Below are 144,179 nucleotides of genomic sequence, written 5' to 3'. Positions count from 1 at the left end.
GGATAGTTGTGCACATATTCAAAACATAAGGTTAAATCACAAAAACCATCGGCACTTACATGAAGACAGGTTATGTCAATATCAACAGCAGTGGGGGTATCCTCACTGTGAGGAAAACCCAAACCATCCAGTGTCTTGATCCTTACCTTGATCTCTATTTCTCTCCTTGCATCCACACTGTCAGTGAGGCCTAAACACCGCAATTCATTCTCAACATCATGAAGCTTTTTTCTCATAGCAAGTACTACAGGATTGACCATAACATGGCTTGTTTTCAGAACCCTCGCAGCTTCAAGCTCCTGAGATACTTTTTAGCATCCTACAGCCGATTTCTGAGATGGTCACTTGCACTCATGATGTGCTGCAAATCAAAGAGCCCAAAATATGACAGGCTTGCTGTCACTTTGTGAGAGCTGTTAATAGAGAGGGGTGTTGCCCTGGCAGTAGAAACAACGTTTGGAGCTACTTGGCCAGTGCAATCGTCCTTGGTTTTGCAGAAATCGAATTAATTTCCATGTTGGTGGGGGCCTTCTGGTACACCCTATAGTGCAGTTGAAGTACTCGGGTGGTACGTGTCGCTACGAATGCTACTGCATTTGAAGCGATATTTGTTACGATCCTTTGCCTCTCTCAATACACTGAACCACTCCAAATCTGTAATCTGCTCCTAGTTCACCAATCTGGGGTCGACACCGTCCATGGAGAGGCCATGGACAACATTAAACTCTTTTGTTGTTACACAAAAATTTTCCTACAGTGGGATGTTCAGCTTGGGAGCTTTCCATTAGCCTACACACCACACATGATTATAAGATTAAAACCTTACAAAACCCTACTAGAATATGGCTGTCAAGTAATTTCTACATAGGCAATTGCGAGGGCTCTCCTTAGATGCAATCATCTAAGCATGCACCTTGAATGCCTAAGGCAATGCACAAGCACCTGATCAGTGCGAGAGAATCCACAACTAGATTGCAGCCATGGGCTACTGCAAAAACAAGCATATAAGTTGAATGCATAGTCCTTTGTGTTGATTGCAGCATATGCTTAGCTACACAATTTTCTCATGGGTGAGAGGATTCACTAACACATTAGTAGTCGCGGCATGTTGGAGAAATGTGTCTTGGTTTGCTTGATTTACAACTTCCAAATGTGGCCCCCTCATTGAAGAGAGAGAGAGAGAGAGAGAGAGAGAGAGAGAGAGTACGTGAGTCCTACTTCCCCTTCCCTGCATGCATGTACTTTGACATTGGGGATCCTTGGGAATTAGAAGCCTTCAATATTTTGCAGGTGGAGGAAAGCAACAAAACCTTTGCCCCTCGACTTCCTTCTTGGTGGAGTACTGTCAAGATTGCTGTCGGAGGTCACTGGCTCCAGTGGTGAGCTATCCTCTAATTGGGCTGACTGCTAGCCTCTGACTACAAACCTGCTTGTAGCTCGTAATCGCCTTCCTCCCTCTCTCTGACCTGTGGTCCCTGCGCCGTGCTTCTTTCCATGCTTCATGACTACACCACTACCTCAACGTAACGACTGAGCTTAACTGTTAGAGATTTTAAAAATATGACAATTCATTTTTTTGAAGCCCAAGTATTACACTTTGTATAGTTCATGATGGTGGCCCACACACTTGAAAAAACATGACTGTCCTATCAATGTGTTATGCTTACAAGATGTGCTTGTTGGCATATGTTAACTAGCACAAAAAGCGCAACACATTAACATGCTTTCACCCATAAGTGCACTTACATCAAAAATGTATCGCACGCGTTCAATTTTGTGTTCCTCCTTACCGCCAACGCTCCTTTGTCACTCTCTTGCCGCCAACATATGCTTGTCACCAATGTTTGACTATCAAAATGGCCTCCTCCGTGTGTGTTTGTGTGTGTGTGTGTGTGTGTGTGTGTGTGAGAGAGAGAGAGAGAGAGAGAGAGAGAGAAAGTACTAATGTGTTTGTGTGTGTGTTTGTGTGTTTGTGTGTTTGTGTGTGTGTGTGTGTGTGTGTGTGTGTGTGTGTGTGTGTGTGTGTGTGAGAGAGAGAGAGAGAGAGAGAGAGAGAAAGTACTAATGTTTTATGGAGATGGAGAAGAAGAGAAAAGCATAGACGAAGCGAAGAAGATGTGAAAAGGGTTAGGGTAAAAATATCCAACCCAGCCCGATCATATATTTATCATTTTTAATCAATAATTTCCACATTGTTTGCCACGATGGTTGCCACGTGTATACCCTAGGGTGTGTTTTTGTCAAAAAATTCATCACTTCCCCCTTCTTCTGCCGACCTGCTTCCTCCACTTCTTTTAGGAAGAATCTCATAGTTGATGCAAAATCATTCTCATTTTAAGCTCTTGTTCCCCTTCCCTCCCTCCCCTCTCGTATTTTGAAGATGCAAGTGCCAACGTGGGACGAACACAACCCAGACAATGCGGTGGAGCGTGATCGATGGTTGAACGACAGGTTGTTGTATCCATGCGAGCATTGCAAAAGGGCCATTCCTAGGCTTTGACGAGTCTGTTTGAAGCATGTCAAGGTCTATGGAATGTGGGACAATCCACGAACGCGAATAACCGATCTTCGTGAGATTTCTCACATGGATACTGCTCCTATTTAGAGTGTGTGGGAGGAGGCTCTTGAGCGAGAAAATCGGAGAGACAATTGCAAGAGAACAGTTTTGCCCCTCCACAAACAATGGGCAAAAGTTTGAGATCTAGTGCAGGTGATTATGGGGAGGAGGAGATGACAAATCTACCGCACCAAATGGAGGAGGATACATTTATGGAGAATTTGGTTGCTGAGCTTCTCGCTCGCGAGGAGGGTCCATGTGAGGACAACGATTGTGGATGCAAAGAGACTGCACAAAAGGAGGAGGATACTCTTTTGGCTGCAAGCAAGACACCTATATATCCCGGAGCTTTGTTCTCTATTCTTCGTGCTTCTTAGAGATTTTGAATCCATAGGTCATGTGTGCAATGATAAATACAAGCATTGATCGTCTTTTAAGGTTAACTAAACATAGATTTTTACATCCTATTTTCAAAGCTAATGGGTAAATAAACTTTGCAACTAATGGTTAAATAAACTTTGATTTTTGTAGCATGTTATCAAAGCTACTTCCAAAGGGTCATAGGATGCCACAAGAAAGATGCAGTGCTTGTAAATGTGTTAATGTGCCAGGCATGGACTACAAAAAGATACATGTGTGTGTTAATGATTGCATTCTCTTCCACAACGAGTATGATCGGTTGGAGAAATGTCCAAAGTGTGGTGAAGAGAGATACAAAGACCTTCCCATCAAACCAGAGGAAACAAACAAGACTCACCTGGTACCAAGAAAAGGTTTACGACATTTTCTCCTCACCCTCGTATCCAATACATGTTCAAGACTACGACCTTCAACAAACTCCTTACATGGCATGCCGGTAGTCGCTCTATGGATGGTATAATGCGTGTCCCAGCAGATTCACGATCATGGAAACACATTGAGGATAAATGGCTTGTGTTCAAAGGAGACCCACAATATATTCGTTTGGGCTTTGCAAGTGACGGTGTCAAATTTCGGCACCAACAGTACATCATTGAGCACATGGCGAGTTGTCCTGATCAATTACAACATCCCCCATTCAAAGAGCAACAAGAAAGGCTACATCATGCTATCTTTATTGATACCCAAAAAGTACAAAGTCAAAAACTCGGATGTGTATCTATCCCCTCTTATTGGTGAGATAAAAGAGCTATGGACCAATATCCCTGTCCACGATGTGTCTCTACCACCAACGGAGCATCAAACCCATACTTCAAGGCATACTCATGTGGACTATGCATGACTTTTTGGGTCTTGGAGAGGTCTTAGGTAACCATACATGTAGCTCTCAATTATGGGTTATTGTTAACTAAGAGTTATTACTAATTATGAATATAATGTACTATCAACAGGTTTGTCTACACCCGGACAAGAATTGTGCTCTATTTGTGGTCCCTCTCTTGTCACAGAGCATCCATCACACCTCCCTGACAGCCACCCAAGCGTATGAGACGATGTTCTGTGGTTTTTGAGTTGCCTTACTGGACCAATTTGAAGGTCCAGCATTTGCTAGATCCAATGCACATATTCAAAAATTTAAGCCAAATGATCTGGGACATCATAGGCAAGAGCGACAGTGTTGGCATTAGGGAGGACATGAAACATCAACGTAGATTGCCAGCATTAGCAATGTTAGTGATCGAAGACAACGGGAAGTATCGTCTTCCAAAGGCACCATGAATCCTATCAAACACTGACCAGATCAAAGTGGAAGAAGTTATTGCTTCCATCCGAACACCTACAGGTTACATGTGGTCTTTAAAGGGAGATTCTCGAAGACAAAGAAAGGGGATGGACCCCTATTACACGGGTTGAAATCCCACGATTGGCACAAAATGCTCCAGATGATTCTCCAGCCTTTACACTTTATCTTACTTGTTGCTACTCTAATGTTATTACTTTTGAAAACACTATGCAATTCATCTTACCATCGAGCATTAGTGGATGCAAAATCAAGAAATTACCTGATGCTATATATAAGATGGGAGATCTTGACAGGTGGGTGAGATCTAAGGAGATTGAAGCCACATCCATACCAACTCCAAGATTGTTAGCTAAAGAAGCAGTTGTTCTCATTGAAGAGAGCTTTCCTAGGTCCATACTAGTGATCCAACTCCATCTTATATTGCATCTTGTGGATGAGGTAGATATTTGTGGAGTGGTCCATCCCTGTTGGATGTTCTTCCTTGAGCATTTTCTTAATACACTCAAGGACTTTGTGAGGCTATGCTCATAGCCATAGGCCAGCATGGCCGAAGGATGGATTGTCCAAGAGTTGTTTGTGTACATCTCTGAGTACCTGGATACAGTGGATGAAACGATACCACGTTCATGGACTCATAAAGAAGATCCAATGATGCACTCTCATTTGCCAAATGGGAAGGGAAAGAAAAAGCACACCATGGAAAGGCACAAAAATGATTCAATAAACAACTACCTTTTTCTTAATGCACCAGTGATGCAAAAGTGGGTAGATCTATATACATAAATTGAAATGAAAGTGTGAAGAAGATTGAGAAGTGTATAGGGAAATACACTCTCGCAGAAGAAATTGCAATGTGGTTTACCCATCGTACCTTGCCATGTTTCCAAAACTTATAAGGCCCGATTGGTTACATGAACAAATGACTAAAGCTAAAGCTGATGGTGAGCATGTTAGCAATGAGGAGTGGGAGTATGTGTGAGGTTGTCTACCAAAGGTAATGGCTAATCAAACTCATTATGCACAATATAAAGTATTAGTATATAGCTACCTATACTCAAGCTTGTTCTACTTTCAACAGGCAACAATGTTCAACTCAATGTGGCATGAAGGAAGGCACTTTTGAATTGATAATGTAGACAAAAAATGAACAACAAATGATAGTAGAGTGATGGGCAATTTTAATGCACAAACTCCAAACGATATGGAAAATAGATATTGTGAAGTTATCCAAAGAATCTACCAAGTAAATTTTTGGACTTTTCAAAAGTATGTGCTCGATGTGAAGTGGTTTGCTTGCATCTCATCTAGACATGCAAGCGGTATCTACATGGGGGACTCTACGAGATTCGATATGGGCAGCACAAGTGATATCTACATCTCTCCAGAAAGTTATGAGCAAGTGATCTATCTTCCAAGTATTTACGAACGAAGGTATTGGTTTGTCATACAAGTCACACTAAGAGCAAGATGTATACTAGATGACGTAGCAAACATAGGAACCATTGTGGATGAACACAACGATGATGAAGCAAAAATAGAAGGTGAAGAACTTTCGGCACGACCACTTGACGAAGCGAATGCGAATGATGTCGATGAAGAAGAGCAAACTTACATGGAAGATGAAGAAGAGGATGAAGAGCTAGAAGAAGAGAATGATGATGAGGATGATTGTACATCTCTCCAAAAAGTTGTGAGCAAGTGATCTATCTTCCAAGTATTTACAAACAAAGGTATTGGTTTGTCATACAAGTCACACCCAGAGCAACATGTATACAAGATGATGCAGCGAACATAGGAACCACTGTGAATGAACACAACAATGATGATGAAGTAGAAATAGAAGGTGAAGAACTTCTAGCACAATCGCTTGACGAAGCAAGTGAGAATGATGTCAATGAAGAAGAGCAAACCTACATAGAAGATGAAGAAGAGGTTGAAGAGCTAGAAGAAGAGAATGATGATGAGGATGATCGTTTTGATCCCTATGCTGATTTTGATAAATTGGGACTCCACATAGACCGCGTCATGGCTATGGAACTAGCAGATGCTGATGTAGTGGATGATCAATTAAGGCCATGTTTTAATGAATCGTAATGAGGATGTTGTAGCTAATGTCGATCACTTACTTTTGTGAATGCTTTTTTAATGATCTTCTGCTAGCATATACATTGTAGCACATTTGTTTGATCTCTCTCTCTCTCTCTCTCTCTCTCTCTCTCTCTCTCTCTCTCTCTCTCTCTCTCTCTCTCTCTCTCTCTCTCTCTCTCTCTCTCTCTCTGGCTCGTTCGTTTGTAGACGTGAGGAGCAACAACAAGGCGAGGTGAGGTGAGGTGAGGTGGTCTTTGCAGAGGGATGAATTCCCTAGAACGTAAGTGTCATAATAATCAATATCTAATTCTCCTAAATGATTTTCTCATATTAAACTGATCATTTAATGTGGGGAAGTGCCAAGGGAGAAAAAGCTAGAATATTGGTTAAGTTAGCAGACCGGCCACAGTAGGGATCCAAAGGAGGGAAAATAGGGATCCAAAGGGGGGGCCATCTGCAAAAGATCCATGTGAAACAACGGGCTAAAAAGACCCTAGGGTTCAGCCCATTAAGACTTCCAAAATGCTAAGGTTCCAAAATTCAAAGGTTGTGTCCAAAGGTCAACCTTAGGGAAAATTGGATGCTTAGTGTGTGTCCAAAAAGTCTTTCTACATCCCTACATGGGAGGGGGCGAGCCCCAAAGCTAGGGGATGAGAGAGAAAGCCACACACACACACACAGGCTCCCTTTACACAAAGGGAATGAGGGACACATGGCAGCTCCCTAGGCCAGATGCCCACAAGGTGTGCCCAATTCCTATTGGAAGACCCTTGAAGTGGACCAATGAGAATTAAGCTAGAGTAAATCTAGTTTAATTAATTTAAAAACATTTAATAAAAGAAACCAATAAGAATTAAGTGTCCTAGAAGACTATTGGGCAGTCTCCCAAGGGGTCCAATGAGCATTCAGGAGCCCCATGGCTTGCCTGATTCCTATTGGCCAGGAGGCAAAGGGGTCCAATGAGAGTTTAGTTTAATTATTTAATTATCTAAAGCTCTCACAAAAGGGGAAAGGGGGACACATGTCAGAAGGCTATCACTTATGCTGCTTAATCCCTATTGGCTTGACCTGGGGAGGTCCAATGAGGCAAAAGCCAGACTAACATAGCAGCTAGGGCTCGCCCAAGAGAGGGAGGGGGCTGATTTTTGCTTGGCATTGACACACACACTCTCACACTTGACCATGTGTGAAGGGAAAATACTCTATCTCCTCCCAAGCTTTAATGGAGAGCTCATCACCTACTCCAAGCTTGTGAGATAGAAGCCTACATCAACACTCTCTTGGCATGTGGATGCAAATCCAACCAAGAGCCAAGCTCAAATGCATGCTCATCTTCTCTACCAAGCTAATTATCAAGCTAAGCTATGCTAATATGAGTGATTATGTGAGGAGATGTACTTCTTTCTCGTAAGATACTTCTTTTTCCTCTCAATCTACTCTCATACCCTGCTAGCTCTCACCATCTTCGAAGGTGTGTGAGGTCTTGGGTCTGAGAACGGGGATAATTCAAGTTGTGTTTGATTAAGTGTTTTGCTTGGTGTATGAAGCTTCCATCTTCATTGCACTAGCTAGTCTTGAAGGAACACAAAGAATTGTATTGTACAATGTCTCTCTTGATGGGAGAAACCATAATACAAAGCCTTTTGGAGGGGGGACCGGCTCCATGCCAATCCGGTCCTCAACTGTTGTCAATAGCTTAATTGCTCTCTCTTTTGAAAGTATTGTCGATGCTATCTAACTAGGTGTTGTGCTTTTTGTTGCTCTCTCTCCACCCAAGCACTCTTGTAATTCTCATTAGGAATCAACTCTAATGAAATGCTCACTATGTTCATGCTAATTTCCGCTACACATAAGATTTTAGGCCATTAAATGTTACATTGGTATCAGAGCTCAAGGTTTCTCTTTTCTTGCTCAAGAAGGGAGGTCCTCAAGCTAGCTACAAATGGTTGGTATTATTAATTGCCTGTGAGTAAGTAGAATAGGGATTTTTCAGCCTTGCAGTGCGCCTGCCTTTGTGCAGTTAACGGGGCATCACCGTCGAGAGCTATGGTCTTAATAGTGGAGTCCTACGGGGCTTGCCTACGGCTTAACCACTATTGAGCTATTAGAAGCTTGACAGGAGCCGGTGCTGTTTTGGTGTCAAAAGACCCTCTCTTCTATTCCTTGCAATTAATGGTATTCGAGCCGCGGGTACAGTAGCTTGAGTGCTTTTTCTAAAGGGGTAAAGAGGAGTAGCAACTAGGGCTTGAAGTGCCAAAGTACACCTAAAAAGTTTACACCTAAAAGTTGTTAGAATGGCTGACAATAGTAAAGAGAGTGAAATTAATGTTGATAACTTTGATTTTGCTCATGAGCAAGCTACTAATGATGCTTCAATGCTTGCTAATTATCTTGTTTCTAGGCTTCAACAAGCCATGGGCAATCCATCTCTCCAAAGTGAAGTGCAACGGCAGCTCCGTGCTCACGGGATTCTCCAAGCTCATCACCATGACGAGAGAACACCTAGGAAGCCTCCTTGTGAGACTACCAAAAGAGGTCTCTCTCCGATTCGGGAAGAAGAAGAGAATCCATATGAAGGGCTCAAGAACTTACTTCTTGATGATGCATCTCCTTCCCAAAGGAGAACTCAAGAGCCCCCACCGAAGGAACGAGAAAGAAGCGAGTCTCCCGCCACCTCGGCGGAGATGGCTCCACGAAGACGGCGGGCTAAACGCTCTCCATCACCACCAAAGCGGAGAAGACCATCACACTTTTCTCCACGCCATAATTCAAAGAGGGATGATAAAAAGCAAGAGAAGAAAAAGGCGAGAAAGAGGACACCCTCTTCTCCATCTTCTTTATCCTCTTCCTCTTATGAAAGCTATGGTGAAGACGACAAAGATCAAGACAAGAAAAAGGCGAGAAAGAGGTCACCCTCTTCTCCACCTTCTTCAAATTCTTCATCTTCTGAAGAAAGTGATGGTGCAACTTTTGAACCATCAAAAAGAAGAGGCCATAGGAAATCCTATGCCGCATGGAAGAGGTCGTCCAAGCTGAAGAAATTCAAAGAGGGAGGGAAGAGCATCTCTTTCCTTACCTATGATGGCACCTTCGGTGCTACAGATAAAGTTTTGGCCTTTATCCAGCAATTCGATGCGGCGTTTGGAGATGAGGACTTCACGGAGTCCTCTAAGCTACGCCATGTAGCTATGCACTTTCAAAAGTCCGCCAGACAATGGTGGTCTAGCCTACGAGCCAACGGTGAAGCTCCACGAACATGGAAGGCTTTAAGAGCTTCCATTATGAAGCAGTTTTTGGCCACCGATGCCAAAGACAAAGTACTCACCGAATGGCGAAGTTTAAAGCTCTCTCCCAATGAATCCATCCACAAATATGTAGACAAGTTTTGGGACCTACAACTCAAAGCCACTGTCTTCAAAAAGTTGGATTTTGGAGAGCAAAAGCAACAATTTTGTGCGGGCTTAACCGAAGAAATGGCGGAGTATGTCAACTCCCAAAGGCCACGTACCATATCGGCGGTAATACACCATACTATGGTGGCCTCGCGAATCAATTTCCAAACGGGGGGTAAAAGAAATAATAAGCCCCCGGAAAACAAAGGTTCCAATGAGCCTAAGGGGAAGGACAATGTCCAAAAGTCTCCTAAGGGCAATTCCAACAAAGCTAAAGAGAAGGGAGTTTACAAAGGAAAGAATAAACTCTCTCCTGAAGAGCTTGAGCGTTATCGTAAAGATAACCGGTGTTTCAAGTGCGGCGAACAAGGGCATGCGTACCGCGCTTGTCCCCAAAAGAACAACCGCCAAGATCCTCCTAGAGCTTCTTTGGTTGAAATCCAAGAGGAGGAGATTCACCAAACTCACCACAAAGGATCTCCTCTATGCCATGCTTGGGGAAAGGTAAGAGAACATGATGCTTTTATTCTCTTTGACCCTGGTTCTACTCACAATTTTATATCTATGGAGTTAGCCACCAAGCTAGGCATACAATCCTACGAGATGGGAGATATCCTACCCGCAGACAGTGCCTTCAAGGGGCAAGAAGCTTCAGTCACTCCCTTAATCGGGAAATTGAGGCTTCATGTCCAAGGCTATGTGGACAAAGAGGACTTCTTTATCTCTCCTCTCAAGCATGAGGATGTAATCCTAGGGGCACCATGGTTTGACCGTTTGGCTGCCCATGTTAAATTTCCTGAAAGGAGAATCTCCTTTAAGTTCAGGGAAAAGGACATGTATATAGATGCTAGGGAGATGGGTAACACCATCCCCATTGTACATACACCAGCTTTCAACAAGTCAATAAAGAGCTCTATTTCCGTGTACATGATTTTTGTTAAAGATTCTCAAAATGAACCTAATGCTTTAGCAAAAGAAAATAAAAGCAACCAAAAGAAATTAGAGTTATCCAATTTTCTCAAGGGGTTTCAAGATGTCTTTATTGACGACATCCCTTGTGAGCTACCTCCTAAACGAGGTAATGACGACCATGCAATTGAACTTCTTCCAGGAAGTTCACCGCCTAACAAACCTCCTTATAGAGTTTCTCAAGCTCAACAAGAGGAGATTATGCGGCAAGTGCATGAGTTAATTGAGAAGGGCATGGTTAGGCCTAGCTCATCTCCATTTTGCTCACCTGTGCTATTAGTGCAAAAGAAAGACGGCACATATCGTATGTGTGTCGACTATAGAGCACTAAATAGGATCACTATCAAGAATAGGTTTCCCGTTCCACGGGTAGAAGACCTATTTGATAAGCTACAAGGATCGACCTACTTCAGTAGGATTGACCTAAAAAGTGGCTATCATCAAATAAGGATAGTTGATCAAGACATTGTAAAGACCGCATTTCGTACTACATTTGGTCTTTACGAATACATTGTCATGCCTTTTGGCTTGACTAATGCACCAGCCACATTTAACCGCTTGATGGAGAAGCTGTTCAGACCTCATCGAACCTTCACTGGAGTGTTCTTTGATGATATTATCATCTACTCTAATTCATTAGAGGAACATAAGCAACACCTCCAGGTAATATTTCAAGTTTTAAGAGAGAATAAACTTTATGTTAATCGAAAGAAAAGTGAATTTTTCTTGCAAGAGATTCAATATTTAGGTCACATTATCTCTCAAGATGGAATCCAAATGGATCCATCCAAGTTAGAGGTAATAAAAGGATGGCCTAAACCAAGGAATCTTCATGAACTAAGAAGCTTTATAGGTATGTGTGCATACTATAGACGCTTCATAGAAAAGTTCTCACAAATTGCGGGACCATTACATGACCTAACAAAGAAAAATGTTAGGTATACGTGGTCTGCTAAAGAGAACAATGCTTTCGAAAAGCTTAAAGAAAAGCTTATCTCTCAACCTGTGCTTACACTACCGGATCTCTCAAAACCATTTGAGGTCCAATGTGATGCTTGTGGTGATTGCCTTGGGGCTGTTTTGCTCCAAGAAGGGCACGCCATAGGCTATGAGAGTCGAAGGCTCGACCCTGTTGAGCAAGCTCTAGGCATATACGAAAAAGAACTCCTTGCAGTTCTACATGCCTTAGACTCATGGAAGCACTATTTATTGGGGACTCCTTTCATTCTGCGAACGGATCACCAAAGTCTTAAGTACTTCATGACGCAGACCAAGCTCTCCGACAAACAAATGAGGTGGGCAAATTTCCTTTCGCAATTTCATTTTCATATTGCTCACATTGCTGGCAAGCATAATCAAGTAGCCGATGCACTCTCAAGACGACCGAGAGTGAATGCGGTTTCCATAGCAACCCACAATGATCTATCTTTAATGATAGATGAGTATGCTATTGATCCCGATTTTAGAGATGTGATTTCAGCCCTTGCATTAGGGAAGAAAGAAGAACCATTTACTTTACAAGATGGTTATCTTCTCTATGGCAATAGACTATGCGTTACTAACTCACTACGTGAGAAAGTAATGTATGAATCTCATGCTCCCCCATATGCGGGGCATAGAGGGATTCAGTCTACCCTAAAGGGAATTGAAACATATTTCTATTGGCCTACCATGAAAGTGAACATACATGAGTATGTTTCCAAATGCGTGGTATGTCAAAAGACAAACTTTGATAGAGGGAAGCAACTTGGATTGCTTCAACCCTTGCCAATCCCTAATTCACCGTGGGAGAGCATATCCATGGATTTTATCTTTGGATTGCCTAAGTCTATCCATGGGAATACGGGAATATGGACGATAGTAGACAGGTTCAGTAAACAAGCTCATTTTATACCTGTCAAAAAGACTATCAAAGCCCATCAAATGGCAACCCTCTTCATTTCACAAATTTTCAAGTACCATGGCTTGCCAATGTCCATAGTGTCGGATAGAGATCCTAGAATGACCAGTAATTTCTGGAAGGGTCTCTTTGAGAATTTAGGAACAAGGCTAAACTTCTCTTCGGCCTATCATCCACAAACTGATGGCCAAAGTGAAATAGCTAACCTAACTATTCTCAATCTACTAAAAGCCTATGTAACGGAAGTAGATCAAAGATCCCAATGGGAGAAGTACTTACCCCTAGTAGAGTATGCTTACAATAACACTGTACATACTTCTACAGGAAAAGCACCTTTCGAGGTAATTGAGGGAAGATCAAAAAGTCCCTTGCTACTTAAGGTACATGGGAAGATCTTCGTTGCAGATGAGTATAGCCGAGACCTACAAGAATCTTTCCAAAAGATTAAGGATGCTATCTCTATCTCAGAGCAAAGGCAAAAGGCTGCTGCTGACAAGCACAGAAGAGCCCAAGCCTTTAAAGAAAACGATTGGGTCTTGTTAAAGTTTCCCAAGGCTCGATTAAGGCACACTACGGGCAAGAATCCTACGGGCCACCAAAAGTACTATGCTAAACTAGCAAAAAGGTACTATGGTCCTTTCCAGATTCTTAGGCCAATCAATGAGATGGCCTAAAATCTTATGTGTAGCGGAAATTAGCATGAACATAGTGAGCATTTCATTAGAGTTGATTCCTAATGAGAATTACAAGAGTGCTTGGGTGGAGAGAGAGCAACAAAAAGCACAACACCTAGTTAGATAGCATCGACAATACTTTCAAAAGAGAGAGCAATTAAGCTATTGACAACAGTTGAGGACCGGATTGGCATGGAGCCGGTCCCCCCTCCAAAAGGCTTTGTATTATGGTTTCTCCCATCAAGAGAGACATTGTACAATACAATTCTTTGTGTTCCTTCAAGACTAGCTAGTGCAATGAAGATGGAAGCTTCATACACCAAGCAAAACACTTAATCAAACACAACTTGAATTATCCCCGTTCTCAGACCCAAGACCTCACACACCTTCGAAGATGGTGAGAGCTAGCAGGGTATGAGAGTAGATTGAGAGGAAAATTTTAGGATTCCTTTGGAATATTCTATCCCCCCTCACCCCTCCCCTCCCAAAATTTCACATCAGCAGAGACAGCTCGCCTCGCCACCCTCACCAGCTGTCTACCCTGCATTCCCTTCCAACCTAAGAGCATGACCATAGGGGGTTGGAAGGGAATGCAGGGTAGACAGCTGGTGAGGGTGGCGAGGCGAGCTGTCTCTGCTGATGTGAAATTTTGGGAGGGGAGGGGTGAGGGGGGATAGAATATTCCAAAGGAATCCTAAAATTTATTGGATTTCTTTTTAGGAGAGCTAGTGAGTAAGTATAGTATATAGAGAGGATACAAAAGAAAGTACTTTTTATTATATATTTTGTATTGTATAAAGGAGAGATGTGGACAGGTATCATAAGGCGTATGTTATATTCACGTTAGGGTATCTAAGAGGCTATCTGTGGGACAAATGCTAAAGCTATCTGCATGGCAAATGATGAAGCTATCTATGCAAAGATCAGTTAGGCAAAACACGCAATTAAATGGCATTTTTAGTCTCTCTCTTTTCCCACACCTCTTCTCTCTACTCTTTCTCATCTTGACGCGACTGTCATGCGCAGCAAAGACCTCAGTCTCTTATACTCTCTCTCTCTCTCTCTCTCTCTCTCTCTCTCTCTCTCTCTCTCTCTCTCTCTCTCTCTCTCTCTCTCTCATGCACATGCGGTAGGCCCCCTCTCTTTGTCTATATCTTGGTGATGGAGGTGTGCAATTGCCAAGACATGGGTTCCAAGATATCATATGGCAAGGGCTTTGGGTGAGGGAAAAGGAAGGGGAAGGTGAAGGGTGGGTGATGCAGGAGGAGAGCTGCGACATGAGCGCATAGGGGTCAGGGAAGGGGAAGGTGAGGGGATGATGATGTGAGGACTTGGAGCGGTGTAGAGGAGGGTTAAGGGAAACATGAGCGAGGTGATTCTGTGTTGGTTTCGCCCCTATTTAGCTTAAGAAAGGCCTTGGAATCTCGAAATCTTTAGCAAAATCAATGTACTTTTACAAAGTCAACCCAGTAGGGGGAAATAGAGCCATTAGGTCTCTCCAATCTCGAAAAATCAAAAAGCCTTTCAAAACATCAAAAGGAATAAGTGAAGGGTGACTTTACGAAACCAAAAGACCCATGGAAGTGGAAAGTCAAAAGACTTTTTGTGTTTATATAAAGAGATGATCTAGCCCACATTATTACATTTGTGTTTTTCTTTGCTTAATTTCTCTTTCGTGTTTTGTTCTCTTTAGAGTGTCCTTTCATTGTGTAAGTAGTGAATATATTTATTTTGAAGCCATTAGGTTCCACCTTTTCTATTAAGCCAATAGGAAAAAATTAGTAGGAACTTAATTGGAGCAATTAAGTTCCACCTAATACAAAGATTAACAAGGTTGCAAAATTGCAAACACATGCATTAAGTAGTGGTTTTAACATGTACACAAAGTAATAAAATGGACTCAAAATTGACAACAAACTGAAGGGTTGCGAAGCTCTCACACGCAAATCTCTTCTTGTGACCAAAAAATAAGTAGAAGAAATTTAGAGCACAAACTTGCACAAAACTGGGCACTCATACATGCAATCAAATAATCAAAATGGGGCTCATATTTTGTATGACTTTTAGCTCAATCTCCTTAGCAATTTTTTTTTTGGTGAAGCGGATATGAAAGATTGCATTGAGTAATGGATTTAAAGAGAAAGTTCTTAAATGGCTTCGGTGTTGATAGCACACATATAGATTTGTGAGAGTGATAAGTATGGATCTAGGATTTCTCTCACCTTTAGCTACTTGCGCACATACACATCGTGTTTAATGATGAGAAAACGCAGCTTGATCATGTTTGAGGATCACTAAAATGGGACAATTTTTTATAAAGTACTTGTCAAAATGCTACAAATTTGTTTCAAAATATAAACATACACACATGATTGGTAGCTATTCATAAATTTATTGCTACATTGGCATCGAGTGGTGTTGGACATTTTGCTTCTCATTTCCATCAGTAGTGGAATATGAACTTTGAATGGATGTTGGTTGATGCTAGCATAATAGTTCTGGCTAACTATTTTCAAGATTGGTCCAATACACTTAAAAATTTGGTTGAGGTCTTCAACCTCAATGAAAACTATGAATTTAAGCATTGTATTGAGTATTGTTTATGTGCATATCGTGATCTTGAGCAGCTGGTCAACAATACAATATCTAATGAAACACCTATGGTCCGAGTGTTTTTTCCAAGAATTATACTACCTTGATTCTTGGCTAACACATGGTGTGAACACACTCAGATTGTGAAGGATTCCTCTTGCTTTATGTGCTCTCACACAAGACTTTTACAACCTCACAATCATAAGAACACGCACAAAGATATAAGATCAGGTGATATAGTTCATCTCGCTCTTATTTTTTGATTGCGTAGAGAAGAAGAAGAAGCAACTTGACAACTCCACCTATGTGCGTCCTCCCTTCTCTTTGTGTCTGAATGCTTGCAAGTGCTCGAGCTTTCTTCTCTCGTGTTTCTCGTGCATTTTCGTATATGTGTGCACGCTAAATCCAAGTTGGCCTCCATCTATGTGCCATTTAGGAGGGAGTTTGAAAATACACCTTTATGTTACCCATATTTTGTTGGGCATAGGGTGTATGGCCTATGCCCCAACGTAATATGTACACCACCCCTAGTCTAGTTAGTGCATGTGTGACAAAGCCCATGTGTACCCGTGTGATAGCATGTATAGATTTTTCGCCTGGACAAGTGATGCTTGACCTAAGTTATCCCTGTGTGCAAGAACTCTTAGTTACAAAAGCCTATGTGGAAGATAAGTTCTTGTGTCGCACAATATCCTAAATATAATGCTATATGATTTATATGGCCATGATTTATAAGGCTTGGAATATATATTCCAAGCCTTGTATATAAAGGCCATGTGGTACATACTATATGCTAAAGTATTATTTGTTTTTTGTACATTAACTCTACTTTATTGATGGTGTGTTCTCTCTCTCTCTCTCTCTCTCTCTCTCTCTCTCTCTCTCTTCTACCCTAACATATTTGGTGACGGGTTTTCAATCGCCAACCAATTAAAAACTCATTTAAGCTTTTTAGCATGCACCATATTTTGGACACCCAAATTCAGCATATGGCAGTGTGTAACCTCCCTAACTCACTCTCAACGAGAGAGAGAGAGAGAGAGAGAGAGAGAGAGAGAGAGAGAGAGACTAGATGCCCACAATTTTTGGGCATACATTTTTTGAGGAGAATCTTGCTGAGATTCCAAAGAAGATGAAATGTTGCAATTCAAGAAAGGAAAGGGGAGGTGGGAGATGGTGTACAAAGAAAGCACCATGTGGCATTCTGCATGGGGAACCATACAAGGTAGGTGGGACACACACACATTGCAGGAACAAGGGAGGGCACTTGGCAGTCCAAGGCCAAGGAGCAACACGCTTGATATTTTTTAATATATGGGGTATCGCATAGAAAGTAGCAAAATGGCCATGGTGGAGTGGCTTAGGTCAAATGGTTCTTTGTGAATCCAAGGTTGTGAGTTCGACTCGCCTAGCTCGGGGAAACAAACCTTTTACTGGCTTTTTGCTTCAAGGCATGTGGATAATGAAATCTTTTTTTAATTTTTATTTTTATAGCAAAACTCACAATTGTGAGTGAATTACATTGATCATCCCAAAAAATTACAAGACCTTGTCATGCTCGTGCCGAGCCATGACATCATCTAGAGACCATAATTACATCGGCTATCTAGGGAGCCACCCCCAACTACCTGCCCCCATGCCCTTGATGTTAATTATCATGTTCTTCACAAATCTTCTGTTTTCTAGTGGCCAAGATTTTCTCCTTTCCTAAGCATTCCGCTAACAACAAGGCACAGGTAATCCTAGACTAATCATCCGAGTTTTGCTTGCACCCGAGCGTCCATATTAGCACTCTTCTTTTTTGTTTATTTTCTGCGAAGCTCGCCACCTCACGAACTCCTTCAAACACACGGCAGTTCCTTGTCTGCCATACATTATGTAAGAAGAAGTAGCTGATAATTTGAGTGCAGATGAGGAGGGCAGGACTGACCAAATTCTTACCTCTAAGGAGTAAATCCGTCTTGAAAAAAACAGTTCTCCATGTTCTTTGGACCCACTTAAATATTTTTCCTGTGAGGCCTCTGATAGCTGGGCATTCCATAAATAGGTGGGCCAGATCTTCACTAGCCAACCTGCACCCCATGCATCGATCTGTCCCAATCCCTCTCTCCTCAATCTTCACCCCCGTCGAAAGAGCACCCCTAATTACTTTCCATAGAAATACCTTCATGTGATGCGGGACCTTTGGTGCCCACATGTTCTCTATTACTTGCTCCCACCTTCCTCCGACCATTGTTTTTTCCATATCTTGTTAAGGGAGAATGAAATCTTAAAAAGGTTCCAACAAATCTAAAACATCCAAAAGTCCAAGTCAAAAACATGAGAGATTTGCCAATTGAAAGACCAAGCCAGAGATATTTATTACAAAAGGAGTAAAGAGCTTAGAAATTGAGTGATTAAAAGGGTATCTCTTGGGGTTCAAGGAGCCACTACGGTAATCTTTATTTTTTAAAAGTGGTTAATTGAGCTTGAATTGCATTAATCACAAAAAGTTACAAGCAACCTCAACATACCTTTGCACATGGAACTCCATAAAAAATACATTGCAGGGGATGCACCTCCACAACTATTCTTACTTGTTGAGCTTGCAATTTTTATTCCTTCTACAAAGGAGATGCCACCAAGATGTCTCCATAAGAAAAATTGTGTCCAAAGGCTCACAATTCCTTTGAAGAGTAACGCATTTTTGGATTGCCATACTACCCTTAATACTATAACTCTTACTATGCATATGTTAGTCAATAGATCCTCATTGTCAATGCATCTAGAAACCATAGCAAAGTCGTGTTTAAAGAAGGGAGTTTCCAGATGTGTGAACACCCACCTCCAGACAATGCCCGTGAAGTTTTTGATCTCAAGACATCTCCAGAACAAGTGCATGAGGGTTTCATTTGGGTGCTTGCATCTGAGATACAAGTACCTTCGGCTAGCCGTCTTGCTTTTGCTTTATCTTTGGTTGACATGAATCCAAAAAGAACATTCAAAAGGAAGACTTTGTCTCTCTCTTCACATTTGGCTTTCCATATGTTTTCAACTACTTGAGACCATTTGCTTTCAACCCACTTTCTAGACCAGATCTTGTTGAGGTGTTCGATCCAAGCTTGGAAGTGACTCTTCAAGTAAGGTAGTTTTTGAAATGGTATTCTTGGAAACGAACAAGAAAATAACTCGATAGTCAACCAAAATGTCTTGGGAATACTTGCCTAAGTTGACTTCACCTCTAGGCTTCCAACCTTGCCGGTTTGCAAAAGGCCATAAGGGGATGTGCAATCTTGGTGCATATATGTGAGCAATTGAATCAAACTAAGTTAGTGAGACTAAGTTAGTGAGGACACGTGTGCACAAGGTAGTTTTAGTTTTTAACGTTGGTTATCTCTCAGCTTTACTTTTCCTAGTTGTAAGTTTTTTTATTAAAAAATTATAATCTTTATTAGTTTGTAAATGGTCCCTTTATCTAAGGACTTTATGACTTTCTTTTTTATTTTTTGGTTGAGAATGTACTTACTACTTTTTTTCTTTCATTTAAGGACCTAGGAATTTCTTTCAACTTTTGGTTTTAATGTTCAAATGAAGCATTTACCTTGCTACTTTTATTTAGTTTTGGAAATAAAGAAATGATATTTGTAAATCGATACTCCAAATTATTGCTTTTTTTTTAATGCTAAATCTTAAGTTTTAAAAAACTAAGACAATTCTCTTTTATTTACGCTCATTTCTTAAACCTCCTTTCCTCTCTCTATCTCTTTCTCTCTCACAAACACCCACATTCACACACGCATTTTTTTCTTTTTTACAACACACAATGGCGAGTGGATTATATTAAGAGATCCAAAAAATTACAAATTCCAGCCATGTTTGTCACGAGCCATGACCAATTTAGCAGATCGTAGATACATGGCTACTGGGGGAGTCATCGAATGACTACAGATGAGCCCATACGTTCACCTTTGCACGTCCATTAGCACAGCGCCTAGGGTCATGTTCCACTCCTCTGAGTTTCTTTGATTTCCAATGCCGATGATCAACGTTACTCTGCTTTCTTGGATTATCTCTGGCTACTTCCAAGGAGTTCTTGAAGATCCGAAAATTCCTTCTCTTCCAAATGTGTTTCAAGTAGCAAAACCTCACGGTTTGTGTAGCAATGAGTAGTGTAACTCTTAAACGTCTTCCCACCCAAAAAGAGATCGTTTTTTAAGAATCCTATTTTTCAAGTTTTTCGGATCCATTTGCAAATCTTGCCTACAAGACCACATATCAATGACCACTCCTTGAATAGGTGAGAGAGGTCTTCACCATCCATTCTACATTGCGAGCATCTATCAGGACCAATTCCCTAAACAAGGACGTTCACACCAGTTGGCATAGCTCCCCAACATCTTCCATAAGAAGACCTTCATCCCAAGCAACCATTGAGGGCACCATATGTTTCTCTTGACCGTCTCCCATGTTGACCCTTGCCAAAGTTTCCCCCACTGCTTATTAAGTAGGGAAAACCAATCCTGTGATTCCATGAGGGCCATATACATGCTCTTAGTTTAGGGGTTTTAAAATTGTATGTTTGTAGGCCAATGCCAAGCTTTTCACTCAAGCTTAGACTCACAGGTAGGTAAGTACCACCTATTGAGGCATTCAAATGCTCATAGTTGTGGAAGTATCTCGATAGTTCACCCCATTCTAGAGTAATCGCTGCTCTATTGCATTTTTGGATAAAACTCGCCTGCCATACCCCCAAAGTTTCAGAACGGCCCATTGCAGGGCCATCAACTTATCATGCACCTCAAGCCCTTCCCACTGACCACCTTGCGAGTGTATTCTAGAGTTGTTCATCATATCCTTGGCCATAATATCCCAAGCCTCATCTTGCTTAGCGAGGCCTGCCACAAACTTGGCACATTGAGCCTCCGTGTGAGTGCTAGGGTTAAGGATCCCAAGCCCGCTCTACTCCACAGGTCTCTCAACCGTCTCCCACTTCACCCACTTCCAGGGCACTGCGTCTTTAGTGTTGTTCTGGTAAACTCTTTCCAGTTGAATTTAGCTAGCTTAAGCAACGAACCATTGAAAGTTATATATGGCAGCATAAATGAATTGATAGCATTCACTCTGCTAGGAAGGGGAAAACCACATATTCCCATCTTCACATCTTAATCTTGACTCGCTCCATAACCCACAGGAACCTCTGGTTATGAGAAATGTCCATGCCCAAAGGGATCCTAGATGTAAATGCCTTCCCTTTGTACACTATCTCCCCAATCCACAAAGACGGATCAAACACATACACATATCTTTAACACTACTATTCTTTGTTCTTGGAGGCAACCTTAAGTCTTTTGGGAGGCCATCTAATGTCCTGTAACATTGTTTATGCTTGTTCGACCGTTCAACAAGGCTTTGTAGGACAAGGGATTAAAGAGTGCATTCATAAAAATTTGATCCCATGATGTGAAATACTGACTCAATATTTTTTTGAATATTCTAATTTCTCAAAGTGTCCTTTCAATTAAGGACCTCATAAAGATTCATTTGATTAATGAACCTTTTGTATCAAGGATAAGGGGGCGAGTTGGTTGGGATCGCTGTCGATGTAATTATGGTCCTTGGATGATGTCATGGCTCAACACGAGCATGACAAGACATTGTAATTTTTTGGGTTGATTAATATAATTCACTCACAATTGTGACTTTTGGAAAAAAAAGTTGTTTTACTATTTGTTATGCTTATTAGACCTACTTTTTCTTATGAAATCATTAAAATATGCATCTGTTTTAGTTTGTCAATGGACCCCTTTATTTTATTGTTTTTATTCTACTTTCTTTTCATTCTATTTTGTTTGAAAGTGCCAATGTGCACCTTTCATTTTATTATTTAAGTGCAGCCTTTTGTAACATATAAGGCATTTGTGATTATGTGTGTAATGGACAATACAATTTCATTTTAAAACACAAAAAAATGACCTGTGATTGTAAGCACTCATTTAAACCTACTCTCCATAACCCTCATTCTCTCTTAACCTCAACAAGCCTTCATGACTCTTCGCCTTGAGTTATGGAAATTTCACATGTAAAACATAAGCTATTTGCCCTAAATCTAAGAATTTGTCTTCCCCCCCCCCCCCCCCCCCCCCCCCCCCCCCCCCAAAAAAAAAGAAAAAGAAAACCCATGAACCAACTGCACGATATCAAAGATTACACTGAACATACCCAAAGATTGCTCACAACCTAATGGTACATCGATTGATTGGATGTGTATAGGTGTAGGCCCTTGTCTATTTTTTTTGGCCAAACTCACAATAGTGAGTGTATATAAATATTACGAAAGCAAAAAAGGTTACAATGTAAGCCATGCTCCAATCAAGCCATGTCATCTACCACCACCATCCCATCCAAACCATATGACCATACATCAGCTGACAAAGGGAGCCACTATGAGACCACCAACAACCAATGGGAGCTAAGTTTGATTTGGGGTTGCCACCAAGGAGGAAGCCCTACCACAACTGACCCCTTGACGACCAAACTAGGGCACCTACACTAGACCGCAAACAATGGAAACAAATAGAATCATCTTGTAATTTCTTCTTCCTCCGCCTAAGCAAGTGACAATACTAGTTGTGTTACCCTTAATCTTAGCAATATGGATAACGAGGTCTATTTTAATGACCTAAGCACTAGCTTCAATCGACTCATGCTGACAAACTCATTGGACGTTCGTGGCTCAACTAAAGAGTTATCCATCGGCTGAGGTATGTCTTTCATCTCCTCAGAGCTCTCAAACTTTTTGCTAATTTCACCAAAAGGTCTGAGGGCAGCTTGTTCCTCTTGTACCTCTACTATAGTGCAATCCACCTCTTTAGCCACTTCTTCCCATGTCCTCTCCTGATTACTGGTGCTTACTTCCATCCTTATGTCATCCATTGACGGCTTGACCTCTCTAGTGACCCGCCTCCAAGTTGTTCTGATCCTTTGAGTGGGTTCGCCTCAGGGCAGCCTCAAGGCAATCCCTAGCATAATGCCCAATACGGCAGCACTTGTAGCAAGCATTTGGGAACAATGCAAACGTCAATTATTGCCGGTATGTGCCAATACTACCCATGTTCAGATCCAAATACTTGGAGATGGGTTTGCTCATATTCCAAAGTACTCACACCTTAATGTCCAGGCCTGATCTTAGCCACTGTAACTTCCGTATGAACAACATAGGTGTAGAACAAACAACATTATAGCACAATTTTTTTGGATAAAGCGCTTCTAGATGACACACTGACTTAATACAATGTTTAACAATTGTGTAAGTGCAAGCATGGGGGCTTAGAGCCCTATCCCTCTTAACACCAAGTGAGACTTGTAAGGTTTCTTGAGTGAAAAGTTTTGTTGTGTTGCACGAGATCAAAGATTTTCAACCCCTGTTTTAGGTAGACTACTCGTAGTAGCGGCTTGAACATTGTGCAATTGGCTAGACGAGTAGCTTGCAATGGTGTGTTTGAAAGGCAAGTGAAAATTTTCCGAAGCTTGCCATACAATCTACCCACTTTTCAAGTCACCATTTGGAGTGCATTTATCTCATTAAACTCATCTTTAGGCTTCATGAGTTTGATTTAGATATTCAATGTGATGAAATTCTCATCAATGCATTTACACATTCACTTAGTAATGAGTGATTCCTACCTTATCCAAGAATCAGTTGTTTTTGTGACAAAATTGGTTAATTGCAAGTCTTTGCGCTATTTTAATTATTACTTGCCCCACAAACCTCCCTTTGCTATTCCTCTCTCTTCTTTCTTTTGCAAAAGGGTTGATTTGATCTTGCACTAGCTGAACCTTTTGTTGCTCAACCATTTGCAGTGCTTCCCTCTTTGCCAACCTGACGGGCCCCACACCATACATGATGCAACCTTGAGCAACATGGGGCTCTTTTTTATGGGTTAAAATGATTATGTTTTTATTTTATGATATCATCAAGTACATCAAAGCAAATGATATATTTGACAAACTTTTTGAAAGTCATTAGAGCTTCGTCCGGTTGTGGGGCTGAGAAAGAGTTGCGAGAGCTATGTGCATGACTTTCCACACAGGCTTTGAATGCTTGAGCGCTATATACATTGTCATTTTGATCCAAGGAAACTTTAGTAGTCGGTCAATAGAGAACACGGCTTGCTGGACAAGATTTTTACACGAAATATATTTAAAAAATAGCTACTTTTTGCGGTGGCTTTGGAGCATTGCACACGGGGGTTTGAAGCTTTGTTAACGCCTGTGCGGTGGAGCGTGCGCGCCCGTCCTTAAGAAAAAGATAAATAAAGAAAATGTGTTTTTCAAAGAGGGTGGCCAAAGAAAGTTGCGTACTTTCTCAATTTTTCTTAAGTTGAGGGAGATCGACGATGCAGGCGACGTGAGAATGATTCTTAGGTTGAGGGAGATCGACGATGCAAGCGACGTGAGAATGAGAAGTAGGTTGATGTTTTTCTCTGTTCTTTTATTTAAATTTGGTGATGCTGATCTAGCAAGGTCGCCATGAAAGCTCTGCGTCCTCTCTCGTTAATTGCTCTGCTAGCTTGACTTGCAAGTTGCACCACATATTGCGCTTTCCTCTGCTTAGCGTGAGCCCCTGCCGTTAACGCACATATTCTCTGATCGAGACTCTTACTGCACTTTACGTACCTTCTTTGCCGTACACTGAATTCCTGCCGTACGCATTTTGTTGGGCGATCACGAATGCTGATCACAGGAAGGAGTGCACCTATGCTTGTTGAGGTAAAACCCTTTCTTGGCTCTCTTCGAAAGCGTCCATTTCTAGGCTCTCCCAGTATGGAAGCCATGTATTCCGCCCTGCATGAGCATTCTTCCCTGAGCATTTTCCCTAGAAGCAGGGAATCATGTGTTGCAAATTAGTCTTGACTAAAGGGTTTTCGCAGCTGTGCTCATAGTTCACGTTAGTCTTCATTATAAATGGGCTGCAAATTCTGCCCTTAGGTGAAAGCTCTTAGGTAATGGCTATGGCTCTCTCTCTCTCTCTCTCTCTCTCTCTCACACACACACACACACACACACACACACACAATCGTGCTTAAAGGTATTCTTCAAGATAGTTTCCACTGTAGGTTTTTCTTTTTGGATCAATGCTTTCTCTGTTTCCTTGATCTGTTGTAGGTGAGCAACTGCTTCTAAGAAAGCCCCATCAACATCAGAGAGCAGAGATGAAGATCCTCTGTTGGCACCAGGAGATGGCTTGTCAACAAATGGAATGGGGTATTCACAGGTGGGATAATGTGTGGGGAAGTTGAACTTGCTGGAATGCTAAGACTGAGGGTTGCCCCTTGGACCCTAGTGAGGACACCTGTGGGCTCCTCTACCGACTGCAGCTTGTCGTGGCAACATTTATCTTGCTACTTTTATTTAGTTTTGGAAATAAAGCAATGATGTTTGTAAAACGATACCTTCATTTTCTTGCTTTTTACTTAATGCTAAAATGTTAAGTTTTAAAAAGGCAAGACAATTCTTTTTCATTTTATGCTCATTTCTTAAAACTCCTCTCCTCTCTGTATCTATTTCTCTCTCACAAACACCCACGTTCACACACACATCTTTATCATTACTATTCTTTGTTCTTGGGACCATCTTTTGTCCTTTAACATTTTCTATGCTTGGTGGGCCGCTCAAAAAGGCCTCATAGAACAAAAGATTAAGAAGTGCATTCATAAGAGTTTGATTCCATGATATGAAATATCAACTCAATCTTTTTGACTTGCTAAAGGTCTTAGTCCCCAATGGGTTAAGGCCGTTCAATTTTCTTTGTAAAAGACAAGTGTCTCGAAGGGGTTCAAAAGTCTTGTGGATATAAAGTTATTCTTCAAAGCTGCATTTACTCTTTTTGACATGCTTGAAAAAGACTCTAGAGAACAAAAGATTAAATAATATAGTCATAAGATTTTGATCCCATGATGTGAGGTCAGTGTTCAACAAAGGTGTGTCTGAGCTTAGCCTTGAGAACAAAAGATTAAACAATATAGTCATAAGATTTTGATCCCATGATGTGAGGTCAGTGTTCAACAAAGGTGTGTCTGAGCTTAGCCTTGAGCTGATTGTTGCAAAGAATGGTAAAGGAAAAAAAACCCGATAACATACTAGAAAGTGGTTCATCTTGCAAATTTGAAAATTCCTACTAGTATTTTGAGTTTCCATTTGTATGAGGAGGAAACTCGCGGATTAGGCAAAAAGACTTTCCCGAACACTGTTTGAGATGTTAATAAAGGGTCCTTTCATTTAAGGATTAAAAAAAAATTCATTTCACTAAATTGTTTTATTATTTTTGAAGCCTATTTTTTCTTATAATACGAAAGCATTAAAATACTCTTTTGTTTTTATTTTTAATATGTTTTTTTATTTTACTTCCTTTTTATTTTATTTTGTTTCAAAATGTTGATAAGCAATGTGCACCTTTTACCTTACTATTTAAGTGGGGCCCTTCGTAATATATAAACCATTTGTGAGTAAGGGTACCGACTGAAAGAAATAAAAAAATGGCCCACTAGTGGAGATAACGAGAAGATGCAAGAGGAGTCGATTTAGAGGTAGAGGAGTGAGAAGGGAGGGACATGCCATGTGAAGGCCATGCCTCTCAATTAGGGATCTCTCTCTCTCTCTCTCTCTCTCTCTCTCTCTCTCTCTCTCTCTCTATATATATATATATATATATATATATATATATATATATATATATATATATAGCTCTTGTGTCCTTCCTCGATATTTGCATAATAGAGATGACGTGGGGGGATCATTCTGTAGGTGCAAGTCCATGAACGGTAGGAAAATCTTAGGTGCAAGCTCACAAGGAAGGCGGATTTATCTCGCAAAGACACATTGAGAGGTAAGAAAGGGAAACACACAAGGGGGAGAAGTTTTTGGTGACACAAGTAGGAGGTGAGGGCTAGGTGATGAAGATAGAGGGAATCTTGATGGCATCTTTCAATTAATGTATTTTATTTTAGGAGAGCCAATAGGTCTCCCCCATCTCAGAAAAAGGAAAAACCGTTCTATTACTTTAGGATGAACCGTGAAAGGTTGAAAGGCTTTAACGAAAACCAAGAATCCTTTCAAAACATTACAAATGCATAAGTGAAAGGTAAGTATAGGAAACAAAAAGCCCCATGAAATGAAAAGTCGTAGGAAATAAAAAGCTCATTGAAATGGAAAGTCAAAAGACTTTTCGGGTCCATATAAAAGAAGCGGTCGAGTGTATTTCTTCTCCTTTATCTTTCTTTTAGCATTTTATTCTCTTTATAATTTCTTTGCACTACTCTATGCTCTATGTAGGTAGAGTTTCTTAAGGCTATGTAAGATAATTAATTTTTTTATTTGTAATCCTATCAATAGGACTTTTCTATGCAGGTTTAGTGTAATCCCACCAATATTACACTAAACCTAAGGTTTTTTGAACTTTTTGGAATCTTTGAGTTTTTGACCTTTTAATTTTTTTGAAGCCATTAGGAATACCTTTTGATTATTAGGAGAGCCAATAGGAGCCACTTTTAAAAATAGATAATACAATTTAATATTAAAACACAAAAAAATTCTACATGATTGTAGGTACTTATCTAAACTTACTCTTCCTCGCCCCCTCCCCGCCCCCTTAAACTTAGCAGGCCTTCATGCCTCTTCACCTTGTTTTGAATATTGTAATTTGTGAAAGTATAAAGATCCATTTGATTAAGTTGTTTTACTATTTATTATAATGCTTATAATTAGACCTATTTTTTCATTAAATATGCATTTGTTTTAGTATGTCAATGGACCCCTTTATTTTATTGTTTTCTTTATTTTATTGTTTTTTTTAAACTTCTTTTTTATTTTATTTTGTTTGAAAGTGTCAATGTGCAGCTTTCATCTTTTTATTTAAGTGAATCCTTTTGTAACATATAAGGCATTTGTGATTATGTGTGTGATGAACAATACAATTTCATTTTAAAACACAACAAAAATGACATGTGATTGTAAGCATTTATTTAAACCCACTCTCCATAACCCTCATTCTCCCTTAACTTGAGCATGCCTTCATGACTCCTCACCTTGTTTTTTGATCGAGTTAAGTACATTTCACATATCATACATAAGCTATTTGCCCTAAATTGAGAACCCCCTCCCCCCTTCCCCGAAAAAAAAGAAAAAAGAAAAAAGAAAAAGTAAATATGTGAACCAACTGTGTGATATCAAAGATTATCACTGGACATACCCAGAGATTGCTCACAACCTAATGGCACATCGATTGATTGGATGTGTATAGGTGTAGGTCCTTGTCTTTTTTTTTTGCCAAACTGACAATAGTGAGTCTATACAAATATTACGAAAGCAAAAGGTTACAATGTAAGCTATGCTCCAATCGGGCCATGGCGTCTACCACCACCCGACACACCATCCCATCCAAACTATATGACCATACATCAGTTGACAAAGGGAGCCACCCTGAGACCACCAACAACCAAGGGGAGCTAAGTTTGACTTGGGGTTGCCACCAAGGAGGAAGCCGCCCCCTGCCACACCTGCCTCCCTTGACCACCAAACCAGGACACCTATACCAGACCGCTAACAATGGAAACAAATAGAATCATCTTTTCTTCTTCTTCTGCCTAAAGCAAGCTGACAGTTTTAGTTGTGCTACCCTTAATCTTAGCAATATGGCTGACGAGGTCTATTTTAATGACTTGAACACCAGCTTCAATCGGCTCAGGCTGACAAGATTCACTGGATGTTCGTGGTTCAACTATAGAGTTATCCATCGGTTGATGTATGCCTTTCATCTCCTCAGTCAGGCTCTCAAACTCTTTGCTAATTTCACCAGAAGGTTCGACTGAGATAGCTTGTTCCTCTTGTACCTCTACTGTAGTGCAATATACCTCTTTAACCACTTCTTCCCCTATCCCCTCCTGCAAATATTCAAAAAATATCTACTTTTTGCGGTGGCTTTGGAGCATTGCACACAGGGGTTTGAAGCTTTGTGAACGCTGAGCACCTCGTGCGGTGGGAGCGGGACGGTGCTCTTAACACAACACGCATGGTAAATGTAGTGGACTTTGGGATGGCACGTGCGCACCCGTTCTTACGAAAAAGATAAATAAAGAAAATGTGATTTTGAAAAGCAACGAAACTCTAAACAGGGTGGCCAAAGAAAGTTGCGTACTTTCTCAATTTTTCTTAGGTTGAGGGAGATCGACGATGCAGGCGACGTGAGAATGAGAAGCAGGTTGGTGCTTTTCTCTGTTCTTTTATTTGAATTTGGTGATGCTGATCTAGCAAGGTCGCCATGAAAGCTCTGCGTTCTTCCTTTCATGCTGTCTTCCTCTGTCGTTAATTGCTTTGTTAGCTTGACTTGCACCACATATTGCGCATTCCTCTGCTTAGCGTGACGCACATATTTTCTGACCGAGACTCGTACTGCACTTTTACGTACCTTCTTTGCCGTACACTGCATTCCTGCCGTACGCATTTTCTTGGGCGATCACGAATGCTGATCACAGGAAGGAGTGCACCTACGCTTGCTGAGGTAAAACCCTTTCTTGGCTCTCTTCAAAAGCGTCCATTTCTGGGCTCTCCCAGTATGAAGCCATGCATTCCGCCTGCATGAACATTCTTCCCTGAGCATTTTCCCTGGAAGCAGGGAACCATGTGCTGCAAATTAGTCTTGACTAAAGGGTTTTCGCAGCTGTGCTCATAATTCACGTCAGTCTTCATCATACATGGGGCTGCAAATTCTGCGTACGGTCGAAGTTTGCAGACACATCCTTTTATACTATCATTTCATGCTTTCAGCCCTTCGACATATGCAATCTTTGGATGTTGTGAGCACCGGGACATTATTGAAAGAGCCATTTGGTGCCTGATCTAGCAATGATTTATCACCATCCTGAAAAGGAAGAGTTGAGGGTAGCAACTTGTGGGTGTGTGGCACATAGACATGACTATGCGCCTGCAAGACACATGCACTCACACCGAGTCATAAACATGTGCATCCGTGTGTGGTAGAGTGTATGCGTAAGTGAGACTAGAGGATGGACAAGGGTGAGAGGACTTGAGTGCATGTGGTGTCCAATTGATTGTGTGTGGGTAGGTATGGGCTAACGATAGGCATCAGTAATATCATTACGATTAGTGACTTCATATGGCTGGATGGTGTGTTAGGAGAGTCTTCTGTCTTATGTAAAAGCTCTTAGGTAATGGCTATGTCTCTCTCTCTCTCTCTCTCTCTCTCTCTCTCTCTCTCTCTCTCTCACACACACACACACACACACACACACACACACACACACACACACACGCACACACACACACACACATATTTTTTTTGTAGTGCTATATCACCAGTGGGAAACCTCAAAGAGTGGGAAACCTCAAAGAGAGGGAAAACCAACCAAAAGCGGAAAAGCATACAAATGTAGCAAGGAAAGTGTGTCGTGCTCTCTACAATGGGTGCTCCTTAGTGCAATATGGATGAAATCTCACTCCAACAGAAGGGAAACACAGCACTACAATGAACCAGTAACTCACAAGACATAGCAAATAGACTCATAACACCATGGAACTCGACTAGCTCCAATGTGCACAGAGGGTGCAGATGTGCGGTGCTGGACTCAAGACCTAGGTACGCTAGACCATAGAACAAGTGGATGATGATATTCGACAAACAACTGGAACCAACCACATATATATACAATCATAAAGAGCCACCAACTGCTAGCAAAATATCTCAATCCAGCTAAGTCTATCCAAACTGTGGTGGTGGTGATCTGGCCACGATGTCCACTAGACCACCACCTGTATCTTTGCCACATGTCATTGCCCAGGCGAGAGTCCGTCTAGTGTGAACTCCAGACCAATTGTAACTAGCTGCCCGTCCTGTGCCAGTGATAGGTTCCCCGCCACAAGACCACTCACCGTCTCGGTGAGAGAAAACTCTCAAAATTGTAAAGGAAAATTGAGTGTACTAAGCAAGCTAAAAAAGGCAAAGGTGATCCAATACATGGAAATAATCACAGATGCTAAATGCAAGTGTTTAACTGGGAGACTAGGAAACTATCCACGAGGAACTGGCAAGGGAGGCACAATTGGAACATCTCCATGAACCTGGTGAGAATGGGGGGTGGGTATGGGCTAGCTAGGGTGAGAGGGGTGGGCTAGGGGGTGATAGGGGCGAGGGTAGAGTGGGTACGGGCGAGAGGGGGTGGGTAGAGAGAGAGAGAGAGAGAGAGAGAGAGAGAGAGAGAGAGAGAGAGAGAGAGAGAGAGAGAGAGAGAGAGAGAGAGAGAGAGAAAGAAGAAGAAGAAGAAGAAGAAGAAGAAGAAGGAGGAGGATTTTAACGTTGTAGGAAACTATCCCAAGAGGGTGAGAAGGTGGGGTAGGGGCAAGGGAGTAGGGGATGGGGGTGGGTAGGGGTGAGAGTGGCTCGGGAGTGGATAGGGACGAGGATGGGTGAGGGGGTGGGTAGGGGGAGAAAGAGAGAGGGGAAGGGGGGGGGGGGTAGGTAGGGGTGACAAAGAAAAAGATATATTTTGTATGGGAGGCTAAGCAGACGGAATATTTTGAAAAACTTAAGTACCTTCTCACCCATGGACCCATCCTTATTGTACCAGGGAGTTAGGGGTGGCGGTGGGTAGGGGTATGGGGGAGAGGGCTCAGGGGGTGGGTAGGGCGAGGGGGAGAGGGGCTTAGGGGGTGGGTAGGGGCGAGGGAGGGTGGGGGGGCATGGGGGTGGGTAGGGGCGAGAGAAAGGGAGGGGGGTTGGTGGGTAGGGACGAAAGATTCAAAGATATCTGGTGGATGAAGATTAAGGTGACCTTGGACAAACATGACCTCTGTGGCGCTTGTAAAAAACCTTCCATGTAGATTCCAGGAAGAAGGATTTGCAAGCTGTATGTAACTGACTTGGACACTCCAAGTCAAGAATCAACCGCGACAGCACCAAATAACCACTTCAAAAACAATTCACAGATCACAATAGATTTGCACTGGCCCGGCGGAGTTCCGTGCCTAGAGATATTGGCCCCAAAGACTGGCGCCCCTTTCGGTATTTCTTTTTGTATTAATCAATCATCAAAGTACAAGAGAGCGGTTAGGGTTTCACTCTCAGACTCTGCGTCCAGATGCTGTGAGAAGTGAGGCCCTCACCTCTAATTTAAAGGTTACAAGGGATGCCCAAAAGCAGAGCCCCAAAAGCTTGAAAGCAAAAGCAGATTCTCTCTCTCTCTCTCAATGAGAGTGAGTAAAAAGCAAGTTCTCTTTTTCTCTTTCTTTCTCCCAATATTATTATTTTTTTAATAATATTCTGTCTCCGTGATTTTCAAAAATTAGGGTTTCTGCTATCTGCCACGTCATCACTTTGTGACATACCCCCCTCTTGAAAGCATTGTAATCGACCGCGATTACACCTGCAAAACCGACAAAAGCCATAAACCGTCTTAGCAGACACTGACTGTTAGTACCTATGTACTAGGAACACACATCTAGCACATGTACAAAATCGACAGTCACATCACATGACATCACAGGACATCACCAGACATCACAGGACATCACATGACATTCAACATTCATTCGGATCTTAGACCATGATTTATCGGCAATGTAGCTAGCAATCACATCTAGGTCCAATCGGGACCTCATCGATGTCCGATTGACTAACCCCTATTGCAACCATGTCTATTCGAGATCAAGTAGACCAAAATGCTGCAGTCATTTCGTCTATCAGTTCCTGCACTCACAAGAAGTCATCAACAAATCAGTATCATAATCAGGAATTCCATTTCATAAAGTCATCCAGCAGAATACTGTCAGCTATCAGTATCCCTGAAGCTCAAAGAGACATCAGTGACTTTCGTATCAAAATCGAGGCATCTGTTGACAAAGGAGTGGAGTAACTCCCCTCTTGTGCATCCCACTGCACCAGATCTCCGGCCAAGCTGAATTTTGGGTTCCGTTTGGAGTAGACTATGCTAAACCAAAGCATCGAGGTAAAGTTTCACAATCCGAGGAGTATCTGCTAGGTCCTTCTCCATCCACTTCGCATCAAATGCAGGAAAGTTCTTGAACTAAACCAAGAACCGCCTTCAGACTTTACCTTTCTTCGTATCATTATGTGCCAAAATCTGTTCAGGAACAAGGATCTCCTCGTTTTCTTCCACTGCGGGTTGCTCATCAAGCTCCCCATCATCAGGCACATCACCCTTAACAGGGTTCAAGAGACTCACATGCAATGCATTGTGAATCCTCCAAGTATCTGGCAGTTTCAATCAGAAGGAGACATCATTTATCTTTTCAGTAATCTGGAAAGGTTCGTAGTATCACATACTAAGCTTTGGAAAAAGCCTCTCCTTTCCCTTTTTCTTTCTTAGGCGTGCCTTCTCAAAAGTAAGAGCACCCAATCATCCTCCTTCAGTTTCAAGTCGCGACGATGGCGATCCGTTGCCTTTTTCTATCGTTCTTGAGACTCCTGCAAAGTCTCGCGAACCTTGGCAAAAGCCGTATCCAAATCTCGCGAATATTCATCCGCTTCAAATATCTAATCTTTCGTGCTCAGGAAGGATGGAACCTTCGCAGCACTTTCAACAATCTTACATGGCGTCTTCCCCGTCGAAGAGTGTATCGTGTTATTGTAGGCAAATTCCACCAAAGGTAAGTTCTTTTCCCATTGAGTCTTTTGATCCGAGATACAAGACTTCAATAAATCTAAAATCACTGAATTGGCAATCTCAAATTGCTCGTCAGTCTGCAAGTGGAACGATGACGAGAACTGCAACTGCGTGCCAATGTTCTCCCAAATTGCCTTCCAAAACAAACTCATAAATCTGGGGTCTCTGTCGGAGACAATCGTCTCAGACGTGCCATGTAATCGGAAAATCATCGTGATGTTTCTGTGTTCTCGGGAGATAAAAAATGAAATCCATTGCAATACTTTCCCAGGAGTGGGTGGGTACGGGTAAAGGCTGTAACAATCCCTGTGCCTTATGCCTGTCAAACTTGACCTTCTGGCATACCAAGCAACTGCGCACAAACTCTTCCACATCCTTTTTGAGTCTCGGCCCAAAAGAAGTATCTCTCTACCCCCTTCATGGTGGTAGCAATGCCGCGGTGACCCGTAAAAGGTGGACAGTGGAAATCAGTCATAACCTTGTCCCTCAACGGCTGTGTAACGCACAACATAGTCTTTTTCATCAAGTAGCCTTCCCGAAGGGAGTATCCAGCTACTGTCTCCCCATCCCGTATCCGTGTGAAAATATTTGCAAAATTTGTATCTGTGGCACACTGATCGACCATATCCTCGAAGCTCCTATGATGTATCGCGGAAATAGCCAGAACCAACGGTTTCCGAGACAAAGCATCTGCCACCACCTTCTTCTATCCCTGCACATGGACAATCTGGAAGTGGAACTCTGACAAGATGTTCGTCCACCGCATCTGCTTTTCCGAAAGCTGCTTCTATGACAAGAAGTAGCGCCAACTCTGATTGTCTGTAAAGACAGTGAAATCCACTCCGAGTAGGTAATGCCGCCACTGAGCAAGAGCATGGATAACCGCCAAAAGCTCTTTCTCATAAATCTGTGCTGTCATCTCCGGCCTAGAGAACAAACGGCTCTCGTAAGCTATGACATGGCCTTCTTGCATCAAGACCGCACCCAGACTATGACCACAAGCATCACAATATACTTCAAATGACTTCTGCAAGTCCGACAAAGTCAAAATAGGTCCCGTAGTCAATTTCTCTTTCAATGTCCGAAAGGCAGTCACCTCTGTGGGTCCCCACGAAAAAAGGTACTCCTTTCTGTGTCAAGGAATGCAAAGGGGAAGCAACCTCTGCAAACTTTCGTATGAACTGCCTGTAGTACGAACACAGTCCCAAGAAGCTTTTAACTTCATGGACATTCCTCAAATCGGGCCAATCACGGATAGTCTCTATCTTGGCCGGGTTCATTTGCACTCCTGCTGTTGACACAATGTGTCCCAAAAAATGTATCTCTGGTAGGAAAAATTCACTTTTCTTTGCATTAATCACTAGCGTGTGATCTCGTAATGCCTGAAAGACTTGAAGCAGATGATCTCTGTGTTCTGCCTCATTCTTGGAGAAAACAATGATGTCGTCAAAGAAAGTGCCAACAAATAGCCTGTACTCTCGAAAAATCCTGTCCATCATCCGGTTAAATGTCGCAGGAGCATTGGTTAAGCCAAAAGGCATTACCAAAAACTCAAATAACCCAAAAGTCGTCCGAAAAGCTCTCTTGTAGACATCTCCTGGTGCTATCCTGATCTGATGATATCCACTCTTCAAGTCAATCCTGCTAAAGCACGAGGATCCCTGTAACCTGTCAAGTATATCATCGATCCTAGGAATCGGAAATCTGTTCTTGATGGTGATTTTGTTGAGAGCGCTATAATCGATGCACATTCTCCAAGATCCGTCTTTCTTCAAAACCAACAACACTGGAGAGCAATACGGTGAAGTACTAGGCTGGACAAGGCCCTTTTCCAAGAGGTCTTTCACTGGGTTCATAATCTTTTCATTCTGTACTCGGCTCACACGATAAGGTGGCCGATTCGGTGGTGTGCTTCCAGGTATCAGATCAATGGTTTGATCTTCAGGCCCTCTGAAAAGCAATCGGCATGAGTGTGGAGAAAAAAAAATAAAATCTTGGCGTTCTTTTGATCAGGTCAAAAGATATTCAACCTTTATCCAGCGTTCAGTTCTCCCAAAAGAATGAGTAAGAAAACTGAAGTTCATCAAGTACAATCTCTAAGCCCTTCATTTATCAAAGTCGCTTTCTCGGCCGGGTAGTCAACCACGGCGTAGTTCTTGTGGTACCAAGGGATCCTGAGTAGAATGTCACTCGCGTGCCTTGAACACCCCTGTCATTGCAAACGAAGTTTGCCAATGCTCGGTGTAATGGCAACATCCCATCCGGGTGCCAGTCTCCGCCTGTGGCGTCAGTCTGTCGAGCGTAGTTCCAAATCGAGCCGCCAATTCCAAGTGAAAAGAAGTTGGCCTTGGCTCCTTCAAAAGAGCTTCCTGATCCTTCACTTTGCCCCGAAAGCGGCAAAGTTTGTACTTTCATTCATTAGATTCGGTGCAGGTCCCACGCCATGTGGTACCAGTTCTGCTTTTCTATCTGCCTTTTCTGCCACATTCCTCAGCTGCTCTCGAACTCTCAGACCTTTCGTCGTCTTTATCATTCTGTTCTTTCTGTGCCTTATTAGGGCACTTCGCGGAGATATGTCCATGTTCCCCGCATCCAAAGCACTTCCCCTCTCTGATGAAGCGAGCTCTCTCCTCAAGAGTAAGCTTGGGTCGTGCATCCTTTTTTTTTCTCTGGGTTGCTCTTTCTCATTCTACTTTCATTCCCAGAAGTTTGTTCGGCTCGTTGTGTCATGGCCTCATCTGTGGGGTAGGTCAGACTGCCAGAGTGAATGGCAAAGCCCCGCTTCGCATGACTCATCAACTCCTGAATAGAAGCTGACTTTTGTTCCAAGCAGTGATCTAGGATCTCTGTAGGTAGACCCAAGGTAAACCGCTCAATCTGTTCTTTGAAGGAGATCTTCTTGAATGAAGAGGCGGGTAGAAAAGAGTTCCAAAATCTTTCACAATAAGCATTGATTGTATCTTTCTTGGTCATCCGAAGATGGTTCCAAGCAGCTCGTACATCTCATTCATATTCTTGCGTCAACCAAGAAGAAATAAAAAGCTTCTTAAATTTCAGCCATTTAATTGGCGCACTCTTGTTTAAAAGAAGCGTGGACCACCAAGTACGAGCATTCCCCTTAAAGTAAGAGGCAGCTCTCCGAATCTTGGAGTGCTCTGAATAGCGTCCTCCCGCGAAAGTGATGTCAAACTGCTGTATAAAAGACAAAGCCTTCGAAGCATCTGAGTATCCTGAAAAAGTATCAAACTTGATCGAGTGGCCACCTTCCTTAAACTCTCGGACTTTCTTGCTTTCATCTTCGAGAAAGTCATACTGGTTGGCTTTGTAAAAATTCTTCTTGTTCGCATAAAACTTTCCGTCATCGGAATCTGAGCTGTCTGTAGACGAGTCCTCAGTAGAACTGTCAGTCTCTAGGCGAGATGTAGCCTTCTTTGCCATTTTCTTGCCCTTTCCGAAGCTTTGTTTCTTGCTTCGCCTTTTGCTTTTCCTGTCTTCTTCGCTCGAGTCTGAAGAGCTAGAAGAACTGTCGGAAGAAGAAGAAGAAGAAGAATTGGGTAGGCCTTCAAACTTGACGCGCTTCTTCAGTTTCTTTGCCTTGTCGAATGTCGACCGACGACCCAAATATCCCGGGAAGTCAGTGCCTTTCTTCTGCTTTTTGCCGTGCTTTTTGTCCTTCTTTTGCACGTCGAAAAGCTGAGCAATCCGTGCATCAACCACGTTCTCCAGTTCCTTCTCCGTATATTTCTTGGAGGCAGAAGATTTCTTGAGAGCGGGTTTCGGGAGTGATGTTGTGGTTCTCTACCACTCCATCTGTACCTCTTCCAAAGAGGTCTGGTTCATATATTTTGCCATCTTCGGATCCTTGGCAAAATTGAGCATCATCTTCGTTGCATCGCCGATCAACTGGCGACGCTCTATCTCTCGCCGCTCCGCCTAAGTAGGCCAAGGCGGGCCATACTCTCTGCCTGAATCTTCGTTGTGATCCCAGCCCGCATCTCCAGATGCAGAGGGAGTCGACTGATCATTGCCTGAAGCCATAGGTGCCGCGGAAAAAAATTTCGGAGATCAGATTTCCCGTAGAAGAGAAATCGGCCGTGCTTTGATACCACCGTAACCGACTTGGACACTCCAAGTCAAGAATCAACCGCGACAGCACCAAATAACCACTTCAAAACAATTCACAGATCACAATAGATTTGCACTGGCCCGGCGGAGTTCCGTGCCTAGAGATATTGGCCCCAAAGAGTGGCGCCCCTTTCGGTATTTCTTTTTGTATTAATCAATCATCAAAGTACAAGAGAGCGGTTAGGGTTTCACTCTCAGACTCTGCGTCCAGATGCTGTGAGAAGTGAGGCCCTCACCACTAATTTAAAGGTTACAAGGGATGCCCAAAAGCAGAGCCCCAAAAGCTTGAAAGCAAAAGCAGATTCTCTCTCTCTCAATGAGAGTGAGTAAAAAGCAAGTTCTCTTTTTCTCTTTCTTTCTTCCAATATTATTATTTTTTTAATAATATTCTGCCTCCGCGATTTTCAAAAATTAGGGTTTCTGGCAGAAATTAGGGTTTGCAGGAATTTTAGGGTTTCTGCTATCTGCCACGTCATCACTTTGTGACACTGTACCACTGGGTTGACTAGAACTTTTACAAAGCAAGCACTTTCAAACTCATTAGTGCACGACTCCGCTGTCAATGTAGCAAAGGCCAATCTTATCTTTTGAGACATAGAACACAACAAATACGACTGTCCGCTCAACATCTTCTTTGTTGCTGCAGAAACTTGGTGTGACAGAAGGGTGTGATCCCATAAGCATGCAATTGAAAGTACGGGCTGGAGGGTGATTTCTTGAGCTGGGTCTGGAGAGGGTATTATTGAAGATGTTTCTACGACCGAGATGGTTGCCGTTTTCTGGAGCATAGAGACATCATGAGTTGGAGCTGGTGTTCGATCAATTTAGAAATCTGCATTTTCTTCTAGTAGCCATCCTCGGGAAAGCTCGTCGAAGTGTAGTTTACCAGGCATTGAGGTGAGCTTTGACTTGGTCAGATAGTGAGACATAGAGAAGGTTTAGGGTTGGACGAAATCGTGCAAAGGAGATTTCTTTCCTCCTCTGTGGTTGATAGGCTCATCAAGCCCATAGGCTCGTACTGTAGCAGCATCTGAGTCATCAACCTCGATGACCTCTACACGTGTTTCCTGGCTAGGCAACACACTAGGGCCAGCTAATGTAAGGATATCGGAAGATGGGTTATTCTGAGGCAAAGATTAAATAGAGACCCCGTAACAAGGCATAGACTTGGTAGCTTCCAACCACTCGAGTAGGTTGTCTTCTGGCCCGTCAGGTGTAGTCGTCTGTTACAGTTCTGGGTTAAATTCCATTGACAAAGAACTATGTTGCACTACTGGATCCATGTCTCCTTCAAGTCGAATGGGTTTCATTGGGGAGCAAGGAGTATTTATCCACAATGTGTCATTTTCCCAATCATGCAGTGCTTTAGTGTGCCGTAGCCATGGTCTACCATTGAGCAAAGGAAATCCTCCCTTAACCTGGGAAAGATGAACCACAATAAAATTGAAGCTAAAGTGAATTCTTGTACTTGTAGAGGCACCTTGTCCACTATGCCCAATGAGTAGACTGTCCTCTGGTAGGCCACGTAACTGTGAAGGGAGCAGGTCGGGTAGGCTGCAAACTTAAAGCCAACATAGTGAACTTAGGCATCAGATTGATGTTAGATCCACCATCCACTATCACTCTTGAGAATTGCTGTCACAAACTGATGACATGGCATGTCTAACCGACAAAAGACCACTTATAAGTTGTCCCAACTTATGCACTTGTCGACAGGGCCTTGGGGACACTAGCAAAAATTAAAGGCAGCTGACGGGCTGGCTGTACTAAAAATCTGCAAATCACGCTGGCTGTGCTGACGTGGCAGACCATATGGAAATCCGTAAATCGCACTGGCTGTGCTAACGTGGCACTTGTACGGAATTCCGCAGAACGCGCTGACAGCTTTTGCGCTAGTGCTTTTGGAGCCTGTTACTTTTGAGTTGAAGGCTTTTCATGTAACTGGTTTTCCATGGCCAAGGGCCTTTACATAAGACCCCTCGGTGTCACGTGCATATCTAACCCTATGTGCATGTGGACAAGCTACTTCATGACAAGGGTTCAGTTAGCTTAGGAAGTGTTCTGGCACCTTTGTGAGTCTGTTTGTAGGCTGTGCATGTCTAGGCGCTTAGAGTAGTTGCATATCCTCTGGTTGCACAAAGCATGATCATCAGCATTACCATCAGAATCCATCATGAGAATTTTATAGTGCACATAACCTATTTTCCCTATTTTAGCCACTTTTCACTTATTATTAATAAGTGACTTTGTTGGGAAACTGGGTAGGGCAAATCTTGCAAGTGACTATATAAGAAAAGCTAGCGCTAGTACTTTCTGGCAAAAGAGGCAGCAGGGAACCAAGTTCTGGCAGTGCACCTTTTCAGCAAGACCGGAAGGAGGACTTAGCGCTTTTCAGCCATCAAGATCAGCCTAGCGTTTTCAACAACTGTAGATCAGCCCTAGCGTTTCGCAGGTTGTAGATCAGCCTAGCGTTTTTGCAGCAACAGCCCTAGCGTTCTTGGAACAGCAGATCAGCCCTGGCTTTTGCAGTTTCTTGGCGACAGAACCCATTTTTGCATCAGTGTTTTCAGTTTTCAGCAGTCACACTCCGCACCGCAGCCCCCAAACCTTGCAGACCTCACCGTCCCGCAGCAGATCCTCGCCACACGGTCAGATTAGCCAGCGTTTGCAGATTCAGCCCGCTATTCACAGATTTCCGCATCTGCGTTTTCAGTGCATCGTCGTTGCGTCGTCGTCACCGCGGTCGTCACTGACATAGAGTCAGAATTCAGTAGATACAAGATTTGCAGATTTCAGCCCCTAGCGTTTTCAGTTTTCAGCCCGTCTCGTCGTTGTCATCATCGTCGTGACATCATCGGCAAGTCCATTTAGACCATTGTACGAGGATTGTACAATCAATAGCATAAACCTCTTTCGCCATAGAGAGTGGGGCCCTTGGAGAAGGGTTTGACAACATTCTGGTGTCGTATTCTTCTCTCTCTATCTCTTAGTCTCAGCACCTTCATTCACAGTGTTTTCCACTTTGTTTGTGATCATTTGCACTCTCTCATGAAAGGAACGGAAGGCTCTCTCTTCCGTAAGTAAAATGAACCCTTGAGCAGAGTTCGGAGCACTCATCTTGAGCAAAGTTTAACATTCACTTCTACTGTACCTTACATTGGTATCAGAGCTTTGAAAGTGTTCTGTATCGCTCAAGGAAAGAACCACAAGAATTTTTTTTTTTGCTTGTTGCGGTCGCATGTAACCCAAGTCCACTTACGCTTGTCGATTTCTAGTCGTGTTTTTGAAGAGTGATAGGAAACCCAAGAAAGAAGGGCTTGTCCAACCTCCCCTTGTTTCTCTTTTCACTCATTGAGAGCGGACCGCACTTAGCGGCCGGCCAATCAACGTGAGGTGGGAAAAAGCAACCTTGGTGTGAGCGCAAGGCCGCCAAGGGGTGCGCCCGCGGGAAAGAGTAGAGCTCGGGTAAGAGAAGATCCTTTTCTAACACAGATTGCAAGCTAAAGAAAGAACCTCCAGAACTCAAGAACCCAATAACCACAAGAACCCAAGTTCCTTGTGAACTTAAGAACCCAAGACTTCAGTGTATGGTCATCACCCGAAGTGGAATGGATACTTCGCATGGAGGTGATTGAGCATGGAAGTGGCGAAGAAGAATTTTCGCTACCAGTAGGTTTTTCTGACCCTCCCCCCTCTCCATCTACTCCAAGAATAGCCACACGGCTTGTAGCGAAAGCACTACCAAGAGATTGCCTCGCGACAGGCGCGCGACCAATCCCCTGCGTCTGAGGAGGAGTGATGAGGGGTCGGCAGATGAGGCTGTGGGCCCCACCGGGGAGAGAGGAGGGACAGGAGGCGAAAATGGAGGAGGCGGAGCGGTAGCGTTTGAGGGAGGAGGGGGTAGAGGTGGAGGAACTGAAGTGGACGGGGCGTCCTCAGGCGGGTCCTGCTGAAGGGGGTCAAAAAGGTTCCCAGTCGGAACCTCGTGCTGTTGAGCTACAAAAGGTCGGCCATTAGGGGGGGGGGGGGAGCAGTGGGGCGAGCCCGCCCCTGTCAGCGGCGGCCAGGCACGTGTTGCCAACCGTCAGCTGTCTGATCGTTGGTCTCAGTCAAGGTACCAGCCTGTGCGTCCTGTGTGTCTCGCTGCTGGGCTTGCTCAGCCTTGGGAGGCTGCGCATGCACTGTGGGTCGAGGTCTCCTGCGAGGACATGCCTTTGCCAAATGGCCCATCTGTTTGCAAATTAAACACTGATTCGAGAGGCCCAAATACTCCACGCTTTGACGGAACCAACCTCCACTCACCCGAGGTAGTAGGATGACCTTCGGGAGAGTGTGGGTGTCCCGAACGAGAACACGTACTGAGGGGATGCTGGCCGCCTTGGCAGCTACAAAGACTGCCGTGCGAGGTGTCTCCAGGACAGTCCCAATCTCTGAGCCTATCCTGGACAAGAGTGGCAGGTACTCCCTCCTCAAACCGGGGAAGCAGAAGGAGATAGGAAGGTCTGCCTTCTCTACCAAAACATCTGTAGCTGGATCAAAACCATGCCTGCACTGTCGAAAGTGGGCTCGAACTGCTCAGATGGCCAAGTGGCTCATCACGATGACCTTGGATGCCATCTCGGAAGTCTCGAACTCTATCTGATAGTAGCTGTGTCCGAGGAACTGGACATCCAAGAACTTGCCCACCTCTGCGAGAAGGCGGGCATGGAGAAGATCACGCACCTCTCCTCTGCTGGGTCTGGTGCCGAGAATCTTGCAAATGACGGAAGTCGCCTGAAGGCGTCCCACCTCTGTTGCGAGGCTCGCTTGCTCTGTTGGCGAAAGAGCAAGTCGGATGGTGGGCTCTACAGGGTCGGGCGAGGGGCCTTCTTGAGAGTCTCTCTGAGGTGGAGCATGAGCCTCCATCAGTGTCTGTTGTTGTGAAGAAAGGGCAAAGTGGCGTCGGCGAACCAAGGCCTTCTGCTGGACCGAGTACGTTGAAGGTGCTGGTGAGACCAGCCAAGCAGGATCGGCAATGGGCGAGGAGGAGGGCGGGGGGCAGGGCAGATGGGCAGGTAGTGGGTAGGGCAGTGGGTAGGCAGGCAGGGCAGCGGGCGCAGGCAGCGGGCAGGTGGGGGGGAGGTCGGGAGAAGGAGGGAGCGCGATGGTGAGCAGGGAGGCGGGGGGAAGAGCAGCAGCAGTGAGCGCAGAAGTTCCACTTGTCCGGTTTTAACTAATCCTTATTACGATCATGTCTATAGAGATTTATGAGACTGAAATACTGCAGTCATTTTGTCTTTCAATTTTTGCACTCAAATAAGTCAAGTGAGAGAGTACAATTCAATCATATTCAATGTCGGGAATTCCGTTTCATAAAGTCATACAACACAATACTGGTTATCCCATTAGTATCCTTGAAACCCAAAGGGGACATCAGTGACCTTATTTAAAATCGAGGTAATCTGTTGACCAAGGAGCGAAGTGACTCCTCTCTTGTGCAAACCTGCTGCACCAGATTCACCCTTCCTGAGTTCGGGGTTCTATCGGAGTAGGCTATGCTTTTTTTTTTTTTTCAACAAAAGATCCTTTCATTAGTTATGAGAAAAAACTGCCCAAAGGGCTACAATGGACATTCTCCTATGTGTAGGAGTCTACAAATAGAGATAGCAGCAAGGGAGACTCCCTTGGTGCAAATGTGAAGCTGAGCGGATACAAGAAGGGCTACATCATACAATAGGGGGGGGGGAAAGCCATACAGGTGGCCTATAGTGCCAATGGGGGTGTCCAGCATGCAGAGTGTAGAAAGGGCCCCTGCTCCAGGTAGAATGAAAGGCCTGCCGGCGCGGAATCGCGCGCTCAGAATCGCCCTGTATGCGATCATATTGACCGCGCAGGGTGTGGATAATCTCCTGCCAAATAGCTCGAACTGTCTCTGCTTGGGGCTCCTGACGTCCCTCGAAAGCTCTGAAGCACCTAGCTCTCCAGATGAACCATAGGTAAGACTGCTCAGCAGCTCCTAGCATAAATCTCTCTCCTGTGTCCATGCGGCTGTCGTGAAGTCAGGTGGAGGGAACCTGCGAGGCTGTCCCCACGTGAAATGGATGGCCTGGCTAGTGGGCTCCGTCTCGTAGCTACACCGAATGCTTCAAGGTAAAGGTCCAATATCTGAGGAGTATTGCTAGGTCCTCCTCCTCCATCCACTTTGCATCCAATGTCGGATAGTTCTTGAATTTAACCAAGAACTGCCGAATCACCTTTACCTTTCTTCCTTTCCTTGTGTGCCAAAATCTGTTCAGGAACGAGTATCTCCTCGCTTTCTTCCACTTTGGGTTTGCTCATCAGGCTCCCCATCAACTGACACATCATCTTTAAAAGGTTTCAAGAGACTCACATGGAATGCATTGTGAATCTTCCAAGTATCGGGTAGCTTGAGTCTAAAGAAAACATCATTTATCTTCCTTTAATCTGGAAAGGGCCATAATACCTCATCCTAAGCTTTATAAAAATTTGCTCCTTTCCCTTTTGTTTCCTTAGGCGTGCCTTCTCAAAACGTAAGAGCACCCAATCGTCTTCCTTTAATTTCAAATTTCGTCAATGTCGATCTGCTGCCTTCTTATGTCGTTCTTGAGATTTCTCTAAAGCCTCCCGGACCTTGGCAAAAGCAGTGTCCAAGTCCCTCGTGTACCGGTCGGCTTCAAAAATCTTGTCTTTAGTTCTGAGAAAGGGTGGAACCTTCGGAGCACCTTCAATTATCTCAAATGGCACCTTCCTTGTTGAAGAGTGAACCATGTTGTTGTGGGTGAATTCCACCAAAGGCAATTCTTTTTCCCATTGTGTCTTTTGATCAGAGATGTAAGACTCCAATAAATCCAAAACAATTGAATTTGCAATCTCTGATTGCCCATCTGTGTGCAGGTGGAATGATGATGAGAACTGCAACCGTGTGCCAATGTTATCCCAAATAGCCCTTTAAAACAAACTCATAAATTGGGGATCTCTGTTGGTGACTATTGTCTCAGGCATGCCATGTAGTTTGAAAGTCTGTGCAATGAACAATCTCCCTAAATGATCCGGCTTGACTGTTTTCTTCACTTGAATGAAGTGAGCTTGCTTGCTAAATCTATCAATGACAGTCCAAATGCCATCGTGCCCACTCTGTGTCTTCGGGAGATCAAAGATGAAATCCATTGCAATACTTTCCCAGGGGCGGGTGGGAATGGGTAAAGGCTGTAGTAATCCCTGTGCCTTATGCTTGTCAAAAACTTGACCTTCTGGCATACTAAACAATTGTGAACAAAGTCGTCCACATCCTTCTTCAGTCCCGGCCGAAAGAAATAACGGTCCACACCTTTCAAGGTGGTGTCGATGCCACGGTGACCCTTAAAAGGGGGACAATGGCACTCAATCAAAACCTTTTCCCTCAACGGCTGTGTAACACACAACATCGTTTTCTTCATCATGTAACAAACTTGGACACTCCAAGTCAAGAATCAACCTCGACTGCACCAAATAACCACTTCAAAACAATTCACAGATCACAATAGATTTACACTGGCCCGACGGAGTTCCGTGCCTAGAGATATTGGCCCCAAAGACTGGCGCCCCTTTCGGTATTTCTTTTTATATTAATTAGTTCAAAGTACAAGAGAGTGGGTCGGGATTCACTCTCAGACTCTGCGTCCAGATACCCCGAGAAGTAAGGCACTCACCACTAATTTAAAGGTTACAAGGGATGCCCAAAAGCAGAGCCCCAAAAGCTTCAAATCAAAAGCAACTGCTCTCTCTCTCTCTCTCTCTCTCTCTCTCTCTCTCTCTCTCACACACACACACACACACAGAGTCAAAACTTGAAAGCAAAAGCATTCTCTCTCTCTTTCTCATTGCATAGAGAAAAAGCAAGATTCGCGTCGCTCATCATCATTATTATTATTACTTTTTTTAGCCTCCGCGATTTTCAAAAATTAGGGTTTTTGGCAAAAATTAGGGTTTGCAAGAATTTTAGGGTTTCTGCTGTCCGCCACGTCGTCACTTTGTGCCATACCCCCTCTTGAAAGCATTGTAATCGACCGCGATTACGCGTGCAAAACCGACAAAAGCGATAAACCGTCTTAGCAGACACTGACTGTTAGTACCTACGTACTAGGAATACACATCTAGCACATGTACAAAATCGACAGTCACATCACATGACATCACAGGACATCACCAGACATCACATGACATCACATGACATTCAACATTCATTCGGATCTTAGACCATGATTTATCGGCAATGTAGCTAGCAATCACATCTAGGTCCAATCGGGACCTCATCGATGTCCGATTGACTAACCCCTATTGCAACCATGTCTATTCGAGATCAATTAGACCAAAATGCTGCAGTCATTTCGGCTATCAGCTCCTGCACTCAAAAGAAGTGAAGAAACAAATCAGTATCATTATCAGGAATTCCATTTCATAAAGTCATCCAGCAGAATACTGTCAGCTATCAGTATCCCTGAAGCTCAAAGAGACATCAGTGACTTTAGTATCAAAATCGAGGCATCTATTGACAAGGGAGCAGAGTGACTCCCCTCTTGTGCATCCCACCGCACTAGATCTCCGGCCAAGGTGAATTTTGGGTTCCGTTTGGAGTAGACTATGCTAAACCGAAACATCGAGGTAAAGTTTCACAATCCGAGGAGTATCTGCTAGGTCCTCCTCCTCCATCCACTTCGCATCAAATGTAGGAAAGTTCTTGAACTTAACTAAGAATCGCCTTCGGACTTTACCTTTCTTCGTATCGTTATGTGCCAAAATCTGTTCAGGAACAAGGATCTCCTCGTTTTCTTCCACTTCGGGTTGCTCATCAGGCTCCCCATCATCAGGCACATCACCCTTAACAGGTTTCAAGAGACTCACATGCAATGCATTGTGAATCCTCCAAGTATCTGGCAGTTTCAATCGGAAGGAGACATCATTTATCTTGTTAGTGATTTGGAAAGGTCCGTAGTATCGCATACTAAGCTTTGGAAAAAGCCTCTCCTTTCCCTTTTTCTTTCGTAGGCGTGCCTTCTCAAAATGTAAGAGCACCCAATCATCCTCCTTCAATTTCAAGTCGCGACGATGGCAATCCGTTGCCTTTTTCTGTCGTTCTTGAGACTCGTGCAAAGTCTCGCGAACCTTGGCAAAAGCCGTATCCAAATCTCGGGAATATTCATCCGCTTCAAATATCTAATCTTTCGTGCTCAGGAAGGATGGAACCTTCACAGCACTTTCACATGGCGTCTTCCCCGTCGAAGAGTGTATTGTGTTATTGTAGGCAAATTCCACCAAAGGTAAGTTCTTTTCCCATTGAGTCTTCTGATCCGAGATACAAGACTTCAATAAATCTAAAATCATTGAATTGGCAATCTCAAATTGCCCGTCAGTCTGCAAGTGGAACGATGACGAGCACTGCAATGCGTGCCAATGTTCTCCCAAATTGCCTTCCAAAACAAACTCATAAATCTGGGGTCTCTGTCGGAGACAATCGTCTCAGACGTGCCATGTAATCGGAAAATCATCGTGATCATTCTGTGTTCTCGGGAGATCAAAAATGAAATCCATTTCAATACTTTTCCAGGGGCGGGTGGGTATGGGTAAAGGCTTTAACAATTCCTGTGCCTTATGCCTGTCAAAATTGACCTTCTGGCATACTAAGCAACTGCACACAAACTCTTCCACATCCTTTTTGAGTCTCGGCCCAAAGAAGTCTCTCTCTACCCCCTTCATGGTGGTAGCAATGCCGTGGTGACTCGTAAAAGGTAGACAGTGGCATTCAGCCATAACCTTTTCCCGCAACGGCTGTGTAACGCACAACATAGTCTTTCTCATCAAGTAGCCTTCCCGAAGGGAGTATCCAGCTACTGTCTCCCCATCCCGTATCCGTGTGAAAATATCTGCAAAATCTGTATCTGTGGCATACTGATCGACCATATCCTCGAAGCTCCTATGATGTATCGCGGAAAATAGCCAGAACCAACGGCTTCCGAGACAAAGCATCTGTCACCACATTCTTTTGTCCCTGCACATGGACAGTCTGGAAGTGAAACTCTGACAAGATGTTCGCCCACCGCATCTGCTTTTCCGAAAGCTTCTTCTGTGGCAAGAAGTAGCGCAAACTCTGATGGTCTGTAAAGACAGTAAAATCCGCTCCGAGTAGGTAATGCCGCCACTAAGTAAGAGCATGGATAACCACCAAAAGCTCTTTCTCATAAATCTGTGCTGTCATCTCCGGCCTAGAGAACAGTCGGCTCTCGTAAGCAATGACATGGCCTTCTTGCATCAAGACCGCACCCAGACTACGACCATAAGCATCACAAAATACTTCAAATGACTTCTGCAAGTCCGGCAAAGTCAAATCTGGTCCTGTAGTCAATTTCTCTTTTAATGTCTGGAAGGCAGTTACCTCTGTGGATCCCCACGAGAAAGGGACTCCTTTCTGTATCAAGATATGCAAAGGGAAAGCAACCTCTGCAAACTTTCGAATGAACCGTCTGGAGTACGAACACAGTCCCAAGAAGCTTTCAACTTCATGGACATTCTTCAAATCGGGCCAATTACGGATAGTGTCTATCTTGGCCGGATCCATTTGCACTCCTATTGTTGAGACAGAGTGTCCCAAAAAAAAATGTATCTCTAAAGCATATGATCTCTGTGTTTTGCTTCATTCTTGGAGAAAACAATGATAGCATCAAAGAAAGTGCCAACAAATAGCCTGTACTCTCGAAAAATCCGGTCCATCATCCGGTTAAATGTCGTAGAGCATTGGTTAAGCCAAAAGGCATCACCAAAAACTCAAATAACCCAAAAGCCGTCCGAAAGGCTGTCTTGTAGACGTCTCTCGGCGCGATTCGAATCTGATGATATCCACTCTTCAAGTCAATCCTGCTAAAGCACGAGGATCCCTGTAACCTGTCGAGTATATCATCGATCCTAGGAATCGGAAATCTGTTCTTGATGGTGATTTCGTTGAGAGCGTTATAATCGATACACATTCTCCAAGATCCGTCTTTCTTCAAATCCAACAATAGTGGAGAGCAATACGGTGAAGTACTATGCTGGACAAGACCCTTTTCCAAGAGGTCTTTCACTGGGTTCATAATCTTTTCATTCTGTACTCGGCTCACACAGTAAGGTGGCCTGTTTGGTGGCGTGCTTCCAGGTATCAGATCAATGGTTTGATCTTCAGACCCTCTGAAAAGCAATCGGCACGAGTGTGGAGAAAAATCTTGGCGTTCTTTTGATCAGGTCAAAACATATTCAACCTTTATCCATCATTCAGTTCTCTCCCAAAAGAATGAGTAAGACACTGAAGCTCATCAAGTACAATCTCTAAGCCCTTCATTTATCAAAGTCGCTTTCTCGGCCCGGTAGTCAACCACGGCGTAGTTCTTGTGGTACCAAGGGATCCTGAGTAGAACGTCACTCGCGTGCCCTGAACACCCCTGTCATTGCAAACGAAGTTTGCCAATGCTTGGTGTAATGGCAACATCCCATCTGGGTGCAAGTCGAACTACCTCCGCCTGTGGCGGCAGTCTGTCGGGCGTAATTCCAAATTGAGCCGCCAATTCCAAGTGAAAAGAAGTTGGCCTTGGCTCCTTCAAAAGAGCTTCCTGATCCTTCACTTTACCCCAAAAGCGGCAAAGTTTGTACTTTCATTCATTAGATTTGGTGCAGGTCCCACGCCATGTGGTACCAGTTCTGCTTTTCTATTTGCCTTTTCTGCCACGTTCCTCAGCTGCTCTCGAACTCTCAGGCCTGTCGTCGCCTTTATCATTCTGTTCTTTCTGTGCCTTTTTAGGGCACTTCGCGGAGATATGTCCATGTTTCCCGCATCCAAAGCACTTCTGTTGCTAATTGGACTATTTTCTTATGATTAATCTTTTCTTTTTATGATATTTTATTATGTGCACTAAAAACTATTAAAAGATTGTAGTTACAGGAACTGCCATCAGGAACGGACAACTCTGATGTGTCATTTGATGGGTGACGGTAAACATCGCGAAGGAGTTTCCGTAAGTTCGGTGGAAAGGGCCGGGTTATGAGTGCCCCTGATGCGTCACATGATGGGTGACGGGTGCATCTGTAAGGGGGCATCCCGTAGGCTAAGGAGGAAATCCGAACTGAGTAAGAAAGTACGTGTAAGAACGCAAGCACAATAATAAAGATGGGTTCAATGACGCTTTTTACGAAAAGCAGGAACAGTCGCGGGAGGACAGATGTTTTCCCGCAAGGATTCTGTGTCTGCATTGCGTCTGTGTCGTGTCCTGCACCCGGGGACGCCTGGAATGTGTCCGTGTAGCATTGTTTTCACTAACTGAGTGAGTTTTTAAAAGTTTGAACAGGTTCACAGTTTATTTTATAAAGTGACCGGCCCCTTTATTAATAAAATAAAGCAAGCAAGGCTCTTAATAAAAAAAGCCAGTGCTAAAACTAAGGCAGGGGGCTGAATTGCGATCTCTCTCTCCTCTCTCTAGAAAACGCGATTTTCTCTCTCCTCTCTCTAGGAGCGCCAAGCTTTGCTTTTGGACCCCTATTCCTGCCGGGTGTCAGACCCTATAAAAGGGTAGCCAGCGTTTCAGTTTGGAGAAGCCGGAAGCAGCAGAAAAGCACTAGCGCTAGGATTCTGGAGCAAAGACTGGCGACAGAATTTGCAAGTGTTCGTGTGACGACTGAGTACGGAGGTCGATTCTCCGAGCAAGGAGCGACAGGTATAAGGTGTTGATACGCATTGAGAATTGTTGCTCTGTGTGGTTTGTTTTGCAGGAATCTCCCGTCTCACGGGAAGGCCCTTCACGGGAAGTACGGCTTCACGCCTAAGTCCCTTATGGGAAAGTATGGCTTCACGCCTAAGTCCCTTACGGGAAAGTACGGCTTTGCGCCTAAGTCACTTCCGGGAAGGAACGGCCTTGTGCCCAAGCCCTTTACGGGAAAGTACGACCTTCGGGTCTAAGACTACAGAACGGAGGGGTTTCCTCGGGTTCTCGTGCTTGTATAAGAATTCTCCCTGAATAAAAGAATACTCTTAACGGGGGGGGACCAGCGCATCTTCTGGTCCCCAATACTGTGTCGATCTTCTCCCTTCTCTCATGTTTTCAAAGAATTATAATTTTCAGATTTTCTAAGTGTCCGTGTACGCTCCCGTTTTGTGACAGAGGTATCAGAGTCGGACTCCTCTCTCTCTCTGCAAAGAAGGACGATTCCGGGAAGAACCATGTCGAGCCAAGGGAGAAGCGTTGAAGAGGAGCTTCAACAAGTGCAAGCTCAGCTTGCGGAGTTGCAACAAATCTTACTGCTGCCAGACGTCCAAAAGCTTTTGGGCGGAATGAAGAAAACGAATGGACCTGATGCAGCCAAGCATCCAGACAACACTGTTGGCGTGAGACCACAGGAGGCAAGAGAAGAAGAACGTGCCGAGGTGCACAAAGGATCTTGGGATCGGAATGAACGGCCTACTTCAAGGAAAGGCTAGGAAAAAGCGCTCTCTTTGCTAGACGAGAGCAAGGACATCTCTATCTCATCTCCATCTTACTCTCCTGATTATACTTCTACTTCTCGATCTTCTCGTCAGAAGAAGGAAGCAGCTACTACTGCTACTACCCTACATCAACCTAAAGATAAGCCTCGATTCAAGAAGCAAGGTCGCAAGTCTCAACATCGCATGAGAGTCTTCAAATCAAGCGACAAGGACATCAAGTTCGAAACCTACAACGTGTTACCATATACATGTGGTAGTGATGTGTGTGAACACATTATGACCGTCAGGGCATTTTTTCCCTCTTTAGGAGGTTTTTTCTCCCGTGCATTGTATATACGCCCATCACTCTAGGGCTATCTATCTTTCCATTGCACACTAAGTAACAAACTCTCTATTGTGTGCCTTGAGCTTCCTTCGTCTTCTCCAAGCTGTGTGTGTTTCTCTGCAACCCTAATTCCAACAATTGGTATCAGAGCAGGTCACGTCCTCCCGGGCTTAGTCGCCAGCTGCTCCAGCACACGCCTGCTCACTTTCTCCGTTTTCAGTGAGCTTGGCGAGCGTTCGCAGGTCGACAAATATTTCGGGATAGCTCGAAGAGCTAGGTCTGCTCAGAATTTTGATTTGGGCTCATTTCGGCCTCCGTTTCCACTACAGGCAGTACTGCACAGGCTATTTCGTCATTTTATGCAGAATTCCTGTTAGTGCCAATTTCTGCATAAGAGGTGCCTTATAGTCTTCTACGATTTGTGCTATATAGCACAGGTTGTTCCCGCTCCGTTTCTCCTATTTTCGGGCAGTTTTCACATCAGGTGCAACATTTACCATGGCTGACAACAACAACAGAGATGTGTTCAAGATGTTTGCTGCTGAGGACAGGTTGGATGGGGACAACTACCCTATGTGGGCTTATATGATGCAACATGTTCTTGTGTCAAAAGGTGTCTGGAACATTGTGCAAGGCATTGATGTACGTCCTGGTTCTGAGGATGTAGGCGATGTTGAGGATGTTGCAGGTCTTGCTGCAAGGATTGCAGCTGTTAGAGTTGTTTTGCCTACGGCAGAACAAGCTCGTTGGGATGTTAAGGATGCGCAGGCTCATGCATTGATTGCGTTGTCTGTGAAGCGCACCATTGTTACTCACATCCGTTCAGCAAAATCAGCAAAACAGGCTTGGGATATTCTAGCAGGTCTTTATGCAAGCCGCAATGAGGCTGAAATTTCTTTGCTGCGTAAAGAGCTGGAGTCGAAGATTATGCACGAGGAAGATGATATGGACACTTTCCTTGCTAGTGTCAAGGATATCAATGAGCAGCTTATTTGTGCAGGTGAAGTCATTTCAGACAGTTCCCTTGTGCAGACTGTTCTTGATGCCTTACCAGATTCCTACCAGACTTTTGCTAGTACTTGGAGACTGATGACCCAAGGAAATCCTGAAGTTGTCAAGTTTGATGCATTATGCACATTGCTGTTGCAAGAGTCACTTTCTAGAAAAAACAGGACTAGGCAGCGTGCAGTTGAACAGGCTTTTATTGCTTCTCAAAGAAAGGGTGGTAACAGTAATGCAGCCACTTCTTATGGTTCTGCTGCGAGTGGCAAAAATTATGTTCCTAATGCTTCTGCTGGCAGTACTTCGTTTGGCAATTTTGGTGATAAGGGAAAAAAGAAGATGCGTTGCCATTATTGTAAAGCCAATGATCACTTGATCAAGTCGTGTCCTAAGTTGAAGGCCAAAGAGGCTAAGAAGAAAGAGGGTGGTTCCACTGCAAATGTTGGTTCATCTACAAATGCAGCCATTGTTGAGTCTTCTGTGAAAGGAGACTATGTTGCTGATGTTGATGCAGAATGGGCTTTTAGCGCAGAGTGCATTTACAATCCTGCTGTCCATGATGCATGCTTGTCAGTTGTTGCAGATTCACATGTGTGGTATTTTGACAGTGGTGCTACAAAGCACCTTACCTCACATCGTGAATTGTTTACCTCTCTCGAGTCTGTCCCTCATGGGAATTCAGTCACTTGTGCCAACAACGTCTCTTATCCAGTTCAAGGAGTTCGAAAGATTGTGCTCACTGCTGCTAATGGCAGTTCCTTCACACTTGTTGATGCACTTTATGTACCTGGGATCAAGAAGAATCTCTTGTCTGTATCCGCACTTGCTAGACTTGGACTTGTAGTCAAATTTGTGATGACAGATGTACAGTTCATGATCTCAGTTTTGGTGATGAAATTGTTGCATCTGGCCTTTTGTGCCGTGGGCTGTATAAGCTCACTTTGTATGACAAGTGTGGAAAAAACTTTGCAAATGCTGTTGCAGATTCAAGGGCTATTTCAGATGCAAAACTTTGGCATGCACGTTTTGGTCATCTGAATTTTGCCAGTTTGCTGCGTTTGCAGAAATCTGATATGGTTGCTTCTTTGCCGCCTCTTGAAGCACCTGTCAAACATGTTTGTGAAGGCTGTATTTTGGGTAAGATGCAGCGTTCTAAGTTTCCAAAGGATGGTTCAGTCCGGGCCACATGCAGGTTGCAGCTTGTGCATAGTGATGTTTGTGGGCCCATGTAAACTCCGTCCTTGGGCAATTACCTGTACTTTGTGACTTTCATTGATGACTACTCCAGGCATGCATGGGTATTTCCGCTTAAAGCGAAGTCCGAAGTTTTTATGTGCTTCAAACAATTTCTGGCTATGGCTGAAAATGTCTCGAAATGTACTATGGGCACCCTCCATTCCGATCGAGGGGGGGAGTATATGTCTCATGAATTTAATGCATTTCTGGCTAGTCGTGGGATAAAACACCAATGTACAGTGCCTTATACGCCTCAGCAAAATGGTGTTGCTGAGAGGAAAAACAGGTCACTGATGGAAATGGCACGATGTATGGTCAAAAGTCAAGCTTTACCGCATTCTTTTTGGCTTAAGGCCATCATGTGTGCCACTTATGTACTTAACAGGTGTCCTACGAAAGCTTTGCAGTCTATTACTCCATATGAAGCATGGCATGATAGAAAGCCTTCTATTGAGCACATGCGTGTTTTTGTCTGTTTGGCATATGCTTTGGTGCCACAAGTGCAGCGCAGAAAATTGGATGATAAGGCAGTCAAATGTATTTTTGTTGGTTATAGTGCTGAAAGCAAAGGTTACAGGTTGTATCATCCGCAAACAAAACGTATTCTAGTTTCTCGGGATGTAGTGTTTGTGGAAGATTCTGTTCAGCCCTTGCTGTCATGTACTAGAGACAGTAATGTAAGCTCACAGGACATTTATGACACTTTGTTGCCTCTTTTCAGTGGTGGAAATACGAATGTAAGTTCCAATGAGGCAAATGTACAGCCTATGGGGGTTTCTGAAAATGTTTTAGATGAGCCTATTACTGATGCAGATGTACATGATGTACTTGATGAGGAAAGGGCTGAAAATGAGCAGGCTAGAGGTATGCCAAAATGGCTGGTGCACACTTTGCGTGACAGTAAATTGGATGCACCTTTATCTAGTCGTACTCGTTCAGGCTCTTGCCATGCATCTTATGCATCAGATTGTTATGCTTTGGCTGTGTCTAGCTTACATGATGTTGAGGAGCCTCTGACTTTTGATGAAGCACAGAATTCAGAAAATTGGATGGCTGCCATGCAATCAGAATATGATGCACTTATAGAAAATGACACATGCACTTTATGTGATTTGTCTCCTGGCAAAAAGGCCATTGGTACGAAGTGGGTTTACAAGTTGAAACGCAAGCCGGATGGTGAGATTGATCGCCATAAGGCTCGAGTTGTTGCAAAGGGTTATGCACAGCAAAAAGGCATAAATTATGAAGAAACTTTTTGCTCCCACTTGTCGTATGACTACTGTGCGTTTTCTATGTGCATTGGCAGCTCATTTTGGTTGGGATGTACATCAATCTGACATTGTTACTGCTTTCTTGAATGGTGACATATTTGAGGAAGTTTATGTAACGCAGCCTCGCGGTTTTGTCATAAAAGGACAAGAGGACAAAGTGTGCAAATGTAACAAGGCTTTGTATGGGTTGAAGCAATCTCCTCGTGCTTGGTATGAGAAAGCTGACACTCATTTGGTCAAACAAGGCTTTCGTAACAGTCCAACAGAAAGCACATTGTATGTAAAGCGTGAGGGTGATGTATTTCTCATCGTGGTTCTTTATGTTGATGATTTGCTGATCACTGGACGAAATGAGAGACATATTGCTGAATTTAAGGCTGATTCGAATGCTACTTTCAAGATGAAAGATTTGGGGCTGTTGCATCATTATTTGGGCATACAGTTTAAGCAGTGTGATGGTGGTATTGCCTTGTGTCAGAAAAGTTACATAGAGACATTGCTATGTAAGTTTGGACTTGAGGATTGCAAACCTATTGCGACTCCCATGGAAACAGGTTTGAAGTTGAGTCTACATGATGCTGGTGATCCTGCTGATGTCACTCTTTACCAAACTGCTGTTGGCTGCCTCATTTATGTATGCAACACGAGGCCGGATATTTAGTTTGCAGTCTCACAGGTCAGCAGATTTATGCATAGCCCAGGGTCTAAGCATTGGCAGTCTGTCAAGAGGATTTTCCGCTACCTTAGTGGCACTTTACATCTTGGCTTGTTTTATCCCAAGGGGGGATCATTGCCGCCAGACTTACATGCTTTTTCGGACTCAGATTGGGCTGGTTGTTTTGACATGAGAGTGTCCACAAGTGGTTTTTGTTTCATGCTTGGCAGTTCATGTATATCATGGTTGAGCAAGAAGCAACCTACTGTGGCCACTTCGAGTTGTGAGGCTGAGTACAGGGTAGTCTTCAGAGCTACGGTTGAGTGTGTATGGCTCAGACGCCTTATGGCTGATTTGGGTGTTGGACAGGACACTGCCAACACTATCTACACTGGCAGTCAGAGCGCATTGGCAGTTGCGAGGAACCCAGTTTCTCATGCTCGCACAAAGCACATTGAGGTGCATTACCACTATGTCAGGGAGAGTCTCTCAGCAGGAGAGATCAGCTTGGCTTATGTGCCAACACAGGACAACCTTGCAGATCTTTTCACAAAGGCATTGTCTCGTGAGAAGCTTGAAGCTTTCCACAAAGCTTTGGGCTTACTCCCCTTTGTGGACTGATCCTGTCCTCAGGGCATTGCACTTCCCTTTACTCATGTGCCAGCTCTCGTTCACCGCATCACTCTAGGGGGGATTTGTTACCATATACATGTGGTAGTGATGTGTGTGAACACATTAGGACCGCCGGGGCATTTTTTCCCTCTTTAGGAGGTTTTTTCCCCCGTGCATTGTATATACGCCCATCACTCTAGGGCTATCTATCTTTCCATTGCACACTAAGTAACACACTCTCTATTGTGTGCCTTGAGCTTCCTTCGTCTTCTCCAAGCTGTGTGTGTTTCTCTGCAACCCTAATTCCAACACAACGGACGGAGAGACATCTCCAAAGCATTGTCCTTCATCAGACAGTTTGAAGTCGCCTTTACCAATGGGCACTTCACAGAAAAATCCAAATTATGCCATGTGGGGATGCACCTCAAGGAAACGGCAAGTAATTGGTGGTTAGCCAAGATTCTGGAAGGTTCTCAGGCCAAAACTTGGGAGAGCTTCAAATCTGAATTTTATGAACAATTTCTTCCACCTGACTTCGAGCAGGACATACGGAAGGAATGGGACTGGCTTGCCCAGAAGGAACATGAAAGAGTAACCACTTATGTGGACAAGTATTGGTCGGTTCTTCTGAAGGTCACTCCCTTCATGAAGATTGCCGACGAGGAAAAGAAAAGAAAATTCGAAGCGGGTCTCCAACCGCAACTTCGAAAGAGTATGAAGGCGTATCCGCATGATACTCTTCAAAGGATGATGGAGTCAGCAATCATTGCTGAGGATTTGCACTCAACTGGGACGCCCAGAAAGATGGAGCATAGCACTTACCGTGCAAGACAAAGAGGGGTCTACGATGACCAAGGGGGCCAAGGAAGAAAACGTCCTCCATCTAGAGACAATAATCATTCTAAGAAGCCAGAGGGCACTGTCAAGCGAACTAAGTATCTTTCTCCTACTCAACTTCAAACTTTCAGAGAGGAAGGAAGATGCTTCTATTGTGGCGAGAAAGGACATATGAAACCGGACTGCCCACTAAAGCAGCAACGGCAAGAGCAAGCCTCTATGAGGCAAGAGAAAGCAAGGAAGGAACCCGCACCACCAAGCTCGAACTCAATTCAAGATGTTCAAGGAAACACAGAAACGGAGAAAGGGAAGCGTCAACTTCTGAAGGGCTGGGGGTCTTTGAACAACCAGCGAGTATTGATTCTTTATGATCCAAGATCCACGGATAACTTCATCTCCCTGGATACTGCAGAACGTTTGTGCCTTACACCGGCTCAGCTTGGCACACCGACTACATCCGGATCGGCATTCGAGGGGTTGACAACCAATGCAACTCCCGTGCAAGGACAACTCAATCTTCGGATTGGCGAGTACAAGGACCGCGAATCATTTTTGATGGCACCCATCGAGGGATGTGATATCATCTTGGGTATGCCATGGCACTTTCGCATGACACCTATTCCCGATTATGTGGAAAAGACCCTCACTTTCGATCATGGGGGTAAGAAAATAAAGATTCAAGCTGATGCAGGAGATTGGCAGTTCCCAATTGTAAGCCATATCTCCATTAAGAAAGAAATGAAGAAGTGTGTTTCTGCTTACTTGATTTTTGCAAAGGATAAAACTAGTAGGGACTCTCTCTCTAGTCTAGAAATTAAGCGTCTTCAATTTATTGAAAAGTACAAGGATTGTTTCACGGAAACACTTCCTGATGAACTCCCTCCGGTACGCCCGAAAGATCACCGCATAGATCTCATACCGAGTAGCTCGCCTCCCAATCAACCCCCTTATCGGGTAAGTCTTGCTCAGCAAGAGGAAATTTTGAAACAAGTCAACGAGCTTCTAGAGAAAGGGTTAGTACGGCCCAGTGCTTCACCCTACTGCTCTCCAGTTCTACTGGTGCAGAAGAAAGATGGCACGTTTTGAATGTGCATAGACTATCTGTCTTTAAACAAGATCACAATCAAGAATCGCTTTCCGATCCCTCGGATTGATGATATACTTGATAAGTTGCAGGGTGCGGTTCTTCTTCGTCCGCTTCTTCGACTCAGCAGTAGACACAGATGGAGGCTCCAGCTCCGCCACAGAGGGACTCGCCTGAAGCCCCCTCGCCCGACCCCGCTGAGCCCACCATTTGACTTGCTCTTTCGCCGACAGAGCAAGCGAGCCTTGCCGCAGAGGTAGAGCGCTTGCAGGCGACTTCTGTCATCTGCAAGGTTCTCGGCACCCGTCCTAGCAGAGGAGAGCTGCGAGACCTTCTCCAGGCCCGCCTTCTCGCAGAGGTGGGCAAGATTTTGGATGTTCAGATCCTCGGACAGGGGTACTACCAGATCGAGTTCGAGACTTCTGAGATGGCCTCCAAGGTCATAGCTATGAGTCCACTGGCTATCCGAGCATCACGCGCCCACTTTCGACAGTGGCGACATGGTTTTGACCCGACTTTGGATGTGCTAGTAGAGGAGGCAGACATCCCCATCTCAGTCTGCTTTCCGGGTTTACGGAGGGAGTACCTTCCACTTCTCTCCAGGATTGGCTCCGCCATCGGGATTGTTCTGGAGACACCTCGTACGGCAGCATCAGTAGCTGCCAAGGCGGCTGGCATCCCTTCAGTTCGAGTTTTGGTCAGAGATACCCACACGCTCCCGAAGGTCATCCTCTTGCCTCGGGTGAGTGGGGGTTGGTTTCGACAGAGTGTGGAGTACTCGGGTCTCCCGAACCAGTGCTTCATTTGCAGACAGATGGGCCACCTAGCGAAGGCCTGTCCATGGAGGAGGCCACGACCTGCACCTCAGCCTCAGCCCCAGCCTGCCAAGGCTGGGCCGCAGCCTTAGCCTGCCAAGGCTGGGCCGCAGCCTCAGCCAGCGACACAGTGCACAGATTCTGAGCCACCCTCCAAGCTTGGGGCTCCAGCGGAGGAGGGGTGGCAGCAGGCCCGTGGCCGTCGGCGCCAGGGGCCATAGCGATAGCCTGGCACGCAGAGTGGCCCTCAGGTGCCTACTCAGCAGCAGTGGGTTCCCACGGGGAACTGCTTTGGTCCTCTTGAGCAGGATGAGTCCCCTACGCCAGCCTCCACTTCCGCTTCACCCTAGCCAGCCTTCCCACCTCCAGATCTCCCCTCTTCCTCCTCATCCCCTCCCCCGCCCTCTCCTCCCGCCCACTCTCCACCTTGCCCCCCTATCTCTGTTGCCCCACCCCGCTTCTCTTCTCCTCTGCCCCCCCCTGCTCCTGCTCCCCCTCCTCCTGCTCCAGTACCTCAGTCGACTCAGGAGACTGGTCCCTCGCCGGCGGCTAGGAGATCTCTTGGCAGCGCTTTTGCCATCAGTCGCCTAGCGAGAGAGGGTCAGCCCTTCTTGCGGCCCCCTCTGCAGATTCATACATCTTCCCTTGCAGCTATCCCTCGTGGTCTGACGAGCATTGACCTCCGACGCCGTTGGGACTTCTTCGATTACGGATTCACTCGCTTTCTGGGCGATTCTGCAGCAGACCACGAGGCAACCTGCTTCAGGGTCCACGCTCTGTTCCTCGCCGCTAGGGGGACAGAGGCCTTGGACTCGACAGTTGGTTTCTCCTTTCCCCTCTGTGGTAGGACCGAGACAGAGTGGTCCCTCGACTCAGTGGAGGGATGGTTGCATACACAGGTTCTCGAGTTCTCTCACCACATGGGAGAAATTGGAGTTACAGATTTACTGCAGACTTTGTGGCCACTGTCCAAGTTTGCGGTGACACCCCCGTACTCAGCAGGATGTAGGCACATTGTGGTGTACTTTTTTGCTGATACGCAGTGTTTGCCTTGCTATGTATACATACATGAGGACTCCTGGACAGAGGAGGTTGCTTTACGCATGGCTCGCACTGCTTGGGCTTGGGCCAGACACTCACTACAGGCTCGCCTATCTAGAGGACGCTCGGATGCGGATTACTCCCCATCCAAGCCTGCCTCGAAGATAGCCCGTCTTGCTGCTGCGGCAGCATCTGTTCTCTCTCGCTCCCCATGAGGATCATTTCGTGGAATGTGCAAGGATTAGGTGGGCCCCAGTTTCAGCGATAGCGGGCCTGATTGCGTCAGGAGCTGCAGCGTTGCCTTGTGGGAGGAGAGATTGATCTCCTTATGCTTCAGGAGCACCATTTGTCTGAGAGCCGCATTCGGCGATGTGGTCAGATTTTGCGTGGACGTTATGATACCTTTTGGTCAGCTGCTTTTGGACCTGGAGGCATCCAGGGTGGGGTATGTATGACTATTGCGGACTCATTGCATCAGGCCATTGTGGGTAGAGGGATTATTGTGCCAGGCAGGGCTCAGTGGATCACTCTGCAGGTGCAGGGTGACCTTGTGGGCTTCTTGAACATTTATGCGCCCAATGTGGCGAGTGCTCGTGCAGAGTTTTGGTCACAGATTGTTGAGTCTTTGCCACAGGTTGACCATTGGTGTGTAGGAGGGGACTTCAACATGTTGGAGGACCCCTCTGACAGGATCGGAGGCAGCCATGCTACTGTGCATGGAGTCGAGTTAGCAGCTTGGGAGAGGTTGTGTATGACTTTGAGGGTCTCGGATACATGGCAGTATTCTGGCTTTGTGAGATCTCTAGAGAGTCTTGCCTTCTCTAGATCGGACCGTAGAGTGGGAGGAGTGAATCTATCGCGGATAGATCGCTTCTACACTAGTGACCACTTCAGTGACATGGGGGGATCAGTGGGCATCCTGGCAGGGACATCCTTCTCGGACCATGCACCAGTGATCCTCACAGTGGCAGACAGGCAGAGGAGTGGGAGCACGATGCTTCGCATCCCAGAGCGGGTCTTGTTGGACTCAGCACTCAGAGAGAGGGTCGAGGCTCTTTGGACAGAGGGCATGGACAGCCAGGTTCTACCTGCAGACAGAGTGGCCTCAGGCCTAGCTCAGCTTAGCCACTTCTTTCTCGAGGAGTCTTTGGCTCGACGGGCTGCAGCGAGAGAGGAGGAGCAGCGTCTCAGACGAGGCATTGCTTCACTACAGAGGATGCAGGAGCAGCATCCAGACAGTCCATGGTTGGAGGAGCAGTTATAGCAGGCTAGACAGGAGCTTGCTTGCACAGAGGAGAGGCGCCATGAGTTTGCCTTTCACCGACAGGCATCTCAGTGGACTCAGGTAGGTGACAGAGTGACAGGTGCTTTTTTTGAGACAGTGGGACCTCGGCACTCGCATGCCAAGGTCAATCAGCTGAGGAGACCCGATGGGTCAGTTGTTTGTGAGCTTGAGGATATGCGTGCAGTTGCTACTGACTTTTACCGTGAGCTACTGTCGGCTGAGCCTCAGTCAGAGAGACAGGATGCATGCAGGGAGCAGGTTTGGGCGCAGATGCCTTGTCTTGTGACTGAGGAGATGCGCCAGAGGCTAGAGATACCTCTTCAGCTTGAGGAGCTGCACACGGCTCTTAGGGACCTTCCTCGTGGTAGCTGTCCAGGTGAGGATGGGCTGACTCCCAGCTTCTTCTTGGAGTACTGGGACTTGCTTGGCCCAGATCTTTGTAGTGTCTTTCAGTACATTCTGCACACAGGAGTGATGCCGGATAGCATGAGTGAGGGCCTGATTTACCTCATTCCAGAGGAGGGTGGCTCCTTGGATGAAATTCGACAGTGGCGCCCTATCACCATCCTCAACTCAGCCTACAAAATTCTTGCCGAGGCTCTAAGTTTGAGGATTCAGCCACTTTTGGAGAGCCTTATTCATGGGACTCAGACAGGTTTTGTCAAGGAACGTAGTACCCTTGACAACATCTTCACTTTCTGGGAGGCTTCTGCCCTGGCACGTCTTCGTGGGGAGGACCTTGTGATTCTTCTTCTCGATTTTGAGAAGGCATACGACAGAGTTGACTGGGACTTTCTAGAGGGCACGCTTCGCAGGATGGGCTTTTCAGTTGCTTGGATCAGAGGGGTGTCAGCTTTGTACAGACAATCTCACAGTCAGGTGCTTTTGGCAAGAGGTAGAGGTGAGCGCTTCATGCTCACACGATCGGTCATACAAGGTTGTCCTCTTGCCCCCTTTCTCTTTCTGTTCTATGCGGAGGCGATGAGCAGATTTTTGGTGTCACAGCAGGTTGGTTTGAGGGGCTTAGCACTCCCTATACGGGGAGATGAGCTTCTGGATGCCGAGTTTGCCGACGACTCAGCCTTGTACTTAGAGGGCCAGGAGGCCAATCTACACAGGTGTGGGCAGGCTCTGGAGACCTTCTGCTGTGCATCGGGCGCACTGATCAACTGGAGAAAGACAGTGGCTTTCTCGGTTGGCAGTGCTCCTGTAACAGAGTGGATGCCAGGAGAGGGTTTCAGGTGGATTCCTCCAGGGACTGCAGTTCGATACCTGGGTTGTCAGGTTGGTTTGGATTTGTCCCCCGAGCAGCAGATTGCTCCTCTTCTCCTGTCCATCAGGAGAAAGCTGTTACATTGGAGCTCAGCACGACTTTCGCTGGCTGGTAGAGCAGTAGTTGCCAACCAGGTGTTGTTGGCAACTATGTGGTACACTTCTTGCTGGATCTTTTCGAGTTCTTGTATCAGCCACGTAGAGAGGCTGATCAGGAACTTCCTTTGGTCAGGACGCAACACTCAGATTGCCCGAGCCAAGGTGGCTTGGTCGGTCATCACACTTCCTTTCGACCAGATGGATCTTCACAGAGTTGCGCCGAGTTGGTTTGAGCAGGAGACTGGAGGACCGATTCGCTGTGAGTTTGCTTCGTTCTTGGGAGCTCTTACGGCGTGGCCTAGAGCAGAGACAGCCGACATGCACGGAGGAGCCCCTACGACAGCCCCTCGTCTGGAACCCCATGGTTAGCACTCAGAGAGGCCACTTGGTTGGGAGTAGGCCTCATGTTTCTTGGGGTCCCATGGCAGCAGGTCCAGCGCGCTCTCTAGGTGACTGGCTAGAGTTCACAGGTCTGTCAGAGGAGGTGCAGGCTATCCAGCTACAAGGCATGAGAGGGGTTCAGAGCATGTGTCAGGACATCTCAGAGTCAGTTCCAGCTGAGTGGCTCACGCCTCTCGAGCCAGTAGCACCCCGATGGATGGGAGCCTTCACACAACTGGAGGTTCTCATCTCAGTCAGGGCATGTTCAGAGACTGTCCCAGCCCTGTTCTTCGAGCTTCAGGGTGGGGGACGATTACAGCGAGTTGCAGTAGAGGCCCCGCAGGTAGCAGAGTGCTGTTTCCAGAGGATCCGTGTTGTGGGCATCTGTGGGAGGACTTGCGTCATAGACCCTGACCCAGCAGCTCTTGAGACAGGACACTGGAGGCTATGGGCTTGGGAGTGCTGTCCATTGGCACGAGTACAGTGGGATCCTGGTGAGTGGCTATGGAGGGACCCCTTCTCTTCTGCAGACCGCCCAGGAGTCCCTTTGTTTCAGTACACTGTTCGGCTAGGACGTCATATACTTGCAATGCAGAGAGAGGCCCGCCCCGCTGGAGCACGTCATTGGCAGGAGGAGGGCCTCACAGTTGAGTTCTTGGCAGCTTTTTGGCTGAGGCTGTGGGACTCCAGACAGCCGAGGCGCGTCACTTTGTTCCAGTGGTTGGTTGCACACAGAGCCACAGCAGTTGGGAGCTGGCTTGTGCATAGTGGTCTCTCGGCCGCATGTACAGCCTGTGACCAGTTGGTGGAGAGTCAGCGTCACTGTCTTTGGGACTGTCCCTCGGCCCAACAGGTGTGGCTACGAGTTCTTCGGCTGATGCCTGCCCTCTCCTCGGCTCGACAGTACACTTGGGGGGCAGCGGCTTGGTCCACCCTCACGGGCCTGGCACTTCAGTTTGAGCTATCTTCCACCAGCAAGATGATAGTGATACAGGGGGGGCGACCTACACTCCAGTCTGCTACAGATCTTACTCCACAGGAGTGGAGCAGTGAGAGGGAGGAGTGTTGGGAGCTCATCAGCGGCTTAGTTCTCTGGTTCATCTGGCGGGCCCGCTGTTTCCGCATCTTTGAGGCTCACCCTGTGCCACCAGCAGAGACTGTTCGTGACTTTTGGCTAGAGCTGATCCATACTCTCAGAGGACAGCCTGAGGGACTACAGGGCAGCTCCGACCGCATGCGGGAGCGCCGAGAGGCTTTCCTTCGACTCTGGCGCCCTGGGCCTTTTTACACCATGGTCCAGGGGGTGCTCAGATGGCACTACTGTCCACCTGTGTGGCTTTTCCCTCCTCCCATCTCTTGATTTAGCCCCATTGTATATATGCTGTTTTTTCATTGGGAGAGTCTCCCCATCATGCTTGTTGTAGCCCTCTCCTGCAGAGGTGGATGTAGCCCTATGGGCAGTTTTCATTAACTAATAGAAGGATCTTTTTCTCGGGAAAAAAAAAAAAGTTGCAGGGTGCAAGTGTCTTTAGTCGCATAGACTTAAAGAGTGGGTATCATCAGATACGGATCGCCCCTGAGGATGTCCATAAGACTGCTTTCCGCACCACCTTTGGACTATATGAATTCTTGGTAATGCCTTTCGGCTTGACCAATGCTCCTGCGACGTTCAATCGCACGAGCATGGATCCTGCCAAGATCCGAGTGGTCGAAGATTGGCCTATTCCCACTACGGAACATGATGTACGTAGCTTCCTGGGATTATGTTCGTATTATCAAAGGTTTGTCCGAGGATTTGCTCATGTAGCAGGACCCCTTCATGATTTGACAAAGAAGAAGATTCCTTTCAGATGGGGATCGAGACAACAAGGAGCTTTTGATCGGCTCAAGTACTTGCTAAGCCATGGACCTATTCTAATAGTGCCTGACTTAAGGAAACCATTTGAGGTTCACTGCGATGCTTCAGGCGATTGCATCGGAGCAGTGTTAAACCAAGAAGTCCATGCAGTGGCATACGAAAGCAGACGGCTTAAGGATGCAGAGTTGCATGCATCAATCTACGAAAAGGAACTCTCGGCTGTGATTTACGCCTTATCCAATTGGAAGCACTATCTTCTAGGAGCGGATTTTGTGATCAAGACTGATCACCAGAGTTTGCGGTATTTTCTTACGCAAAGGAAACTATCTGAGAAGCAGATGAGGTGGGCAAACTTTTTGTCTATGTTTCACTTCCGGATCCTTCACACAGTTGGGAGTAAGAATGTAGTTGCAGACGCACTGCACTATCTAGGCGGCCAAGGGTGAACGCTATCACTTCGGTGTATCACCAAGAATGAGAAGCACTACCGGATTTATATCCGAATGATCCAGACTTCTCCACCATCTGGGGAAATCTACATCGTGGAGAGAATGAGTTTCCCTATTCCATTCGGGACGGTTATCTCTACCACCATCAGGCCATATGTGTGGCGGAACCATTAAGAAAGAAGATCATGGATGAAGCACACACTTCGTCTTATGCGGGTCATCGGGGTATTCTCCCTACAACCTTAGCAATGGAAAGATATTTCTTTTGGCCTAGCCTTAAAGCAGACATTGATAAGTATGTCAGGGAATGTTTGGTTTGCCAAAAAGTGAAGTATGATCGGCATAAGACGCCTCGGTTGCTACAACCTTTGCCTGTGCCCAATGAACCTTGGGAAAGTATTGCCATGGACTTCATCATTGACCTCCCTAGAACTCAGACTGGAAATGACGCGATCTGGACCATTGTGGACAGGTTTAGCAAGCAAGCACACTTCATACCAGTCAAGAAAACGATCAAAGCAGATCATATGGCTAGGGTCTTTCTAGCACAGATCTTTAAGCATCATGGAATGCCTAAGTCTATTGTGAGTGATCGAGATCCTCGCATGACAGGAAATTTTTGGCGTGCCTTGATGGATAATCTTAGTACAAAGCTGAATTTTTCATCTGCCTACCATCCTCAAACGGACGGGCAAAGTGATATAGCCAATTCCACAGTATTGGATATGTTAAAAGCTTATGTGTCAGACCGGCAATCTGATTGGGAGAAATATTTGCCTCTTGTCGAGTATGCATATAACAATACCATACACTCATCGACGGGGAAAGCACCTTTTGAGATCCTCTATGGTAAGCCTTTGCTTCCACCCATCCTTTTAACTAAGGATAAGATCTTTGCAGCAGATGAATTTGTCCGGGATTTGGACACAGCCTACGGGCAAGTTAGGAGAGCTATTCTAAGCTCTCAGGAAAAGCATAAGAAAGCTGCAGACAAGCATAGGAGGAATCTCGACTTAACAGTCGGGCAGTTAGTCTTACTCAAGTTTGAGAAGGCAAGACTTAAGAAACAAGCGTCTCATAAGGGGAAAGTGGTAAAACTTTCTACCCGATATTATGGGCTGTTTAAGATCATTGAGCGAGTGAATGATGTTGCTTTCCGATTAGAGCTACCGCTTAATTGGAAGATCCATAATGCTTTCCATGTCAGTTTACTCCGGCCGTATGTGGGACCGCCTCCAAGCCAGCCTAGTGCTGAGGAACCTCTTGAGGTTGAGGAAACAAAAGAAATACTCCAACCGGAGCAGATAGTAAGTCATCAGGAGCGGTCTCTCAAATCCGGAAAGATAACACGGAAGTATTTGGTTAAGTTTAAGAACTATTCGAATCTAGATGCTCAGTGGATGACGCAGGAGGAATTAGCAGCTTATCCCGAGATACTGGAGGTATATGTCCAAGCACTATAGTTGAGGTCAACTGTTTAGAAGCCAGAGGGATGTTGCTAATTGGACTATTTTCTTATGATTAATCTTTTCTTTTTATGATATTTTATTATGTGCACTAAGAACTGTTAAAAGATTGTAGCTACAGGAACTGCCATCAGGAACGGACAACTCTGATGTGTCATTTGATGGGTGATGGTAAACATCGCGAAGGAGTTTTCGTAAGTTCGGTGGAAAGGGGCGGGTTACGAGTGCCCCTGATGCGTCACATGATGGGTGACGGGTGCATCAGTAAGGGGGCATCCCGTAGGCTAAGGAGGAAATCCGAACTGAGTAAGAAAGTACGCGTAAGAACGCAAGCACAAGAATAAAGATGGGTTCAATGACGCTTTTTACGAAAAGTAGGAACAGTTGCGGGAGGACAGATGTTTTCCCGCAAGGAGTTTGTGTCTGCATTGCGTCTGTGTCGTGTCCTGCACCCGGGGACGCTTGGAATGTGTCCGTGTAGCATTGTTTTCACTAACTGAGTGAGTTTTTAAAAGGTTGAACAGGTTCACACTTTATTTTATAAAGTGACCGGTCTCTTTATTAATAAAATAAAGCAAGCAAGGCTCTTAATAAAAAAAGCCAGCGCTAAAACTAAGGCAGGGGGTTGAATTGCGATCTCTCTCTCCTCTCTCTAGAAAACGCGATTTTCTCTCTCCTCTCTCTAGGAGCGCCAAGCTCTGCTTTTGGACCCCTATTCCTGCCGGGTGTCAGACCCTATAAAAGGGTACCCAGCGTTTCAGTTTGGAGAAGCCGGAAGCAGCAGAAAAGCACTAGCGCTAGGATTCTGGGGCAGAGACTGGCGACAGAATTTGCAAGTGTTCGCGTGACGACTGAGTACGGAGGTCGATTCTGCGAGCAAGGAGCAACAGGTATAAGGTGTTGATACGCATTGAGAATTGTTGCTCTGTGTGGTTTGTTTTGCAGGAATCTCCCGTCTCACGGGAAGGCCCTTCACGGGAAGTACGGCTTCACGCCTAAGTCCCTTACGAGAAAGTACGGCTTCACGCCTAAGTCCCTTCCGGGAAGGAACGGCCTTGTGTCCAAGCCCTTTACGGGAAAGTACGACCTTCGGGTCTAAGACTACAGAACGGAGGGGTTTCCTCGGGTTCTCGTGCTTGTATAAGAATTCTCCCCGAATAAAAGAATACTCTTAACGGGGGGGGGGACCAGCCCATCTTCTGGTCCCCAATACTGTGTCGATCTTCTCCCTTCTCTCATGTTTTCAAAGAATTATAATTTTCAGATTTTCTAAGTGCTCGTGTACGCTCCCGTTTTGTGACAACTTCCCCCTCTGTGATGAAGCGAGCTCTCTCCTCAGGATTAAGCTTGGGTCGTGCATTCTTTTTCTTTGGATTGCTCTTTTTCTTTCTACTTTCATTCCCAGAAGTCTGTTCGGGTCGTTGTGTCATGGCCTCATCTGTGGGGTAGGTCATATTGCGAGAGTGAATGGCAAAGCCCCGCTTCGCATGACTCATCAACTCCTGAATAGAAGCTGACTTCTGTTCCAAGCAGTGATCTCGGATCTCTGTAGGTAGACCCAAGGTGAACCGCTCAATCTGTTCTCTGAACGAGATCTTCTTGAATGAAGAGGCGGGTAGAAAAGAGCTCCAGAATCTTTCACAATAAGCATTGATTGTATCTTTCTTGGTCATCCGAAGATGGTTCCAAGCAGCTCGTATATCTCGTTCATATTCTTGCATCAACCAAGAAGAAATAAAAAGCTTTTTAAATTTCAGCCATTTAACTGGCGCAGTCTTGTTTAAAAGAAGCGTGGACCACCAAGTACGAGCATTCCCTTTAAGGTAAGAGGTAGCTCTCCGAATCTTGGAGTGCTCTGAATAGCGTCCTCCCACGAAAGCAATGTCAAACTGCTGTATAAAAGACAAAGCCTTCGAAGCATCTGAGTATCCTGAAAAAGTATCAAACTTGATCGAGTGGCCACCTTCCTTAAACTCTCGGACTTTCTTGCTTTTATCTTCGAGAAAGTCATACTGGTTGGCTTTGTAAAAATTCTTCTTGTTCGCATAGAAGTTTCCATCATCAGAATCTAAGCTGTCTGTAACGAGTCCTCAGTAGAACTGTCAGTCTCTGGGCGAGATTTAGTCTTCTTTGCCTTTTTCTTGCCCTTTCCGAAGCTTTGTTTCTTACTTCGCTTTTTACCTTTTCTGTCTTCTTCGCTTGAATCTGAAGAGCTAGAAGAACTGTCAGAAGAAGAAGAAGAAGGAGAAGAACTGGGTACTCCTTCAAATCGAACACGCTTCTTCTGTTTCTTTGCCTTGTCAAATGTCGACTGACGATCCAAATATCCAGGGAAGTCAGTGCTTTTCTTCTGCTTTTTGCCGTGCTTTTTGGCTTTCTTTTGGGCGTCAAAAAGCTGAGCAATCCGCACGTGCATCAACCACCTCTTCTAATTCCTTCTCTGAATATTTCTTGTGAGCAGAAGGTTTCTTGAGAGTGGGTGTAGTGGTTTTCTGCCACTGCTCATGCACTTCTTGAAAAGAAGTCTCGCTCATATATTTTGCAAATTTTGGGTCCTTCGCAAAACTGAGCATCATCTTCGTTGCATCGCCGATCAACTGGCGCTGCTCCATCTCTCGCCGCTCCGCTTGAGTAGGCCGGGACGGGCCATACTCTCTGCCGGAATCTTCGTTGTGATCCTTGTCCGCATCTCCAGATGCAGAGGGAGTCGACTGATCCTTGCGTAAAGCCATAGGTGCCGCGGAAAAAATTGGGGATCGGATTTCCCGTAGAAGAGAAATCGGCCGTGCTTTGATACCACTGTAACAAACTTGGACACTCCAAGTCAAGAATCATCCGCGACACCACTAAATAACCACTTCAAAACAATTCACCGATCACAATAGATTTACACTGGCCCGACGGAGTTCCGTGCCTAAAGATATTGGCCCCAAAGACTGGCGCCCCTTACGGTATTTCTTTTTATATTAATCAGTTCAAAGTACAAGAGAGTGGGTCAGGATTCACTCTCAGACTCTGCGTCCAGATGCCCCGAGAAGTAAGGCACTCACCACTAATTTAAAGGTTACAAGGGATGCCCAAATGTCACGTGACACATCCCAACCCTATGTGTTCGTTGACAAGCTACACCACAGCAGGGTTCAGTCAGTCCGATCAAGTTAGATTAGCAGTGATCTGACACTTTTGTGAGTCTATTCGTAGACCGTGCATGCCCAGTCACTTAGCATAGATGCATATCCTCCGGTTGCACACATCATGATCATCGGAATTCCCATCAGAATCCATTAGCATCAGTTAGGGGAATTTTCCAGTGCATTTAGCCTATTTTCCTATTTATTGGGATTTTCACTTATTATTTTTAAGTGACTTTCCTACAAAAGTAGGTTGGGCAATTTTGCTAAGTTAATATATAAGCAAACCAAAGTTCACACTTTCTGGCAGAAGAGGCAGCAGGAGTATTTTGCTCAACAGGCAACTTCTTAGCAAGACCAACCCCCGCGACTACTCTGGCGTTTTCTCCACAGAAGACCTAGCATTTTTGCATCAGATTAGCCTTGGCGATTTGTGCACAGCAGATCAGCCCTGGCGTCATCTCGACGCAGCAGATCAGCCTAGCGTTTTTGCATTTTCAGAACCCCGGCGACAGAAGGACCAATTTCAGCCCTGGAGTTTTTGGATTTCAGCAGCAAATTAAGACCGGCATTATTCACCTAAAGTGTAGCAGATTCAGCCCGTAAAGACCATCAGTTTTCAGCCCTAAGAAACCTCATTTTTCAGCCAAGAAAACGCAGCCAAAACAGTCATTTTCAGCCACCGAAACAGTCCCGAAATTCAGCGATTAGAAGATCTCAGATTTCAGCCATCGTCGTCGTCGTCATCGTCATCGTCGTCACCGTTGTTGTCATCGGCATAGACCAAGTTGCATCAGTCCATTGCATACGCATTGTACACCTTTTTGCAATCAAAGAATAGACCACTCTTGCCGACGAGAGTGAGGCCTTCGGAGGAGGGTTTTACAACCTCTCGGGTGTCGTATCTCTCTCTCCTTCTCTCAGTCTCATTCACTTGCACGCACAATCCACTCACTTTGTTCGTGATCATAGCACTCTCCATAAGACCGAAAGCTCTCTCTTTCCCTAAGAACTAAAAGGAACCTTGAGCAATAAAGATCACTAATCTTGAGAAAATACAACATTCATTCCGCTGCACCTAACATTGGTATCAGAGCCTCAAGAACCCAAGTTCCTCAAGAATCTCAAGAACCCAAGACCCTCAAGACTCAAGAACCTCAAGAACCCAAGATTCTCACGAATCAAGGACCTCAAGAACCTCAAGACCCTCAAGAACCCAAGTTCCTCGTGAACTTCAGAACCCAAGACCCTCAAGAACCCAAGTTCCTCGTGGACTTAAGAACCCAAGACCCCCAAAGAACCCACAAGAACCCACGATTGCAGAATGATCATCACTCGAAGCGGATTGGATACTTCGCTTGGAAGTGATGAGCATGAGAGAGGCGAAGAAGAATTTTCCCCACCAGGAGGTTTTTCCGACCCTTCCCCATCTACGACAAAGATTGCACTAACTCCTATGGAGGCTTTGCAACAATTTTTTCTGAAATAGAAGTTAGAACGAGAAGCAAGAAATGCAGAAAGAAAAGCCAAAAGAAAGCGTTAACACGAAGAAAGAATGGCAACCATAAAGCATGAGTACAAAGAAAGGAAAGCCGCCTTGTTGCAACTCTTTTCTCAAGTGCCGGCACCGATGCACGAAATTCGGGAAAAGGAGACTCTCTCCGTTTCTTCTTCTCCAAAGCATGACACACAGGATTTGCATGATGAGGAGAAGCATGATGAATTGAATGCTAATGATTTGCATGATGATTTGAAGCACAATGATAAGCATGATGATTTGGATGCCAATGATTTGCATAATGATTTGGATGAAAAAGACAAGCATGATGAATTGCATGAAGATGATGTGATTGTTCACAAGGATGATGTGTTAGTGGATGCTTTTTCTAGCGAAGCTAACCTCGTTGCAGATTCGTCAATCATGAAGGATCGATCTTGGCTCTCGAGCCTATGTCCCAAGAACCCCTTCGGGAAGAACCGATCTTGGCTCTCGAGCCTTGGTCCAAAGAACCATCACAGGAAGTATTGTGTGTTCGCATGATTGATACGCACGCATTGTTCGAGTGTTTCATTCGTGAAGGTTTCCTGTATTTTAGTCAGCATCGTTATGTGATCCCTTTTCCTAGGCATGACATACTGTATGTTGAGCACGTTTCTCTCATGGATGAGCACGAATGTATGCGGATTGTGCATGAAAAGTTGAAAAGTTTGTATGTCAGGAAGTCACATTCCATGTCTCTTCCTTGGCATGACAGAGTTTCCGAACGAGCACATGATTGTATGAGCACCAAGCATGGGCATTTCCATTGTGATTTGCCATAGTTGATTGATTTTGATCAAACAGAAAAGATTCGACCTCATTGTTTGCATGTGTTTGATGAACTGGTTGTCACTCCGTCTCTATGTTTATCTACATTGCATACACAGTCCTTAGAGAAGACAATATTTTTTTCCTTCACTTTACATGGAATGGGTATGTTCATGGTTTTGTGTTGGAGACGGTTTTAGGAATTTTCAGCCATGGAGATTCTTGAAGACGAAAGAAGCAGGACTCTCAACGAAGTTGAAGCAAGAAAGGAGATTCAGAAGACTTTGTGTCGCTTTCGGCGCGCCCCAAAGAAGCAAGCGTTGCAGACCTTTATGAAGTTCAAGTACCGCACGACCCACACATCAGAGTGGGCCGGCGAAGAGTCCCTTCCAAGATTCCGGATGCTGTTGGCGATCTCCCTCGACGCCATACAGTTCGGTACCAGTACCTCACTTTGAAAAGGAGGAGATGTCACGTGACATATCCCAACCCTATGTGTCCGTTGACAAGCTACACCACAACAGGGTTCTGTCAGTCCGATCAAGTTAGATTAGCAGTGATCTAGCACTTTTGTGAGTCTATTCGTAGACCGTGCATGCCCAGTCACTTAGAATAGATGCATATCCTCTAGTTGCACACATCATGATCATCGGAATTGCCATCAGAATCCATTAGCATCAGTTAGGGGAATTTTCCAGTGCATTTAGCCTATTTTGCTATTTATTGAGATTTTCACTTATTATTTTTAAGTGACTTTCCTACAAAAGTAGGTAGGGCAATTTTGCTAAGTTAATATATAAGCAAACCAAAGTTCACACTTTCTGGCAGAAGAGGCAACAAGAGCATTTTGCTCAATAGGCAACTTCTCAGCAAGACCAACCCCCGCGACTACTCTGGCGTTTTCTCCACAGAAGACCTAGCGTTTTTGCATCAGATCAGCCTTGGCGATTTGTGCACAGCAGTTCAGCCCTGGCGTCATCACGACGCAGCAGATCAGCCTAGCGTTTTTGCATTTTCAGAACCCCGGCGACAGAAGGACCAATTTCAGCCCTGGCGTTTTTGGATTTCAGCAGCAAATTAAGACCGGCATTATTCACCTAAAGTGTAGCAGATTCAGCCCGTAAAGACCATCAGTTTTCAGCCCTAAGAAACCTCATTTTTCAGCCAAGAAAACACAGCCAAAACAGTCATTTTCAGCCACCGAAACAGTCCCGAAATTCAGCGATTAGAAGATCTCAGATTTCAGCCATCGTCGTCGTCGTCGTCATCGGCATAGACCAAGTTGCATCAGTCCATTGCATACGCATTGTACACCTTTGTGCAATCAAAGAATAGACCACTCTCGCCGACGAGAGTGAGGCTTTCGGAGGAGGGTTTTACAACCTCTCGGGTGTCGTATCTCTCTCTCCTTCTCTCAGTCTCATTCACTTGCACGCACAATCCACTCACTTTGTTCGTGATCATAGCACTCTCCATAAGACGGAAAGCTCTCTCTTTCCCTAAGAACTAAAAGGAACCTTGAGCAATAAAGATCACTAATCTTGAGAAAATACAACATTCATTCCGCTGCACCTAACACCAAAAGCAGAGCCCCAAAAGCTTCAAATCAAATGCAACTGCTCTCTCTCTCTCTCTCTCTCTCTCTCTCTCTCTCTCTCTCTCTCTCTCTCTCTCACAGAGAGTCAAAACTTGAAAGAAAAAGCATTCTCTCTCTCTTTCTCATTGCATAGAGAACAAGCAAGATTCGCGTCTCTCATCATTATTATTATTATTACATTATTATTATTATTAAATTTTTTTTTAGCCTCCGCGATTTCCGAAAATTAGGGTTTTTGGCAAAAATTAGGGTTTGCAGGAATTTGAAGGTTTCTGCTGTCTGCCACGTCATCACTTTGTGACACATCAAGTAGCCATCCCGTATGGAATACCCTGACACTATCTTCCCATTCTATATCCGAGTGAAAACATGGGATAAATCCATATCGGTGCCGTACTGATCAACCATATCGTCGAAGCTTCTATGATGAATCGTGGAAATAGCCAAGACTAGGGGCTTTCGAGACAATGCATTTGCCACCAAGTTTTTCTGTCCCTGAACATGGACAATCTGGAAGTGAAACTGTGACAAGATGTTAACCCACCGCATGTGCTTTTTCGAAAGCTGCTTCTGTGACAAGAAGTAGAGTAAACTCTGATGATCAGTAAAGACGGTGAAATTGGCTTCCGAGAAGGTAATGTCGCCATTGAGTAAGAGCATGGATAACTGCCAATAGCTCTTTCTCATAAATCTGTGCTGTCAATTTTGGTCTTGAAAACAATCTGCTTTCGTAAGCAATCACATGGCCTTCTTGCATTAAGACCGCTCCCAGACTACGACGACAAGCATCACAATAAACTTCAATGGATTTTGCAAGTCTGGCAAAGCCAACACTGCTCAGGTGTCAGTTTTTCTTGAAGTGTCTGAAAGGCAGTCACCTCTCTCAGTCCCCACGAGAAAGGGACTTCTTTCTGCGCGAGTCAATATGTGCAAAGGGGAAGCTACCTCTGCAAACTTCCGAATGAACCGCCTGTAGTAAGAACACAAGCCCACGAAGCTTCTAACTTCATGAACATTCTTCAAGTCTGGCCAACCGCGGATAGTGTCAAACTTGGCCAGGTCCATCTGTACTCGTGCTGTTGAGAATATGTGTCCCAGAAAGTGTATCTCCGGCAAGAAAAATTCACTCTTTGATAACTAACTTGTGATCATGCAATGCCTGAAAGACCTGTAGCAGATGGTGTCGATGTACTGCTTCTGTTGTGTCAATTCTGGCCTTGAAAACAATCAGCTTTCATAGGCAATCACATGGCCTTCTTGCATTAAGATCGCTCCCAGACTACAACCATAAGCATCACAATATACTTCAAATGACTTTTGCAAATCCGGCAAAGTTAATACTGGTCCAATAGTCAATTTCTCTTTCAGTGTCTGAAAGGCAGTCACCTCTGTGGGTCCCCATGAGAAAGGGACTCCTCTCTGGGTTAGAATGTGCAAACGGGAAGCTACCTCTGCAAACTTTTGAATGAACGGCCGATAGTAAGAACACAAACCCAAGAAGCTTCTAACTTCATGAGCATTCTTCAAATCTGGCCAGTCACAAATAGTGTCAATCTTGGCTGGGTCCATCTGTACTCCTCCTGCTGAGACGATGTGTCCCAAAAAGTGTATCTCTGGTAAGAAAAAATTACTCTTTTTGGCATTGATAACTAACTTGTGATCCCGCAATGCCTGTAAGACCTGTAGCAGATGATGTCTATGTTCTGCTTCATCCTTGGAGAAGACTATAATGTCATCAAAGAAAATACCGACAAATGATCTGTACTCTCGGAAAATCCTATCCATCATTTGTTGAAAGTCATTGGAGCATTGGTAAGGCCAAAAGGCATCACCAAAAATTTTTATAAACCGAAGCCTGTCCAAAAGGCTCCCTTGTAGACATCTCCCGGAGCGATTCGTATCTGATGACATCCGCTTTTCAAATCAATCCTGCTGAAACAAGAGGATCCCTGAAGTCGGTCAAGAATATCATCGATCCTTGGAATCGGAAATCTGTTTTTGATAGTGATTTTATCGAGAGCTCTGTAATCAATGCACATTCTCCAAGATCCGTCTTTCTTTAATACCACCAACATTGGAGAGCAGTAGGGTGAAGTCGGCTGGATAAGATGTCACAAGACGGGCACCACGTGCCAATAGAAAAGAACAGACTGAACAGACTTTTAACACTTCAATAACAACTGAATTGAGAGAGAGAGAGAGAGAGAGAGAGAGAGAGAGAGAGAGAGAGAGAGAGAGAGAGAGAGAGAGAGAGAGAGAGAGAGAGAGAGAGAGAGACACGACATGCACACGGAGTGGCGGAATTCCACCCCAGAGAGTATTGGCCCCAAACCCCCCTTTCGGTATTTCTTTATATTGCATCAACACAATACAAGCCGGTACTCCAGACTCTGCACCTTCTCCAGGAAGCATGCCAAAGAATGAGCCCTAGCCTCATATTTAAAGACCCTTGGCCTATGAAAAGTAGTTACAGTGAAAAGCCTTCAAAACTCAAAAGCTTCTGGTCCAAAAGCAATGCCAAAAAGCTCCCAGCGTAATTTATGGAAATCCATACAGCCTGCCACGTCATCAACCATCGTAATTTACGAAAATCGGCCACGTCATTAGCAGCTATGCAATTTTCTTATGTATGTGTGTGTGTGTGGGTCTTGCTTTATTTCCTTTATGTCACTTGGGGCCCCATCGGACGGGGTCCCCATAAGTTGGTAGGACTTCTTCTTCTGTTACTTGTCCTTTTTAGGGTTTAGGCCCCTCGGCCGGCATCTGTCAGTTGGCTCCATTCTTTAGGCTTTGACACGTCAGTTTCACTTGGTTCATGATCTCTTCATTCTGGGCTCGGCTAACACGGTAAGGTGGCCGGTTTGGTGGTGTGCTTCAAGAATCAGATCAATAGTGTGATCTTCAGGACGAGATGGGGACAACTCGCCTGGCAGGCCCTCAAAGAAACAATCAGCATGTGTGTAGAGAAAATCTTGGCGTTCTTTATCAAGTTCAGACATGTTTGTTGTGTGTTCATCATTTAACTCTTTCAAGTAGATCGAGTAAACAAAGACTGGATTTCATTAATGTGGAAATGACCGAGATTTCATTAATTTGGAAATGACCGAAGGCGATACAATAGGGACGGACTCGCCCTTCAGTTTTACATCAAGTACAATTTTTTGACCCTTTTCATTCGTCAAGGTTGCTTTCTTTGCCCGATAGTCGACCACGGCGTTGTTCTTATGGTACAAAGGGACTCCTAGGAGGATGTTAGAGCCTTCCGAAGGCATGATGTAGAAGTCTTCGTGCCCTAAATACCCTTGACAATGCAACGGAAGTTTGCCAATGACAGGCGTAGGTCCCATCTTGCCGGGTGTAATCTCGAGCCACGCCGCCAATTCAGGTGAAATGAAGTTGGCCTTGGCTCCTCCATCAAAGAAAATCAAGGCTTCTTGATCTTTCACTTTGCCCCAAGCTCGGCAAAGTTCTCTATTTTCATCAGTCAGGCTTGGGTCAGTACCCATGCAATCTGGTAGGAGTCCTGCTTTCATCTTTGCCTTTTCCGCCACGTTCCTCTACTGCTCTAGAACTCTTTGGCCCGTCTTCAGTCTGTTCCTGCTGTGCCTATTTGGGGCACTTTGTGGAGATGTGCCCATGTTCCCCGCAACCAAAACACTTCTCTCTGATATAGTTGGCCCTCTCTCGAACAGTTAGCCGGGGTCGTGTATCTTTATCTTTCTTTTCTTGGGAACTCTTTTTCTTTCTACTTTCATTGTTGTAGATATATCGGGTTCTTTGAGTCAAGATCTCATCAGTGGGGTAAGTCAAATTTCCCAAATGTATCGAGAAACCTCGTTTCGCATGACCCATCAATTCTTGAATAGAATTTGACTTTTGTTCCAGGTAGTTGTCTTGGATCTCTGTAGGGAGTCCGCAACAAAACCGCTCAATCTGTTCCTTAAAAGAGACCTTCTTAAATGAAGAGGTTGGTAGAAAAGAGTCCCAAAACCTCTCACAATAAGCGTCCAAAGAATCTCCCTTGGTCATCCGAAGATGGTTCCAAGCAGTTATCCCGTCCGTACTCCCAGGTTAGCCAAAAAGAAATAAAGAGCCTTTTGAATTTCAGCCGCTTGACTGGAGCTTCTTTTCTCAGAAGAAGAGTGGACCACCATGTTCGAGCATTGCCTTTTAGCAAAGATGCAGCCCTCCTAATCTTGGAGTGCTCTGAGTAATGCCCTCGCTATGTCAAACTGCTAGATGAAGGCCAAAGCCCTTGGAGCATCTCGGAATCCAGAAAAGGATTCAAATTTTATGGACTGTCCACCTTTAAAATCTTTTGCTTTCTTGCTCGTCTTCGAGGAAGTCATATTGGTTGGCTTTGTAGAAGTGCTTCTTCTTTGCATAAAACATATGGTCATCTGAGTCCGAACTGTTAGAGGATGACTCCTCTGTAGAGCTGTCAAAAACAGGGTGGAATCTGGGTTTCTTTCTCTTTTTCTTGCCCTTTTCGAAGCTTCGCTTTTTGCCCTTTCTGTCCTCCTCGCTCGAGTCAGAAGAGCTAGAAGAACTGTCAGAAGAAGAAGAACTAGGTAGTCCTTCAAAGCCTACACGATTCTTCTGCTTTCTTGCAGATGCAAAAGAAGATTAACGGCCCAAATAACGAGCGTGGTCAGTCCGCTTTTTCACTTGCATTTTGAATTGATTGTTCGCGTCCAAAAGTTGATTGGTCTGAGTCTGAACCACCTCTTGAAGTTCTTGTTCTGTAAACATCCTCAGAGAAGGAGGTTTCTTGGTTGCCGGTTTGATGGGTGGTTCGGTGGCTTTCCACCATTGAGTGTGCACTTCAGTGATGGATTGTTGAGACAAAATTTTTGCAAACTGTGGGTCTTTCGCAAATTTAATCATCTGCGTTGTGCACTCGTCAACCTTGTGTCGACGTTCCATCTCGCGAAGTTTGTACTGAGTAGGCCGAGGTGCCCCCATCTCTTGAAGTTTGTACTGAGTAGGCCGAGGTGGCCCGTACTCTTCCTTTGTTAATTCGGCTGAATCTTCTTCGTGATCTCCTCCCGCGTTAGCAGATGCAAAAGAAGTTGACTGATTCTTTTTGGAATTTGTAAGTGACGTGAAATAAGGGGTCGGATTTCCCGGTAGAAGAGAAATCGGCCGTGCTCTAATACCACTGTAACAAACTTGGAAACCCCCAAGTCTAGTTTCTACCATGACACAGCAAAGATTCAATTCAAAACAGCTGACAAAAGACAACACGGCCTTGCGTAGTTCCGTGCAAAGAGGTATTGGCCCCAAAGACTGGCGCCCCTTTCGATATTTATTTTTATATTAATCTGTGTGCAAAGTACAAAGAGCCCGCGGGTGCTCACTCTCAGTCTCTGCATCCAGATGCCATGCAGAGTGAGGCCCTTGGGCGTATTTATTCTTACAAGGGATGCCCAAAAGCAGAGCCCAGAAAAGTTAAACTCAAAAGCAAAATTGCCCAAAAGCTGCCAACGCTAAGTCTGTACAGCAGCTCGTAAAAAGCGAAAATCCATACTACCAGCGGAAAACGCGGATTTCCGTACGCTGCAGCCACGCCAGCATGTCAATGCATTTTGCAGGTCCGTACAGTCTGTACGCTGCCATGTCAACAGTCAGCGCATTTGACGGGATTGCGTACACCTTGCCACCTTAGTCTGTCGGCGCATTTCCCACAGGGGGGGGGTGTGTGTTTATGGCCGGGGGCCTGCCACGTCACGAGTTTGTGAGAAAGAGTTTTGCATCTCAAGTGAACTGCCCAATGTGAACCCATTATCTATTTTGGCCTTTAGGTATTTGTTTTACTTATTTTGTCAAAGTCTGGGTAGGGCAATCTAGTGAGGTTGTTCTATATACAAACCCTTGCCTTCATTGTATTACACATTCAATTATTCACTGCTAAGGTTGATTGGTTTAGGAGACTCTCTCTCTCTCTCTCTCTCTCTCTCTCTCTCTCTCTCTCTCTCGTGCTCACTCTCCTTGGTCTCTACGCTTCCGCATCGTCGACTTTGACATGGTATCAGAGCCATGTTTTTGAAGAGCCTTGGCGGAGGAGGAGCTGCACAAAGAAGAGAACCCGTGAAGAGTTTTCTCTCCATTGTTGTCGGCGCCTTGTTTCCCCACACTCTTCTCTTGAGTGTTTTAAAACGTTGCAGTATGGTGCCGCGTGGTCTTCTCCCTGCTGCTACCACTGTCCAAAGTTAGCAAGCCGCTAGCGTTTCAAAACGCCTGTCTGTATCCCTTGTCGGTAGAGCACGACACACCCTTCCCTGCATTTTAGAACGCGCAATCGGCAATTTGTTGACGTGGTGGAGCACCTGCGTTTTAAAACGCTGGACTAGAGAGCATCCAACGGCGCTGGTGAACTTTCCCCTCGCCAACGTTTTGGAACGCACCTGCTGGTAGCGCCCCCGCTCGCCCCCCCCCCCCCCCCCCCCCCCCCCCCCCCCAACTTCTGCCAAGGTCACCTCTTGGGGACACCATCCACAAACTCATCCCCTCATTGCCAACACCCTATTTCCCCTCTCTTGGAGATTTAACCTACAAAGACACCTTCCATTGCTAAGGGGTGCAACTTAGAGAAGGGGATTGAAGAGAACGTGATTAGCTTTGAAAGGTGTGTACAAAGTCTGCAAAGGGCATCAAAACGATCTCGGAGGGGTGTGGCGACTTGGGAGAAGTGCCGATTGGAGCTCAAGAGAGGGATAGCAGACTTTGTGGAGCTGCTTGGAGTAGCAGAGAAGTGGATGTAGCTTGGGAATCTGAATGGCTTGGAGGTTTATTTTGCGGCTTGGTTAGTGCGGCCACCTCTTGGAGTGCGAGAAGGATTCCCAGATTTCCAGATCTTGCAACTTCAACATGGCCCCCCCTTGCTCGAGGGCTAGTGACAAATTGAACGGCAATAATTACGCTCATTGGAATTTGATCATGCGACTCTGACTCTCACTGAAAGGCTTATTGTCACAAGGCGGACACCACGTGCCAATAGAAAAGAACAGGCTGAACAGACTTTTAGTACTTCAATAACAACTGAACTGAAAGAGAGAGAGACGACATACAACATGGAGTGGCGGAATTCCACCCGAGAGAGTATTGGCCCCAAACCTTGGTGCCCCTTTCGGTATTTCTTTATTTTGCATCAACATAGTACAAGCCGGTACTCCAGACTCTGCACCTTCGCTAGGAAGCATGCCAGAGAATGAGCCCTAACCTCATATTTAAAGGCCCTTGGGCTAAAAAGAAATTACAGTGAAAAGCCTTCAAAACTCAAAAGCTCCTGGTCCAAAAAGCAATGCCAAAAGCTGCCAGCTTTTCGTAAATCACGCTGGTGTCCATACAGCAGGCCACGTGTCAGCCCGCCACGTCAGCAAACCAAGGTTAGGGTTAGGGTTAGGTTTTTTGATTTTAGGGTTAGGGTTTCGGGCAGATTTAGGATTTTTGATTTTAGGGTTAGGGTTTCAACAGAATTAGGGTTTTGGGCAGAATTAGGGTTTTTGATTTTAGGGTTAGGGTTTCATCAGAATTAGAATTTCGGACAGAATTAGGTTTCTGATTTTAGGGTTAGGGTTTCAGCAGAATTAGGGTTTCGAGCAAAATTAGGGTTTTTGATTTTAGGGTTAGGGTTTCGACACGTCAGCAGTTTGTTACAGCTCCCCTTCTTGAAAGAGAGTAATCGTCCGCGATTACAGCATATCTGCAAAAAAACTCAAGTTAGCTCAAAAATTTCTGAGGGTCATTCCGAGGAACAATCAGTTTGCTCGTTCTATTAAGGAGTTAGCTTCTCCTTTTGGCTGTTTTGATGAAGGAGTTAGCTTCTCCTTTCTGCTCTTTTGATCAAGGAGTTAGCTTCTTTCTTCGGGTGTTTTGATCAAGGAGTTAGCTTCTCCTTTCTGCTCTTTTGATGAAGGAGTTAGCTTCTTCTTTCGTCCAGAGCGGAACTCTTGATATTCCGGCGTAGTAAAATTAGCCATCATACCCAGACCGTACTGATCTGCCACGGGTGTCTTGATGCACTAAAATTACATACCCAGGCAATCTCATCCAATTAAGAATATTCAGTAATTGGCACATCACAATGCAACACAAATGCTTACATATACATGTTACAAGACACAACATAATAGCGCCGCTGAGCACTCCCCGAGACAAACGGTCTGCGGTATGAAGCTACTCAACGACTACCTCGTCACTCCCCCTGCAAATAACCTAAAAAGGTCCGGGCCATGAGCTCAAAGGACTGTACAACCAAACGCTCCCCAGATTGCAGTCTGCGTCGCTTGGAGGTTCAAGCATACAACCAAACGCTCCCCATGCATCGGCCTGCGTCGTTCGGAGGTTTTCTAGCATACAACGGAACGCTCCCCAGGCATCCGCCTGCGTCGTTCCGAGGTTGTCTAACATACAATGAAATGCTCTCCAGACATCGGCCTGCGTCGTTCCGAGGTTCAAACAATATTAAAACAATATTTCTTACTTCTCCACCCGGGAGTAAAATCACCAATCATTGAAACCAATATCAAACTAGAGTCAAACAATTCAAATTGGCACCAAAACAGGTTCAAAACAGATACCATCCATTTCAAACAAATTCCAAACAGGATCACCAAACAAGATCAAACAGAACTCAAACTTAAAAAGCAATCTCGACATCAGTCAAGCTCGAAAATTCGACTGACTTTCCATCTTGAAACCTGCACCAAAAATTAGGGTTAGGTTCCTTCCATGAGGTCGTAGCCGAGCACAGTATGGTCCATCAGCTCTTGGACAGACAGTGTTTCTTTGGCGGTGATGGTAGTCCCAAGAGATAGCAATCACACTGAACCTCCATGGTCATCTGCTCATGAAGAGACATCTACTGAGAGATGTCGAGAAATTTCAAGTTATAATCTCCTAGGGTTTCCATGGCAAGCATTTCAGGATACCCCACTCTGCCAGAAGTTGCACTCCGAAGGAAGATGTCAGAAACCATATAACTTTGGGCAAAAATTTTCTTGAAAGCTTGCCAAGTCCTTGGAAGTGTGCGGCTTGGTAGCTGTAGACATCAACATCTGCATGGCACAGTCTCTGAGAAAAAACAGTGACTCGAAACAAATCTTGGATCCTTCTTTTGCAAGTGATCTTAATGGCTTATGCCCTGTAAGACATGAGCGGTGAAGACGGGAGCGCGCCCAATGCGCGATGAAGTAAGGGTGGGAGTGGCTAATAAGTCCGGCTTGGAGCGCGAAGATACCTCGAACAAAGCTCTGTTTGCTCTTTTGTGGGACCGGTATGCTTTCAGAAAAGCACACGCGTGATGCTCCGATACCACTGTCACAAGGCGGGCACCATGTGCCAATAGAAAAGAACAGACTGAACAGACTTTTAGCACTTTAATAACAACTGAACTGAAAGAGAGAGAGACGACACACGACATGGAGTGGTGGAATTCAACCCGAGAGAGTATTGGCCCCAAACCTTGGCGCCCCTTTCGGTATTTCTTTATATTGCATCAACATAGTACAAGCCGGTACTCCAGACTCTGCACCTTCGCCAGGAAGCATGCCAGAGAATGAGCCCTAACCTCATATCTAAAGGCCCTTGGCCTAAAAAGCAATTATAGTGAAAAGCCTTCAAAACTCAAAAGCTCCTGGTCTAAAAAGCAATGCCACTAAATCGCGCTGGTGTCCGTACAGCAGGCCACGTGTCAGCCCGACACGTTAGCAAATCAGGGTTAGGGTTTTTGATTTTAGGGTTAGGGTTTCAGTAGAATTAGGGTTTTGGGTAGAATTAGGGTTTTTGATTTTAGGGTTAGGGTTCAGTAGAATTAGGATTTCGGGCTGAATTAGGGTTTTTGATTTTAGGATTAGGGTTTCAGCAGAATTAGGGTTTTGGGCAGAATTAGGGTTTTTGATTTTGGGGTTGGGTTTCGATAGGCTTATGGGATATTGTCAACGGCTAGGAGCCCCATTCCATGAGGGATCCCAACAATAGCTACACCCACCTTCAAGATGACGAGTATCTCAAATCGTGTGTCGATTGGGTGCTGCTAATGGGAAGGCAATGTCGGCCATTGCGGAATCTCTTAGAAAGGACATTTCTTGAGCCATTTAGACTTTGAAGACTGCCAACGATACGTGGTTCAAGCTCGTTGGAATGTTTGAGTGGGATTATACGATGCGAGCAGTCACCCTTCTTGGACAGTTATTTTCCATCCAATTTCCATGAGAAAGTTCCATGCAATCATTTCTTATGAAGGCTAAAGTTATTCATGATTAACTATCGGTTATGAAAAGTGCACTGACGAGTACTCAACTAGCTGCTTTGGTTCTCACGAAGTTGCTTGAGACGTAGGAAATGGTGTTTAGGACACAACTACAAATCACGAAGGAAAAGCTGGAATTTGATGATCTCAACTCTTTTCTCATTTGAGGAGGAAGTTGAATTGATAACTCAAGGCAAAATTCAGATGTCTGAGAAAGGTGTGGAAGCACTTGCTGCTTCGGATTCCCGAAAGAAGACCAAGAACCATTGTTACAATTGTGGAAAGCGTGGTCATTTGGCTAAAGATTGCAGATCCAAAGGCAAAGATAGAGATTTTGTAAAGGACAAAGATAAAAGCAAGCATCAGGAGGATATCAGTGATAGTGACTTAGGGAAGAACATCAAAGAGGCTGCTAGTGTAGTGGAGTCTACATTGGCACGGACTCCCGCCTTCAGATCACATGGAGACCAGTGCCGCCACCAACTTCAGCCAGAGAGAGGCTTGTGGCAGAGAGGGGCAAGAAGTGCATTGTATAATTAATTTGGACCCTTGTGTTGGAGTTCAAGTTATTGGTGTTTGAACCAGTGGGTCGGAGTTCAAGGCACATGCATTTGGGAAGGAACTAGTCAGACATATCTAAAACACTATGGATGAGTGCACCAATCCATTGTTGTTGGTCGGAAGTATTTTGAACATGATGTGTTCACAGTTGACGTATGGGGATTCTTGGACGTAGTGTGGTCTACAATTTAAATTTTCTAAAAAAACAACCGATGCTCAAGATCGCATTCTTCTAAGGTACAAAGTTGAGGGTAGCAAATCCGAGGGGTATCCAGCAAGGAACTGTTGCTGGGGTGTCCATTGTAGCTTCTTCATCGACTTGGTCTCACTATTTATGTCCACTATGAGCTGTAGAGAGGGTGTTAGAGTTTTGGCATCTCAATTGAGTTGCCCGATGTGAACCCATTATTTATTTGGGCTTTTAGGTGTTTATTTTACATATCTGTCAAAGTCTGGGTAGGGCAATTTACTGAGGTTGGTATGCCTCCATTGTTTTACACACATTCAGTTATTCATTGCTAAGGTTGATTGGTTCAGGAGACTCTCTCTCTCTCTCCCGCGCTTGGTATCTACGCTTCCGCATCATCGACTTTGACAGGAAACACAGAAATATCAATCTACACACTTGGAAACACTTCAGCACTTCAAAAAAACTTGAATAAAAGAGAGAGAAGAATAGACGGCGCGGAAGAGTTCCGAGCCAACACGCACTGGCCCCAAAGATTGGCACCCCTTTCGATATTTCTTTGTTATTGATTCGACGAGGTACAACTCCCGAGGGTCCGACTCTCTCTCTGTGTCCAGATGCTCCCTAAGAAGTTGCCCTCTGGGCAGTGTTTTGTGATTAAACTTGGGCGATAACAAATTTGCCCTCTGGGCAGTGTTTTGTGATTAAACTTATTGCGAAAAGCAGAGCCCCAAAAGCATAAGTTCTAAAAGCATTTTCAAAAGCAAATGTTCCATAAATCTAGGGCTAAAAATTGCCAAAAGCAGCCAGTGCAATTTGCAAAATTTCGTACAGCATGCCAGGTCATCATCAGCAACACTAAGCGCGGAAATCTGTACAGTAGTGCCACATGTCATTCTCAACGCAATTTATGGAAACCTGCTCCAGAGTTCAAGCTTTTGTCTTTTGGGTTTTAGGCCCCTCGGCAAAACTTTTTAAGTTGGTTTTTCTTTGTTTCTTCTTCTTGTTCTTCTGCCCCTTGGACGGTTCCTGCAAAACTCAGTCAAGTTAGTTCAAGACCCGAAGGCCACTCAAATGTCCTAGTGCCACTCAGATGATCACAGATGCAGATAACACATAGAAGGATTGATCATGGCAGCAAGGATTCTGGCTTTGACCAAGAGATTGGCATGGACCACCTTTCTAGGGAGAGTGGGTCTAAGCAGGCCAATCAAACGCATTGGACCGATGCGTCTATGTGATATGACCTTGACATAGAAACCCTAACCCTAAAACCCGTTACATACCGCTTTCTAAAATCAACGAAATCTTCCTTGATTGCAGGTTACAAATGCTCCTACTTCTAACATTCATGCAATTCAGCCGTCGAGTAGATGTGTCGATCACGGTGCTAGTTTGTAGTGGTGGGAGATCTTGGGCGGAGGATCGAAGAGTTGGGTTTCTCTTGTGGGACGGAGCGGTAATCTCAAGGAACACCAATTCTTTCTTGTTATGTGATATCCTACTCTTGTAATCTGTACACAAATAGCAAGAGCTTCCAAAATCATTAATTTTTCATTGTAATCACTTCTGGCGGGTGATCGGATGGAAACACAGAGATAACTGCAATCTACACACTTGGAAATCCTTTAATACTTCAAAACAACTTGAAAAGAGAAGAGAGAAAGGATGACAAGACTTGGCGAAGTTCCGAGCCTAGATGCATTGGTCCCAAAAACTGGCGTCCCTTTCGGTATTTCTTTATTTATTGATTTGACAAGGTACAACTCCCGAGGGTCCGGCTCTCTTCGAGGCTCTGCGTCGAGATGCCCTCCAAAGAGTGGCTTGTGGTGACTTATAAAGAGTATAAGGGATGCTAAAAGCAGAGCCCCAAAAGCACTTGATTTCAAAGCACTTCATCCTAAAAGCATCTTCTCCAAAAAGCTAGCACTAAAATTGCCCAAAATCAGCGAGCGTGGTTTGCAGAAATCCGTACAGCTGCCACGTGTCATGTTAGCGCAATTCGCAAAAATATCCGTACAACAATGCCACATGTTAGCAACAACGTGAAATACGGGCGTCGGTACAACGGGGCCATGTCACTGACTTCTCACATACCCCTCTCTTAAAGAATAGTAATCGCCCTCGATTACACTTGCAAAACAGCTATAGGATAGAAACTTTCTTCAGTAGACATTGACTCTAAGTACCCATGTACTAGAGTCCACAACAACATACATTCACTGAACATGCAGTTCACAAATCAGACACTTCGTTCACACTAGACACTGTGTTTCAATCATTCGGCCTAGTCATCTCATCCGTCCATAAGTGTTGATGCACCTAGATCCCTGTGTAGTCATCTCATTTTTCCGGAACTTTTCATGCACTCACCACAGTATCCGGTCATCTCATTCATATGGGAATCTTGATGCACTAGAATCTCATTTCATCATTCAACAATCCTCATGCATCATCACATTCATTCAAATTTCAAAACAAAATTCATGGTTCTTATCTTGAATCGAAGAGTTATCGGATTCATTCCTGAGCTGTGGTTGCTCCCGATTGCTTTTAGATGCAAATTTCTCGCCATCTCATCCTCGATTTCACGTGCCAAACACAAAATTCCAAGGAAAAGGTTCACCTTGTTGCAAAAGAGTCCATGCTTCCAAATACTTGCAGATACATGTTCCTCGCTCTGATTACCTATTATGTGTACATGAATAACAATATTTTCCAAAAACGTTAGTTTTACACATGACAATTGGTCCGTTTTTGTCAAGTGATCCATATACATCAAGAGAGGATGCATTTATGAATAACTGGCATCAAAGCTGCGGGTCTCCAATGACCAAAAGACTCGCATAAAGATTGCTTTGGTATAAGTATGACCAATCCTTCTTTCCATGATGTAGGCATACATTGCGACTTCCATGCATGATTCATCATGGTAAGCAATGGATCTCTTAATAAGTCCCAAAATTGTGTGAAAAATTCCACTGTTAAACCATCCCAATCGGGGAATTTCCAACACCCAAATGTTAAAGAGTTTGATCCAATTCTCGGATGTAAAGGGATCTTCCATGCTCAAAGCCTCCTGATTTGAGAGAATAGGATGAACATAAGCCATTAGCATTTCCCTAGCATGTAAGATATGGTGGTTTGGAACTGCACGAGCGGCAAACAAAGTTCTATAATGAGCTGAAGAAACTTCAGAAAGCTGATTCTTATTGGCCTTCGGTTGTGCAGATTGTAACCTTACTCGCTTTATTGATTTATCGCGTCTAGCTTGATGTAAATTTTTGAAAAATTCTTTTAAGGAACATCCTTTATCCATGAATGCAGCTTGCCTTGCCCTTATTTGCCATTTCCTTAGCTTGCAACGATCATTAGTCATCAAACAGGACTTGACTTGGCTTAACTGCCGGAGTTCTTCTTCAATCAATGGCCTACATCTGCTAATTCATTTATTTTCTGACATGAATGTTTTGTTGTTGAAGTAAGGTGTTCCCGTTGCTCATGCATAAAAACCCTCTTATAATCTTCAATGACAAATTTCATTTTTATTACAAAATGAAACCAAGCAATATCAGGATCTAGAGATATTTGATTTTACCAAAGGAACAATTACAACTTCCACCATCCGTCAGAACTCTTCATGCGATACATAAGCATGATTTACATGTAATAACTGTTTCCTTTGGAGGGGAGGATCATCCACTGGCATACCAAAGTCGTCCCCCCCCCCCCCCCCCCCCCTCCCCACCACCACACACACACACACATATGTTTACAAAGCCCCCCTTATAGGTTGACGTGCTATGTATTCATGTACATGGTGCAATCAAGATTGTTTGCTCACAGTGATACGTGTCTGGTATTCAAAGAATAAAAGCTGTTGTCGAGGAAAGATAACATAAAGAGAAGAAGCCTCCCGTCCCACTTTGATATGTGTGTGTCCAAAGGATGAAAGCATTTTTGATGAGGAAAGATGACATAGAGAGGGACATCTCAAACGCATACAGTTGACTTGCCAAGTTCAATGCAAATGAATCATGTTAAATACCTAAGGTTGCAGCTATGTTCTCTACCAAGCAATCGAGTAATATAATGTTTAGCTACAAGTGAATATGCGTAGGTCTAATTTGTCTTCAATCTCTAGAGAGGTGATTGTTAACAAAATGGAAGAATTTGTCTTTTTTTGTTGTTTCGCATCTGCTCAGTATAGAGTTATTCAAACTGTTTGATAATTTTTGTTTCATGTGTGGCTTTTTTTTTTTGGTGAAAGAAATATTTGAACAAAGTTGCTGTGAAATACTTTTCACGTGCTTCTTTCTCTTTGTTCAGGAGCTGAAGGAGGCAACAGAACAAGAAGCAAGCTTTTGTTTCTTTGTTCAAAACAGACATTGCTTGAGCTGCATAAAAAATTGATTGCTGATTTACAATTTCTGGCAAGAAGATGACTTTTAATCTGGTGAGGGTCTCCAAGACACCATTGTTGATGTGTCTCAAGTGTCCTCTCTGTTCCAATCTTGTCCATGAGGCCACAACGATCTCCGAATGCCTTCATACATGTAAGCGACTCACAACCTTGTCTTCATTGTTCATGTTCAGTGACCTGCCCAATGTTTATGAAGAATCTGTGATTCAAGAGCTTTTTTGGCAATATGGTCTCTCTAATTGTCTTGTCATAGTAGACCTAGCATGCTAGTACAAATGCGTGGAACTCTGGATTCATGCAATTGGGATTTACAAGTTTAGCTAGTGGTGTTATTGAGGTGCTTGAAGACCATTTATTCGGCTGCTTTGGTTAGAGCTATATGGGTCATCTCCTGGGATGTCAGGTGCAGCGGAATAGTTTAAGGATTTAGTGCGGATCTAGTACTCTGCACAAACACAAGGTTACTTAACTTCACTTGAAAAGAGAAACTGAATTGAAGACAATGAGAGAGAGAGACGCATAGAGAGAGAAAAGAGAGACGACACGGGATGTCGGGTCCCAACCACCCTCAAGGGCCCCCTTGCTCTATTGCCACAACAAGTACTTGCTTTATAAATTGCACAAAATGCTGACACATTGATGCTAAACGCTGAGATGCTAATGGGTACTGGCTAGGGATGTTAGGGAGTGACGGCTTTGATTTGCAACTAACTGGCGATGGAGGGGCTGAAATCTGCATGTTGGACTGCTTGCTGAATTCTGAGATGCTCCATGCTGAAAACGCTGGTGCTAAAGGGCTGAGAACGCTGATGAGAAGGGCTAGGAAACGCTGGGTACTTGGTCTTGTGGGTACTGCCTGCCTCTTTTGCCTTCTCTAGCGCCCAAAGGGCCTCTTTTATAGGTCTTTCAGCCATTTGCCCTACCTACTTTTAATAAATATCATGTCAAAGTCACTTATTAATAAATGACTTAAGTGATTGCTCATATGCATACATGCTTAAGTGAGTGAACTGTTCAAGTGAGGGTATGCAACTATGACTTGCCTGATCATGTACATCCTAGAGGTCATAAAGTGTCAGGCTAGATTCTAAGCTAACTAAAACTGACACTAGACTATAGCAATAGCTTGTCCATGTGGCACAAGTGAAGTGTGCACGTGACATCCCCATGCTAAAGGTGAGGCACAACTGCCGAACTTCTACCTTGGGATTCTTTCTGGACTTCTGATGCGGAATGCTTCTGATGCTTGTGGATGCATAAACCGATGAAAACTCCTCCAAATTGGTGGATATTGAAGGTGTAGGTTCTGCGATGTAACCACTGACCATATGAGCTGCTAGGTAGCCTTACTACTGTTGCAGAATACCAGCCTTGATGTTGGCTCTGCCTTGTGACCAAGTACTACCACTCAAATAGTCCTGCAGTGAAAACATGGCGGGTGAAGATGAAAGGTAAGGGTGCTCGGAGGTATTTCCAAGGGTTCCATGTCGACGGAAGTGGATGCACGCTACATGCGAATGCGAGTGCGAATGCCAATGCAGAAGAGGGTTAAGGATCCTGTCTCCAACTCCTTCCATATCTGCATAGGAGGCAGGTAGACTTGGTACTCAAGAGCTGGATTTTTGTACATCCGATGTCGATCTTCGTTCAAAGACATGACGATGAAGACGGGAGCGTGCCTGATGCGCGATGGACTAAGGGTGGGAGTGGCTTATAAATCCGGGATCGGGACACGGAGATTCTTTGAGGAAAAAAAAAACTGGGAGAGGTTCTTTGGGTTCTTAGTTCTACTTGGGTTCTTGGTGGTTTTTCTTGGATTCTTTGGGTTCTTGGTGTCCTTGGGATACTTGGGTACTTGGGATTCTTCCCTTCAGTTCGTGAAGCCGAAGCATGCACAGAGCTCTGATACCAATGTCAGGTGCAATGGAAGAGTTTAAGGATTTAGCACGGATCTAGTACTCCGCACAAAGACAAGGTTACTTAACTTCACTTGAAACTAGTCTTGGTGGGCCTTGCTATCTAACATCTATAGAATATAAAAGTATATATGCAAATTGACATTCAACATCGAACACTGAAGGAAACAAGAGCATGAGTAATTTGACAAGGGTGGACCGTGGCACTGCGTGAAAGTGATATACATTTGAAAAACCCTATAATATTTATTGCAAGTAATCATGCACATGCAATTCATTTATAATATATGCACCCAAGGTGCAATTGATCTCATCTACGGCTTGTTTTCTTTCACGAATAATGGTCAAGAACTGAAGCAATTCACGGTTCGTTTCATGTCCTACAGAGCATGACATTCTGTACAAAGCTACATGTAGCTAGTGGATCGAGCTTGTGATATGGCATGTCTTACAAAAGCTCCCCCGTGCGTGACTACAAACTGGGGGTAGTTGGATAAGATCACCGGACAAGAGAACACATTTGTTGGTAAAGGGTTTTGTCAATGTACTGCTTGTTACGTTGACATTTTGTCTTACGATGCTCTTTTAGTCTGTGACATTTCAGTGCAAGATGATATCTTTAACTATTCACATTGCCTTTTTGTAGCGTGACTCACATATCGTAAGACAAAATTGCCTCATCAAATTTCTAGATAGGCTATATATTATCAACAGAGCTGGACGAGGAGTGCGACTGAAGCCAACGGCTCATCAATTTATATTGACTTGCACTAGTGGCAATATTCAACAATGTCTGCCACTAATCCCCTCACACTCTCTGCTAAAAGCACAAGTAGCTAGCATTGAAGTCGCTGGCTTAATTACTTCAGGATAACCATCATCAGCTTCGGTGTGATCGATCCTGTTTTTTGTCCTCATGTCCACTTTGACGTTTACTCTTTCCATTTCTTCGGCCTCTGCCGTCTGCATCGCCAACAGCTGGATAGCACAAGAAAAAAAACGTGCCGAACGGGCCTGCGAAGGCAATGAGTTTTGGTGTTTCGACTCCGGCTGATTAGGCCAACTAATATCTTTTCAGTAGCACTAAAACAGACCCTGCCATGGGTTGATTGCACGAAATATATGACCAGAAGTTTGACTCTATTCAGAGACTTATTGGACATGCTAAGCAACGATTTGGAATGCATGCCAGCTCATTGACTTATCCTACGGACATGATAGTATCCACCTCAATAAGGCAAGAGTCTGCCACTAAAAATGAATGGAGGAACCGGATGACAACTCATCACAGGATTCTAGAGAATCAGATGGTAGCACATCCAAAGGTTCTTACTAACTAAGGGAACCAGATGCAAGCTCATCAGAGGATTCCGGAGAAGGAAGGGGATCGAATGATAGTTCGTCTCAGGGTTCCGATGATTGACAATGATGTGCCAATGGACAGGGGAAGCTAGCGAAGCTACCCACTGCTCCCAAGGCACAAGGAAAGATTGACAATGATGTGCCAATGGACAGGGGAAGCTAGCGAAGCTACCCACTGCTCCCATGGCACAAGGAAAGAAAGGAAAATGGAATTAGCTGGTAATTAGAGATTTTCCTAGACCTAGGATAAGATTTTTGAAGAAGATTAGTATGATCTAGATCTAGCTTGTGCTTTTGCCAAGGTGCACGAGGCTCTTGAGAAGTCTCAAGCAAGGCTTAAGAGGGCAGTGGACAAGCATCGGTGCAACTTGCAGCTGAAGGAAGATGATTGAGTGCTCTGACGGTTTGAGAAGGCACCGACACCCCTAAGGAAACGATAGGGAAAGGAGCGGCTTTTTCCAAAGCTAAGTATGGGATACTATGGCCCTTTCCACATTCAAGAGAAGATGGGTGATGTATCCTTCAGATTGAAGTTGCCAAATGCTTGAAAGATTCACAATGCTTTCGATGTGAGTCTGTTGAAACCTTTCAAAGGTGAGGTGCCAGTGGACAGGGAGCTTGAGGAGCAACCTGAAGTGGAAGAGAGCGAGGAGATTCTCGTTCTGGAACAAGTACGGGCTCACCAAGAAAGGAAAGTGAAAGATAAAGTGAACGGCGGTTCTTATTGAGTCAAGAACTCTCTGGCATTGGATGCGAAGTTGATGGAAGAGGAGCTAGTAGATACTCCTTGGATACTGGAACTTTACCTTGAGGCTTTCGGTCTAGCTTCGACTATTCCGAGAGATCCCTGAGATCAGCAGGGTTGAATCTCGTGGAGACAGGACTGCACAAGAGGGGAGTTGCTCCGCATCGTTGTCACAGGTTACCCAGATGGAATAAAGTCATTGATTTTCCTTTGGATTTCAGGGTTACTAATGGGCTGATAGTATTCTGTTGGATGACTTTATGAAAGAAGTACTTCAAACTGGGAATCCCCAACATGAATTTGATTTACGTGTGCTTTTTGTGTGCATGTTTGAAAGACGAAATGACTGCAATATTTCGGTCTTGAGGTGCAAATGCTGGATTTGTGTCGTCTAATGCGTCAGTGCTTAGAGTCAGTGTCTACTGAGCTAGTTTGTGGCTTGTGTTTGATTTTGCAGGCGTAATCGAGGACGATTACAATTCTTTCAAGAGGGGGTTATGTCACAAAGTGACCATAGGTTGTTTGGTAGTCATATCGAACAGTCTCTTTTCACCCTTCTTGCCATGCACACCAATTGTGCCCTTGCCCAATCTTGTACGGCACCAACAGCTCTCAACCAAGGTCGGCCCAGAATGAGAAGAAAGGGTCTCAGACCAGCTGGCATAACATGAAAGTTTACCATAACCTTCACGTTAAAGAATTCGACTTCCAAATTCTTGATCATTCCCAACATTTCACTTTCGCATGGTTTGCTAGTCGAATCCGAAACCCAGAGCTTCTGCATGTAATGAGACCCAGTCTCTCGACACATGACTGTGTGATCACACAAACTTGGGCACCTCCATCAATGTAGGCTTCTCCCATGCCCACACCTTTGTGCCAAGCGTTCACCACCGGACAGATGTCGGGTAACTCTCCCACAAACAACACTCTGACTTGTCCATGCTTCGGCTCTTTCTCTGGATGCACTAATAACTTCCACTGCCTTTTAAGTTTAGGCACCATATTCATCAACTGTCCAAAAGTACAATCTACTTTCCTCCCAATGAGGTCTTCCTTTAAACTGTAAGCTGTTTGGCCTACTCCCAAAGGCAAATCTGCCATTTCAAATCGTCTACGAGGTTTTCTCTTCCTCTTGGCTTTCGCATCTTCACCCTCATTCTCCTTCCCTTTCTTTCGGCTAGGCCTTGGCACGGCATAGCCTTTCCTCTCTCTTTTGCCTACTGGCAACACATCTGCGTCTTTCTTTTCTACCCGCACAATACCCACATGACCACCAGAGGTTGAGGCTTGATTTTCCTGTTCAGTACCTTGATCTCCCCGTATATCCAATGCATAATCATTATCCTTGTTAGGAATTTGTTGAGAAAGTGGAAACATATCACCTCCCATCCTTGCTGGCTTTGAACAATAAGTGCTAATATGACCAAGTTCACCGCAATTATAACAAGTGGGGATGAACCTCCTCTGCGGCTCAAAACCGCCTTGTCCACGATCAACATTCGCATTAGGCTGAGCTTCACATGCATGAGCCATTCTTCTACCACGTCCACGACCACGACCACCTTCTCCAAGAACACTAAGTCGCAGTTCTTGCATCATGGTCATCATGTCTTGCATATTTCGTTGTAACTGTTCGGTATTAGCGGCCCTTTGAACCGGTTGGCCCTCCAGCTTCTGCCGGATTCTCCTTCTTTTGGCCACCATTATTTTGCATAGGGACGGCTTTCCCATATTCATTAAGTCTTTGAGCCTTCCATTCTTTCTCTCTAGCAATAGCGATTGCCTCCTCGAAGGTACGTGGCTTTTGTAGCTCGACTTTGAACTTCAAGCTTTCTTTTAGGTTTGCCACAAAATAGTCCTTCTTTAACATGGATGGAGGGATCTCATTTCCCAAAGCTCGCGCCCATTTATCCCATAAACGGGTGAACTGCATGACAAAATCATCAACACTTTGATTAGCCCTTTGAGTGTACCCCAGAATTTCATGCCAAACTTCATCGGGTACTTCAATTGATCTGTATTGTGCCAGGAAAGTCTGTTTCACACGATTATAGTCTAAAACTACCCTTGGATTTTGTGCCTGCATCAACTCCTCATAATTGTGTAACCACACTTTTGCCTCATCCTGTAAACTATATTGCAGTAGCGGCAACAATATAGCTTGGTATAGTATATTTCGCAATAAGCAATTGACTTCCAACTTTTCAATAAAAGTCTGTGCATTCTCATTAGGTAATCCATGAAACTGTGGGAATTCGTCTGCCATGTTTGATTACCACAAAAACACTTACATGTGACGTCGAAACTCAAGGGATGTCGATGGATCGCTCCAGTACCTAATCCACCTTACACTAGGTAACCCGGTCCCCAGTGCTTGGCTTCACAAAACTCACGACCCTCCAAAGGCTACAATCCAATTATACGACCGCCTCAAGTGCTGTCCACAATTTGCATATACATAGGGGGTTGTCTGTAAAGGACCCACATCCCTTTTACATTCACAGCCTGCAGAATAAACATATTTCATAAGAGCGCTTGCTCCTCCGTGGGGGCACCAAAACGATGTTAGCGTGCAAACAAGAAGGAAAATGAGAACCTCTATAGCCTTGCACACACCACACCGTCGGAAAGAAACACCATAAAGCTGTAGAAAACACCTATGCCGAACACCTGTAAAGTCGGACGGGAAACAACTTTAGCTCGAACCATGATTAAAATTGCTGAAAACCAAGACCATAAAGACGAAGCTTGTGTCGTGTAGATCTCCGCAGAGTATCCATATGCTTGATTTCGATAACAAATGAGAGAGTTACAAGCTTCCGAAGATGGGAGTCTCTCAAAAAGCTCCAAAAAAACAACTCTCTGTAAGCAAAAAGGGGTGTGCTGAGAATTGCAGCTATTAAAAAGGGGGAGTTTTGGCTCTTATCCCAAGGAATTTTCTCTCTCCTCTTAGCCGACATGGTTCTCTCCTTGGGCACCTTTTAATTGGTCCAATTTTGGCATTTTTTGGGTGAAAAATGACCTGTCTGTGACCCTTTGACCAAGGAATGGGGTGGGGGCAAGTACTGGGGATCAAAAATAGTGGCCAGGCGCTTGGGCAGCTGGTGTGGACTGAAAATTTCGCCATCCCCTTCCCCATGAGCCCACGAGCCCCCATAGCCAAGCCTTGAGAGAGCTCCTCACCTTTGATACACCATAATGGGCTCCCAAAGTGCTCTATGTACCCTCCACTTTCCCCTTTCCTCTTCCCATGTGGGATTACTTCCATGCCACATGCCAACTCTCCCCAAGCTTCCCAACTTCCCCAAAAATCCCAGCTTCTCCCAAAGCATGAGAGGACTTCTCGGACAATTTTCTCCGAGGCATACCATGCTGCTCCGGTCACCAAATGAGGCACCGTAACACACGGCTCGAAGCGCATCACCGTAGCTATCTCCAGAAATATACAACTTTTTTTTTTTCCGAGAAAAAGATCCTTCTATTAGTTACTGAAACTGCCCATAGGGCTACAACCACCTCTTCAAGAGAGGGCTACAACAACCATGATGGGAGACTCTCCCAATGAAAAAACCAGCATATGCACAATGGGGCTAAATCAAGAAATGGGGGGAGGGAAAAGCCACACAGGTGGTCGGTAGTGCCATCGGAGTACACCCTGGACCATGGTGTAAAAAGGCCCAGGACGCCAGAGTCGAAGGAAAGCCTCTTTGCGCTCCCGCATGCGGTCGGAGTTGCCCTGTAGTCCCTCAAGTTGTCCTTTGAGAGTATGGATCAGCTCTAGCCAAAAATCGCGAACAGTCTCTGCTGGTGGCACAGGGCGAGCCTCAAAGATGCGGAAGCAACGGACCCGCCAGATGAACCAGTGTGTCAGGCCACTGATGAGCTCCCAACACTCCTCTCTCTCACTGCACCACTCCTGTGAAGTAAGCTCTGTAGCAGGCTGGAGTGCAGGTCGCCCCTCCTGCATCACTATCATCCTGCTGGTGGAAGATAGCTCAAACTGAAGTGCCGGGCCCGTGAGGGTGGATCAAGCCGCTGCTCCCCAAGTGTACTGTCGAGCCGTGGAGAGAGCAGGCATCAGCTGAAGAACTCGTAGCCACACTTGCTGGGCCGAGGGACAGTCCCAAAGACAGTGACGCTGACTCTCCATAAGATGGTCACAAACTGCACATGCGGCTGAGAGACCACTATGCACTCCCAACTGCTGTAGCTCTGTGTGCGACCAGCCACTGAAACAAGGTGACTCGCCTCGGCTGTCTGGAGTCCCACAACCTCTCCCAGAAGGCTGCCAAGAACTCAGCTGTGAGACCCTCCTCCTGTCAATGAGGTGCTGTAGCAGGGCAGGCCTCTGTGTGTGCTGCTAGTATATGACGTCCCAGTCGAGCAGTGTACTGAAATAATGGGACACCTGGGTGGTTTGCAGAAGAGAAGGGGTCGCTCCAGAGCCACTCACCAGGATCCCACTGTACTCGTGCCAGTGGACAGCACTCCCAAGCCCACAGCCTCCAGTGTCCAGTCTCAAGAGCTGCTGGGTCAGGGTCTATGACACGAGTCCTCCCACAAATGCCCACTACTCGGATCCTCTGAAAACAACACTCTACCACCTGCGGGGCCTCTACTGCAACTCGCTGTAGGCGTCCCCCACCCTGAAGCTCGAAGAAAAGGGATGGAACAGTCTCTGAGCTGGCCCTGACTGAGATGAGAACCTCCAGTCGTGTGAAGGCTCCCATCCACCTGGGTGCTACTGGCTCGAGAGGCGTGAGCCACTCAGCTGGAACCGCCTCTGAGATGTCCTGGCACATGCTCTGCACCCCTCTCATGCCCTGTAGCTGGAAACATTGCACCTTCTCTGACAAGCCTGTGAACTCTAACCAGTCACCTAAAGAGCGTGTTGGACCCGCTGCCATGGGACCCCGCCGACTACCAACCACGTGGCCTCTCTGAGTGCTAACCATGGGGTTCCAAACAAGGGGCTGCCGTAGGCGCTCCTCCGTGCAAGTAGGCTGTCTCTGCTCCAAGCCTCGCCGCAAGAGCTCCCAAGATTGAAGCAAACTCATAGCGAAGCGGTCCTCTAGTCTCCTGCTCAAACCAACTCTGCACATCTCTGTGAAGATCCATCTGGTCGAAGGTTGCCAGGGGCCTCCTGCCTGAGGCACCTTAGCAAAAAACCGCTGTAGCAAGAACTCCTTCCAGGGCTCCTCCCCTGGAAGAAGTCCTCTGACGATGAACTTCCCAAGAAGGGCTCTGCTCTGCTGTGCTGGGTCAATGATCCCAAGCCCTCCCTGTGAACAAGGAAGAGTGATGACTTGCCAAGCCACTTTGGCTCGGGCTATCTGAGTGTCACGTCCTGACCAAAGGAAGTTCCTGATCAGCCTCTCTACCTGGCTGATACAAGAACTCGAGAAGATCCAGCAAGAAGTGATGTACCACATAGTCGCCAACAACACCTGGTTGGCCACTACTACTCTGCCAGCCAAAGAATGTCGTGCTGAGCTCCAATGTAACAACTTTCTCCTGATAGACAGGAGAAGGGGAGCAATCTGCTGCTCGGGAGACAAGTCCAAACCAACCTGACAGCCCAAGTACCGAACTGCAGTCCCTGGGGGAATCCACCTAAAACCCTCTCCTGGCATCCAATCGGGCACAGGAGCACTACCGACCGAGAAAGCCACTGTCTTTCTCCAGTTGATCAGTGCGCCCGATGCACAACAGAAGGTCTCCAGAGCCTGCTCACACCTGTGAAGGTTGGCCTCCTGGCCATCTAAGTACAAGGCTTGAGTCGTCGGCAAACTCAGCGTCCAGTAGCTCATCTCCCCGAATAGGGAGTGCTAAGCCCCGTAGACCAACCTGCTGCGACACCAAAACCCTGCTCATCGCCTCCGCATAGAACAGAAAGAGGAAGGGGGCAAGAGGACAGCTGTGTCTGACCGAACGTGTGAGCATGAAGCGATCACCTCTACCTCCTGCCAAAAGTACCTGACTGTGAGTCTGTCTGTACAAAGCTGACACCCTTCTGATCCAAACATCTGAGAAGCCCATCCTGTGTAGAGTGCCCTCTAGAAAGTCCCAGTCAACTCTGTCGTATGCCTTCTCAAAATCGAGAAGAAATCACTAGGTCCTCACCACGGAGCCGTGCTAGGGCAGAAGCCTTCCAAAAAGTAAAGATGTTGTCAAGGATACTGCGTTCCTTGACAAAACCTGTTTGAGTCCCATGTATAAGGCTCTCTAGAAGTGGTTAAATCCTCAAACTCAGAGCCTTGGCTAGAATTTTGTAGGCTGAGTTGAGGATGGTGATGGGGCACCACTGTCGAATCTCATCCAAGGAGCCACCCTCCTTGGGAATGAGGTAGATCAGGCCCTCACTCCTGTTGTCATGCATCACTCCTGTGTGCAAATGTACTGAAAAGCACTACAGAGATTTGGGCCAAGCAGGTCCCAGTACTCCAAGAAAAAAACTGGGAGTCGGCCCATCCGCACCTGGACAGCTACCGTGTGCAGCTCCTCAAGCTGAAGTGGCAGCTCAAGCCTTTGACGCATCTCCTCAGTCACAAGACAAGGCATCTGTGCCCAAACCTGCTCCCTGCATGCATCTTGACGCTCAGACTGGGACTTTGCAGACAGTAACTCACGGTAAAAGTCAGTAGCAACTGCACGCATATTCTCGGGCTCAGAAGCAACTGACCCGTCGCGCCTCCTCAACTGACTGACCTTGGCATGCGAATGCCGAGGTCACACTGCCTCAAAGAAAGCACCAGTCACCTTGTCACCCACCTGGGTCCACTGAGATGCCTGTCGGTGGAAAGCAAACTCATGTCGCCTCTCCTCTGTGCTAACAAGCTCCTGTCGAGCCTGCTGTAGCTGCTCCTCCAACCAAGGATTGTCTGGATGCTTCTTTTGCATCCTCTGTAACGAAGCAATGCCTCATCTGAGACGTTGCTCCTCCTCTCTCGTTGCAGTCCAGCGAGCCAAAAACTCCCGGAGAAAGAAACGGCTAATCTTAGCTGGCCTGAGGCCACTCTGTTAGCAGGAGAATCCTGCTTGTCCAAGCTCTCTGTCCAGAGTGCTGAGTCCAACAAGACCCTCTCTAGGATGCGAAGCATCGTGCTCCCACTCCTCTGCCTATCTGCCATTGTGAGGATCACTGGTGCATGGTCCGAGAAGGAAGTCCCTGCCAGAATGCCCACTGTCCCTCCAAGTCACTGAAATGGTCACTAGTGTAGAATCGATCTATCCGCGATAGACTCACTCCTCCCACTCTGCGGTCTGAATGAGAGAAGGCAAGGCTGTGTGGGGACCTCGCAAAACCAGAGTGCTGCCAAACATCCGAGACCCTCAGAGTCATACAAAACCTCTCCCAAGCTGCCAGCTCAACTCCATGCACAGTAGCATGGCTACCACCAATCCTGTCAGAAGGGTCCTCCAACATGTTGAAGTCCTCTCCTTTGCACCAGTGTTCTGCCTGCGGTAGAGACTCAACTATCTGTGACCAAAACTCTGCTCGAGCACTCGCCACATTGGGCGCATAGATGTTCAAGAAGCCCACTAGGCAACCCTGAACCTGCATAGTAATCCACTGAGCCCTGCCTGGCACAATAATCCCTCTGTCCACAATGGCCTGCTGCAAAGAGTCCGCAATAGTCATACATACCCCACCCTGGATGCCTCCAGGTCCAAAAGCAGCTGACCAAAAAGTATCATATCGTCCACGCAAGAGCTGACCACAACGTCTAATGCGGCTCTCACACAGATGGTGCTCCTGAAGCATAAGGAGATCAATCTCTCCTCCCACAAGGTAGCACTGAAGCTCCTGACGCAGTTGGCCCCATTGACGCTGAAACTAGGGCCCACCTAGTCTCTGCATGTTCCGTGAGACGATCCTCATGGGGAGCGAGAGAGAACAGATGCTGCCGCAGCAGCTAGACTGGCTATCTTCGAGGCTGGCATGGATGGGGAGTAATCCGCATCCGAGCGTCCTCTAGATAGGCGTGACTGCAACGAGTACTTGGCCCAAGCCAAAGCAGAGCGAGCCGTACGTAAAGCAACCTCCTTGTCCAGGAGTCCTCATGAATGTATACATAGCATGGTAAGCACTGTGTATCGGCAAAGAAGTAAACCACAATGTGTCTACATCCTGCTAAATCTGGAGGTGTCACCGCAAACTTGGCCAATGGCCACAAAGTCTGAAGCATGTCTGTAACTCCGAGCTCTCCCATGTGGTGAGAGAACTCTAGGACCTGTGTGTGTAACCATCCCAACACCGAGTCGAGAGTCCACTCAGTCTGGTCCCTGCCGCAAAGGGGAAAGGAGAAGCCAACTGTTGAGTCCAAGGCCTCTTTCCCCCTAGCTGCAAGGAACAGAACATGGACCCTGAAGCAGGCTGCCTCATGGTCTGCTGAGGGGTCGCCAAGAAAACGAGTGAAGTCGTAGTCGAAGAAGTCCCATCCGCGCCGGATGTCAATGCTCGTCAGACCACGAGGGATAGCTGCAAGAGGAGACATTTGTACCTGTAGAGGGGGCCGCAAGAAAGGCTGTCCCTCTCTCGCCAAGCGACTCGTGGCAAAGGCGCTGCCAAGAGATCTCCTAGCAGCCAGAGAAGGCCCTTACCCCTGGGTTGAATGTGGAACTGAAGTGGGAGGAGGGGGAGGAGTAGGGGGGAGGGGTGGGGGGGAGCCGTAGAGGTAAGAGGGGCGGGGGGAAGTGGTGGGGGGGGGAGGATGAGGAAGAGGGGGGGAACTCTTGGGGGGGAGGGGCTGTCGAGGGTGAAGCTGGGGTGGGGGCTGGAGCAGGGACCTCATCCTGCTCAAGAGGACCAAATCGGTTCCTCGTGGGAACCCACTGCTGCTGAGTAGGCGCTTGAGGACCACTCTGAGTGCCAGGCTGTCTCGCTGTGGCCCCTATCGTCGTTGACCACGGACCTGCTGCCATCCCTCCTCCGTTGGAGCCCCAAGCACAGAGGGTGGCTCTGCATGTGTGCGCTGTGTCTCTGTTTGTGTTTGCTGGCTAGCCCTTGTAGGCTGTGGCTGAGGCTGTGGTGTAAGTCGAGGCCTCCTCCATGGACAGGCCTTTGCTAGATGGCCCATCTGTTGAAAAATGAAGCACTGGTTCGGGAGGCCCGAATACTCCACACTCTGTCTAAACCAACCCCCACTCACCCGAGGCAAAAGAATAACCTTCGGGAGCGTGTTAGTATCTTTGACCAAAACGCGAACTGAGGGAATGCCAGCCGCCTTAGCAACTACTAAGGCTGCCGTGCGAGGTGTCTCCAGGATAGTCCCAATGGCTGAGCCGATCCTGGACAAAAGTGGTAAGTACTCCATCCGCAAACCCGGAGAGCAGACGGAGATGGGGATGTCTGCCTCCTCTACTAGAACATCGGAAGCAGGGTCGAAACCATGTCTCCACTGTTGAAAGTGGGCTCGTGTTGCTCGGATGGTCAATGGACTCATGGCGATGACCTTGGATGCCATCTCGGAGGTCTCAAACTCGATCTGATAGTAACCTCGTCCGAGTATCTGTACGTCCAAGATCTTGCCCACCTCTGCGAGAAGGCGGGCCTGGAGAAGGTCACGCAACTCTCCTCTGCTAGGTAGGGTGCCGAGAATCTTGCAGATGACAGAAGTCGCCTGCAAGCGTTCTACCTCTGCGGCTAGGCTCGCCTGCGCTGTCGGTGAAAGAGCAATTCGAATGGTGGGCTCAGTGGGGTCGGGCGAGGGGGCTTCGGAGTCCCTCTGTGGCGGAGCTGGAGCCTCCATCTGTGTCTACAGCTGTGTCGAAGAAGCGGACGGTGAAGAGACTCTGCAACCGAGCGCCCCGAGCACTGTCCAAAGAAACAGTGCTGCCAGAGCCAATTGCAGGATTCTTCGAGAAAGAAGAAGCCCGGGGGGGGGGGGGGGGGGGGGGGGGGGGGGGGGGGGTAAGGCGGGCAATTGGCGGGATCTCAAGAGGTAGCGGGCAAGAGGTAGCGGGGGGGGGGGGGGGGGGGGGGGATGGTGTTGCGAGAGGGGGGCAGCGGGCGGGTACGTGCAGAGGGGGGGGGGGTCCCAGCAGTAGCGAGCAGCGCGAAGCCTATTCAACCGGAGTGTGGCATACTTTCTGTCAATTTTTGGAAATGTAAAACTTCAGCGTTTCTAATCTTAGATCCTCAAGTTGGCCTAGTTGCCTTTCTCGCATGCACCTGCAATCACCCTCTAAGTTGAGACAGCCCGCTTCGGATGCTCATAACTCATGATGTACAAGTCCGATTCACAAGCTATAAAGCACGGTTGAAAATACTTATTAAAAACCATATTTTGGAGTCTCTAACAACCCAAAACATCAGCATTCAAGCTTGGCAAAATCACACCTTTGTACATGAATTTTTACAGAGCCACTTCTAGAACTCGTAGGGCTATGTATACATATATACACGAGGCTAGTGGGCAAGATTTTTAGCATGAATTAGTGACTTTATGCTCATCCGAAAAATGCTTGACAGCGGTTTGGAGAGTCTTGTTCTTCTTTGGTTGCAGTAAAGGTTGTTGGCTTTGTAAGTTTGTCCATATGGAGATGTGTTAGATGCAAGGTAGAATCGAGCAATCACGCTATCACAGTCCTTTGTATTTCCCATGCGTTATTGATGGTTCTTTTTAGAGATTTGAGAGTGAAAGAGATGAGGAACACACACAGACACACACACATACAAAGAGACAATGTAGAGACTTGTTTGGATTGGCGGGCAGTTATACCGCCTACTTTACCATCCATTGTGCCCCTCAAGAGATGCTTGGGACACATTTCTTTTTGCAGTTTCTAGTATGGATGCTTGACATGTTCCATCCTTGACTCACACTCTCTCTTTGTAGTTTTCGTGGGGTTTCATGAGACAGTCAGGTCGCTTGCTAGAGCAATGGGATAGATTTTACATTGGCTCTTGGTGGGACACTTCTGATTTGACCTGCTACAATGCGATCTGACCATGCCCCAGTTTCTTTACATTTGAGATTTTAGACACTCAATGTTGCATGGTGTTTTTTGTGTCGGACGATTCAAGATATTTGGTGGCTCACTAGTGCTATAGATCAAGTGACTCATTTGACTGCATGCATTATTGCTTCATCTCAGGCTTGTAGACATGCAAAGTACTAGAAATCGAAGAGGAAGGGGAAGATATAGAGATGCCCACTTCAGCCATGCAGGACATGTACAATGAATACTTGAGTGCTTCTTCTACCTGCAGTGAAGAAGAAAGTTTTGATTGTTTTTTGCTGACGCCTCGGTTGTGATGGCTTGATCTTCACCGTCAAAGCTCTCTCGGAGACCGTCGTCATCTGGTCCTCTTCATCCACAGCATTTACAAAAGGAGACACAGATGGAGGCTCATGCTCCGCCCCGGAGGGACTCTCGAGAAGCCCACTCCCCTGACCCTGTAGAGCCCACCATCCGACTTGCTCTCTCGCCGACAGAGCAAGAGAGCCTAGCCATAGAGATGGAGCGCCTCCAAGCGACCTCCGTCATCTGCAATATCATCGGCACCCGACCTAGCAGAGGAGAGGTGCGTGATCTCCTCCAGGCCCGCCTTTCAGTAGAGGGCAAGATCCTCTACGTTCAGCTTCTTGGGCATGGCTATTATTAGATAGCCATGCCCGAGCAACTCAAGCTCTTTTTCGACAGTGGCGCCATGGTTTCGACCCGGCTACCGACGTTCTTGTCCAGGAGGCAGACCTTCCCATCTTAGTCTACTTCCGCGGACTGTGGAGGGAGCACCTTCCGCTCCTATCCAAGATAGGTTCAGAGATTGGGACTGTCATGGAGACACCTCGCACAACAGCCTCTGTAGCTGCCAAGGCAGCTGGCATTACCACAGTACGTGTTCTGGTTCGGGACACCCACACCCTCTCGAGGTCATTCTACTACCTCGCGTGAGTGGTGGTTGGCTCCGCCAGAGCGTGGAGTATTCGGGCTTCCCGAATCAGTGTTTTATTTGGCGTGAGATGGGCCATCTTGCGAAGGCGTTGTTAGGAGTTTTTTGGAAGAAGTGATTGCGCATATGTACATACACATGTATGGTGCATCAAATAAAGGATTGCCCATTTTCCAAAGCCAGGTGGTTAGGTGGGCCTCACATGTATATAGGTAGGACAACATGTACATAGTGCATCGATTTTCACCATCACCAGTACCAGTGTGTTTTTTTTATAATAATGAGGAGTTGGTAGCGCATAAAACTTCTCGAGGAAGCTATCCGCGGGCCGACGACATGAGGTAAGCAGGTGCGTCTGATGGCATCTAGTGGCATCAGAGGTCGAATGGGGTCAATACTTGCATGTGGTAAGCGACGACACAACATGGGTGTTTTCTTGTGATGATTATGTAGAAAGATCATCATGAGGACTATATTTGGGGGCCACTTCACGTGGTTGCGGGATGCATTATTGGAAAAAGTTGAGTGCCATGTGTGCGGATGGATGTAGAAGGGTGACAAAAGTGCACTGCATGGCCAACTTCTGGCCTGTTCGGGGTCCGTTTGAGGTCAACTAAAAGGCCAAAGGTGCCCAAGGGATAAAGTAAAGTGTGGACACTGAAAAACTTGAGAAAAGACTAGCAAAACGTGGAGAGAAGAGAAGGAACGGCCGCAACTGAGTTTTTGCTGTTTTTGGAGCCTGTTTTGGCCATAAACTGCTCATCCGAGGTCGGATTTGAGTACTTTGATATCGTAGATTGGGGTTTTTGGCCGCTCCGGACTCAATGGCGTTGTCTATTTTGCCAAATTCCTCACTTTTTCCTACTGTTTTGGCTATGTAAGTTTCTCCTGTGAGCGAAGCCTCTGTTCAAATTTGTGATTGTATCTGGCATATTTCATTGCCCCATTGGTGTTGGCCCAAGCTCAATTGTATCTAAACATCAGAAATTCTCCTCTTTTGAGCAGAGTTTTTTGGGGGTGTGTGTTTGTGTCTTCTGTGTTGATTGAGCAAATGGATATCACTCCATCGGTGTGTTTCCTGTCTTGGCCAAGTAGGTTGTGTAAGCCGAGTGGCGCCCCATATGTGTGTATATCATCCCAAGAGTGTGTGTCGGGTGATTATAGAGGCGTGTGTGCTTCCATCCCGTTCACAGCGTGTCCACGGAGGAGGCCCTGACCTTCACCCTCAAGAACCTCAAAATACTCAAGAAACCAAGAACCCAAGAACCCAAGACCCTCAAGAACCCAAGTTTCTCGTGAACTTAAGAACCAAAGATCATAGTGCATGGTCGTCACCCGAAGCGGAATGGATACTTCGCATACAGGTGATGAGCATGAGAGAGGCGGCGAAGATTTTTCCCCACCAGGAGATTTTTTCGACCCTCCCCCTTCGCCATCTACGCCACGAGTTGTACTAACTTCTATGGAGATGATGGTCAAGTCGATGTTGGACATGATGGCACAACAACAAGAAACGAATTGAGTTGCGTTGGCACAACTCGCAAGCAAAGCAGAACAACAAGAAGCTAAGGACCGTGAGCAAGCAGCTAAGGACCGCGAGCGCGACGAAAGAAACGCAAGATTTGCCGCACAACAAGAAGACAATCGCCTTGCTTTAGAACGCGAATGCAACGCATGAAAAGAAAGAAAAGAACTAAGAAAAGAGGAAGCGGCAGCACGAAGCGCGGCCTTGGAGACCGAGCGTGAAGCTCAAAGAGAACTACGAACTCAAGAATTGGTTCGACACGTACTTGCCTCGAAGACCGAACCACCCAAATATCATGGGAGTTCCTCAAGTGGTGCAAGCCACGATGCGGATTCCAACCATCTAGTCACAGAGAAGTTGACCTTCAGTAAGTATGATGGTAAGATGGATGCTATGGTTATTCATTCTTTGTTGCATCAATTTAATGCTTATTTTGCGACAACTAACAAGATATGAAATAGCAAAGTTTTGACGGCAGCTATGTACCTTGCCGGTGATGCCATCAATTGGTACCACGCATGGCAAGAGGCACAACTAGCCGCGCACCTAGAAGAAGCCGACGAACTCACGCCCCTTTCCTTCAATTGGGCTGATTTCCAAGACAAGCTCAAGGCGCGCTTTATGCCACCTCAGTACCTCGCACGATTGAAGGACGATTGGCGCTCTCTTAAGCAAAATGGTATGCCGGTTATGTCTTTTTCTAATCGTGTTTTGCAGCTAGGCACTCAACTATGAAAATTGGATGATGAGCGCAAAGAGGCTTTTCTCTTTGGATTGGACGAGTATATCAAGTACGATGTCGAGGTTCTCGATCCAATCGATCTCAACAAGGCGATAGCGATTGCTCTCGCATAGGAGATGAAGCACAACAAGGGAAAGCCTAAGGAGAACAAGACTTCCACAAATACCTCGCAGACTTCTCAGAACCCTCAGAACGGTAAGAATGATAACTCTTCTAACCAATCTTCCAACAGTCTCTCAGCAAAGAATTCTTCCAATGAATCTAAGGGTAAGGCTAACAAAATTGCTAAACCTAAGCTTACTCCAGATGAAAAGATAGCACAAGGAATTGTAGGAGGATACATCACGTCGGAAGAACAAAGCACTTCTTCTAAGGAAGGTCGTTGTTTTCATTGTCACATTAAGGGTCACATAAAAAGAACATGTCCTAAGCTTGAATCGAATGAATCTAAAGAACCCACATCACCCACTTCCTCTGTCAATGCAATGAATGATAACACGAGTGTGCCCCAAGTTTCTCAGGACCCTCCCATTGATGATTCTCTCATTAAATGTTATGGTCGTACGTCGCGGCACCGTTTTGTCATATTGTTTGACCCAGGTAGTATGCATGATGTGATCAGTTCCTCTCTTGTTGAGAGAGCCCGCCTCGAAGTTAGTCCGAGATCTCCTATCGAGGTCTCTAGCTTTCGTCCCGGTATGGATGCTCTCATCACGGAGGAGTGCCTTGATGTGTTGTTTGCAATTCAACAGACTGCCTTCACTAGAAGATTTGTTGTTTCTCCTCTCTCAAGATGTGATATGATTTTGGGCATTCGATGGTTTCGTGATAATGACGCTCTCATGGATTTTACGACTAACACTATAACTCTCAATGCCACAAGTAATTCTCCAATTATCATTCATGGAGAGGACATTGCTCATCTTCCATCTCTCATTGCTAATAAGCAAGACAAGATCGAAAGGATTTAGGAAAAGCAGACTCTCTCAGTCTCTTTTTCTCCACAGCATGATACACAAGATTTGCATGATTATGAGACGCATGATGATTTGAATGATAATGATTTGCATGATAGTTTGGATGACAAAGATAAGCATGATGATTTGCATGATCAAGATGTGATTTCTCACAAGGATGATGTGTTAGTGGATTCTTTTTCTAGCAAATCTAACCTCGTTGTAGATTCGATCAATCACGAAGAACCGGTCTTGGCTTTCGAGTCGAGGTCCAAAGAACCCCCACAGGACGATTTGATCATTCAAGAAGAAGCGATCTTGGCTCTCGAGCCTAGGTCCAAAGAACCCTCACAGGAAGTATTATGTGTTCGCATGATTGATACGCACGCATTGTTCGAATGTTTCATTCGTGATCGTTTCCTGTATTTTAGTCAGCATCGTTATGTGATCCCTTTTCCTAAGCATGACATATTGTATGTTGAGCACGTTTCTCTCATGGATGAGTACGAATGTAAGCGGATTTTTCATGAAAAGCTGAAAAGTATGCATTCAAGGACGTCACATTCCATGTCTCTTCCTTGGCATGACACAGTTTTCGAACGAGCACATGAAAGTATGAGCACCAAGCGTGGTCATTTCCATTGTGTTTTGCCACAGTTGATTGCTCTAGATCATAAGAGAAAGATTCGATCTCATTGTTTGCATATGTTTGATGAACGGGTTGTCACTCCGTCTCTATGTTCATCTACATTGCATACACAGTCTTTAGAGAAGACAAGATTTTTTCCCTTCACTTTACAGGGAATGGGTATGTTCATGGTTTTGTGTTGGAAATGGTTTCAGGAATTTTCAGCCATCGAGATTCTTGAAGAAGAAGGAAGCACGTCTCTCGACGAAGTTGAAGCATCGAAGGAGCCACAGAAGACTTTGAGTCACTTTCGGCGCGGCCCAAAGAAGCAAGTGTTGCAGACCTTTATGAAGTTCAAGTACCGCACGACCCACACATCCGAGTGGGCCGGCGAAGAGTCCCTTCCAGGATTCCGGATGCTATTGGCGATCTCTCTCGACGCCATACAGTTTGGTACCAGTACCTCACTTTGAAAAGGAGGGGATGTCACGTGACACATCCAACCCTGTGTTCGTGGACAAGCTACAGCATGATCAGGGTTCAGTCAGTCCAGTCAAGTCTAGATTATAAGTGATCTGGCACTTTTGTGAGTCTATTCGTAGACCGTGCATGCCCAGTCACTTAGCATAGATGCATATCCTCTGGTTGCACACAGCATGATCATCAGTATTCCCATTAGAATCCATTAGAATCAGTTAGGGGATTTCTCCAGTGCATTTAGCCTATTTTCCCTATTTTTGACATTTTTTACTTATTAATTTAAGTGAGTTCCCAACAAAAGTAGGTAGGGCAATTTTGCTAAGTTTGTATATAAGCAAACTAGAGCTAGCACTATTTGGCAGAAGAGGCAACAGGAGCCAAGCTCAGCAGGCATCTTCTCAAGCAAGAACTTGGTGGCAGTTTCCTTCCCCAAGCAAAGGACCCCCCTTCCCTAGCGTTTCTTCATCAGATACCCATCGCCAACGACAGTTCAGCCTAGCGTTTTCTAGCAAGAAGGTCATCACCCTAGCAAGCATCAGATCTGGCGTTTTTTGACAAGCTCCCTAGCGTTTTGGAAACGAGCAGATCTAGCGTTTTTGGAGCATAACAACATGGCGTTTTTGGATTTCAGCCTCAGCTTTGCAAACCCTGTACATGCAGTGATTGTAGCCCTAAAGGAACATCAAGACCAGCCCCAAAAAGTAGCAAATTCAGCCCCTGAAAGACCTCAATTTTCAGCCATTAAACTGCAGATTTTCAGCGTTAAGGAACCACCGAAACAGCCCCCCAAAACAGCGTTTTCGGACTAGTCGCAGATTTCAGCCCATAGCGTTTTTGGACAGAAGTAGGAAGATTGCAGATTTCATCCCTTAGGTCGACTTCGTCATCCCTGTCATCATCGTCGACATAGCCTAGATTTGCATCAGTCTCATCCATTCCATTTGTACCAGATTATGGAATCATATGTAGACCACTCTCGCCGACGAGAGTGGGGCCTTCGGAGGAGGGTTTTACGTCTCTGGTGTCGTATCTCTCTTCTCTCTCTATCTCTCAGACTCATGCACTTGCACGCACATTGTCCATTCACTTTGTTCGTGATCATAGCACTTTCCATTAAGAACGGAAGGCTCTACCTTCCATAAGAACAAAAGGAACCCTTGAGCACAGTTCGGAGCACTCATCTTGAGCAAAGCGCAAACAATCATTCCGCTGCACCTAACACCCTCCGAGGCTAGGGCTCAAGCAGAGGAGGGCTTGCAGCAGATTTGTGGTCGGCGTCGACAGGGGCTACCACGCCAGTCTGGCCCTCCGGGTGGTCACCAGGCTCCACGCTAGAAGTAGTGGGTTCCCACAGGGAACCCTTTCGACCCTCTTTAGCAAGACGAGGTCCCAGCTCCACCCTCCTCCTCAGCCTCACCTTCAAGAGCCCCTCTTCTCCTCCGCCCCTCCTCTTCTTCCGCTCCCCGCCCCGCCCACCCCCCCCCACTCCTCCATCTCCCACTAGTCCCTTTTCTTCTCTCTCCTCCCCGCCTCGTTCCTCTCTCCGCTCCCCGCCTCCCCCACTCCTCCATCTCCCACTAGCCCCTCTGCTTCCACATCTCCTTCCACTCCTACCCCGCATTTGATCCATGGGGTAAGACCTTCCTCGTCTGCTAGGAGATCTCTTGGCAGCGCCTTTTCCACGAGTCGCTTGGCAAGAGAGGGACAGCCTTTCTTGCGATCCCCCCTGCTGGTGCAGACATCTCCCTTCACAACAGTTCCTCCTGGATTGACGAGCTTCGACATTCGTCGCAGGTGGGACTTCTTCGCCTATGACTTCACACGGTTTCTCGGCGACCCTTCACCATATTTTGAGGCAGCTTGTTTCAGAGTTTATGTACCGTTCCTTGCAGCTAGAGGGATAGAGGCCCTGGACTAAGCCGTTGGCTTCTCTTTTCCATTATGTGGCAGGGACCAGTATGAGTGGACTCTGGACTCAGTGATGGAGTGGCTGTAGGCACAGGCCCTCGAGGTCTCTCACCACATGGGAGACTTGGGGGTTAGAGACCTGGTACAGACTTTGTGGCCGTTGGCCAAGTTCTCAGTGACACCTCCAGACTCGGCAGGATGTAGAAACATTGTGGTACACCTCTTTGCTGACATGCAGAGCCCACCATGCTATGTATACATACATGAGGACTCTTGGACAAAGGAGGTTTCCTTGCACACAGCACGCTCTTCTTGGGCCTGGGCTAGACAATCTCTACAGTCACGTCTATCTCGAGGACGCTCGGATGCGGATTACTCCCCATCCAAGCTAGCCTTGAAGATAGCGTGGTTAGCTACTGCTGTAGCATTAGTTCTTTTTCGTTCTCCATGAGGATTGTCTCATGGAACGTGCAAGGATTAGGTGGGCCCGAGTTTCAGCGCCAGCAGGGTCGATTGCGTCAGGAGCTTCAACGGTGCCTTGTGGGCGGAGAGATTGATCTTCTTATGCTGCAGGAGCATCATACTTGTGAGAGCCGCATTAGACGATGTGGTCAACTTTTGCGTGGGCGATATGAGACATTTTGGTCAGCTGCATTTGGACTTGGTGGTATCCAGGGAGGGGTATGTATGACTATTGCGGACTCTTGGCAGCAAGCCTTTGTGGATAGAGGTATTATTGTGCTCAGTGGATTACTATGCAGGTTCAGGGTGGCCTCTTGGGCTTCCTGAACATCTATGCGTCCAATGTGGCAAGTGCACGTGCAGAGTTTTGATCTCACATTGTAGAGTCTCTGTTGCATGCAGAGCATTGGTGCATTGGGGGTGACTTCAGCATGCTGGAGGACCCCTCTGACAGGATTGGAGGTAGCCATGCTACTGTGCACGGAGCTGAGTTGGCAGCTTGGGAGAGGCTATGTATGACTTTGAGAGTTTGATATGTTTGGCAGCACTCTGGCTTTGTGAGGCCCCCAGATAGCTTGGCCTTCTCTCACTCGGACTGCAAAGTGGAAGGAGTGAATCTATCTCGGATAGATCGCTTCTACGCTAATGACAACATCTGTGAATTTGGTGGGCCAGTTTTCATTTTGGTTGGGACATCTTTCTCGGACCATGCACGAGTGATTCTCACTGTGACAGATAGACAGAGGAGGGGGAGCACGATGCTACGCATCCCTGAGAGGATCTTGTTGGACTCAGAGCTCAGAGAGTGAGTGGTGGCTCTTTGGACAGAGGGCTTGGACACACAGGACTCTCTTGCTGACAGAGTGGCCTTTGGACTTGCTAAGCTTAGTCGTTTGTTTCTCCAGGAGTCTACGGCCTGCCTGCCTGCAGCGAGGGAGGAAGTGCAGTGTCTCCGATAGGGCGTTGCTTCCTTGCAGAGGATGCAAGAGACGCACCCAGACAGTCCTTGGTTGGAGGAGCAGTTGCAGCAGGCTTGCCAGGAGCTTGCCATCATGGAGGAGAGGCGTCATGAGTTTGCTTTCCATCGACAGGTATCTTAGTGGATCCAGGTGGGTGAGAGAGTGACTGGGCATTCTTTGAGGCAGTGGGACCCCGTCATGTGCACACCAGTGTCAACTAGTTGAGGAGACCTGGCGGGTCAGTTGCTTCAGAGCCAGAGGATAGGCTTGCAGTTGCTACTGACTTTTACCATCACCTACTGTCAGCAGAGCCTCAGTCAGAGTGTCAGGATGCATGGAGAGAGCAGGTTTGGGCACAAATGCCTTGTCTTGTGACTGAGGCATAGGTTGCAGAGTGTTGTTTTCAAAGGATCCGAGTAGTGGGCATTTGCGAGAGGACTTGTGTCATCGATCTCGACCCAGCAGCTCTTGAGACAAGCCATTGGAGGCTTTGGGCTTGGGAGAGCTGTCCACGGGCACGAGTGTAGTGGGATCCTGGAGAGTGGGTTTGGAGGGACACTTTCTCCTCAGCCGACCATCCAGGGGTCCCTTTCTTTCAGTACACTGCTCGACTGGGACGTCACATATTGGCAGCACGGAGAGAGGCTCGTCCTGTTGTAGCACCTCATTGGCAGGAGGAGGGTCTCATAACTGAGTTCTTGTCAGCCTTTTGGGCTACGTTGTGGGACGCCAGACGACCGCGGCAAGTCACTTTGTTCCAGTGGCTAGTTGCACATAGAGCTAGAGTAGTGGGGAGTTGGCTAGTACATAGTGGCCTTTCGGCAGCATCCGCAGCTTGTGACCATCCTTTGGAGAGTCATCGTCACTATTTGTGGGACTGCCCTATGGCACAGCAGGTTTGGCTTTGGGTCCTTTGGCTAGCTCTTTCCACCGCACGACAGTACACTTGGGGGGCAGCTGCTTGGTCCACTCTTACGGGCCCTGCACTATAGCTATCCTCCACCAGCAGGATGATAGTGATACAGGGGGGTAGACCTACACTCCAACCTGCTACAGAGCTTACCCCACAAGAGTGGTGCAGTGAGAGAGAGGTTTGTTGGGAGCTCCTTTGTGGCCTGACACTAGTTCATTTGGCGGGCCCGCTGCTTCGGCATCTTCGAGGCTCGCCTTGTGCCACCAATGGTGACTGTTCGATATTTTTGGCTGCAGTTGATTCATACTCTTATGGGACAGTTCGAGAGACTTAGGGCAGCTCCGACCGCATGCGGGAGCGTAGAGAGTATTTCCTTCGACTCTTGGGCCTTTCGTTACCATGGTCCGGGGTGAGCTCGGATGGCATTACTGTCCGCCTGTGTGGCTCCTCCCTCCTCCCATCTCTTGATTTAGCCCTTTTTGTACATATGCTGTTTTTTCATTAGAAAAGTCTCCCCTTATGGTTGATGTAGCCCTCTCTAGTAGAGGTGGTTGTAGCCCTATGGGCAGTTTTATTAACTAATAGAAGTATCTTTTTCTCGGGGAAAAAAAAAAGTTTTGATCGTCTTTTAGAGATTGACATGGATGTTTGCGAGTTGTATATGGATGAACCAAGGCCATCCAAAAGGAGGAAAACAAGGAAGAAGATTAGAAAATTGATTTCAAATTGAATGTACCAAAGGAGGACTTAAGAGATATGCTTGCTAACAATATGACTATTCATGACAGAGAAGAATGTTTGGCTCTTTTTGACAGGTATCCAAAGCTTTTTGTAATAGACTATTCCTAGATGAGAGGAGCTTCATTTATGATTCGTGAAATAGAGATGAAGGATGAATGGTCATGGGGGGTTATGCACCATTAATCATCTGATCCACGAGTATTGTATTTTGTTATGTTAATATTAGATGGGAAAGAAAAGCATAGGTGGATCAACCTTCATTCTCTTGTATTAGTTAATAAAACTGCCCAGCGGGCAACAAACTGCCCCAACAAGAGGGGGCTACATTAGCATTGTGAGAGACTCTCCCAATAAAAAAGAGATGTACAATGATGACTAAATTAACAACCACACAGGTGGCCGGTAGTGCCATATAGGAGCCTCATGGACCATGGTTTAGAAAGGCCTTGGATGCTAAAGTCGTAGCAATGCCTCGCGGTGATCCTGCATGCGGTCGGAGCTGCCCTGAAGCCTCTCGAACTGTCCTTGAAGTGTATGGATCAGCTCTAACCAGATATCTCGTACAGTCTCCAGCGATGGAATGGGGCAAGCCTCAGAGATGTGGAAGCAACGGGCCCTCCAAATGAACCAAGGAGTCGGGCTATAGATAATTTCCCAACAAAGCTCTCTATCACTGCTCCACTCTTGAGACGTAATCTTTGTGGCAAGTTGGAGTGGGTAGGCCGGCTCTCCTATATCACAATCATCCTGCTAGCTGAAGACAACTCAAAGCGAAGTACTGGATCCGAGAGGGTGGACCAAGCATTAGTTGAAACCGGCCTGTAGGGTGGTAGACGTTAGCTTTCACCTGAAACTTTTATAAGCTTTAACACACAGAGAAACCTTGCAGAAGGAACTTGTAACGGGAATTAACACTTCAAAGCACACACAGTTCGGAAGCTAGAATGCTCCGAGCAGTCGCCAACAACCTGTAGGCAGTGTTGCCAAGAAACGCGTTTCTTCACTCATGAAACGTACGCAACGTTTCAGAAACGTTTCTTTATGAGTTTGGACGTTTCAAAGGTAAAGTCAAGGCTCGTAAGTTTTCGCACGTCAGGCTGTAGCATTGATTTTTTTATCATTTAAAAAAGTTCTGTATTCTAATGATGAAAGTTAGTCCTATTCTCCCTCTTTTTCATGTTTAATTGTAAGGTAATGCTTAAAACATAGATCTCAACTTATACCACTTAAACTTACGTACATTTCTTTAGTTTGCACGAAACTTCTGTTTTGGCGTTTCTTTCTCGGACGAAACTGTTTTGAAACTTCTGAAACTTGTTTCAAACGAAACGTTTCGAAACTCCGTGGCAACTATGCCTGTAGGCCCCAAAAACTGGTGCCCCTTTCGGTATTTCTTTATTCCTTTAGAGGGTAAAGCTACAAAACTAGAGTCCTGGGGATCTTCACCTGTATCCAACTAGATTACACCTTTACTGACAAAATTTCGGCAGCAGAACGGCCCCAAAACTCGCCCTGAACAAATCCCCCTGCTGGAACTCACTTCCAAGAACTTAAACCCTCTGTTTTCAGCCCAAAAACAGCAATTACACCTCACTGTATTTACTGGTTTTTGCCCTGTTTTCAGCCCTAAACAGTCCCGAAACTGTCCTCTAACAGTGGGGCTCTGCTCCCAATGCTTCTGGCATCCATACGGCTGCAAAACAGTCCAAAAACAGCGCATCACCAGCGCTGAAAATGCACCTGGAAGGTGAGGTTATCACCCTCACCGGTGCCTGCTTATGGAGTAGTAGTTAGCTACTCCTGTTCTTGCTCAAAGAGGCTCTTGCCTCGGCACAGAAGCATATAACGGGAATTGAGACTTCAAACACACACGGCTTGGAGCTAGAGCGCTACCAAGCAGACGCCGACACTTGTTGGCCCCAAAGACTGGCGCCCCTTTCGGTATTTCTTTATTGCATTCAAAGAGGGAAAAAACTTGTGATTTCCTACAAGCTGCCCCGCATAATCCGGGCTGAAAATGTCCTGTTCTGGCCCGATCTCGGTAGCATAACCGCACTAGGACGCTTCACAAACAGTATCCCCATGCAAAAAGTGACTTTCCCAACGTATACGGACACTTTGCAAAACTTGGCGGAGAATCTGTAGCACGCTGATTCTTTGTTTTCTGCCTTGAGAATGCGCGAGATCACTCGCATAGCGGTCCCCTCGCGTCCTCGGACATCCTGGGGGTATTAGGGACCGTTTAGGGCTGAAACCCTAAACCTCAAAAAATACACAGCAGGCTGTATTTCCCTGTTTTGGGCTCCGTTTCGCGAGCCAGTCGCATCCGTAGCAAGTCCTCGAGCTCCTGCACCTGTAGGGCTACTTGCCCTCGGAATCAGACGAGATTTCTCATGTGATATCTCTCCGAGTTCACCTGTACCTGCGGGGGATTAGCAACTAGCTAATCGAGTACCTGTGCAAGAGGCTCTTTCCTCGGCAATCGTGCATGAACCCACACAATTGTACATAGGTTAAATGAAGAGCCCTCTTGTGGGGCATCACGTCACTTCAGGTAGGGGAGAGAGAGCAGTGTAGAGTGTGCAGGACATCATATCTTGCACTATAGTGTACATGAGAGGGAAAGCTTGCACACAAAAGCTCTTAACCTGTGACAGGTTCTCGATGAAGCATCCCCCCAGCATAAATCAAGCGCCCCCTCTCCTGCGCTTGACCTGTAATGCATCTATGAACAAATAAATGCAAGAGGGGAAGAGTTCCATGGCTGCCAAAACCTGCGTATCGTTGAAAATGCAGCAAAACAGCCCTGTAAACACACATTTGATGCCTTCCAATGCTGAAAATGAGCTCCTTGGTCCTAGGTAAAGTCATGGGAAGCTCAAAACTGCAGAGAAATGGTTGAAAATCAGAGTTAGCAGCTCCAAAACTGCTCCAAAAAGTCAATTACGAGTTCTGTTCTACCAAACTTGGTAAATTGGCCAAAAAGTGCCACTTGGCACTCATGCGTGCAATTTCTCCACATTGGGCTTCGTGCTTAAAAATCTCTGAAATGGTTGCTCAGTTGACTTTGCCGCAGAGTAATAAAATGTTCCTCTAGTCATTTTGGAGAAAATGACGCGAACAAATTTTGTGGCCCAAAATAGCAGCTCCCTAAATTTTAGGAGATGCTTCCATTGGACTCTCACTCGTCATCGGACCATCTTTCACCACTTGGACCACGTCCAAAATGCAATGTAGCACAGTTCTTGGGTGATTTTCTCTGGGTGACCCCACCTTGTTACTGTTCCTCTATGGAGGTAATTTCCTAGTATCCACCAACTTATTAAGTGCGGCGAGGGGATCTAGATGACTTTGAACTGAGCCTATACACCCTTTTACTACTGGAATTCCAGTACCGACCAACTTCTCGTCTGCGGGTGAAACTACCGTTTCACACTGGCCATTCAATGTCCATCCATTTGCAACTTCAAAAAGAGGGTGCCAAAAATTAAACAAAAATCATCGGAAAGAAACCAATAACTCCAGGTTGCAATTGCCACGTCCTCGTGATAGTATCACTCCAAGTGTACCGCCTAGCTAACAACAAGGCTGACATCAATAGTAAAATCTGAAGCCAAACCTGCTGCGCCATGCAGTAGTCAACTGCAGTAGCTAGATGGGCGACTAGCCACTGGAACATGTTGACTCTCTTTGCCTACATGTTGTCCCACAGGCGCTCCCAAATGTCTGTCAAGAACTCAGCTGTGAGGCCTTCCTCTCGCCAGTGACCTGCTGCAACAGGGTGGGCCTCTCTCCGAGCTGCCAGTATGTGATGCCCCAATCATGCTGTGTACTGAAAGAAAGGGATCCTTGGGTGATCAGCTGAAGCAAAAGGATCTCGCTAAAATCACTTTGCAGGGTCCCACTGCACTCGAGACGGAGGGCTCTCCGAAGCAGCCTCCAATGTTCAGTCTTAAGATCTGACGGGTTAGAATCAAGCACACAAATCCTCCCTCTGATGCGCACAACTTGAATTCGTTGGAACAACACTCTGCTACCTCTGGTGCCTCACTAATAACTCTGTGGAGGCGACCCTCTCGCTAAAGCTCGAAGAACATGCAAAGGCCTGAGATTGAGCAAGCCCTAACTGTGATGACGAACTCAAGGCAAGTGAAGGAGACCCCATTCAGTTGGGAGCGGCCTGCTCGAGAGGTGGGTGCCACTCTGCTGGTAGAGCCTCGACGATGTCCTAACACATGTTTTGTATCCCCCTCATGCCGCACAGCTGGATGCCTTTAGAAGTGTTGTAAACTGCAACCAGTCTCCCAGGGTGCGGCCTGAGCCCTCTGTCATGGGACCTCATGAGACATGGGGTCTACTGCCAACCATGTGACCTCGCTGTGTCTTGACCAACGGTTTCCATGTAAGAGGCCGCTTCAAGCTCCCCTCAAAGCATGTGGGTTGGTGTTGCTCAAGTCTAACCCTCAGTTGCTCCCAAGACCGAAGTAAGCTCAATGTGAAACGGTCCTCCTATCTCCTGCTAAGACCCACTATGCGCATCCCTGTGAAAATCCGATGAGTGGAGGGGCTCCAAGGGCCACCCGTATGTGGAACTCGGCCTCGAATCTGGTGCAGCAAAAGCTCCTTCCAAGGCTCCTCACTTGGAAGAGGACCTCTGACAATGAGCTTCCCAAGGAGGGCTCTACTCTGCTGTGATGGATCGATGCTCCCCTAGCAAGGTAGCCTGATGACTTGCTAGGAGACTTTGGCCCAAACCGACTACGTGTCTCTTCCTATCCAAGTAGGGTCAAAACCATGGTGCCTTTGTCGAAAGTGAGCTCTGATGGTCAGTGGGCTCATCGAAATGACCTTGGAAGCCACCTCCGGAGTCTCAAACTTGATCTGGTAGTAACCTCGCCTGAGGAGCTTTTTGTCTATGATCTTTCTCACCTCCAAGAGAAGGCGGGCATGGAGAAGGTTGCGCACCTCACCTCTATTGGGTGGAGTGCCGATAATCTTGCAAATGAAGGAGGTGGCGTGGAGGCGCTCCACCTCTGTTGCAAGGCTCGCTTGGTCCGTCGGTGATAGAGCAAGTCGGATGGTCGGCTTTGTGGGGTTAGTTGGTTACCGGGGAACGCCCCCTAGCCCCCGTTCCGGCGTTCCGGGGGGCAGTTCCCTTCCCGAACGTTCCGGAACGTCCCGGAATGTCTGACGTTCCGGGTGGCCAATGCAAACCGGAACGGCCGTTCCGGAACGTTCCGAAACGCCCCCGGACCATTTCGGAATGCCCCTGGAACGGCCAACGGCTACAAACAAATTTGGCAAAAATTGAAAAAATTGAAGTAAATGTTTGGGCTTCTTTTGAAAGTGTGCAAGGCCTCAAGGACTCATAAAATGCACCCCCCTCCCCCTTTCTCTTCACAAGTTAATCCTCAAGGCTCAAGCTCTCTCCCTCTCACTCTCAAGATCTCTCCCTCTCAAGACTCACTCTCTCAAGGCTCAAGGCTTCAAGCCTTCAAGCTCTCTTCCTCTCTCTCCCACTCTCTCAAATCTCTCCCTCTCTCTCTCTCTCTCTCTCTCTCTCTCTCTCTCATCATCTAGTCATAGCAAGGTTGAATGGTCTTCAAAACGAGTTTTTTGTGAGTATTAGAGTCAAAGCACTCTAATACTCCTTGTATTTAAACACAAGGAGCTAAAAATTGCACTATTTGGGTGTTTTTTATACCTCCCGTTCCGCGACGTTCCCGTTCCAGACCCCTAGCCGTTCCCCCGTTCCGCGGGGATCCCGTTGCCGTTCCCGTTCCGCGTTCCGGGTAACTATGGTTAGTTGAGGGGGCTTAGTCAGAGTCTCTCTAGGGTGGAGCAGGGGCCTTCATTTGTGTTGTCTACTGTGGAGAGAGGGGGGGGGGGGGGGGGGGGGGGGGGGGGGATGGGGTGCGCAGGTCGGGGGGGAGCACAAGCAATGAGCTTGTCCTCCTCCCAACCTTCATTCTCTTCTTTAGGATGAAAATTCATCCATTCAATGGCATGACAAGCAAAGTAAGCGACAGATCAAGGTATTAAATGAGAGTTGCAAAGTAAAGATCTAAAGAAAGGCATGCTCTTGACAGGGGTGGGAAGGTCCCTCCATCATACATGAGGCTATCTCAAATGGAAGCTACCAATTGAAGAACCTTGACGATGCTTTGCATCCGAGTCGAGAAAGGCTTGCGGTTGAGGCCATACCATCTCAGAATCTTGTGGAGGCTGAAGCATGTTGTGAAACGCTTGAAAGTGTTTCATTGTTGGGTTCGGGCTGTAGCGCGGATAATGTGTCGTGCTCTCTACAATGTGGGTGCTCCTCAGTGCAATGTGCGTGACAATCTCACTCAAACAAATGGAAACTCTCTCAACAGAATGAAACACAGAAACAATGGATAACAACAGAGACACAACAGTGGACCAGAACATGTGGACTCGACTAGCTCAAAGAACCATGTACAGACTCTGGCGTGGTAGCAGACTCAGCTCCAGCCCAGGACTCACAGGTACAAATGGGGTGTCGAGGCTCAGATGTGCAAGGATGGTGAAGGTGAAGCAGTGCTCTGTGTAAGACTCCCTCTAGACGACTGTGTCGCTGGACCAGAGGTGAAGAAGATAATACCGATCACCAACCGCTACTACTCATATGTACCACCATAAAGAGCCACCAACGGCTCATAAATGTCAGCCATGTGGTGACCTGGCCACGAGGTCCACTAGACCACCGTCGGTACCCAGCCACGTGTCACTCCCTAGGCCAGAGGGTCCAGGGTCCGTCCAGTGTGAACCAGCCTAGACCAACTATACTAACTGTGTCCCGTGAAAGTGACACTGTAGCCAGGCTACAGGTTGCCCGCCACAAGACCGCTCACCGTCTCGGTGAGAGGAATACTGAAAAAACTGTGATAGAAAAGCACTAGGTGCTGCATCCGTACATATCTTGAAGCAGGTGCTAGGCCCAACCATGACCTTACATGCCTCAAGGGTGGAGTAAAACACTGTCCTGCTTGCACAAGCAATGCCTTAAGCCTTTGAATAGGCCAGAACCCAATATGATTGCATAGTCCAAGAATTCCAACTGGCACAACAGCATGAGGCTCCACCACGGCAAAGTGGTATGTCTCACTAGGTAGCTAGGTAGGGGTGGGGGGGAGGATAGCCTAGGTAGGGCGAGGGGGAAAGGGGTGTTGTAGATAGGGGCGAGGGCCTAGAGGGGTGGGTAGGGGCGAGTAGGGTGAGGTAGGGGCGAGGGGAAGGGAGAGGGTGGGTAGGGGCGAGAAGGAAGGGGGAGGGTAGGGGCGAGAGATGGAGTGAGGGGGTGGGTAGGGGTGAGAGGGGAAGGTGAGGGTGGGTAGGGGGCTAGATAGGGGCGAGGGCCTAGAGAGGGTGGGTAGGGGCGAGTAGGGGGAGGGTGGGTAGGGGCTAGGGGGAGTGAGGGGGTGGGTAGGGGCGAGAGGGAAGGGGGAGGGTAGGGGCGAGAGGGGAAGGTGAGGGTGGGTAGGTTGCTAGATAGGGGCGAGGGGGAGTGAGGGGGTGGGTAGGGGCGAGGGGGGAGGGGGAGGTTAGGGGCGAGTGAGAGTGAGGGGGTGGGTAGGGGCGAGGGTGAGGGGAGGGACAGGGGGCGAGGGCGAGAGGGATAGACAAGGGGGTGGGGTAGGGAAGGGGGCGAGGGCAGGGAGGGAGTGGGGTGAATAGGGCAAGAGCTGGGCAATGGAGAGGAGGTCGAGGGGGTAAGGGTAGATAGGTACAAGTAAGGAGCAGACAGCTATCGGGAGCAAGACAGCTATCATGATCTTGGAATTCATCTTGCAGGATGGCCTCTGAGAAGGGAGTTTGCTAGGCACATAAGAGAGCTTTGTTCTGGTCGGAGAAGCAGACACCAAAGGGGTTGATGTTTGAGGGGGAGCGAACTCCTGTAGAGGGGATTTCTTGCTGCTTCTATGCTTCTTCAGAGGCTCAGGTGGCTCATTAGGTTTAGTTACTATGGAAATATTTGAAGAGGGTGTACCTTCAGGCAAAGAGTGAATAGAGACTCCATAACAAGGCATAGATTTGGTAGCCTCCAGCCACTCCAGCAGATCTTCGTCTGACCCTTCAGGTGTAGTAAGTTGTTCTTGTTCGGGGTTGGTTTCCATTGACAAGGAAACTTGCTGCACCACTGGATCCATGCCTCCTTCTAAGAGGATGGGTTGCATCGGGGAGCCAGAAGTATGTATCCACATTGCATCATTTCCCCAATCATGGAGTGCTTTAGTGTGTCGCAGCCATGGTCTTCCAATAAGCAAGGGAAATCCGCCCTCAACCTCTGGAAGACGAACCACCACAAAATCCAAGTTAAAAGTAAAGGTTTGTACCTGCAGAGGCACATTGTCTACGATGCCCACTGGGTATACTGTTCGTTGATCGGCCAATGTAACTGTGAATGGAGCAGGGCGAGTAGGCTGTAGACCTAGAGCTAACATAGTGAACTTGGGCATCAGGTTGATGCCAGATCCACCATCCACTATCACTCCTGAGAAATGTCGACCCAAAACGGACACTGTCAGGCGAGGGCTTCTATAATCAGTGAGTGGAGCAGCGGGATTGGATATCATAAAGGACTCTGATGGTCGCACTGGGAGGTGCCCGCCACTAGGACCTGCTCCAGGATAAAGTGATTGAATAACAGCAAGGGTGTCACTTCTAAACTTTGCATCTAGTCGCAGCATGTCATAGAGGGACACTCGTTGGAAAGTGTTCTTCAAGACTGTCTCTGCTGTAAGCTTCTCTTTTTCTACCTGTTGTTCCCCTGGTACCTTGATCTTCTGTAGATCGGAAACTGCTTCCAAGAAAGCTTCATCGATATCGGAGAGCAAAGATTGGGATTCTTTGATGGCACTGGGGGATGGCTTGTTAACAGCTGCAGGTAGGGTATCCACTGGTGTGAGATTGTGTGAGGAAGTTGAACTTGATGGAATGCTAAGACCGAGAGCAGCTCTCTGGGCTCGGGTGAGGACGCCCAATGGCTCCTCTGCCAACTGCGGCGGCTTATTTTTAGGGGTAACCACGTGAGTGGAAGGGGGTGGCTGAGAAACAATGCTAACTGCTATCAAATTGAGCTTGGGAAAGGCAAACTCAGTCTGGCTTTGACTTGGGTTCGAAGCCGTAGATGCACGAATTTTAGGGCAATCCTTACTGTAGTGATCCTTCATCTCAGGGCAATGACGGCAGGGAGGGGACCCTTCGGGCAGAAGGCATTTGCTTTGGTAATGCCCATACTCCCCACATCTGTAGCATAAAATGGGCCGATTCAAAGGGCGAGTCGAAGGGCGAGGTGGTCCTTGCTCCTGGTGCATTGAGTTGGAGGTGGACGCATAGAAGCTTTGAGGTGATGAGGGAGCATGGGTATGATAAAAGCTCTGAGATGGAAAAGTACTTTGCATACCTTGCATAGGAGGGGCTGTCAGCAAAGGTGGCATATGGTGTGGATGGCCACAGGGAGAAACCATGTTTGATGCAGGTGCTGGCCCTTGCTGAAGAGAAGGACCAAGACTTTGTTGTATTTGTCGCAATCCCTTGAGGTAGTAACAATCCTTGTCCTCATGTCCAGATTTTTCACAGAAGTGGCAGTAAACCCGAAGGGGGAATTCCTGTGGAGGGTGCCCTGGAGAGCGGCATGAGCTACACCAAACCGTAGCCATAGTCTCTTGCTGACACTTGAGCTCCTCTAGCTCGCGCTTAATCTGTTCCAATGCCTCGTGATGTGGAGGCTTCTCTTGTTTAAGAGAGAAGGACCTCTCCTCTTGAAGAGCTCGCTGTAACTTTAGGGCTTCCAGTTCCCTGCGTAAAGAAGTTAAAGGATCTGATGGACTGTCCACGAGTACAGGGGCAGTATCTAACTGAGGAGAGTCAGTGAACTGCCTTCTTGCTCCCTCTATTCTAGTAGCAGTAGCAACAAAGTCCTCCAGACTGGCTTCAGGACGAAGACTTTCTCTGAGCTTTTGTTGAGAAGTTTTAGGCAGAGCCTTCTCTACCCACTTCTTCACCATGAATTCCCCTGGTTGCTGAGGCAGCTTTGCGACCAGGGACTTTGTTCTGGTCATGAGCTCTGCAAATGTCTCCTTGGGCTGGAGCAACAGGTTGGCCAACTCATCTAGCACCTTCTCCTGGTAGTCACCCGGCTTGAAAGCTGCACAGAACTGTTGTCTTAAGGCTGCCCAAGTTGCAAAATGGTTCTCTGCAAATTGGCTGTACCATTTATCTGCTAGGCCATCCAGGGTGGATGGAAATAGTACCAAATAAGCATCTTCTCTGTTCAGCCCACGTCCCCTACAGAGAGATACAAATCTTCTTGCATGGTCGTCAGCATCTTCCGAAGAAAGCCCTTTGAAGGTAGGGAACTTGATGTTTACCTTGGCCAAAACACTAGCTAGTGGCTCCATGATTCCTTGTTGAGCCTGTTGCTCAATAGCTTGCTGTAGCAGAATAGGAGAGAGCTTTTCTGGAGAAGGTGATCGGGAAGATGGGGAACCTAATGAAGGAATGGGTGATGTGGTATGTGGAGGTATAGGTGATGAGGTTGAAGGATTTCTACAAGGTGTCAAAGGTCGTCTTCTGTGATAGTACTCCAGAGGGCTCAGTAGTGCGCTTTGACGCTCGACTGACCTCCTTGTATGTGTCATGCAGTGACCACCAGTCCAACCAAGCTTGGGGCAAGAAAACTTTTGACAGGTCTAGACTCCACCAGACCAGACCAGGTAAGTGACTAGACCCGGTTGGACCAAGGGACGAGACCAGGGACGAGGAGGACTAGACCAGGGTCGAGGAGGTCTAGACCAGGGACGAGGACAGGTTGGACCAGGTGAGAGGAGTAGACCAGTTGGACTAGGCGAGAGGAGAACAGTGCAAGGCCAGGTCGGCGAAGGTAGGCGAAGCTAGATAAACCTAACAAGCTTCAAGATTTGCACCTCACAGAGTGAGATTTCAGTTGAGGTCCCACCGTGATCGCCAAAATGAGAGCACCTGTAGCACGGATAATGTGTCGTGTTCTCTATAGTGTGGGTGCTCCTCAGTGCAATGTGCGTGACAATCTCACTCAAACAAATGGAAACTCTCTCAACAGAATGAAACACAGAAACAATGGATAACAACAGAGACAAGAGTGGACCAGAACATGTGGACTCGACTAGCTCAAAGAACCATGTACAGACTGTGGCGTGGCAGCACACTCAGCTCCAGCCCAGGACTCACAGGTACAAATGGGGTGTCGAGGCTCAGATGTGCAGGGATGGTAAAGGTGAAGCAGTGCTCTGTGTAAGACTCCCTCTAGACGACTGCGTTGCTGGACCAGAGGTGAAGAAGATAATACCGATCACCAATCGCTACTACTCATATGTACCACCATAAAGAGCCACCAACGGCTCATAAATGTCAGCCATGTGGTGACTGGCCACGCGGTCCACTAGACCACCGTCGGTACCCAGCCACGTGTCACTCCCTAGGCTAGAGGGTCCAGGGTCCGTCCAGTGTGAACCAGCCTAGACCAACTGTACTAACTGTGTCCCGTGAAAGTGACACTGTAGCCAGGCTACACGGGCGCAAATTGTGGGCAAGTTTGTATTCTACAAAGTACCTACACTTTCTTCTCGATGAGTTTTGCAACATACTTTCGCAGCATCCTAAGCAGAATCTCCCGATGTTGCAAAGTTTTCAACAGGTCCTGAACTACATGTTACCTCCTCTAATGCCACAAGTGGTACCACCTCCTTTGGCAGCAGAAAGTGCGAGAGCCTCTAACCGGAAACCCTCTCCAGAAACCTTCTTAGCCGTCTGTTTCAATTGTGGGAGTTTTTAGGAACATGGTGCAGTCGTCTGACTGTGATCCAATGCAATCGCCTTGGCCACTACTGTTGCCACAACCACCACCACCACCACGTGGGTACAATGGTTGGATCCCGTATGGATATCCCTACTATCCACATCCGAGGTTTGCGCCTAACCAACCAAAAGATTTCAAGGATGACGACACGACAGTAAAATTTCACACTTTTTTTGGAGTGGAAGATCAGAATAGAGCCCTACAGTTCCTACAACAATTTGACAACATTTATGCTTTGGGAAATTATACAAAAGAATCAAAGATCTCTCGACCTGTGGGATTTCTTAAAGATAATGCTATGTAATGGTGGAGTTCAATCACGACACGACCGCATGCTCCAAGGACTTGGCAAGCTTTCAAGACTATTTTTGCACGAAGTTATATGACCTTCCCGTTTGAAGTCTAGATTTTGTCAGATTGGGGAAACTTTGAAAATGCTTGCCATGGAGACCATGGAAGACTACAACCAAAGGTTTCTCGACATCTACCTTCCGGTGTCTTTCTTCAAGTTGATTCCCTTGGAGGACCAATGTGAGCGATACACCATTGGATTGGCATCACCTTTTCAGGAATACTGTCTATCTAAACAAGTATTGAAAATGCAAGAGCTTATGGACCATGCCGCGGTCGGCTACAAGCTTATAAAAGGGAAGCTAGAGTTTACTACAAAAGAAACTCCGGCAACAAATCAGAATACTTGACCACAACACAAACAACTCCTCGAGATTCTCTTGAAAGTCAACCTCAAAGGCTTGGTTTGACGCCTCACCAACGACACTTTATTACAAGAAGACCGATGTTTTAGATGTTTTCAATCAAGGCATAATTATTTTAATTGTCCCTTTTGAATTGGTAGACCTGTTGAGCCGATGCCTGCTTCGATAGCAGACGGAGCCTTAAGACTACCTCCGGCCAAGCGACCTAGACCTGCAATTGGGCTCGTACCTGCTATCATGGCATAAACCTCGAAAGTTCAAATGAATTGTGTAGAGCATATGGCAAAATCAATGGTTTAAAAGCCCTAATTTCCTTGATTCGAGAGCTACTGAGAATTTCATCCATCCCAAATTCCTTAAGCAGATGAATCTTGATGACGATTCCAAGGGGGAGAAATTGAAGCTGAGCTATTGAGAATTTCATTCATCCTGATATTCTCAAGTAGATGGTTTTTGATTATGATTCCCAAGGGGAAAATTTGAAGCCGAGTTAGCTACAAGGTAAACTCAGAAGGTTGTACCTCCCACTGGTGCCCTTCCATCCAAGGATCCCATGGAAAAGTCGATTTCCACATCATGAAGTTGGGTAATTGTGAAGCTCTCTTGGGAATGCCTTGGCACGACAAGAATGACGCGACACTCCAAATCCGGAACCGAACATCACCTTAATACAGAAGGACAAGCGAGTCGTCCTCAAAGTTGGAACTATCTGAACTAAGCCTTGAATGACTTTTCTAATTGCCTTGTATTTAGGTACTTTTTTTGAACTTTGTTTGAAATAATGTTTGGAATTTGTTTGAAATGGATATTATCTGTTTTGAACCTGTCTTGGTGCTGATTTGATAATTGCTGGACTCTTGTTTTGATACTGGTTTCAACGATTGGTGATTTGAGAATTTCTTGACTTTTGTTTTGATATTGGTTTCAACAATTGGTGATTTACTCCCAAGAGGAGTATTGAAGAGAATTGATGCTTGAGAATGCTTGCACATACTCATAGCCCAAACCTTGTGGTTATTTGCCGGGGGAGTATTGAATGTTTTAAAAGTGTTGTTTTTACTCATGGCCCGAACCGGGATAGTATTTACGGGGGGAGTACTAAGAAACAAAGTCTGAGTAGTGGTTACTCTTTGCACCTCCAAGCGATGTAGGCTGCGGTCTGGGAGTGTTTGGTTGTAAAAGGCCTCTCTACTCATGGCATGGACCTCTTTAGGTTATTTGCGGGACGAGTGATGAGGGATTTGTTGAACAGCTCATGGCCCGGAGCCGGATGGTTATTTACGAGGGGAGTGTTCATTAGCAACTATACGTTTTTGTGTCTTTTAACATGCATATGTAAGCATTTGTGTTGCATTGTGATGAGGGGAGTCATTGATGAGGGAGTCGTTGAACAGCTCATGGCCCGGAGGGGGATGGTTATTTGTGAGGGGAGTGTTCATCGGCGACTATATGTTTTTGTGTCTCTTAACATGCATATGTAAGCATTTGTGTTGCATTGTGATGTGCCAATGAGTGAATATTCCTGATTGGGTGAGATTGCCTGGTATTTTATTTTGATCAGCGTGATCTAGGTGTGATGGCTAATTTTGCTACTACTAAATATCAAGAGCTCTCATATGGAATGAGAAAAACTTAATGACCCTCGGATATTTTTGAACTAACTTGAGTTGTTTTGCAAATATACTGTAATCGTGGACGATTACTCTTCTTTCAAGAAGGGGGAATGTCACAAACAGTTGACGTGTCAAGCCACTGAAGACCTAGCAAGTTAGGGCTTCCCGAGCTTAACCCTAGCAAACCTGTAGATCCCGGCCGAGGAGCCTAAACCCTAGCAGAACGCACAAGAAGACGAAGTTCTTAATAACTTACAGATCCGCGCTGAATGAGCCAAATATTAAAAGATTCACCAACTTATAGCACCCCATCCGACGGGGCCTAATAATAAAGCAAATACACACACACTCTGGACTTGAGGTAAAAACCGATGACGTGGCAGCAGTATGGACATTCTGCAAATTTCGTTGACTTGCTGACGTAGCACTGTACGGACGCCTGCATTTTACGGGATTGGTGACATGGCACGGCTGTATAGACAGCCCCTAAGGACGCTAGCTTTTGGGAGGCCTGATGCTTTTAGACAACTAGCTTTTGATGTACATTGCCTTTAAATACGATAAGAGGGCTCACTCTCGCATCCTAACGTATGGAAGGTGCAGAGAGGTGTTGCCTGAGCTGTAAAGTGTTGAAGCAATATAAAGAATCACAAAAAGGGGCACCATGGTTTGGGGCCAGTGCTCTCTTGGGGTGGAACTCCGCCACTCCGTGTCTCCTGTGCCATGCATCTCTTTCAGTTGTTTTGAAGTGCTTATAGTTTGTTCCGTCTGTTCCTTTCCATTGGCACTGTGCCCTACCATTACATGCGGTTTGTAAACCATATTAGAAAATAAGTTGTGTAGGTGACACGGAGCGTTGCGAGCAACTAGTTTTAGTAGGCGACAAAGTCTTGTTGGATAGTTTTACTGAAGTACAGGTAGAGAGGCTCTTCTTGCAACCAACACATTTGAAGTGGTGGCATTCCATCTAACAAAGAGTCCAGAGAAAGGTAACAAATAAATAAGATTGTAAAGAGGACGCAATATGATGTACCTCAGTTGGTAGCCGAGCAGAAGACTCAATAGTTCAAGCAAGGAAAGTGTTACAGCTGTGGTGAGACTAGTCAGATTGTGGAAAAGTGTCCGAAGCAGGAGGAAAACCTAGAAGACACACCTAACACTTCGAAGGAAGCTGAGGAGCACCAAGCCAAGAAGGAAAAGATGAAAGAAGGATTGGTTTTAGATTTCTTCGGGATGCCTAAGAATCGAGAGAAGGAGAGTACTAAGCTCTGCAAAGCACTTGGCAAAGTATGAGATCAAGAGGCCTTGACTCTCTTCAATGACAGAGTCAAAGGCGATTTCTATTTCCCATGAGATGGGTGCTCATTTGGGACTAAGGCCTAAAGAGATGGCGAAATAGATGGAGGCAGTTCTGGTAGCACTAGGGCACGAGGTTCCAGTGGCATTGTGACACCCTTGATAGGCAAGCTCTGCTTACATTGTCAAGATTATGTTGGACTGAACGACTTCCATATCATGCCACTTGATGGCTGTGAGAGTGGAGAATAGGATGTACATTGCCTCCTAGGGTGGGACTCTTAAGTAAATTGACCCAATCCCCCCCCTCCATATGGGTAGAGTTAAGTATTTCCTAATACCATGCAAATAAGTTTTATGCCCACTCTTTGATTTTTGTAATATAGATAGCTCATATAGAAGGGAACAATGGCTCTTTTTTAGTTAGTTTTGTGTAATGGGTTGCCCTACAGAATTGTTGCTGCTAAGGGAATTATTTGAGATTTTTTGGTTAACCTGGTGTGTGTCCCAGTTGTGGCTTATTCCAATAAGAAAAGATTAGGAGGCCTTACCTTTTGATTCTTTGTTCTTTATGATGAACCCACAGCATGCATATGGTTTGCTGAGCTTCAGAAGATGAATGCTCTATAAGGTATCTTTTACTGTTTGTGTAACAGTTTGCAAAGACTGCATATATCAAGAACTGGATGAAGAGGAAAGTGACTGCTGCCCAATCTGCAATGTTCATCTTGGGTGCTCGCCCTTGGAAAAACTAAGGTAATGGAGATGTCTTATAAACCTCTCGTTTATCTGACAAGGTAATACCTTTAGGCAGATCTGAAAATCTTGAAGCTTGACAAACCTGTGCTTTGACATCTATGCAGGGCAGACCGGCAACTGGATGATGTATGCGCTAAGATATTTCCTGCCAAACCATCCAAAAGAAAAGTGATCGATGAGGATGCTGATTTGGATGCACCTGCACCAGCGAAAAGGAAAGAGAGATCGTTGTCGTCTCTTGGTATAGGCGTACCGCCATCTCCAAACCCAGGGTTCGTTAAACGTAAGACCAAGTCTGTAACTCGAAAGTCCTTTGTTACCACCAGCAAAGAAACTAGTACTGATATAGAATCTGAGGGGAAACAATCAGACACAGAAAAATCTGATGTTGACATAGAAACTGAAGCTACCGGAAAGGCGTGTGCTCAAGATACTGGCAGTACAGCTCTGGATGAAAATGAGGGAATTGAAGTACTTGCCAAGAAAGAACATTTTCTTCATGGAAAAAGAGAGACGAATGAGGCTAAATTGGTAAGCAAGTTAGAGCAGCGCGGATCATCAAAGAAGGCCAAGCCACGAATAGGAGATCTATCAACAGCTAAAAATGCTGGCAGTGGCAGCACTGGTGAAAGGCAGGCCAATTCAGTTTTTGAAAGCTTGAAGGCATCCTCCATTGGGGTTAGCAGGGCCCAAGGGTTGGCTCTCTCAGACGAGCACAGGTTGGTATCGGACCTGGAGAACTATGATATTGAAGGCAGGAAGATTCCAGCATCATTTGCAGTAGTTCGGGAGAGAACAGGAAAGGGAGTGAAGAAGAGGTCTGCACTCGCCAAGCTTGCAGAAATTGCAGTAGATCAGGCTGTTAAGGAGCGGGTGAAGGAGAGGGATCCTCACATGTTTCATGTTCCAAGAGCTCCACGAGGAAGAGGAGCTCTTGAGCACTCGAAAGCTTTCGACACAGGAGAAAAGTCTAACGGGAATGTACAAGAAAAAGTTCTGTCAGCTGCTGTAGCCCCAGTGCTTCAGACGATACCTCTGCAACCCTTATCTAAGTCCTTGTCCGATAAAGTGCCTGGTTTTGTAGACCGCAGTTTTCAGGAGAGAAGGCCTGTACAAGATGCAACATCCATGTTACCATCAAAACAAAAAGAGCGCAACTCAGGTTTCTGGTTTGTTCTCCAAGCAGCAGAAAGTCAGTAAGTCCTATGACGATGCCTTAAATCATTTTCTATGTGGAAGACGATTGCTTCACTAACCTATCAATGAGGTGCATGGCTTGCTTTCGGTATATGATTCCTTTCCTGCCAAATAGCAGCCAATTCCCAAGTTTTTTTGCATACCCACATTGCTAGTTGTGCCGAACGACCTATTACAAGGAAGTTCCATAGAAGAACTTGTGGCAGCTAGAATCGCATGAACAAAGATCCAAAACTATTGGAGTGGCACGGCTACAGCAAAGGGTGGCATAGAAAATTCCTTACTAGATACTCGTTTGCTTGCTTCTGCTATCTAACTTAGACTATAACAGTACTAACTATTGCTTTCTGGCTCATCTTGAAAGCACTGTGCAGGAATGCTGGTGGTGTTGTGTTTCCTCAATTATCTGCTCGTTACCTTCGGATCAAGTATGTCTCAGATGCTGCTGGTTTGTTTCTATGTACACTTTGTACTACAAGTGTTTGGTATGCTAAATAATTGTGTCTTGTGCATTCAGAGATGGAAAGCTGCCAGTATCTATTGTTAAGAAGTACCTCATGAAGAAACTGCATCTAACCAGTGAACATGAGGTGATTTGGTTCTCTGGTTGTACATACACATGATGAAAGCAATATTAGGGAAGCTACTTTCAATTTCTGTTGATGTTTGCTGCATGCATTCACTGGTCTTATCAGATCTATTCCCGCTCTTTTCTAGGTGGAGATCACTTGCAGAGGTCAGCCAGTGGTCCCAAATCTACCACTTGAGACCGTTCGCAGTATTTGGTTTGCCACCATGCCTCCCTCAGCCTCAAAGAAGGAGAATCTCAACATAGAACATATAAGTAGCACAGAAAGCTACGGTTCTGTGGAGGACTTTTTAATGGTTCTGACGTACGGAAGGCAGCAGCGCTTGCCAACGTGATAGGGATTATGTTTTCTAATTTATGTGCCTCTGTTTAGAGCTTTTTTAGCTTTTCATTGGTGAAGGGGGGTTACAGAGATGCCAATCATGTGAGTGTCGATGCTGCTGGTGAGTTCTTACGATGGCTGGTTGCTTTATTGAGGCTTCATATTGCTCCACACCATGATCCATTAGTACGCCAGCTTTAATGCCCAAATAAGAGGGCAGGTTCAACAAATGTGAACCCTTTAAAGCTATGGCTTTTTCCTTCTGCTATTATTATTACCGCTGTGTTCATTGCAGCTTGCTGCCACAAAATTATAATATCATTTGCCTAAGGCACCATCATGTGGAAAGATACCTAAATGGCTCATTCAACATACTGAAGGTTGTGGATAACACCTTCCATGTCCCTGATAAGCTCCCACCGAGTCGCAAAGTTTTATACCTGAGAGGTGAACAGCTTCATCAAAGTAGGACGAAGCAGCATTCATAGTTGCTGGTTTGAAAATTTGCAATCAAATGCCTTGTAAAAAGCCCTCAATCTTAGTCTCTCAATGTTCACGATATGGTGCAAACATCTTGAATTTTCATGGATTCAGAGTGGGAGCATCTTTCCAGCTTTTAATTGGGTATGACCCCATATGAACATGTATATCATCATTGTATTTATTGACTCCAAAGGTTTTAAATGTTTATTAGAAGCTGAAGATACGGTACATATTGAACTGGCCTTTGGCTTAGCTTGTCACTGATAGTATGAGGCGCTCTTTCTTGTTTGTCGACACAATGACGTTTACATCAGATGACAAGAATTATTGTCTATTGCCCGGGTCTATTGTGACCACTTACCGTGCTTAACAAAGCATCTCTTTTCATTCTTTTGTTTTCCCTTGGTCTTGTGTTGCAGTGTTGTGAGTCAGCAAAGCTTCATGCTATGTGTTTTCCATTTGCACTAGGGATACGTGTAGCTTGCTGGCCATGCTTAGACTGATTTCCTCACATGAGGGTCTATTCAAGAATGGACATCCAACTGGGCACCGTACCTACATAGGTTTCTGCCACTTTATGAATTGCATTTTGAAATGTCGAGCTATATCGCATGACTGTCCGAAACACTATCGACTATTTGACAACATTCCAGGCAGTTTTTCACCTTTCCTTCCACAGGCCTTCTACAAAATTAGATTTCAAGAAGCTTTGAAGAGGGTTTAAGTGAGATTCTTTCACACACGGGATGTTCTTTTTCTTGGCAAAAAAAAAGCCAGCGAGCAATAATGACAGGCATAGGGGAAAGGACCCAGGTAATATCCTCATTATTGACCCCTTATTACATTTTCCGTAATACTTATTATTGTGCATGCCCATTAACCAATGAGATAATGGACTACGCTTTATTAGATGTTAACATGGTGCTTAACTGCATTATTTATTGATTTGTTTTCCAATTCATAACACACAAATGCAAGACTTACAATACCTTTGCCATAGGGGAAATTAGTTGCTTATTATAGCAAAACAAATATAGGGTGGAAGGTACAGAATAAGGTGTTTGCTGCAGGAAAAGACAATCTCATTGCCTTCCAATTTACGAGAGAAATGAAAATGAAATGAATTGATATATTAATGTCTTCAAAAGGCCAAGGTGATCTATGAGACCAAAAAGGTACAAAGTGGCACAATGTCTTGAGTGTCGAAAAGAAAAGACTAAATGGTACTAAAAACCAAAGAGGCTGTAATATCCTAAACTGTTGGAAGTGAGCTAAGCTTGTGTATGGTATGACTAATAGTTGATACAATGAGTGATAGAATCTCAACGGAGGTGAGTGGATAATGTGTGACCATCAAGTCATAGGATATCGATCATCAGTTGTTGGTGGATCTCATCAATATCCTCCATGGTCAATACTTTGTTTGGGCATCTCGCATATTGAGCTAGAATGGTTTGGATCCTCTATTGTAACCCACGTCGATGTTGTCGCAATCCTGGGCATCTGGATCTCCATAGCTTAGTCGCTTCATCAATCAGTGTGCCTCTAGTGTGGGCGAGATCAAGCTTTTTGTTATGAGAGCTTCTCCTCAAGTTGCCTGGTCGTCGGTCTAAAGAAATCTATAATGTGCCTCTAAGACTCACTCTCCCGTGATCTCCTCAACCAGCTCTCTGTGTCTGCGTAACTCTAGTAACAACAATCTCTTCGGTCCTGGTATCTCGTGACTCTAGAAAGTGGTCCAAAACCCTCTCTGAATAGGCCATGAAAGCTGCAACCTATCTCATAGCATACCGGGCAATGACATATGTAGTGCAACTCTGTCTCTAGCTCCAAATGGCATAAGTGACATATCTTGGCCTCTGCTTGTAGTCTCCTCCAAATCGACGAGAGAGAGAGAGAGAGAGAGAGAGAGAGAGAGAGAGAGAGAGAGAGAGAGAGAGATGAAATGAAATGAAATGTTATATTAACGTCTTCAAAAGGCCAAAATGACCTATGAGATCAGAAAGTTACAATGCGGTGTATCTGATACAAAGTCAGATTAACAAAATAAGTTAAACTAGGATAACAAAATATAAACACTGCGGGATCCTAAACTAAGCAGTACAATGTGAAGACAATATGGGAGGGGAGTAGAGATCCATCTTCATCTGCACTCTAGACGACGAAAGAGTATGGCTCGAATCCTTTGCTGTAGCCTCCTTCGAAACTGTGTAGCTCCTCTTCTCCATCGGGGTCGTCTAGATCTCCCTAACTCCAGTCTATGAGAATGCCAGTAGTGCAGGTAGACCTCTCCACTGTTGGCTGCTCCTCTGTCTGTTCTTCTGGGTTACAATATCTAGTGTAAAGAAATATGTGATCTGTCTCTGGGGTTGTCTCTCTTCAGCTCTCCTTAGTAAAGTTTCTCTATGCCTGTGTAACTCAAGTAGATAAAGCCCAAGACATCTTTGATCCTCATAACTCATGACCCTAGATAGAGGCCCAAAACCTTCTCTGAATAGACAATGAAAACGGCCTCGTATCTCATAGTACATTGTGTAATGACATATGTAATGTACTTCTGTCTCTGGCTCTAGATGGCATAAGCGGCATATCCTGCTATCTGTTGGTGTCCCTCTAAATCTGCTAGTCTCAATCTCAAGCTGATGTGAGGACGTGCGTATCTGGACAATGGCGCAATGCAAACCATGAGAAAGATGCGTGTCCATATAGCTAGGTCGAATCACAAACCCATCACCCGTGAGGTGAAGAAGATGCTCTCTATAGAAAGCCATCTTTGTGCCCAACTCCTGTAACGTCTCCATCCATGTCCTCCTCATGTCCAGCTGGATTAGATCCTGAAGAATAAGTCTATTAATCTCTACCCGTGTCAGAGACCTCAAGGGTGCCTGTAGAGAGTATTGAAAAGGAGGCAACCTGTCCATGGTGAAAGAGAGAGAGTTCCACTTGCCTAGGATACACATGATCAGTGTCAGTGCGCATGCAAGATCATTTCACCTGGTTGCTACAATTTGTTGCATCATGTCATGGGTCATGTGGAAGGCTCGGTGTGATCATGTATGGGGCTCCCAGTCTTCTACTATATCTACTACCTTGATTAACATCTGGGTTAGAGTTGCTGCATACTCTTTGTAGTCGGTGGGATACATCAATAGTTTCCTCTTGAGCATTGGAGCGGTCGAGATATTCCGTTCTTAGACAATGGGTGTGTTCCTCAGTATTTATCAGCTTAGATCAGGGCACATAACACAGCATTATACACCTCTGTGCTTCATCAAAAGATAGAGGTTCCTCAACATCACATAAGCTAGACACATCCAAATCATAACAATCTGATGCATAAGATGCATGGTGAGAACCTGAATGAGTACGACTAGACAAAGGTGATTCAATTTACTGTCACACAAAGTATGCACCATCCATTTTGGCATACCTCTAGCGTGCTCATTCTCAGCGCTTTCCTCATTAACTACATCATGTACATCTACATTAGTAATAGGCTGATCTGTAACATTTTCAGAAACCCCCATAGGCTATACATTTACCTTATTGGAATTTACATTTGAACTTCCACCACTGAAAAGAGGCAACAAAGTGTCATATATGTCTTGTGAGCTTGCATTATTGTCTCTAGTACATGACAGTAAGGGCTGAGCAGAATCTTCCACAAACACAACATCCCGTGAGAGCAAGATATGCTTTGTTTGTGGATGATACAACCTGTAACCTTTGCTTTCAGCACTATAACCAACAAAAATACATTTGACAGTCTTATCATCCAATTTTCTGCGCTATGTTTGTGGTACCAAAGCATATGCCAAACATCCAAAAATATGCATGTGCTCAATAGAAGGCTTTCTATCATCCCATGCTTCATATGGAGTCATAGACTGCAAAGCTTTCATAGGACACCTATTTAGTACATAAGTGGCACATATGATAGCCTTAAGCCAAAACGAATGCGGAAAAGCTCGACTTTTGACCATACATCATGTCATTTCCGTGAAAGATCTGTTTTTCCTCTGAGCAACACCATTTTATGAGGTGTATACGATACTATACATTGGTGCTTTATCCCATGACTATCCAAAAATGCATTAAATTCATGAGACATATATTTCCTCCCTCGATCAGAACAAAGGCTGTCTATAGTACATTTTGAGACATTTTCAGCCATAGCCACATAAGCACTTCGGACTCCGCTTTAAGCTGATACATCCATGCATGCCTAGAGTAATCATCAACGAAAGTCACAAAGTAAAGCTAATTGCCAAAGGACAGGGTTTGCATGGGCCCACAAACGTCACTATACACAAGCTCCAACCTGCATGTGGCCCTAGCTGAACCATCATTTGGAGACTTCGAACGCTACATTTTACCCAAAATACAGCCTTCACAAACATGTTTGACTGGTGCTTCAAGAGGTGGCAAAGAAGCAACCATATCAAACTGAAAAAATTTAGATGCCCAGAACGTGCATGTCAAAGTTTTGCATCTGAAACCGCCTTTGAATCCACAACAACATTTGTAAAATTCTACCCACACTTGTCATGCAAAGTGAGCCTATATAGCCCACGACATAAAATTCCAGATGCAACAATTTCATCACCAAAATTGAGAGCATGTATTATACATCTGTCATCCACAAATTTGACTACAAGTCCAAGTCTAGCAAGTGTAAATATAGACAAAAGATTCTTCTTGATCCCAGGTACATACAATGCATCAACAAGCGTGAAAGAAGCACCATTTGCAGCACTAAGCACAATCTTTCCGACTCCCTAAACCAGGTAAGAGGCATTGTTGGCACAAGTGACTGAATTTCCATGAGGGACACTCAAGAGAGGTAAACAAATCACGATGTGAGGTGATGTGCTTTGTAGCACCACTGTCAAAATACCACACATGAATCTACAACAATGGACATGCATGCGTCATGGACATCAAGATCATAAGTGCACTCTGCACTAAAAGCCCACTCTACATCTACATTAGCATCACAATCTCCTTTCACAGAAGACTCTATAGTAGCTGCACTCATATTGGAACCTGTAGTTCATTCAGCCTCTTTTGCCTTTAATTTTGGACATTGCTTGATCAAGTGATCCATTAGCTTTACAATAATGGCAACGTAGCTTCTTTTTGTCCTTATCACCAGAATTTTTAAACAAATTGCTGCTAGCAGAAGCATTAGGAACATAAGATTTTCCACTCGCAAAAGAACCATGAGAAGTGGTTACATTGTTGTTACATCTTTTCTTTAAGCAACAATAAGAGCCTGTTCAATTGCACACTGTTTAGCCTTGTTTTTGTTTGGAAAGTGAATCTTGCAATAGCAATGTGCATTGACAACTTTTGGATTTCCTTGGGTCATAAGTCTCCAAGTACAAATAAGAGGAGTAATCGTGCACTTCACAAACAATGCAATCAATGCATGAGCTTGCACATATTTTACATCTCAACGAGCTTGCTCGGTCGTAGGCAAAACAACTCTGACAACAACAATCCTGCCACCAAAACCTGCAACTGTCATGGATGCTTGAGAGTCAGTTGTTGCATGCATCATCGCCTGTGTCATCGCCTACATCATCAATAGAAGGCTCTAGAATAATCTAGAAGGATCTAAACGATTCTAGAAGGTTCTTAAAGTATCAAGGAGATTCTAGAAGTTTCTAAAAGCTTGGAGAAGATTCCCAAAGAATCTAGAAGTTTCTGGAAAGCTCTAGAAAGTTGAAGAAGGATCTAGAAGGTTCTAGAAGAACTAGAAGGATCAAGAAGTTTCTAGAATCTTGGAGAAGATTCCGAAAGAATCTAGAAGTTTTTGGAAAGCTCTAGAAAGTTGAAGAAGGATCTAGAAGGTTCTAGAAATTCTAACCTCCTCAAGAAGAACCTAGAAATTTCTAACCTCCTCAAGTAACCTCCTTAAGCACTAGTATAAATAGGGGTCTTGAACCACAAGCCCCTCAGTCTTGCCAACACTAGTTGTGAGGCTCCTATGAGGAAATCCCTCTTCTAGTTCTTATGTTCAAGTCTTGTCCTTGCAATCAAGCATTGTCTTGTACTCAAGTCTTGTATCTACCTCTCTTAATAAAGTATTAAGTCTTGTAATCAATATTAAGCTTATCATCAAGTCCAAGCTTGTGTCTCCTCTTGCTCTCTTCTAGCTCTATACGCGCTCATAACTGTTTGTCAAGACTGCCATCTCTTAATCTTCTCAAGCCATCATGGAGCCGACGATGGAAGGTGTCATCAACGCATTGCAAAGCATCCAAGCTCAGTTACAAGAACTTCGTGAGAGTAACGCTCAACTTCAAGCAGGGCAACCCCTAATCTTGGGACCGGCGTTGCAAGATCTTCAACGTCAAATTCAAGAGCTTCAAGAGACAAGCACACATCAAGCACAAGCTGCAAGATCCAGCTATTCTCAACAACATAAGGAGTCAAAGGTCAACATGCCTAAAAAATTTGATGGGACTAGATCAAAGTTTAGAGGTTTTCTCCAACAAGTGCGTCTCTTCATTCGAATGCAACGGGAGAGTTATCCAGATGATGCAAATCAAGTAGGCCTTATTGGGACCCTACTCTCGGGTACGGCTCTCTCTTGGTTTGCTCCCTTGCTTGAAAAAGAATCTCCTCTCCTTCATGACTTTGAAGCTTTTGTGCGGGAGTTCTCAGCAACCTTTGGGGATACTGATAGAGCAAGGGTTGCTGAAACCAAACTTAGAAATCTCTGCCAAGGATCAAGACCTGCATTTGTCTATGCATCCAAATTTCAACAGCTCACTTGTGATTTGACTTGGCATGAGGAATATTTCATTAGCCAATTTCGGTGGGGATTAAAGGATGATGTAAAAGATCTTTTATTGACTATGCCAAAGGTTCACACACCAAGCGAGTTCATCTCTCAAGAAATAGAATGTGATAATTGACTATTTGAGAGACGGCAAGAGAGGTGTCTTGGGACACCATTGCGATCCTAAACAGAAGTGACATATAATGGCTCCACACCTCAATAGGGCCATGAATCAAGCTGAGCCCATGCAAATGGATTGAGCACTGTTTCAACCTCTCTCAGCCCAGGGGAAGCAAAGGAGACGCATTAATGGCTTATGTATGTATTGTGAAGAGCAGGGGCAGATTGTTCAATAGTATTTAAGGAAGAGAAGGATGAAGGTTCATGGTGCAATGGCCTCAATGTGTTCCGAAAACATGGACGTCCAACCCCAATAAGGACTGACCGGTTGGACAAAAGACAAGAAAAAGAAGGTCTCTTTCTTCCCGCTGATTCCATTTCAAGTTTTATGCTACCAGTCAAGATCCATATGCCGGGTAGGCACATGGATTTGAAGCATTACTAGATTCAGGCGCAACGGCCTACTTCATGGACAAAGAATTTGCAAAAGAACAAGGCATACCACTTGTGGAGAAGTCTAATCCAACAACTGTAGAAGTCATTGATGGTCATCCCCTCGCTTCAGGGGATGTTAGGTATGAAACTCGCCCCATAGAAGTAACATTGAAGGAGCATGTTTCAAGAATAGCGTTCAATATGATACAAAGCCCAAGCAGTTCAATTATTATTGGGCTATCGTGGCTTGAATTACATAATCCTAACATCGATTGTAGGGCTCGGAGGATTGAACCACGAAAAGTCCAAAAGAAGAAGGGAAGGCATAATAGGCCTATATATCTTGGAGCCAACATCTTCATGTGTGTAGCCAAAAAGTATCCAACTTTCCGTATATTTGCAACACTAATCAACACGTCAACAACAAAAATCATGGAGGCATTGCCTGATGTTTTTGAGAAGAAGAATGCAGACCTCTTACCGGAGCATCGACCCTATGATTGTGCTATAGAGCTTCATAAGGGAACCCAACCCCCCTTTGGCCCAATATACAAGCTATCTCAAGATGAATTGGTAGAATTACAAAAAAATATTGATGAGAATCTTGCTAAGGGGTTCATACGTCATTCAAAGTCCCCAGCAGGAGCTCCAATACTCTTTGTACAAAAGAAGGACAGAACTCTCCGGATGTGTGTGGATTATAGGGGCCTGCCTGAACAAGATCACCGTCAAGAGTCGCTATCCCCTTCCCTTGATCCCAGAGCTTCTTAAGCACTTTGGCAAGGCAAGAATAGTTACAAAAATAGACCTTCGTGGTGCTTACAACCTAGTCAAAATCAAAGAAGGCAATGAATGGAAGACATCCTTTCGCACAAGGTATGGCCACTTTGAATATACCTTCATGCCATTTGGTCTCACAAATGCCCCAACAGTTTTTCAACATTTAATGAACGACATCTTTCGAGACTATTTGGATTATTTTGTGGTAATATACTTGGATGATATCTTGATATTTTCCAAGGATTGAGAAGAGCATGAACACCATGTACGATTAGTGCTTGAAAAGCTTCGTGCATTAGGGTTATATGCAAAGTTGGAGAAGTGCTCTTTTCATCAATCTAAGGTGAAATTTCTTGGTTATGTTATCTCTGAAAAGGGAATCTACATGGATCCAAATAACCATCCTTGATTGGGAGACACCCACCTCGGTAAGAGATGTTCAATGTTTCCTTGGATTTGCAAATTTCTATTGTATCTTTATACAGGGATACTCCAAGGTGGTTACAACACTCACAAGGTTGACATGCCATAATACGTTTATCTGGGACTCAGAGGCCGTGAAATCTTTTTAGACTCTCAAGCAAGCTTTCACGACTGCACCCATTCTAATTTACGCATATCCTACAAAGCCTTTCATCATATAAACAGACGCTTCAGATTTTTCCCTTGACACTATTCTATCCCAAGTAGGAGAGGATGGTCGAGTACATCCAGTGGCTTTTCATTCCCGCAAGTTCTCAGCTGCAGAAATCAATTATGAAATCCATGACAAAGAGCTCTTAGCAATCATCAACACCTTCGACACTTGACGTCACCTACTTGAAAGAGCTCCTCATAAGATCACTGTCTATACAGATCACAAGAATTTGGAATACTTCATGGCATCCCGCGTCTTGAATCGTCGCCAAGCCAGGTGGAGTGGATTCCTATCAAGATTTGATTTTCTTATCTCTTATAGGCCTAGCCGTCAACAAGGTAAGCCAGATGCCTTATCAAGAAGATCCTACCTTGCACCTAGAAAAGACGACACAACGTTTGATAAAAAACAATCAGTGATTTCAAAACCTGAGCAGCTTAAGCTAAACGCCACCATGAGCCAAGCTCCAGAAGATTCTACTTTTCTTTCTAAGGTGAAGACGCAAATTGCCAAAGACCCACTTGCTCAGAATATTAGACAACAACTACAAGGACAAGAGGTTAATGAGGACTTTCAATAAATTGATGGACTAATTTAATATAAGGGTCTTCTCTATATTCTGCCAGGACCAACATGCTTGGAGGTACTTCAACAACAACAACATGATCTTCCATCAGCAAGGCATTTTGGGGTTAGACAATTGCGCTTCTTTCCCGTGACTTTTGGTGGCCATAAATGTGGAATCTTGTCAAGGAGTATGTAGGCACTTGTGACACTTGCAATAGATCAAAGGCCCCTCGTCATCGTCCTCATGGGTTACTCCATCCCTTGCCCATTCCAAGCAAACCATGGTCATCCATCTCCATGGATCTCATTGTAGAGCTACCCTTGTCACAAGGATTTGACTCCATTTTAGTAGTCCTGGATCTGTTTACAAAAATGGCACACTTCATTCCAACCGCTAAAACCATCACCAAAGAAGGTATGGCCAAAATCTTTCTACAGCTATCGTTATCACGGATTACCGGATGACATAGTTTCTGATCGAGGCCCACAATTCATCTCTAGCTTTTGGAAAAGCTTATTCAATCTACTCGGAGTACAAATCAACCTCTCCTCAGCCAATCACCTACAAAGTGATGGACAAACAGAGAGAGTAAATCAAGTTTTGGAACAATATCTCCATTTTAATATCAATTATCACCAGGATAATTGGGTCGAGCTCCTAGCGCTAGCAAAATTCTCTTATAATACAATTTTCATGCCTCCACTCGTCACACTCCATTCTTTGCTAATTATGGTCAACATCCCAAATAGGATATCCACAGACACCATAAAGTCAAGAATCCAGCTGCTATTCATCTTACATAACAATTATCTGCAATTCACAAAGAACTTACAATTCATATCAAAGAAGCTCAATCCAAGTATAAGGAAAGTGCAAATCTCCATCACATGCAACATCCAAAATACAAAGAAGGAGATAAAGTGTGGCTCCTCCGGTTGATCTACGTTCATCTCGTCCCTGTCAAAAGCTCAAATATCAAAGGCTTGTCCCGTTTAAAATTATCCGTCAAGTCAATCTAGTCACCTATTGACTCCAGTTGCCCTCATCCATGAAAATCCATCCGATCTTTCATGTCTCAGTCTTAGAAGCTTGTCACACATCTAAGATCCTAGGCAGAGCCTTACAATCACCTCCTCTGGTTGAGATTCAAGGACATGACGAACATGAGATCGCGAAAGTCCTAGATTCTCGAGTTTTGTGTGGCAAGTTACAGTACTTGGTGCATTGGAAAGGCTATGATATCAATGAACGAACCTGGGAACCAACACACAATCTTCATGCATCTCTCAAAGTCCAAGAGTTCCATCAACAACATCCATGGAAGCCCCAATCAAGGAACACCACCGCTCCTTGTGGAACTCGTCGCTAGAGGAGGGGGTAATGTCATGGATGCTTGAGAGTCACTCACTGCTTGCAGCATTGCCTGTGTCATTGCCTACATCATCACTAGAAGGCTCTA

The 144,179-nt window shown here is 45.6% G+C and overlaps 2 protein-coding genes across 3 annotated transcripts; both read left to right on the top strand.

Moving 5' to 3' along the window:
- The first annotated feature begins 5,631 nt into the window (after nt 1-5,631).
- Nucleotides 5,632-6,374, top strand: LOC147439928 (uncharacterized). Its single transcript, XM_086484087.1, has 2 exons — nt 5,632-5,711; nt 6,011-6,374. The coding sequence occupies exons 1-2, from the start codon at nt 5,632-5,634 to the stop codon at nt 6,372-6,374; spliced, it is 444 nt and encodes a 147-aa protein (XP_086340213.1).
- Nucleotides 6,375-28,989: 22,615 nt separating this feature from the next.
- Nucleotides 28,990-133,773, top strand: LOC147439927 (E3 ubiquitin protein ligase DRIP2-like). 2 transcript variants are annotated; one of them, XM_086485646.1, is made up of 7 exons: nt 28,990-29,129; nt 89,226-89,452; nt 130,697-130,796; nt 130,904-131,995; nt 132,371-132,424; nt 132,514-132,586; nt 132,714-133,773. In XM_086485646.1, exons 2-7 carry the CDS (start codon nt 89,338-89,340, stop codon nt 132,918-132,920), a joined length of 1,641 nt encoding a protein of 546 aa, XP_086341772.1. In that variant the 5' UTR covers nt 28,990-29,129; nt 89,226-89,337; the 3' UTR covers nt 132,921-133,773. The 2 variants fall into 2 exon arrangements, with proteins under 2 accessions (XP_086341772.1, XP_086341773.1); XM_086485647.1 differs by lacking the exon at nt 28,990-29,129 and adding an exon at nt 29,188-29,429.
- The last annotated feature ends 10,406 nt before the right edge of the window (nt 133,774-144,179 follow it).

The sequence above is a fragment of the Adiantum capillus-veneris genome, chromosome 16, assembly GCF_014529385.1.
Source record: "Adiantum capillus-veneris isolate H3 chromosome 16, ASM1452938v2, whole genome shotgun sequence".
NCBI classification, from domain to species: domain Eukaryota; kingdom Viridiplantae; phylum Streptophyta; class Polypodiopsida; order Polypodiales; family Pteridaceae; genus Adiantum; species Adiantum capillus-veneris.
The sequence above is the reverse complement of the archived record's forward strand: the minus strand, read 5'-3'. Positions and strand labels throughout refer to the sequence as shown.

Bases quoted from the DNA above. Each gene is read 5' to 3' on its own strand.
- LOC147439927 (XM_086485646.1), top strand. From the start codon at position 89,338: ATGACTTTTAATCTGGTGAGGGTCTCCAAGACACCATTGTTGATGTGT. The intron at 132,425-132,513 runs GTATGTCTCAGA...TTGTGCATTCAG, and splicing joins GCTCGTTACCTTCGGATCAA to AGATGGAAAGCTGCCAGTAT. The intron at 132,587-132,713 runs GTGATTTGGTTC...GCTCTTTTCTAG, and splicing joins ATCTAACCAGTGAACATGAG to GTGGAGATCACTTGCAGAGG.
- LOC147439928 (XM_086484087.1), top strand. From the start codon at position 5,632: ATGGGCAGCACAAGTGATATCTACATCTCTCCAGAAAGTTATGAGCAA. The intron at 5,712-6,010 runs GTATTGGTTTGT...TTACAAACAAAG, and splicing joins CCAAGTATTTACGAACGAAG to GTATTGGTTTGTCATACAAG.